Source organism: Bos taurus, chromosome 3, assembly GCF_002263795.3.
Source record: "Bos taurus isolate L1 Dominette 01449 registration number 42190680 breed Hereford chromosome 3, ARS-UCD2.0, whole genome shotgun sequence".
NCBI classification, from domain to species: Eukaryota; Metazoa; Chordata; class Mammalia; order Artiodactyla; family Bovidae; genus Bos; species Bos taurus.
The window spans coordinates 99,664,605-99,788,970 of record NC_037330.1 but is presented as its reverse complement, the minus strand read 5'-3'; the positions used below and the strand labels follow the sequence as shown (position 1 = coordinate 99,788,970).

Genomic DNA, 124,366 nt, shown 5'->3' with positions numbered 1-124,366 from the left:
AGTACATTGTACAAAATAATCCTTAATTGTGTCAAGGGTGTGATAGTCAAGATGGCTGAACCATTTCACACAGGAGACTAGAGAGACAACACATGCAACATGTGACTCTAACCTGGATTCTTTTGTTAAGGGTATTACTGGGACAGTTGGTAAAACTTAAATGGAGTCTGAATTAGATGTCAGTGACTTAATCAATGTTAAAGCTTAGAATTATTAAAAACAAAAACATTGTAATAAGTTACAAGCATGTGGAATAGAGGCCAACTTGTAGTCCTGTGAACCATCCATAAGCCTATGTCTAGAGTTAGAACTTGGCACATTTCCCCATAAAAACAGTAAATTGTGATAAGGCTCCACAGTTATCACTAATAAGCTATGTAGCCTAAGGGATAGGCAAAAATGTTCCCTGTTCCAATTGGGGAGACAGGCTAGGTCAGCACTGTTCAATACAGCAGTGTGCAGTGACGACAAAGTTCTCTTCTGTATTGTCCAATATGCTAATGTGGCTAATGTGACTGAGGTACTGAGTTTTAAATTTTATTTAATTATAATTAACTTTGAAAAGATCATGTCATCTGGTCCCATCACTTCATGGGAAATAGATGGGGAAACAGTGGAAACAGTGTCAGACTATTTTTTTGGGCTCCAAAATCACTGCAGATGGTGACTGCAGCCCTGAAATTAAAAGACGCTTACTCCTTGGAAGGAAAGTTATGACCAACCTAGATAGCATATTGAAAAGCAGAGACATTACTTTGTCAACAAAGGTCCGTCTAGTCAAGGCTATGGTTTTTCCAGTAGTCATGTATGGATGTGAGAGTTGGACTGTGAAGAAAGCTGAGCACCGAAGAATTGAAGACTCGAGAGTCCCTTGGACTGCAAGGAGATCCAACCAGTCCATTCTAAAGGGGATCAGTCCTGGGTGTTCTTTGGAAGGAATGATGCTAAAGCTGAAACTCCAGTACTTTGGCCACCTCATGAGAAGAGCTGACTCATTGGAAAAGACTCTGATCCTGGGAGGGATTGGGGGCAGGAGGAGAAGGGGACGACAGAGGATGAGATGGCTGGATGGCATCACCGACTCAATGGATGTGAGTTTGAGTGAACTCCAGGAGATGGTGATAGACAGGGAGGCCTGGTGTGCTGCGATTCATGGGGTCACAAAGAGTTGGACACGACTGAGTGATTGAACTGAACTAAACTGAACTTTGAATTAATTTATATTCAATAGTCCTGTGTGGTTACTATGTTAGACAGCAGAGGACTAGAAGTTGCATCTGAGTGATAAATGAGGGAAGCAGGCCCTCCAGGTCCTGGAAAATTGCCTTTATACTGCAGTCAACTGTTGCTTTGTAGAAAGGCACAAGCAGTGTTGCCAGATCACTTGTTTTATGTGAAATCTCTCTGTTGTTAAATGTGAACAACTAACTTTTTAAGCATTAGGCTAAATAAAACACACCTATGGGCTGGGGCTTTAGCTCACTTGTTTGCAACCTTTAGTTTGCACATGAGAAAGACCTATATAGTAGTAAACAGTCATACACAGAAAGTGAGCCATGCCAGAAATCAGTGCTTTGTGCTTCAGAAATAATCAGCAGACTGATCTTCAATATAGCCTGCAAGACTCAGGCTTCACAGGCATACATGGTAATGGAGCTTCTGAGAATCTGAAGGATTGTGTTTGGAAATATGGGGCAAAGGGCTACTTTAATCTAGAAGCTCTTTGAGCCTATTATCCTAGCTACAGGGATGGCCAGCATCTTCCAGCCACTTCTGACTTAGAACCCACTTCAACAGTTAGGTATAATCCTCCCAAATACCCATATATAATAAGTTCCGTACATATGAACCTTCAAGTTTTGAACTTTCAAAGATGTAAACATGTGTTTGTATGTAAGTTCACATGTCTGGCACACATTGTCACATGCATGCATCCTCTACAAGTGGTGGTGTTTCTGTGTACTGTATAGTACTGTATAGAGCACAGCAGTACAGAATCTATTTCAAGCACAGGATGTCCAGAAGCAAGTATAAAAGCAGCAGTGATGTAGCTGGTACTGCTAAGAAGCACCAAACAATAACAATGGAAACAAAAGTGAAAATAATTGAGAGTGGGGTGAGATGAAAAGATGGTAGATGTCACTTGTTCTTATAACATGAATTGCACTATTCTAAAGAAAACTGCTACTGCTACTGCTACTGCTAAGTCGCTTCAGTCATGTCTGACTCTGTGCGACCCCATAGACGGCAGCCTACCAGGCTCCCCCGTCCCTGGGATTCTCCAGGCAAGAACACTGGAGTGGGTTGCCATTTCCTTCTCCAATGTATAAAAGTGAAAAGTGAAAGTGAAGTCACTCAGTCGTGTCCGACTCTTAGCGACCCCATGGACTGCGGCCCACCAGGGTCCTCCCTCCATGGGATTTTCCAGGCAAGAGTACTGGGGTGGGGTGCCATTGCCTTCCCTTCTAAAGAACACAGAACAAAAAGATCTTCATGACCAAGATAATCACGATGGTGTGATCACTCATCTAGAGCCAGACATCCTGGAATGTGAAGTCAAGTGGGCCTTAGAAAGCATCACTACGAACAAAGTAGTGGAGGTGATGGAATCCCAGTTGAGCTATTTCAAATCCTGAAAGATAATGCTGTGAAAGTGCTGCACTCAATATGCCAGGAAATGTGGAAAACTCAGCAGTGGCCACAGGACTGGAAAAGGTCAGTTTTCATTCCAATCCCAAAGAAAGGCAATGCCAAAGAATGCTCAAACTGCCACACAATTGCACTCATCTCACACGCTAGTAAAGTAATGCTCAAAATTCTCCAAGCCAGGCTTCAGCAATAAGTGAACCAAGAACTTCCAGATGTTCAAGCTGGCTTTAGAAAAGGCAGAGGAACCAGAGATCAAATTGCCAACATCTGCTGGATCATCGAAAAAGCAAGAGAGTTCCAGAAAAACATCTATTTCTGCTTTATTGACTATGCCAAAGCCTTTGAATGTGTGGATCACAATAAACTGTGGAAAACTCTGAAAGCGATGGGAATACCAGACCATCTGATCTGCCTCTTGAGAAACCTATATGCAGATCAGGAAGCAACAGTTAGAACTGGACATGGAACAACAGACTGGTTCGAAATAGGAAAAGAAGTATGTCAATGCTATATATTGTCACCCTGCTTATTTAACTTCTATGCAGAGTATATCATGAGAAATGCTGGGCTGTAAGAAGCACAAGATGGAATCAAGATTGCTGGGAGAAATATCAATAACCTCCAATATGCAGATGGCACCAGCCTTATGGCAGAAAGTGAAGAGGAACTCAAAAGCCTCTTGATGAAAGTGAAAGAGGAGAGTGGGAAAGTTGACGTAAAGCTCAACATTCAGAAAACTAAGATCATGGCATCCAGTCCCATTACTTCATGGGAAATAGATGGGGCAACAGTGGAAACAGTGTCAGACTTTATTTTTGGGGCTCCAAAATCACTGCAGATGGTGACTGCAGCCATGAAATTAAAAGACGCTTACTCCTTGGAAGGAAAGTTATGTCCAACCTAGATAGCATATTGAAAAGCAGAGATACTACTTTGCCAACAAAGGTCTGTCTAGTCAAGGCTACGGTTTTTCCAGTGGTCATGTATGGATGTGAGTTGGACTGTGAAGAAGGCTGAGCGCCGAAGAATTGATGCTTTTGAACTGTGGTGTTGGAGAAGACTCTTGAGAGTCCCTTGGACTGCAAGGAGATCCAACCAGTCCATTCTGAAGGAGATCAGTCCTGGGTGTTCTTTGGAAGGACTAATGTTGAAGCTGAAACTCCAATACTTTGGCCCCCTCATGTGAAGAGTTGACTCATTGGAAAAGACTCTGATGCTGGGAGGGATTGGGGGCAGGAGGAGAAGGGGACGACAGAGGATGAGATGGCTGGATGGTATCACTGACTCAATGGACATGAATTTGGGCGAACTCCGGGAGTTGGTGATGGACAAGGAGGCCTGGCGTGCTGCAATTCATGGGGTTGCAAAGAGCTGGACACAACTGAACGACTGAACTGAACTGAAAGAACAAGATCATGGAACATGTGAAGTCTGCTGTGCTGCTGCTGCTAAGTCGCTTCAGTCGTGTCCGACTCTGTGTGACACCATAGATGGCAGCCCACCAGACTCCCCTGTCCCTGGGATTCTCCAGGCAAGAACACTGGAGTGGGTTGCCATTTCCTTCTCCAATGCATGAAAGTGAAAAGTGAAAGTGAAGTCACTCAGTCGTGTCCGACTCTATCGACCCCATGGACTGCAGCCCACCAGGCTCCTCCATCCATGGGATTCTCCAGGCAAGAGTACTGGAGTGGGGTGCCATTGCCTTCTCCCTGCTGTTTTAATGATGCCAACAATAATATCAAAGAAATGTAGAAAAGTGATAAAGAAACTTTTCGGTGTGTGGATGCAGGATCAACAACACTGTCAAGTTCTGCTTAGCTTAATGCTGATTTAAGAGAAAGCTAAAAGCCTTTATAAAGACTTGAAGAAGAAACACAGCGAAGAATCAGAAGGCACATCTTTTAATACTATATGTGGCAGGTTTCATCGGTCCAAGGCTAGAACCAGTCTTTACAATGTAAACGTACGTGGTGAGGCAGCAAGTGCAGATATGGTAGCTGCCTGGGAATTTACTGAAATGCTTCAAGAAATTACTGGTGAAGTCACTTATTTACCTGAGGAGGTTTTTAATGTGGATGAGACAGGACTGTACTGGAAGAGGATTCCAGATCAAAGTTACATCAGTAAGGAGGAAAAGTTGATGCCAGGCTATAAAGCAGCAAAGGACAGGCTAACTCCGTTGTTTAGTGGCAATGTTGCCAGTGATTTGAAGCTGAAGCTTCTCCTCGTTTATCATTCAGAGAACCCAAAAGCCCTTAAAAACATGGCCAAAGACTCTCCTTGTGTGAAACAGTAACTCCAAAGCCTGGGTTTCACAGACCATTTTTCAGAACTGATTTTTCCACCACTTTATCCCAGAGGTAGAGAAATCTTGCTTGGAAGGTATGTCCCATTCAATAGTCTTCTGCTGCTTGACAATACCCTGGGTCACCCCATTCATGGATGGCTCTCATCCCAACGTCAAAGCAGTGCACCTGCCACCAAATACTACATTGCTCATCCAACCCATGGACAAGGGAGTTAGAGTGACTTTCCATCACATTTTTCATCAGATATAAAGGTGAATGATGAATCAGGAACAACCTTGTGTTAATTTTTAAAGGACTATAACATCTACAAGGACATTAAAAAAAAAAAAAACTGACTTGGCTTGGTATGAAGTTACTGCTGTCACCATGAATGGGGTTTGGAAGAACCTTTGCCCACAGTTTGTTCATGATTTTCATGGATTTGAGAAGGTGGATGAAGAGTCCAAAGAGGTCTTCAGCAACTCAGTGACCCTGAGTGAGAAGCTGGAGCTAGATCTGTAAGGGGATGATTTCATTAAGCTCTTGTGCAACACAAGAAGGAAATCTGATAGAATTGGAGGCCCAGAGAATGGACAAAGACAGGAGAGAGTTAAAAGAACTAAGTGAAGAACTGAAGAGAATTATGACACAGGAAATGGGGGGGGGGATTTTCTTTGAGGCACTGTTAGTTTTTGAGGTGAATTTTTGGCCCAAACATAGAACAGTACATGAAGCCTACAATAGCTGTTCAGAATGCAGTCTAGTGCCACGGTGTCATCTATGATAAGAAAAAAGAGCTACTACCCAGACATCACTGGATCATTTTTTCAAGACGGCAGATAGAATTGAATCCAGCAAAGAACCAGAACTTGTGCCATCAATATCATGCGTGAATGAAATTGCAGCTTGCCCTCCATTTCATTTCCTCCTGTTGCTGATGGTCCTTCAGCTCTGCTATCTCCTCTCCCTCGTCCAGTCAGTAACTTTTTGTCTGTTCACTTGATGCCAGCCCATGTATGCCCCTGTATATATGTACTGTACTACTATACTTTTCAAGATACTATACTGTAAGATTAAAACTGTTTTATTTTTTGTTTTTTAATATATTATTTGTATATAAACTATTCTAACCCTATTAGTATAGTACTATATAGCCGATTGTGTTAGTTGGTTGCCTAGGCTAACTTTGTTGAACTTACAAATTGGACTTTTGCATGTGCTCATGGAACAGAACTTGTTCATATGTAGGGGACTTACTGTACATGGTAGTATTATATTTTTTGTATGTAATCCAATCATTTTCAAACATTTATTAAGTTTTCAAACAAACAACAAAGCTGAAATTTTACAGTGAACAGCCCTAAACTCATTACTCAGATTTTAGTGAATATTTAGCAGTGTTACTATACTTGTTTTATCATAAAAAGGAAGGAGTTAACCAGAGAGAGAGAGCTCTGAATTCAGCTTCAGATCAGATCAGTCGCTCAGTTGTGTCCGACTCTTTGCGACCCCATGAATCGCAGCACGCCAGGCCTCCCTGTCCATCACCAACTCCCGGAGTTCACTCAGACTCATGTCCATCGAGTCAGTGATGCCATCCAGCCATCTCATCCTCTGTCGTCCCCTTCTCCTCTTACCCCCAATCCCTCCCAGCATCAGAGTCTTTTCCAATGAGTCAACTCTTTGCATGAGGTGGTCAAAGTACTGGAGTTTCAGCTTTAGCATCATTCCTTCCAAAGAAATCCCAGGGCTGATCTCCTTTAGAATGGACTGGTTGGATCTCCTTGCAGTCCAAGGGACTCTCAAGAGTCTTCTCCAACACCACAGTTCAAAAGCATCAATTCTTTGGCGCTCAGCCTTCTTCACAGTCCAACTCTCACATACATACATGACCACTGGAAAAACCATAGCCTTGACTAGACAAACCTTTGTTGGCAAAGTAATGTCTCCGCTTTTCAATATGCTATCTAGGTTGGTCATAACTTTCCTTCCAAGGAGTAAGCGTCTTTTAATTTCATGGCTGCAGTCACCATCTGCAGTGATTTTGGAGCCCCAAAAAATAAAGTCTGACACTGTTTCCACTGTTTCCCCATCTATTTCCCATGAAGTGATGGGAACAGATGCCATGATCTTAGTGTTCTGAATGTTGAGCTTTACACCAACTTTCCCACTCTCCTCTTTCACTTTCATCAAGACGCTTTTTAGTTCTTCTTCACTTTCTGCCATAAGGGTGGTGTCATCTGCATATCTGAGGTTATTGATATTTCTCCCAGCAATCTTGATTCCAGCTTGTGTTTCTTCCAGTCCAGCGTTTCTCATGATGTACTCTGCATATAAGTTAAATAAACAGGGTGACAATATACAGCCTTGACGTACTCCTTTTCCTATTTGGAACCAGTCTGTTGTTCCATGTCCAGTTCTAACTGTTGCTTCCTGAACCTGCATATAGGTTTCTCAAGAGGCAGATCAGGTGGTCTGGTATTCCCATCTCTTTCAGAATTTTCCACAGTTTATTGTGATCCACACAGTCAAAGGCTTTGGCATAGTCAATAAAGCAGAAATAGATGTTTTTCTGGAACTCTCTTGCTTTTTCCATAATCCAGCGGATGTTGGCAATTTGATCTCTAGTTCCTCTGCCTCTGAGGATGCTTAAGTGTGTTGCTGAATACTAAGCTGCAAAAGAGTAGAATGAAACTTCACATACCCAGACAAAGAACTACTGGGTAACTGTAAACTAAGTAATTCCCAAAGCTGTATGCAGAGGGCTAGGAGATGTTTGAGTTTTGACCAGCTATTGTGGAGAATTCCCATTCAACTTGAACTCCAGAAAGGGATACCTCTCCAGGGCTAAAACTAGCCATAGAGAGAAGCTACACAAGATAGGCTATAACAAATCTTTAAAAAAGGAACCTTGAAAGGATCAAGCTGATTCACAAACACACAAAAACCCTGAGTGCCTGCCAGAACAAATTCTAAGACATTTTAAAGAAGACAGCTAAATCCAGCCTTCAGCAATGTAAATTTCACAATACCAAGTGCTCAGTAAAAAAAATTAAAAACTGCCAGACAGACATACAAAGAAGCAGGTAAATGTGACCAGGAGAAAAATAGTAAACAGATTCTTGGGCATGTATCTGGAGAAAACTATAATTCAAAAAGATACATATACCTCGATGCCCATTGCAGCACTATTTTCAATACCCAAAACATGGGAGCAACCTAAATGTCCATCTACAGATAAATGGATAAAGATGTGGTATGTATACACAACACAATATTACTCAGCCACAAAACAAAGAATGAAATAATGCCATTTGCAGCAACATCAAGATTGCTGGGAGAAATATCAATAACCTCAGATATGCAGATGACACCACCCGTATGGCAGAAAGTGAAGAACTAAAAAGCCTCTTGATGAAAGTGAAAGAGGAGAGTGGGAAAGTTGGCGTAAAGCTCAACATTCAGAACACTAAGATCATGGCATCTGTTCCCATCACTTCATGGGAAATAGATGGGGAAACAGTGGAAACAGTGTCAGACTTTATTTTTTGGGCTCCAAAATCACTGCAGATGGTGATTGCAGCCATGAAATTAAAAGATGCTTACTCCTTGGAAGGAAAGTTATGACCAACCTAGATAGCTTATTCAAAAGCAGAGACATTACTTTGCCAACAAAGGTCTGTCTAGTCAAGGCTACGGTTTTTCCAGTGGTCATGTATGGATGTGAGTTGGACTGTGAAGAATGCTGAGCACTGAAGAATTGATGCTTTTGAACTGTGGTGTTGGAGAAGACTCTTGAGAGTCCCTTGGACTGCAAGGAGATCCAACCAGTCCATCCTAAAGGAGATCAGTCTTGGGTGTTCATTGGAAGGACTGATGTTGAAGCTGAAACTCCAATACTTTGGCTACTTGATGCGAAGTGCTGGCTCATTGGAAAAGACCCTGATGCTGGGAAAGATTGAGGGCAGGAGGAGAAGGGGATGACAGAGGATGAGATGGTTGGATGGCATCACCTACCTGGACATGGGTTTGGGTGAACTCTGGGAGTTGGTGATGGACAGGGAGGCGTGGCGTGCTGTGGTTCATGGGGTCACAAAGAGTAAGACACGACTGAGCGACTGAACTGAACTAAACAAATTTTAATGTAACTGACTATGAAAAGTTCGTTGATATGGTTTCAGATTTCACATTGCTACTGACCTTAAAGGAAACTACCACTTGTCAAATTTTGGTATAGTATCAAAGAATATTCATAGTTATCTTGAAAGGCTATAAAAATGTACCTCTCTTTTCTAACTACATATTTGTGTGAGACTGGATTTTTTAATGTATACTTCAACTAAAACAACATATTACAACACACCAAGGAAGAATTTTGGCCACCTGATGTGAAGAGCTGACTCATTTGAAAAGACCCTGATGCTGGGAAAGACTGAAGGTGGGAGAAGAAGGGGACGACAGAGGATGAGATGGTTGGATGGCATCACTGACTCAGTGGGCAGTGAGTTTGAATAAACTCCGGGAGTTGGTGATGGACAGGGAAGCCTGGTATGCTGCAGTCCATGGGGTTGCAGAGAGTCGGACATGACTGAGTGACTGAACTGAACTGAACTGAGGAAGAATATCTAAGAATCCAGCTTTACTAAGCCAGACATTAACTTGCAAGAGATTTGTTTTTTAATATATTTAAAAATTTTATTTGGCTGCACTGGGTCTTAGTTGTAGCATGTGGGATCTAGTTTCCTGACCAAGGATCAAACCTGGGCCCCTTGGACTGCAAATGCAGAGTTTTAGCCACTGGACCACCAGAGAAGTCCCTTTCCAAGAGATTTTTAAAACAATGCCAATATTTTGACTAAATTTCTTTTAGGAAAATATAGTTATTTTTCATATAAATATTTATGTTAACATGTAATGGGCTTATTATTTTTTTAATGAATAAATATTTTCAAAAATTTGTTTTAATTTCTAAGCTGGCAAATATTGATAGACAAAGTAAACAAAATCTCAATAATGCTCAATACTCATTAACATTTTAAAGGGGTCCCGAGACCAAAATGTTTGAGAATCACTGATCTAGTCCAACCCTCTCCCCTTGTTCCCCCAGTTTCTAGACAGGAAGGAAGACCCTCCCCCAGTTTGGAGTGGGAAGGGTCCCTTCCCAGGGAGATTGTGGCTGTGGTCCTGACACTCCATATTTGGTTTAAGGTATATAGCAAAGTGATTCAGTTACAGATATACATATATCCATTATTTTGCAGATTCTTTTCCCATATAGGGTATTACTATGAGCTTTTAAAAAAAAGGTCTTTCTCTATACACATACCTCCCTCTACTTTATGATTGCTAGGTCTCTGTAACAGACTTCTTGGGGAAATTGTTTACTCTCACATCCCTGTTTCTCATTTTTCACTCACTCATTCAATAAATATTTGAGAGCTAACTATGTACCATATACAGTACTGGGGGCTGATAATTCAACAATGAATTAAACAAAATCCTTGCTTTTAAAAATATACATCCTATTGATGGGAGACATCCATAAAAATTGTCCAGAGCTTGTAAATGGGCTTGTAAATCCCAGAAGAAGATTACTGGGTGATATTTTATTGTAGTGCTGTGGTTTACCTTTGATTAAGGGACTTTCCAGGTGGCGCTAGTGGAAAAGAACCCACCTGCCAATGCAGGAGACATAAGAGATGTGGGTTCAATCCCTGGCTTGAGATCTGGAGAAGGGCATGGCAAACCACTCCAATATTCTTGCCTGGAGAATCCCACGGACAGAGGAACCTGGCAGGCTACAGGTCCATAGGATCGCAAAGAGTTGGACACGACTGAAGCAACTTAGCATGCATGCATACCTTGATTGATTTCACATTACTAAGTAATCTTACAACTTTGTACTAATAGAGGTTAACTTGTAAAAAACTGATGGCAATGCAAATCTTGTCTGCAAGCAATGCAAATAATTCCTATATGTAGAAATGGAAATGAATTTTTGTCCAGTAGAGATGGAATTTAATTCCCTCTGGTAAAAGAGATAATCTCTAACATTATAGTTTATTGCTTAATAGGAATATTAGTGTTTCTGCAACTATTAGCAAATTCATTTCAGTATTCCTCTGGCTGATAATCCAAATCTCTGAAACTCAAATTCTCATTTGAACAAGTCTTACCATCTCACTGGTTCCCTCATTATTTAAGATAATAATGGTTAAGCAGTTTATGATGATGAATAAAATCTTTGGCATGTGTTCATTTTATATTTTTATAAGTTATGTTTTTAACCTTTTGAAAATTATTTAGCAGACTATAAGAAAATAAATATATATCAGATGACAAGTCATAAGAATAAAACCAGGGTAAGAGGAAGGCTATTAACTGGTGGTGTCATCTGTACTATTTTAGATACGGCCAATCAGTCAATAAGTTCTGTACTTCTCTCTCCACTGTAAGTGGAATTCATCCTCTTCTCTCTATCTTCACAGCCACCACACAATCCAGACCATGGTCTTCTCTCATCTGATCTCTCTACCTTCCTCCCATCTACTCTGAACATTGGCTATCAGATAATCATTTTTAAAAACAATTATCTGATCATGTCCCTCCTTTTCACTGGCTCCTATGGTGGAGTCAAGTTCTGTGGGGTCTCAGTTCAGTGGCTCAGTCATGTCGGACTCTTTGCGACCCCATGGACTGCAGCACGCCAGGCTTCCCTGTCCATCACCAACTCCCAGAGCTTGCTCAAACTTATGTCCATCAAATTGGTGATGCCATCCAACCATCTCATCCTCTGTTGTCCCCTTCTCCTCCTGCCTTCCATCTTTCCCAGCATCAGGGTCTTTTCCAAGGAGTCAGTTCTTTGCATCAGGTGGCCAAAGTATTGAAGTTTTAGCTTCAGCATCAGCCCTTCCAATGAATATTCAGGACTGATTTCTTTTAGGATGGATTGGTTGGATCTCCTTGCAGTCCAAGGGACTCTCAGAGTCTTCTCCAGCACCACAGTTCAAAAGCATCAATTTTTAGGCGCTCAGCTTTCTTTATAGTCCAACTCTCACATCCATACATGACTACTGGAAAAACCATAGCCTTGACTAGACGGACCTTTGTTGGAAAAGTAACGTGGCCTGAAGCTTACAAAATTCGGGAGACCGTCTTTTAAAAAAATACAAAAATTAGGTACACGCCTTGAACGGGGGAGTACAAATGACATGTCCTGAAGCTTCAGCTTCATTGCAAAACCTCAGTAGCCTCGTTTTTCACTACCTCTGGATCTCTCTCCATACAAGTTCTTCCTAGAAGGCTCTTCTTGCTTCATTTTGCCTACCTAACTCTTTCTGTACTCAACAATCAGTTCGTAGTCCTCCTTTATCCCTCAACTGGGTTAGGGGAATTTACAGAGTCTCTCCTAAAGCTACAAGCATTCAGACGGAGCCACCATTCTCCACAAATGATTGCTCTTTTTTCAGACTCTCAAAAGATCCCTGGAGAAGGAAATGGCAACCAACTCCAGTATTTTGGCCTGGAGATTCCTGTGGACTGAGGTGCCTGGTGAGCTACAGTTTCAGTACAGTAGCTCAGTCATGTACGACTCTTTGTGACCCCATGAATTGCAGCACGCCAGGCCTCCCTGTCCATCACCAACTCCCAGAGTTCACCCAAACCCATGTCCATCGAGTCGGTGATGCCATCCAGCCATCTCATCCTCTGTTGTCCCCTTCTCCTCCTGCCCCCAATCCCTCCCAGCATCAGGGTCTTTTCCAATGAGTCAACTCTTCACATGAGGTGGCCAAAGTATTGGAGTTTCAGCTTCAGTATCAGTCCTTCCAATGAACACCCAGGACTGATCTCCTTTAGAATGGACTGGTTGGATCTCCTTGCAGTCCAAGGGACTCTCAAGAGTCTTCTCCAACACCACAGTTCAAAAGCATCGATTCTTCGGTGCTCAGCTTTCTTCACAGTCCAACTCTCACATCCATACATGACCACTGGAAAAACCATAGCCTTGACTAGACAGACCTTTGTTGGCAAAGTAATGTCTCTGCTTTTGAATAAGCTATCTAGGTTGGTCATAACTTTCCTTCCAAGAAGTAAGCGTCTTTTAATGTCATGGCTGCAATCACCATCTGCAGTGATTTTGGAGCCCAAAAAATTAAGTCTGACACTGTTTCCACTGTTTCCCCATCTATTTCCCATGAAGTGATGGGAACAGATGCCATGATCTTAGTTTTCAGAATGCTGAGCTTTACGTCAACTTCCCCACTCTCCTCTTTCACTTTCATCAAGAGGCTTTTTAGTTCCTCTTCACTTTCTGCCATAAGGGTGGTGTCATCTGCATATCTGAGGTTATTGATATTTCTCCCGGCAATCTTGATTCCAGCTTGTGCTTCTTCCAGCCCATCTGGAAGATGTACTCTGCATATAAGTTAAATAAGCAGGGTGACAATATACAGCCTTGTAGCTCTATATAGTCAGCAAAAACAAGACCGGGAGCTGACTGTGGCTCAGATCCTGAACTCCTTATTGCCAAATTCAGACTTAAATTGATGAAAGTAGGGAAAACCACTAGACCATTCAGATATGACCTAAATCAACTCCCTTATGATTATACAGTGGAAGTGAGAAATAGATTTAAGGGACTAGATCTGATAGAGTGAGTACCTGATGAACTATGGACAGAGGTTTGTGACATTGTACAGGAGACAGGGATCAAGACCATCCCCATGGAAAAGAAATGCAAAAAAGCAAAATGGCTGTCTGAGGAGGCCTTACAAATGGCTGTGAAAAGAAGAGAAGCAAAAAGCAAAGGAAAGATATAAGCATCTGAATGCAGAGTTCCTAAGAATAGCAAGGAGAGATAAGAAAGCCTTCCTCAGCAATCAGTGCAAAGAAATAGAGGAAAACAACAGAATGGGAAAGACTAGGGATCTCTTCAAGAAAAGTAGAGATACCAAGGGAACATTTCATGCAAAGATGGGCTCGATAAAGGACAGAAATGGTAGGGACCTAACAGAAGCAGAAGATACTAAGAAGAGGTGGCAAGAATACACAGAAGAACTGTACAAAAGAGAGCTTCATGACCCAGCTAATCACGATGGTGTGATCACTGACCTAGAGCCAGACATCCTGGAATGTGAAGTCAAGTGGGCCTTAGGAAGCATCACTACGAACAAAACTAGTGGAGGTGATGGAATTCCAGTTGAGCTATTTCAAATCCTGAAAGATGATGCTGTGAAAGTGCTGCACTAAATATGCCAGCAAATTTGGAAAACTCAGCAGTGGCCACAGGACTGGAAAAGGTCAGTTTTCATTCCAATCCCAAAGAAAGGCAATGCCAAAGAATGCTCAAACAAACTACTTAGCACTTAGCACTACTGCCGCTAACTGCTGCTAAGTTGTGTCAGTCGTTTCTGACTCTGTGCGACCCCATAGATGGCAGCCCACCAGGCTCCTCCATCCCTGGGATTCTCCAGGCAAGAATACTGGAGTGGGTTGCCATTTCCTCCTCCAGTGCATGAAAGTGAAAGTGAAGTTGCTCAGTTGCATTTGACTCTTCGGGATCCCAGGGACTGTGGCCTACCAGGCACCTCCGTCCATGGGATATTCCAGGCACGAGTACTGGAGTGGGTTGCCATTGCCTTCTCCCATTCACAAGCTAAGGATGCTCAAGCTACCAGAAGTTAGGAGGGGGCACAGAACAGGTTTTCCCTCAGAGCTGTCAGATGGAACCAACCTTGATTAAGGGTTTCTAGACTCCCCATATGTGAGACTGTAAACTTCTGTTGTTTAAGCCACTAAGTTTATGGAACTTTGTTATGGAAGCCCAAGGGAACTCATACATATGCCAAAGTAAAGACTGTGGCTTTTCCACAGGGAAAAGGAAGTCACTGGAGAGTTTTTTGTGGGAGTTCATATGGCCATTCTCCAATTTAGAAAAGTTTCATAGTCATACGTGTATATATGGATCAGAGCAGGAAATGCTAGAGGGAGGACTCAAATTTTATGATAAATGGTGGGGGATCTATCTAGTTTGGACTCAATCCAAGGATGCTTTCCGATACACATGCAGGCAGGCTTTAAATGGGGGACGCTCAGATGAATTATGGCAGGCTAGATATTTCGGTTAAGGTAATTAATTAAAAATTTATAATTTATTTCAATATCTCTACCTTTGTTCTCTGCATCTCAGGGTTTGAGCAGTCTCTTTTAAGTATACATTGTTACATTTTTTTTTTTTTTCTTTTTTGGCCATGCAGAGACATTACTTTGCCAACAAAGGTCCGTCTAGTCAGGGCTATGGGTGTTCCTGTGGTCATGTATGGATGTGAGAGTTCGACTGTGAAGAAGGCTGAGCACCGAAGAATTGATGCTTTTGAACTGTGGTGTTGGAAAAGACTCTTGAGAGTCCCTTGGACTGCAAGGAGATCCAACCAGTCCATTCTAAAGGAGATCAGCCCTGGGTGTTGTTTGGAAGGAATGATGCTAAAGCTGAAACTCCAGTACTTTGGCCACTTCATGCGAAGAGTTGACTCATTGGAAAAGAATGATGCTGGGAGGGATTGGGGGCAGGAGGGGAAGGGGACGATAGAGTATGAGATGGCTGGATGGCATCACTGACTCGATGGACATGAGTCTGAGTGAACTCCGGGAGTTGGTGATGGACAGGGAGGCCTGGCGTGCTGCGATTCATGGGGTCACAAAGAGTTGGACACGACTGAGCAACTGAACTGAACTGAGTGCAGCATGTTGGGAATGTTAGTTCCGAAACCAGGCATCAAACACATATCCCCTGCATTGGCAGCTCGGAGTCTTAATTGTACTCATCTCACACGCTAGTAGAGTAATGCTCAAAATTCTCAAGCCAGGCTTCAGCAATACGTGAACCATGAACTTCCAGATGTTCAAGCTGGTTTTAGAAAAGGCAGAGGAACCAGAGATCAAATTGCCAACATCTGCTGGATTATGGAAAAAGCAAGAGAGTTCCAGAAAAACATCTATTTCTGCTTTATTGACCATGCCAAAGCCTTTTACTGTGTGGATCACAATAAACTGTGGAAAATTCTGAAAGAGATGGGCATGCCAGACCACCTGACCTGCCTCTTGAGAAACCTGTATGCAGGTCAGGAAGCAACAGTTAGAACTGGACATGGAACAACAGACTGGTTCAAATAGGAAAAGGAGTACGTCAAGGGCTACAGTTTAGAGGGTCGCAAAGAGTCGGACATGACTGAGCGACTAAAAACAACAGCAAGAACAACAAAAGATCCCTAGCTGGGCGGGGTTTGCACTCGCGTCGTATCGGAGGGCGGAGCCCCAAGAGAGTCAGCCGTAACGCTCTCCCCTTTTCGTCCACAGTGGGGCACACCACCTCTCCGGAACCTGAGCGTCTGCTTTTGAGGTTCCGGTCGGAATTACAAAGCGGCGCACGACGACATGGCTGCGCTGGTAGTGAGAGGTGTTCGGGACATGCTGAAGCGTGCGGACTTCGCGACGGTCCCGCGGAGACAACGACATAAGAAGAAATGGGTAAGGTCCAGTGACGGCAGCCTTTTACCGCCGCCCCTCGGGAAACTTATCCAGCCCTGTCACATCTCGCACCCTCAGTTCGTTCGCTACTCCAGCGCCGCTGGAACGCTTTGGGTCACCTTTCCCCCACCCTTCAGGCGGCGTGACTAGGTGCCTTCTCACCTCTGTAGTCTTCGCCTCTCGCCGCCTTTTTATTTCGTCACAAGTCTTCGGCTGCCCCTCTAGTTAGGTCTGCGGACTCCAGACTCCGCCCCTCTAAGTTACGTCATCACCTCCGCCCTCATTTTTTCAGTTCTGTCACGCCTCTTGTTTCCGGCACTTGGTTACCTTCCCCTGGACCCCCACTAACCTTTCCACTTCCCTTCCTCCCTTTCCCCCTCCCTCCCCTTTTTTCCCACCCTACCTCCCCTTCCCCCTCCCCCCATGACTTCTTCTCTTCCTTTCCTCCTAGACCTTCCTGCCCCGCCGTCCTCTCCGCTAGGAAAGTGACGTAGTGACTTACCTTTCCCTCCCGGGTTTCTGCTGCCCTTCGGGAGAGGATTCAACCCCATTCCTCACCCTCGAGCTGCCTCTGGCTCCCAGGAAAGGTTATAGCGACCACCTCCAGACCTTTCCCCCAAACCACGCAAAAGGTTCAGCGACTCCTCCCACCTTATGGGCTCTCCCCACTTGTCCAGAGCCCCTTTCTCTGGCCTCACTTGTAGCCCTGAAATTTCTTCCCTAACCGGCCAGCCCTCCTCCCTGCCCCGACCGATTCTTTCCCGGCCGCCACCGCCCTCCTCCCCAACCCCGCAGGCTCTTCCGCGCCCAGGGGGATGTTTTGAACCCAGTTCTCCACACCTAGGAAGGCCCTCCTGCCGGGAGCCTATCCTGTCGGGTTCGTCCCCTCCAAGTCCTTGTGTTGAGCGGTTCCGCCTTGTGGGGTCACCTCCTGCCCGTCAGCGGAGCCCTCATTGCAGCTGGATCAGCCCTCCGAGAACACCACGTCCCTGTCCCCGAGGCCCTTACATAGACCAGCACAGTTACCTCTATTACTATGGTGGATACCCTCCAGCCCTGGTAACCAACCCGGTGACCTCCCCACCCCTTACTCATGTGCCTTTGGAAACTGGCCCCGTGATTTCACCACCTCTTACTCACAGGTCCTTGGGAACTGGGCTTGTAATTTCACCTCCCCTTGCCCATCGGCACATGGAAACTAGACCTATAATTTCTCCACCTCCTCAGAGGATTTTGGATACTGGGCCCATGACCTCTACTCTGCTTTCTTCCTGGTCCTCAGGGAGAAGTTACAATGATCCTCCTCTTTCCTCAGCATCTTCCCCACCCACTGACAACTTTTACCATGGCCATGTTAAGCGTCCAGACTCTCATGAACCTAAACCACAGCTTGACCCGACTTTTGGGAAAAATTATTGTGGCTCCCCACTTTCCTCCCAACCAGGCACATCTAGTTGTCCCAGCTCACCTCAGGAGGGCTCTTATCACTATTCCCATCTTCCCCCAGAGGCCCACATACCTGCCCCTGGGAACCCTTACTATGCCATCCACCTATCCCCTGGGAGTACTGGCAACCCCCAGTTACAGGATTCCAGTAAGTCTTGCTTTGAGTCCATTTATTCCTGGGAGACTGGTGGGAGCTCTTATCTCCGAATAACCCCAGGTGCTATGATTTCTGGTCCCACCTGTCCCCAGGAACCACCTCTTCCCCTGTCCTCCCACTGTCCTTGTTCTGCCTTCTTCCCTTCACCTCCAGGCAACCAGTTTATGAATCCACCCCAGTCACCCCCCTGCAGAAGCTGTAAGGAATCCCCTCTCCCTGTGCCCATTTGTCCCCAAGCAAAGTCTCCCAAATCCTCAGAGGTAAAACAACCACATTCTCCCCACAGATGTCACTCCCTGGTCACCGAGCACAGTCCTGACCAGCTCAGCGCCCCCAAGCCCAGCTCCTCTCCTCCACCTCCCTCCCGCCCTTCTGGCGTCTCTGGTCCTTCTTGTATGGTGACAACCATCACAACTTGCTCAAATTCCTGCCCCAAAGAACTTCCCCAAGGGACTACTGCACCTGCTGTGGTTCCTAGAACCCTCAAAACAGTTATCCCTGCTTCCCTTCCCCTTCGCCTTCCTTGTGATCCTATCTTACCCAGTAGTTATGCTCAGACCAGCCCCCGAGGACCCCCCTGTAGTACCCATGTATATTCCATGGTTACCCCCACTCTCGATCCTGGCCTACTCTCTGGTCCCCTCAATCAATGCACAGGTCCCCTTCAGTGTCATAACCAGCCTGTGGTGCCCCCTGGTGGCACTTACGGCACTCCCCGGGGCCCACTCCAACCTCATCGCCAGCCTGTGGTGCCTCCTTGTTCTACCCACATCTATTCTTTTATCCCTTTGAGAACACCCTTTGACCCCCAAAATTTACCCATTGCCCCCAGAGCCCGGGGTCACCTTGATGCTATGCCATGTGGCCTCCACGTCTACTCCATGGCTTCTCGAGACTCCCACAAGGAGTCCTCCCAGATTCCCTACAGCTGTCCTGTGCCTTCAACCAAGAGTTCCAGCTGTAGCACTAGTGCCAGCTGTAGTTCACTTTTGGTTATTAGTGAATGCCAAAGTAGTGACAGCAAGAACATCCACCAAAGCGCAAGTGGGAGCCAGAGTGAGAGTGCCCATTGCCCTAGCACAACTTGGACTCAAAGAAAGACTTTCCATCTTAGCAGAAGTCGGAGTGGGAGCAATAGTACCCAAGAAAGCACAAATAAAAACCGGAGAGAGAGTCCTCTACGTTTTGAAGATCAGTGCCAGAGTGAAAGTACCAGACCTAGCAAAAGTCAGGGCCCAATCAAGAGTGCCCTTCGTAACAGAAGTCGGAGCCCAAGCAAGAGTCCTCACCGTAGCAGAAGGCAGGGCCACAGCAGGAGCCGGAGCAAGACTCGTCCCCACTGTGGCAAAAGTCCGGGGCGGAGCAAGAGTCCCCACCGTAGCAGAGGTCAGGGTCGCAGCAAGAGCCCCCGCCGTAACAAGAAATGAGGGCAGAGAAGGAGTTCCAAGCAACCCAAAAATCTAAGCCAACACAAAACTCATAGACGGTAACAGGGCTGCCAGCCATAGTAAGTATATTCCAGCTGTGGCATCCAGGGCCAACTTGTGGACTCCTCAGCTGAGATCTTTTTCCTCTTTCGACCTATTTCTGTACTCTTCAAGCCTGACTCACGCCCCTCTCTGCGGCCCCCGTAGCAGTCGTTCTGTAAGTCCCCACTTTGATTCACACTTCAAGGTTTCTGTGAGCTCTTCTCATCCCACCTTCCTGGAATCTGGGGACTTTCCCCAGATGACCCTCAGCCCTGTGATACTGAACATTGTGGTGTCAGTCACTGCATGACCTTTAGGTAAGTTACCCTCACCTCTCCACCAAATGTAGAAGGTTGATATTTTTTGTATCCCACTGCACTGTCTCTTGTGGTGCTCATCTAATCTAGGAGATGTGAAAGTGCTTTAGAAAATGGAAGGACTGTTCAGAAAGAAAAAAAATGTCTCCCATCTTTAAATCTGTTCTTTGCCCAGGGCCTCTATAGTTGCTACCAACGTTCTATAGACTCTACTCAAGAGTCCTCTCCTAGGTCTCAAGGAATGCCCTCATTTTTGGTGAACCCCACATGCTATTGTGAGAGCTAAAGTTTACTTTCACAACATGGAGTTAGAAAGGCCGGTTTCCCACTACTTTTCTCATACGCTTTTGCTCTGGCAGGCAGAGGCACGATGCAAAGGCAGGAGTGGGCACTTAGCTGGACCCATGTTTGCCCCAGCACTCTAAGGTGGTGGTGGGCTCAGGCAGTAATGGGATAGTGAGGCCTAGAAGACTTACAGGCCTGTTCTCTTTCTTCCAGGCTTCCACAGAGCCCAAATTTCCTGCTACTCGACTGGCTCTGCAGAATTTTGACATGACCTACAGTGTGCAATTTGGAGATCTCTGGCCATCAATCCGGGTCAGTCTCCTCTCAGAGCAGAAGTATGGTGCACTGGTGAATAACTTCGCTGCTGGGGATCGTGTGAGTGCTGAGCTGGAGCAGCTGAAGGCCAGGGACTTTGTGAATGAAGCTGTCTTCCACAGGGAACCAGAGCCTGAGAATAGCCAAACTGCTGCTCCATCCCCTGCGTCCTGGGCTTGCAGTCCAAATCTTCGTTGTTTTACTTTCACCAGAGGGGATGTCAGCCGTTTCCCTCCTGCCAGGTAGGATCTGGATCGAGGCTGGGGCTGTGCTGAGTGTCTGCCAGAAGTATACAGGAAGAGATGCAGCTCTTGTCCTGTTTAATAGGAATCCTAATATTGCTAATATTTACTAAGTGCTTATACATGTTGGGCCTTACCTCCTTTTGTTCTGTCAGCAGTCCTCTGAGGTGGGTAATATTACTGTTTTTCTTTCATCTTTGAGGAAACTGAGGTGCAGAGAAGTTAAGGTTCTTACTTCTGTAGGTCCTTTAGGTAGTAAGTGGTATAGCTAGTATTTAGACCGAGGCAGTCTGACCCCTGCACTTTGAGGGGTCAAAGTACCTTCACTTTGAGCCTGGTCTGTGCTACTGCCTAAGAAAGGAAAAAAACCTACACTTCTTATATGAGCACTTACTGCACCCTGTCTAGTTAAAATGTGTTATTTACAATTGCTTTCTTATTTTGCCCCCATCAGAGAGAGTAGGACAGGTAACCTCATGATACCAAAGAAGTGGGCCTTGTCTAGGAAATAGGGCTTGCTTAGGAACACAAAGTTAGTACTAGACTGGGGAAAAGAAAGGAGACCTTCCAGACATCTTATCCAATGCTCAGATGTATATGAATTTGAATGAAAAAAGATTCTGTAATAAAATGCTAAATTGTGTTTTAGAAATTGAGAAAAGGAGAGCTCAGTGGTAGTTGTAGGATGTGGGAGTTGATATTTGAAGGAGTGTTTCTTTCATTCAGCAAATATTGTCTACCAAATGCCAGGCACGCTAAATTGCACAAGTCACCATGGAACTTGCAGTGTAGTGAGGGAGATAACTGTTGACTATTTATGGTTGTGATAAGTGCTACAGAAGAAAAGTACAAGATGCCATGAAGTCTTTTTTTTTTTTCCATGAAGTCTTATAGTTAGAAGATCTAGTGCTGAGGAAGTGAAATTTAAGCTAAGACCTGAAAATGAATAGGAATTAATAGGTGGCATGGGGTTGGGGATGGGAGTGTGAGGCTACAGAAAGTCTGTGCTCTGCTTAGTCGTTCAGTCATGTCCGGCTCTTTGCGACCCCATTGACTGTAGGTTGCCAGGTTCCTCTATCCATGGGGAGTCTCCAAGCAAGAATACTGGAGTGGGATCTTGCCAACCCAGGGATCAAAGCCAGGTCTCCCACCTTGCAGGCAGGTTCTTTACCATCTGAACCAAATAAGGAAGGTTTTACAGGCTATATGGGATTATGGACTTTTTCTCTAAAAGGAAGAGAGAGGCATGAAAGGGTTTTTTGTTTGTTTGTTTTGTTGTTGTTTTTATTTGGCATCTGGGATCTTAGTTCCTTGACCAGAGATTGAACTCGTGCCCCCTGCAGTGGAAGTACAGAGTCTTAACCACTGGCCACCAGGGAAGTCCCAGCCATAAAGGTTTTAAGCTGGAGAATGATGTAATCAGCTTTGAATTTTAAAAATATCATTCTGGCTGCTGTGTGGAAAATAGGTTGGAGAGAGGCAAGGCAGAAATGGGATTGTAAATTAGGAGTCTTTGCAGTAGTCTTAGCGGCTGGTTTGAAGGAAGGCTGTATGCTTAAGAGAAGTAAGAGATGAGGCTGGAAAAGTACATGGGAAGCCATGTATGGGAATCTTGAATTCCAGGAGCTTGCAGGTTGGGGAAAGGGGAGTTTCTTGGTGGTTGCTTATAAATGACTGGTTGCTTATAAATGGTTGCTTATAAATGACCCAGCTACCAGAGCTGTGTAGCTTTATACCGTGTGCCTTTTATTATTTATTGCTGTAAATGGCCAATATGTGTTCTAGAGAACCACTAAAGAGGGGTTCAGAGCAGAGGAAAGGAATAACAGAGTGATTATAAGCATGGGCTTTGGAGTTAAGAAAACCTAGGTTTGAATCCTGTCTTCACCACTTACTGATATTAGATACACAGGGCTTCGCTGTTGGTCCAATTGTTAAGGCTCCAAGCTTGCATTGCAGGGGCCACCATGTTGATCCTTGGATCCCTGGTTGGAGAAGTTTCTCATGCCACGAAGTGCAACCAAAAAAAAAAAATAAGACATGTGGCATTGGATACCTGAGCCTTGGTTTCCTTATCAGGAAGATAACTTGGAAAGTAATGATAGTAATAGCTGACAAGTATAGCTCACTATGTGCCAGATACTGTAATAAGCATTTGACTTCTGTTAATTATTTCATCCTCACACTAATCCTATCTGGTACATACTCATTACAGATGAGGAAACTGAGGTACAGAGAAGTTGACTGATTTGCTGAAGGTCACACAACTGATGAGCAGGTGGGCTGCATTTGAGATCCAGGTAGTCTGGCTCTAGAATCTGAGTTCTCCTGCCTCATAGGGTTGTGGTAAGAATTAAATCAAATGATGTGTATTAAAAACCAAGTATAGTCCCTGCAATATAACACTTATACATAGTATCTCTTACTATTGATGTTATTGCCATCAAAGTTGTGTTTCAGGAAATTGTTTTAGTCACAGTGAGGAGGGCATAGATTGGAGCAGGGTTAGAGGCCGATTTGAAGGCCCTGGCTTTAGGCAGATCCATGGAGTAAGACCATGTTGTTTTCTAAGTTGCCTGAGGATACTCTGAGAACAGGGGGAAAGCAGATCTCTGTATTTGAATTTTTTCCTTCTTGTCTTGATGGATTCCCTGTAAATCAAGGGGATCTTAACTTCTGGGAAGTTCAAAAATGTATTCATGGAGTCCAGGAACCTCCTGAAATTGAAAAGTTGTTTTGCTTTTCTTTTTAAAATTTTAATTGCAGGATAATCGCTTTACGATGTTGTGTTGGTTGCTGTCATACAACAATGTGAATCAGCCATAAGTATACTGTGCCTTTTTTTTGAAAACAGATATTGTAGCTTTTAACCGATTCTTAAAACTATGAACCACCCCCCCCCCCAAAAAAAAGGTTGAGTAATGCTTCTTAAAGAAAGGAATTAAAATAAATTAATAAAAGGAAGGAACTTGATAAGAATGGGTTTTGTGAGCCAGTACAGCTATGATAGCAATTCTATATTTTTCTCTGATTTCTTGTCTTTCTCCTTTGTGAGGTACAAGACACACAGTTTCACAGACAATTCAAGTGTGAAAGGATTGTAGCTCTTGTAGCTGATCCTTAGTGGTACTGTCTCGTGTGTTGTCACATCTTTCTCCCAGAGCTTTCCTGTCAGGGCAGCAAGGACCAAGTTTTCTGTCTCCTTGAGACTGTCCCCAAAGGCTGTCCATGCTGAACTGTGTCTCAGGCTGAATGACTGCACCGCAGTTGCCCTTATGACAACTGTGGGTGAGGAGTCCTTCTGTGACTATCATGTTGTTGTCATCCCCTCTACCCTAATGATTGCTGCCTCTATCTGTGTGTCATTAGCTCTCACTTGGACTCTCCTAACAGCCTTCTCACTGGTGTCTCTGTTTCTAATTTGTTCTTTCTAGCCTGCCTAGCTTTCTAAAACTCTCACTAGCCGATCGTGTGATTTTCTTTAAAAAACTTTGGTAACTGCCTACAGGTTATAGTCCAAACTTAATATCTGTTACAACCTTGGCCTCTATTTGCTTTCCAACTTCAATCTCATGTACCTTGTATTTCTCAGTTCAGTTCAGTCGCTCAGTCGTGTCCAACTCTTTGCGACCCCGTGAACCGCAGCACGCCAGGCCTCCCTGTCCATCACCAACTCCCGGAGTTTACCCAAGTTCATGTCCATTGAGTTGGTGATGCCATCTAACCATCTCATCCTCTGTCGTCCTCTTCTCCTCCTGCCCTCAATCTTTCCCAGCATCAGGGTCTTTTCCAGTGAGTCAGCTCTTCGCATCAGGTGGCCAAAGTATTGGAGTTTCAGCTTCAACCCCAGTCCTTCCAATGAACACCCAGGACTGATCTCCTTTAGGATGGACCAGTTGGATCTCCTTGTATATCTACACACCACATTTCTCACCGTGTCTGAAAGAAGCTATGAGTTTGGTTCTGTGCCTTTGGTTTTTTTGTTTTCTTCTGCTTAGAATGTACCTCTTCCCCACCCGACTCCCTTTTTTTAACCTAATGAAAGTCCATTGCTTCGTCCAAACTTAAGTCAGATAATTTTAACTCTGACAGGCACAATGGATGGCATTCTTTTCTGAACCCAGAAAGAACTTTGTATCTCAATATGTAACCTAATAAAACTGAGTTCCTACCACACGCCATTCACTGTTTCAGGTGTTGGAGATGTTATAATGAACAAAACAAGACGAAGTCTCTACGTTCACTCTAATACGGAGAGAGAGAAGGAGAAAAATACACACACACACACACACACACACACCCCTATACTTACAAAGTGAATAATAAATACTTTAAAGATAGATGGGAGTTCAGTTCAGTCGCTCAGTCGTGTCCGACTCTGCGACCCCATGAATCACAGCATGCCAGGCCTCTCTGTCCAACACCAACTCCCGGAGTTCACTCAAACTCACATCCATCGAGTCGGTGATGCCATCCAGCCATCTCATCCTCTGTTGTACCCTTTTCCCCCTGCCCCCAATCCCTCCCAGCATCAGAGTCTTTTCCAATGAGTCAACTCTTCGCATGGGGTGGCCAAAGTACTGGAGTTTCAGCTTTAGCATCATTCCTTCCAAAGAACACCCAGGGCTGATCTCCTTTAGGATGGACTGGTTGGATCTCCTTGCAGTCCAAGGGACTCTCAAGAGTCTTTTCCAACACCACAGTTCAAAAGCATCAGTTCTTCAGCACTCAGCTTTCTTCACAGTCCAACTCTCACATCCATACATGACCACAGGAAAAACCATAGCCTTGACTAGACAGACCTTTGTTGGCAAAGTAATATCTCTGCTTTTGAATATGCTGTCTAGGTTGGTCATAACTTTCCTTCCAAGGAGTAAGCGTCTTTTAATTTCATGGCTGCAGTCATCATCTGCAGTGATTTTGGAGCCCCCAAAAATAAAGTCTGACACTGTTTCCCCAACTATTAGGGTCTGCTATTTTCAGATAGAGTGGTTAGGGCATACCAGTGCTTTTTTGGTGAGGTAACTTTCGCGGAGGACCTGAAAGAAGTGAGGAAGCAAATGAGGTATGTTTGGAGGAAATATGCTGCGTGCAGAAAGCAGAACAACTACAAAACAGGAGTATGCATAGCTTAATTAAGGAATAGCAAGATGAGTAGTGTGGCTGGAATTGGGTGAGTTGATTTCTGTTTTAAAAGGCTGGCTGCTATGTAGATGAATGAGTGAGTGAGTACACAACTGAGGGTGGGTTGGAGAAATGAGTTTTTGCTGCATAGAGCTCAGTAATCCCTGAGGGTATGGACTTGAGACCTTGACTTCCAGTGGGTCTCCTGACTTGGCCTTTCACTCTAAGGTGGTCTCTTCTCTTCTAGGCTTGGCAGCCTGGGTCTCATGGACTACTACCTGATGGATGCTGCATCCTTGCTGCCTGTCCTAGCCCTTGGCCTGCAACCTGGTGACACCGTGCTTGACCTGTGTGCAGCCCCTGGGGGGAAGACACTAGCATTGCTTCAGACTGGCTGTTGCCGTAAGTTAGAGGGCTGTGTCTTGAGCAGGGAGGGCTCCCCTCCCCTCCCTCCCCCAGTCAGGGGCTCATTGAATATGATGAGCTCTCTGGTCCAGGTCAGAGGTAGGGGAGTACTTGCTAAGCTGGTTTGTTTTTTCTGTTTGCAGTGACTTCCTCTCTTTCTCTGTCAGGTGGCCAAGGAAGACTGCCAAGCAGAGCAAGGTCTTTGAAAGCAGATTAAAGCAAAGCCCTGATTAATCTACCACATGACACTTTTCACCCCTCTGCATCTTTTCCCTTTGTCTATAAGTTCCATTTTCTTAGCCTGACAGCTAAAATGATAAGATCTGGCCACAGCAGTCCTTTAGAGCTTTAATATGTCATTATTCCCCAGGCTTTATGTGCTTCAGCCATATCCTGCTACTCTTTGTTGCCTGAATAAGGCTCTACCTTTGCTCATGTTACAGATTCTCTGTGGAATAGCCCCATCCTATCACCCTCTTAACTCTCAAGCCTCAGCTCAAGTGTGCCATCTCCAGGAAGTCTTCTCTCATGATCTCTGCTGGCCAGCTGCGAAGTGTGTCCTCTGTCTCCTGCGCTCTCACACTCTGGGCATCACCCTTGAAACAGTACATTAGCCTTGCATCAGACGATAATGGGTATACATGTTCTTTCTCCCCAAGATAAGGAGTTCCTTGGGGACAGGTCTAAGACTTACTCAGTAGTATAGCTCAGCCTGGGCCTTGTTCATTGTAAATGTTCATTTCAGCCATCCATTTGCTGACATCCTGCCTTAATATAAACAGTATTTTTATCTTGAGAAAGATTCACAAGGAGGCTGTGATTTTTATTTATTCATTCATTCATTTCTTGGCTGTGCTGGGTCTTTGTTGCTGTGCATGGACTTTTTCCAGTTGTGGCAGTTGGGGTCTACTGTCTAGCTGCTGTGCTCAAGATTTTCGTTGCCGTGACTTTTCTGGTCACAGAGCATAGGCTCTTGGGTTCATGGGCTCAGTAGTTATGGTACACGGGCATAGTTGCCCCGTGGCATTGGAATCTTCACCCCATGACCCCTGCATTGGCAGGCACATTCTTAACCACTGGACCACCAGGGAAGCCAGAAGGGAGGGGATGGCTGTGACACTGATCCTGGAGCTCAGCCAGGCTTCTCTTGCCATAGCCTTTTTTATTGGGCCTGGACCCTTCTTTTCCAGTTCTTATCAGCCAACTTGCACAGTTTGAATTAGCTTCCAGCCTCAAGGTAGGCCCTACAGGTGATTCAGAGAGGTACTACATTTGATTTCCACATTCTGGAAGTCCAGAGGGAATGAAGAAATGTTGATATGGCTTAATGGGTCCAATCACCCCAGGCTGGGCTATGCTGATCTGACTGACTGCTGTGAAAATTCATCAGAAGGGGGAATGGATAAGGTGGAGTTTCTTGGATGAGGAGGAACTAGAACTCAGAAGAGGAAGAAGGGCCAAAGAAGTAATTTAGAGTTGCTTTTCTAAAGGAGTTAGAGATAGGCCCAGAACTGGAACCCAGATTTTCTCTTCTCAATTGATATCCTGCTGCAAATTCTTCTTGAGCAGAGAATCCAATTTTGACTTCTTTGAGTGCCCTCAAAAATTAGGACATATTTCTTTGTGGGGAGACTAAAGTGGTTCACTCACTAGATAAAAGTATGTACTCTCTAGTTCTTCACCACAGTACCCACTGCTCTCTTTCATTCCTTGACTCCGAGGCCAGGTATCAATTGCCATTTATTATTAAGCTCACAGTAATATTTTTCTTAGAGCCAAGAGTGAAGTGAAATATTTCTCAAACTCGTGTCTATCACAAAAGGGAAAGTGAAAGGTAGATGGTGAATCATTCAGGTTTAGGCTTGGTTGTATACAATAGAAAACTCAACTAACTGACTTAAAGAAGAAATGTTTATTCTTCTCTTACGTATGAGAGCTGGAATATAGGCAGTCCAGGACTGGCATGGAGGCTCCACAGTTATCAGGGTTTCTTCTTTCTTTTTGCAACCTATTTTATTGCTGTCTTCCATCCTCAGGATTGCCTCATGCCTCCAACATGACTGCTTGACTACTGGAATTCCAATCATTACATTCAAATTCCAGGCAGGAAGAAAAGTCTGGACAAAAGGGGCACATCTCCTGATTGTATCAGCTTCTTTTTATTTATTTATTTTTAATTTTTTAAATTTAATTTTGACTGTACTGGGTCTTTGTTGCTTGGTGGGTTTTCTCTCATTGCCACAAGCAGGGGGCTACTCCCTAGTTGTGGTGCACGGGCTTCTTACTGCAGTGGCTTCTCTCGTTGAGCACAGGCTCTGGGGCGTATGAGCTTCGGTAATTGTGGCACATGGGCTTAGTTGCCCCTTGGCATGTGGAATCCTCTCAGATGAGGGATCAAACCCGTGTCCCCTGCATTGGCGGGTAGAATCCTAACTACTGGATCACCAGGAAAGTCCCTGTATCAGCTTGTGTTTTTTATATATAATTTTTATTTATTTTTGGCTGTGCTGGGTCTTTGTTGCTGCGTGGGCTTTTCTCTAATTGCAATGAGCAGGGGCTACTGTCCAGTTGTGGTACGTGGGCTTCTCATTGCGGTGGCTTCTCCTGTTGCACAGCACGGGCTCTAGGGCACACAAGCGTCAGTAGGTGCAACCTGTGGTATTAGTAGTTGCGGCTTCTGGACTCTAGAGCATAGGTTCAGTAGTTGTGGAGCTGGGGCTTAGCTTCTCCATGGTATGTGGGATCTTCCTGGACCAGGGATTAAACCCATGTCTCCTGCATGGCAGGTGGATTCTTTACCACTGAGCCACAAGGGAAGCCCTGTATCAGCTTCTTTTAAACATCTTACCAGAAGTCCCACACAGTAATTCTGCCTACAACTCACTGACCAGAACTTAGTCTTATAGTTTTACTTAGTTGTAAAAGGAGGCTGGGAAATGTAGTCTTTTGGGGGATATTGCTCCCCTCTCTCTCAAATAAAATTGGAGTTCTGAAACTAAGGAATTGTTGTTTAGTTGCTCAGTCATGTCTGACTCTTTTTTTCCTCATGGACTATAGCCCTTCAGGCTCCTCTGTCCATGGAATTTTCGAGGCCAGAATACTGAAGTAGGTTGCCATTTTTTTCTCCAAGGGATCTTCCTGACCCAAGGATTGAACCCATGTCTCTACGTGTCCTGGATTGCAGGTGGATTCTTTACAGCTGAGCCGCTGGGGAAGCCCATACTAAGGAATAAGAGTAGAATTTAAATTGGGGGTAAATAATATGTAGTATCTACCAAAGATGAAGAGAAATGTATATTTCAAGAAAGGTGAGAGAGCATATTTTTTAAAGAAATAAATGTTTTAGCCTAGTCTGCTTTGTTTATTTATATAACCTTTCTGGACTAAGTTGGTGTTTGCCTTTGCAGCCCCCACTCCAGAGTGTCTAGTACTGTGCTTTGCATATAATAAATGTTTCTCCTCCACTTGCCCCTGCCTTGGGGGTCTGCGTTGATTGGCTGTGCCTGAGAATTTGTCTGACTCTCCATCGGCACCGTTGCTGGTGGGATGCTTTGTTGTGCAATGGCCTCTGAAGTTTCTTTATACCTGCAGGCATAAGATGTTCCTACTACCCAGAATGTTTATAGATGCAGTGCAATTCCTGTTAAGAGTCCAAGGGCGTTTTTTTACAGAGGTAGAAAAAAACAATCCTAAAATTTATACTCCCACAGGCAATCTCGCTGCCAATGATCTCTCCACGTCACGAACGAGCAGGCTACAGAGGGTCCTTCACAGCTATGTGCCTCAAGATGTCAGGGATAAGAATCGAGTTCGAGTCACATCATGGGATGGCAGGAAATGGGGAGAATTGGAGGGGGACACCTATGACCGGGTGAGTGATTCCTTACCTGGGACATCCAGCTAGCCAAACCTGGCATTCCCTCCTGGTGCTAGGCCCTGATCGGGTAGGATCTAGCCATATGTATTGGAAGATGTAAGGCTGATTGTGGACCTGGCCAACTCTCTCCTTAGGTGATGTGATGAAAACAGCCATCTGCAGAACTGTCAGTTCAGCTTAGATGACTGCCTGCTATCTTGATTAGAGGGAACAAAAAGAGTTTGAACCTGTCTGGCTGGAAAAAAATTAATTAGGCTTATTTTATTTCACTACTCACTTGGCTGCACAGTAACCCTCATTAAAGTAAGTATGATTAAGCTCATTTTATTTAGTTTTGAATATTTATACAGTACATGATGTAAAATGCAGAAGGCTCAATATGGTATCTGGAGAAAAGTGTGTTTTCTTCTTAATCCTGTCTCACAGCTGTCTATTTCCTCTCCCTACATATTGTCTGTATTTTCTTCTGTATCCCCTTAAAATATTTTCTTTGTGTATATACAAATATAAATGTGTATATAAAAAATAATAGGAATGGTAGTGTATCATGCTTACTATTCTGAACTTTGTATTTTTTTTTAGTTAATAATATGCCCTGAAGTCAAACTTTTGGTTTTGTTTTTGGAGTATGATTGCTGGATAACAGTTTATATGTACTTAGGATATTGACAGAGGTTACTGAATCACTCCCTGTGAAGGCTAAATCAGTTTCACTTCTACTGGTAATGAATAAGGGCACTATTTCCTCATATCCTGCCACCATTGGAGTTATCCAACTTTTTGGTTTTTGCGGAAAGTCATTTTACATCTTTAAGTTATTTATATTTTCTTTTATTTATTATTTTTTAAATTCTTATTTTTATTAGAGTATAGTTGCTTTACAGTATTGTGTTAGCTTCTGCTTTATAGCATGGTGAATCAATTATAGCATGGTGAATCAGTTATATGTATCCCCTCTTTTTTTAGATTTCCTTCCCATTTAGGTCACCACATACCATTAAGTAGAGTTTCATGTGCTCTACAGCAGGTTCTTATTAGTTATGTGTTTTATACATAGTAGTATATATATGTCAATCCCAGTCTCCCAGTTTATCCCACCCCCTCTTCCCTCCTGGGCCTCCCTGATAGTCAGTTGGTAAAGAATCTGCCTGCAATGCAGGAGACCCCAGTTCGAATCCTGGGTCGGGAAGATCCACTGGAGAAAGGATAGGCTACCCACTTCAGTATTCTTGGGCATCCCTTGTGGCTCAGCTGGTAAAGAGTCTGCCTGCAATGCGGGAGACCTCAGTTCTTTTCTTGGGTTGGGAAGACCTCCTGGAGAAGGGAAAGGCTACCCACTCCAGTATTCTAGCCTAGAGAATTCCATGGACTGTATATGGGGTTGCAAAGAGTCAGACATGACTGAGCAACTTTCACTTTCACTTTCCCTTCCCTCCTTGGTATCCGTAAGTTTATTCTCTGCACCTGTGTCTCTCTGCTTTGCAGGTAAGTTCATCCATATAATTTTTCTAGATTCTACATGTAAGTGATATTTTATTTGTTTTTCTCTTTCTGACTTACGACACTCTATATGACAGTCTCTAGGTCTATCCTTGCCTCTGCAAATGGCACAGTTTTGTTCCTTTTTATGGCTGAATGATGTTCCATTGTATGAATATATATATGGGAAGATTCCCCTGGAGAAGGGCATGGCAACCCACTCTAGTTTTCCTGTAGGCTTCCCAGGTGGCTCAGTAGTAAAGAATCTGCCTGCCACTGCAGGAGAGGAGGGTTTGATCCCTGGGTAGGGAAGATCCCCTGGAGAAGGAAATGGCAACCCACTCCAGTAGTGTTGTCTGGGAAATCCCATGGACAGAGGAGCCTGGCAGGCCATAGTCCATGGGGTTGCAAGAGAATCTGACATGACTTAGCAATTAAACAACAATAACAGTATATATGTACAACATCTTTATTCCTTCGTTGATAGACATTTAGGTTGCTTCAGTGTCTTGCCTATTGTAAATAGTGCTAAATGAATATTGGGATGCATGTGTCTTTTGAATTATGGTTTTCTCTGGTTATATGCCCAGGAATGGGATTGCTGGGTCATATGGTAGTTCTGCTTCCCAGGTGGCTCAGTGGTAAATAATCTGCCTGCCAGTGTCGGAGATACAGGAGAGGTGGGTTCAATCCCTGGGTCTGGAAGTTCCCCTGGAGAAGGAAATGGCAACCCACTCCAGTATTCTAGCCTGGAAAATCTCATGGATAGTGGAGCCTGGCAGGCTACAATCCATGGGGTCACAAAGAGTCGGATGCGACTGAGTACACACACACACACACAGAGTAGTTCTGTTTTTAGTTTTTTGATGAACCTCTATACTATCCTCCATAGTGGCTGCACCAATTTACATTCCCACTAACAGTGGAGGAGAGTTCCCTGTATTTTCTAATCGGCACATTCTAAAATTATTTATTTAAAATATATACTTCTAAAAATATAAAATATATGTATACAGCTATTGCCTCTGTGTTGTCATCTGACGCATTTTTCCCTTCTGTTCAGTTCTTACCATCTTGCCTCAGCCACTCTAAGACATGGAAAGAAAGACCAAGGCTTATAGAATCTTGGATAGCTTGAGAGACCTGCTTCCCATCTGTGTAGGAATCCCCTATTCAACCTTTTTGGCATACAGGCAGCAGAGTAGAGGGAGCATGACCTCTGCTGTCGACCTAACTTGTTTTTGTATCACAGAGGTGCCACTTATTGACTTTGAGACAGCTGCTTGATCTCCGTGAACTTCAGCCTCTTTGTTTATAAAATAGAAAATGATTATTATGAGGATTAATAATGAGCATATCCAGGGAAAGTGCTCAGTACATCAACTGGCTATGAAGATTAAACAGGTAGTAGCCATCATCATTATTCAGCTTGTGTTTGCATACTTTTGGTGACAGGGGCTCACTCAGGTTTTGTGTTGAACACCTCTGCTATTAGAAAAATTCTTTCTCTTACTGAATTAAAATCTCTAGATTTTATGGTATATGGCTGAGTTCAAGGATTCTAGAGTCAGACTGCTTGGTTTGGAATCCTGGCTCCATCACTTACCAGCCAGAGAAGTTAACCTTTCAGTTTAAACTTCAGTTTCTTCCTCTGTAAAGTAAGGATAATATTAATGCCTATCCCATAGGTGGAGATTAAATAGAATGCATGTAGAATGCTCCTGGCATATAGAAAGCATTTAATAATATTGTCATCATCACAGTCCCTTTTATTTTTATTATTTCCATTCATTAATTCTAGCTATGCCTTCTGTAACAATGCGCTGCCTCCCATTTCATGTGAAATGGAACATTTCAGACAAACATTTCAGATGTTTGTCTGAAGCATTTCAGATGTTTGAAAACAGCTTTAATGTCCTGAAGATGTCTTTGTTAATTTATTCATTGAACAAATAGTTGTGTACCACATACTGTGTTAGGCAAGTGTTAAGCACTTCAGATTCAAAGAAGAATACTATCTCAGGACTCCATACACTCTTGGTAATTTCGTTTCTACCCCAGCTCTACCTGGCCATCAGCTGGAGTGCCAGAGCTCCTTATTTTCATGGCAAGATAGACCTACCTGTCTTCCCACTTAACAGCTTCCCTTTTATATATGCCGCATTTATACCTTTTCCAATCTCTTTATATTTAGCCTTATTAAATAACTACCCTTTAGATATGTCTCTCATATACTCCCTAGAATTGGGTTTTGCTTTTTGAACCAATCTGAAAATTTTTCTCTTTCAAAACAATTAATGTCCCTGATATATTTGGTTTTGGCTCTGTCAAAGTATTTACTGAGTTTGTTTTACTTACTGTTTCTTTCACTGTGTAATCTCTTAAATTTTTTTTTTATTTAGGAAGGTTTATATTTTAATTCTACATTCAGTTCAGTTCAGTTCAGTTCAGTTGCTCAGTCGTGTCCGACTCTTTGTGACCCCATGAATCGCAGCACGCCAGGCTTCCCTGTCCATCACCAACTCCTGGAGTTCACTCAGACTCATATCCATTGAGTCAGTGATGCCATCCAGCCATCTCATCCTCTGTCGTCCCCTTCTCCTCCTGCCCCCAATCCCTCCCAGCATCAGAGTCTTTTCCAATGAGTCAACTCTTCGCATGAAGTGGCCAAAGTATTGGAGTTTCAGCTTTAGCATCATTCCTTCCAAAGAAATCCCAGGGCTGATCTCCTTCAGAATGGACTGGTTGGATCTCCTTGCAGTCCAAGGGACTCTCAAGAGTCTTCTCCAACACCACACTTCAAAAACATCGATTCATCAGTGCTCAGTCTTCTTCACAGTCCAACTCTCACATCCATACATGACCACAGGAAAAACCATAGCCTTGACTAGACAGACCTTTGTTGGCAAAGTAATGTCTCTGCTTTTGAATATGCTATCTAGGTTGGTCATAACTTTCCTTCCCAGGAGTAAGCGTCTTTTAATTTCATGGCTGCAGTCACCATCTGCAGTGATTTTGGAGCCCAAAAAATTAAGTCTGACACTGTTTCTACTGTTTCCCCATCTATTTCCCATGAAGTGATAGGACCGGATGCCATGATCTTCGTTTTCTGAATGTTGAGCTTTAAGCCAACTTTTTTACTCTCCACTTTCACTTTCATCAAGAGGCTTTTTAGTTCCTTTTCACTTTCTGCCATAAGGGTGGTGTCATCTGCATATCTGAGGTTATTGATATTTCTCCCAGCAATCTTGATTCCAGCTTGTGCTTCATCCAGTCCAGCGTTGCTCATGATGTACGCTGCATAGAAGTTAAATAAGCAGGGTGACAATATACAGCCTTGACGTACTCCTTTTCCTATTTGGAACCAGTCTGTTGTTCCCTGTCCAGTTCTAACTGTTGCTTCCTGACCTGCATACAGATTTCTCAAGAGGCAGGTCAGGTGGTCTGGTATTCCCATCTCTTTCAGAATTTTCCACAGTTTATTATGATCCACACAGTCTTTTTAATCCTGCCAACGGGCATGTGAAAAAATGCTCAACATTGCTAATTTTTAGAAAATGCAAATCAAAAATACAGTGTGACTTCACACTGGTCAGAATGGCCATTATCAAAAAGTCTACAAATAATTGAGACTTTCCTGGTGGTCCAGTGGTTAAGACTCCATGCTGCCAATGCACGGAGTGCAGATTTGATCCCTGATCAGGGAACTAAGATCCCACATGCTGTGTGGCATGGCCAAAAAGATTAAAAAAAAAAATTGTCTACAAATAATAAATGCTGGAGAGGTTGTGGAGAAGAGAACCTTCTTACATGGTTGGTGGGAATATAAATTGGTGCAGCCATTATAGAAAACAGTATGGAGGTTCCTTAAAAAACTAAAAGTAGAGTTGCCATGGGATCCAGCTATCCCACTCCTGGACATATGTCCAGACAAAACTATAATTAGCAGCATTATTTACAAGAGCGAAGACTTGGAAGCAACCTAAATGTCTATTGACAGATGAGTGGATAAAGATGATGTGATACATATATTAAATGGAATATGCCTCAGCCATAAAAAAGAATGAAATAGTGCCATTTGCAGCAACATGGATGAATCTAGAGATTATCATACTAAGTGAAGTAACTCAGACAGAGAAACACAAATCACTTGTAAGTAGAATCTTAAAAAAAAGATACAAATGAGCTTATTTACAAGATGGAAACAGATTCACAGGAATAGAAAACAAAGTTATGGTTACCAAAGGAGAAAGAGGGATGGGATAAGTTAGGGGTTTTGGATTAGTGGATGCAAACTACTGTATGTGGAATAGATAAACAGGGTCCTGGGAGTTCCCTGGTGGCCTAACAGTTAGAATTCCGGGCTTTCACTGCTGTGGCCTGGGTTGAATCCCTGGTCAGGGAACTGAGTGCCCACAAGCCACACAGCACAGCCAAAAGAAAAAAGGAACAAGGTCCTACTGCATAGCACAGGGAACTATATTCAATATCTTATAATAGAAAAGAATCTGAAAAATAATATATATGTGTTTGTTTGGTTTTTTTACTGAATCTCTTTGCTGTATACCAGAAACTAACACAACGTCATAGGTCAACTATACTTCAAATTGGAAAAAAAAAAAAGAAGCCATCAGCTTCAGCTCTGGAATGCCTCCTTGGATTTGTACTCCTGGTTTTTCTTTGGCTTCTACGGATTTCTCTAATTTTCTTTGAGCTATGCATTTAAAAATATTGACTTTTTAAAATTATTTTATCTATCCTTTTTAGGTATTTTGTATTACAAGGGTTTCAGGAAACAGAGGGTATTGTCATGTGGTTTCTAAACATCCCAGTGACCCTTCTCTGAGCTTTCCTATCCCTTCTCTGAGCATTCTTATTTAATTAACGTCTCTTTTTCTAAACGCTAGTCCCATCACATTTCTTGAGATATGACCTGACCAGAGTACAAGGTAATCATTTATCTTACTCTGTGTGTGCTATATCAATTCATGTAGCCAAAGAATGCATCAGAATATTGAACTCTGGGTCATTACTAATTTACATGGAATTTCTGCTTAACTGAAAATTTACAGATCTTTTCCATAGATGATTTTTACTTTTTTGAAATGTAAATATAGGACTAGTTTTTGGGGGGAGGTCAGGGGCTCTTTTTGTTTTGTTTTGCTGCCCATCAGAGTAGGCTTTTAATAAATAAATGCATGACTTTGTTTATTTTTGGCTGTGCTGTGTGACTTGTGGGGTCTTGGTTCCCTGACTGGGGATCAAACCCAGGCCCTGAGCAGAGAAAGTGGGGAGTCCTAACCACTGGACCGCTGGAGAATTCCCCAATAAGTGAATGACTTTGCATCTCTCACTTTAAAACTTTTCCATGTTGAATATGACATTGTTTTAGAATAAGATAATTTTGAATCCTGATCCTGTTACTCAGTGTATTAGGTACCCTTTGGGCATTATATCATCTGTAAGTTGGATGTTTTTATTCAAATAGCTAGGGACAGAGTTAAGGACAGAGCTCTGAAACACGGAAGACTTCTTTTTAGGTTGATATCAATTATTTAATTACAATTATTTATATGTTGGTTTTGGTTTTTTGACCAGCCATAAGTATACCTAGATGTACTATTTCCCCACTCTTTATTTCAGAGTTGTCCACCAGGTTAAAGTGAGAAGCTTTGTCAGATACTCTGCAGTTGGGGGATGGGCCAGGGGAGCACTCTGCTGAATCCTCCAGGTCAAGGGACTAAACTAGCCCTGACCTAAGGAAGAGGAGCCTGTAAGGAGCTCTAATTCTCGCCCTTTTACACTCCTGGGCAGGTGCTAGTGGATGTGCCCTGTACCACAGACCGCCACTCCCTTCATGAGGAGGAAAACAGCATCTTCCAGCGTTCGAGGAAGAAGGAGCGGCAGATGTTGCCTGTGTTGCAGGTGCAGCTTCTTGCGTGAGTAACAGATTTACAAAAACCCGGAGCTTTGGGAAAGAGTGATCTGGGAGTCTGGGGTGCTGGAAGCTGTTGCCAAGACCATCACCCATAGAAGGGTTTTCTGTTTGGGAATCTGCCTGAAGGAGACAAGCATCACAGGATGGTCTTCCTCTGGGACATAAAAACTCTATGTGGTAGAAATACATAGCAGGATGGACTGCACAGATTGACTTTTACCTCCAGGCTAACCCCTAACCCCATGTCAATGATTAACACAATTTTGAAATATGTACTGAGGTCAAGGCTCTGTACAGCTGGGATAAGAACTTGGTTCATAGCCAGTATCAGAGTTTGGTCTATAACTGGAGTCAAAGATCAGGTGACTGTTTGAAGACAGCTTTTGGAGGAGAGCCCATGGAGTAAGGTTAGGTTACTCTCTGCTTTGAGAACAGCTTTTCAGATAATGTCATTGTGGAAGGCACACAGAGGCTAACACAGTCACCCATCCCACAGCTGGCTCCCCATCCTTCCATCTTCTGTTGCCCTTCTGCTTCTGGAAAGCTCATTAGTCACTGCCACTCTCTCTCTCTCTTTTTACAGGGCTGGACTCCTTGCCACCAAACCAGGAGGCCACATTGTCTATTCTACCTGCTCACTTTCACATTTACAGAATGAGTATGTGGTGCAAGGCGCCATCGAGCTCCTGGACAATCAATACAGCATCAAGGTTCAGGTGGAAGACTTGACTCACTTCCGAAAGCTTTTCATGAACACGTTTTCTTTCTTCCCATCCTGCCAGGTTGGGGAGCTGGTAATCCCAAACCTCATGGCCAATTTTGGGCCTATGTACTTTTGCAAAATGTGTAGAATGACTTAGCATCGCCCTGTTCCTGAAGTCCTGGTGTAGGAAGACTGGGTGTACTCTTGTGGAGACCAGTGGTAAATCTCCATCCCATTCAAGTCTTTCTATAGATGGTTTTCAGCAGTAGGAAGTAGGAGTTTTTCTGTCCTGCTGTCCAATTGTGGAGCATCAGCAGGTTTCTAACTCACTTATTACAACCCACTTCCAATCCCTACGCCCCATCTTTGAGCCTGTACTAAAGGTTCCTGCCCCATTAGGGGTTTAGGAGGAGGAACCAGTATGTTGTAAACTTGGGAGGAAGCATTTAGCCAATAAAATTGTTGAAGCTCCATCGAGCTGGGGCTAAAGTTGGGGGGGTCTCATGTCAGTCCAAGTTTTGTTAGTACCTCTTGTACCAGGTGCTGCTACTGAGCACTAGCTCTCAGGTACCCAGAGTCCAGGACCTCAGCCTGGTTATAGGCCTCTGGTTACAGAACCCCTCTCACACTTGAGATGAGTTTTGCATGATAAGTCTTGAGCAGTTGAAGTACCTACACAAGCCTGCCAAGTTTCTCCATATGGCCCATGATCTGATTTCAGGAACAAGTAACTGAAAATGTTAAGCCAGTGCATTATAATCTGCTTACTTAACATCAAGAAGGCTCTCCAGAGCCGAATAATTCAGGCATCCTCCTACTATCAACAGCACTGTTGCCCAAATCTGGCTGGGAAGCTGCTTCTGCCTCAGGCTGTGATACTCTCTTGTGTGTTTCTTCCCTTGTTCACTCCTCTAGTAAGTATTCCTTGAGCTCCTGTATGACAGGTGGCCAGGGAACTGCTGGGGATGTATGCTTGGGACTGTGGGAGAAAATGAGGCCCCTTCATTCTTCAGAATGGCAGCTCTCTGAGCACCTAGGAATTGCCTAATGTCTTATTTTGTTATCTTCAGGTTTTTTTTGCTGTTGTTGTTCCTGGTCCACGACTGAGCTCTGGTGCTAGTTCTCTGGCTAACCCCAAATCCCTCAGAGCTATTCTCCCAGCATCACAGGCTCTCACCTCACACAGTGTGTGTTTGGAGCAATATTACATCATGTAATGCCTGACTGTTAGTTGTGTTGTTTTTGTAACTTTAGCAAAAGAAGGCAGTTCTTTAAAGGTAGGGATATTAAAAATTGCTTATGGTCACTTGCAGATACTACTTTTTTTATTAAATTTTTTTTCTGAAAAACTGATTCTTGCATGGAAGAGGATTCTTCCTACTTTCCTTAACCCTTCTCTTCCTCTTTCTGTCTCTCCTTTTGTTCTTTAAGCCTTTCCTGCTAATCCTTGTTTGGGTATTAGAGGTGTCAGCTGAGAAGGATTTTAGATGAGGTTAAGCCTTCTCCCTTCTTGGAATTTGCATCGTAACTGAGGGCCCTGAAAGATCTTTCAGACTCAGAATCAAGTAAAGCTAGGAAGATGGAGCTCCAGGAAGTAGGACTCTAATTAGCTTCCATGTGTGCTGTTTGGTTCCTGCCTGCTGTTTACTCAACATTCAGTACTTGCTGAGGCTTGGAGGCCTTAGGTGCCTGGGTTTCTTCCCTTGGCCTCCTGGGTAGCCAGTCTGGTGCTAATTAAATGCTAAGCAGTGATAATTCAAGGGGATAGCATCTCCTGCACTTGGGGTCGAAGTCTATTTGGGGACAGAGAGACGCAGATAAGAAAAGCAGAGATCTGCTTTGGAAAATAGTTTATCTCCTATAATTGAACGTTTACCTACAACTCACTTATTCCAATATTAGGGATAAATCCAAGAGAAACTCTTACATGTACATCAGGAGATACATACAAGAATGTTTTCATAGCAGCCCTGGTCACAAAAGCAAACCCAAATACCATGAGCAAGAGAGTGGACAAATAAACTGGAATGTTCACACAGTGGAATATTATACTGGTTTCGAAACAAGTGAACTACAGTGACACATAACAATATGAATGATTCTTAGCAATAAAATATTAAATGTTTAGTCCCAAAGATTAAATGTAGCATGATACTTAAAAAAAATTTCTTTTTTTGTTATTATTTACACAGAGTATAATTTATCAGTACTAAATGTACCATTTAAATGTGTTTGATAATTCCTTATAATAGTACAACCATCATCACCATAAAAATATAGAAAACAATTCCATCTCCTAAAATGTTTTCTTGTGCTCCTTTGCACTTAATTCCTTTCCCTAATCCCTGGTTCCAGGTAATCACTGATCTGCTTTTTGTCACTGTAGTTTTGCCTATTTTAGAATTTCACATTATGGAAAAGAGTTGATTTACAGCTGGATTGGAAAAGCTCTGTCTATCTATCTGGATGTCTGGTTTTTCACTGTTGGCCCAGATAAAGGCATTGGTATTTCTGTTGTGCTATTTAAATCTGAACTTCCCCTGGTGACTCCTAGGGTTATTTTATTTACTGACTGTTTACAACTGGTATAACTGGTTATATACATGTGACTTGACTACATGACTGGAACTTGTTAAGAACTGCTAAGAACTGTTTTGAGCTCTCTCACAGCCGAGATTCTTCACATAGATCATGGTGATTCAATCCAAATACAGAGTACTTTGCTTCACAGCCTTGCTAATACTTGGTATTTTAAGTTTTAAATGTCACATACTATCCCAATGCAATATGACTTTGCCATTTCCTTCCCTAAGACACAGTCTGTTTCCTCACCCCTTTAATCTGGGCTAACTGTATGATTTGCTTGGACCAGTTAAGCTTGGTGGAATGAATGCTGTGTAAGTTCTAAGTTTAGGCCTCAAGAGACCTTGCAGCTTTCACTGTTACCTTGGCTCTTTTTTACTGCTATGTGAAGAAGCCCAGGCCAGCGGCAGGTGACATGTGATGGACACTAAGCTAAGACCTTCTAACCTCAGCTAAGTGGTTAAATAACCCAAACTGCATGAGTGAACCCAGTCAAGACCAATATAACTTGCTGATGCTTAGAATCATTAGCAAACAAAATGGTTGTTTGTAAACCACTGAGTTTGGGGATGATTTGTTACACAGCAGCAAAGATTGACACGTGGAAAACCCAGATCTGTCGTTTACTTACCTGCTTCTAATTCTTTGTTCTTTCTGCATTGCCTGCAGGGGCAAGTTCAAACTCTGCCCTGGCCCCTGGTTGTTGATGGTGTTTCATCTCCCTATCCCCCAATGCACCCTTCTCTCACTAGTCATTTGTGTATCCCAAGTGTAACCTGTCCCCTGTGACCTCTGTGTCATGATACATTGTCTTTTCTGTCTAAATGCCCTTTTCTCTGTTCTTGCTAGCCCAGATTTCCATCTCCTCCAGGAAGCCTTCTCTGATTCCTTTAAAGAAGACTAAGTTGTTCTTTTTCTGTGCTTCCCCTGCCCTTTGTATATGTTATGAATATAACGCTTCCCTTGTGTGGTTTCTCTCCTCACCACAACCCTGAACTGAGAGTTATTCAGGGCAGGAAGCGCGTATTCATTTTTGTATCTCTAATCGCCCAACACCAATATGTTTGGTACATATAAGGTATAAGTACAGACTATCATGTGGTAGACCTAATCCTAGATACTAGAGAGAGGGGTGAACAGAACAGACAAGTCGTTTTTCTCAAGGGATGTACAACCTAGTGGGCAAGATGGAAGAGAAATTGCAAGTGAATTACAAGTAAATTACAAGGGAGCAAAGTATTGAGAGAAGTGTAGAGTGCTTATTACCTGGGAGACCTAATGTAGTGTGGTGGAGTGCGTGCGTGCTCAGTCATATCCAACTCTGTGACTCCATGGATTGTAGCCCACCAGGCTTCTCTGTCCATAGAATTTTCCAGGCAAGAATACTGGAGCGGGTTGCCATTTGCTACTCCAGGGGATCTTCCCGACCCAGGGATCAAACGCACGTCTCCTGTGTCTCCCTCACAGGAGGGAGGGTGGCAGATGGATTCTTTTACCACTGAGCCACCTGGGTGGCCGGGAGGAAGATGTGTTCAGACAGACCTGGGGGTGAGGAGGAGAGGGATGTGTGTATATGAGAGGTACCTTCCAGCAGAGATAAGGGGCCATGTGACTGAAGCTTCTGAAACAGGAGACTACATTCTGGAACCTGAAAGGTCTAGTGTGTTGCAACATGGAGAGAAGGGGATGCTTGTGAAATATGAGGTTAGAGAACAGGCAGAAGCCAGTGGGCTCTGAAGCAGTGAATACTTGGAGTAATTGAAAGCCATTGTAGGAGTTTTAAGCTGGGAAGTGACCTGATCAGATTTCCAAGGGCCTCCCACTGGGAATATAATTATCAATAGTAGTTGCTGAATGAGGAAGTTAAATAATGACATAACAGAAAATGTTTCTGAAGGTCAGTCCAGTACTTAAGCTTCCTTAGCCCTCCCCTCTGTGAGTAAACAGAGCTGTGGAACTCCCTGCTGCTTGTACTGAAGTTTGAGGTGCCACACCAGGAGGCACGCTGGCAAAGTCAGATGTACCCAGAAGGGTGACCAGGACGGAGAGGCAACTGAAGGTGTCATCCTGGAAAGAACAACTGGAGCATTAAGCCAGGAGATGGCTGTTCTCTTGCTCTTTGTACCTCCCCTGCTTGACCCGTACCTGCTTCACCTGCACCCTACTCACCTGACCTTCCTACATACTTGCCCCAGGCCATATTCTAACTTTAGACCCTGTGACAGCTTATCAAAGGGGTGCTGAGGAGCCTGCCCTTCTGCTAGTTTCCCTGTAATCAGTGAGCCAGACTCACTTCGATTCTCATTGAAATGGCAACCCACTCTAGTATTCTTGCCTGGAAAATCCCATGGACAGAGGAGCCTGGCTCCATGCGGTCGCAAAGAGTGAGACATGACTGAGCGGCTGAGCACACACCCCTGGCAGCAAAGACTGCAGTCAAGTCCTGGATGACCGTGGTGGAGTATTGCTCCAGGATCTTGCTTGAAGCGTGTAAACTCCCTCTATCCGTTGAGTCAAGGATGTCTCTGCCACTGGGGGGAAGAAAGTGAAAGTTAAGTAAAATTGCTCAGTCCTTCCTGACTCTGTGACCCCATGGGGTGTAGCCCCCCCCCCGCCGGCTCCTCTGTCCATGGAATTTTTCAGGCAAGAATACTGGAGTGGGTTGCCATTTCCTTCTCCAGGGGATCTTCCCGACCCAGGGATCGAACCTGGGTCTCCTGCATTGCAAGCAGATGCTTTACCAGCTGAGCCACCAGTCTCCCTTTAAGCTAGTGCTTTCTGAACTGTGGTTCACAACCATGATTTATTTGTGGTCTTGGAGTTAATTTTGTGGGTATGGGAGGCACGAGGACTTTTCATAAATAGTTACTCCTCTTCCTGAAGGAAAGGTTACTCCTCTTCCTCAGAAGGGTTGCCTCTCCTCTACCTCTGTGGTTAGCTATGTGACTTGGTTTATGAAATATTAGTGGAAGCATTGTCTTCTATATTTCTGGATGGAAGCGTTGGGAGTGAACCTTGGGTTTGCCTTGTCATTCCCACCACAGTGATCATGGAAACATATGTTACGATGGAACCTACATCAACTTGAGTACTTAAGTGACTGTTGAGCAGAACCCCCTGTGGACCTGCATTAGACATGTAGTGAGAGTGAGAAATGCTGTGTTCAGCCTCTGAGAGTTTGTGTGGTTACTGAAGTATAACTTGGTCTCCTTTTTTCTTCTTCTGGCTGTGTAGCTTGCAAGATCTTAGTTCCCTGACTTAGGATTGAACCTGGGCCTTTAACAGTGAAAGCATGGAGTCCTAACCACTGGACCACCAGGGAAGCCCCTAACGTGGTCTTTTTTCACTGATAGAGCAGGCATGGACCAGCTCCTTATTTTCTCACTGATATTTTAAAAATCAAAGTATAGTTGATTTACGATATCATGTTAGATTCAGGTGTGCAGCAAAAAATGATTCAGAAACATGTATACACATATATATGATACTTGAAAAAATTATTTTCCATTATAGGTTATTACAAGATACTGAAATATTGAATATAGTTTCCTATAGTATACAGTAAATCTTTGTTACTTATCTATTTTATGTATATTTTTAACAAAAGAATAGAAAATATCAGACACAAGCCAATCTATAGTGACAACAGACAGTGGTTGCCTGGAGAAAGCTAGATTACACAGGATCATGAGGAAACTTGGGGGTGATGGCTATCTTTATAGTGTAAAGATATCAGTTATGGCTCAGAATTTTATTTGGTAAACAAAAGATAGTACACCTCCAAGGCATGAATGCTGGCTAACTCTGAAGGAGTGGCCAGTAGTAATGTATACAAGTCTATACATATGTAAAAAAGTCATAAAACTGTATACTTTAAATATGTGCAGTTTATTGTACACCAATTATATCTCAATAAAGCTATTAAATATATGCACCCAAAACAAAATTTTAAAAGATCATATACAATCAAAAAATAGGCATTAAATTATAAGAGTTGCTTTATGGGTGGAGGGAAGATAAGATTGGGGAACAAAAAGAGTAAATAGATAAGATATAAGAGGGACTTGGATGCATCAATGATGATATTGTCCTGTGAACAGAAATGAACTCAGCCCTCTGCACCTGATGAGATGAATGGATGAATGAACTATTAGGAAAGTGACTGGTTGTATGCCTTTCTTCCTGAGTTGTGTCATTCTTACCTCCCAGGAGGCTTTTTCCCTGACCCAGAGGGCTGACTGATCAGGAGAGGGAATGTGACCAAGAAGTGGGCAGGTTGACTGAGACTCCTACAAAATCACTGTCCCTTTCCCTTTTTCCCTGCTTTGTCTGTTCTAGGGGACAGAGTCACTTAGTTCCTCTTTGTTTTGTTCCTCACAAGCCCTGATGCCCTTAGTGGCTGCTCTTCTCAGACAGGGGCACTTCGTTTAGAGAGTATTTCTTCAGACTTGAACCTGGATTGTTTATTTATTGAAGGGGGCAGGGAACATCCCCAAAGTCACAGCAGTCCCAAACAGTACTCTGTATATTCCAAGACTGTCCTCATGGTCCGTTCCTGCTTGGACCTTCCCCAGGTCTTTCTTGGGGGGATGACCCTGGCTCCCTCTGGTGTCTTAGACTGTTTCCTTTTCCTTCAGTTTGATATCACCTGCTTGCTTTCTATCTTTTAAAAATTTTACTTCTTTTTGTTTGCTTACCAGTAATACTTCTGTTATTATTTTAAAAATATGCTTTTCTGTTATTTTAATGAAGAAGGTAAATGCATGTACTTCATCTGCCATCTGGAACCTAAAGGCCCCTAAATTGGGTCTTAAAGAATGAATAGAAGTTTGCCAGGCAGTGTGTGCTGCAGGATGGGGGTGAAAATTATGGGGGAACATCGGTCATTAGAGATCAAAGGAAGGGTGTTCAAAGGAGAAAAACACTGGGGCCTAAAGTGTTTGAGGAAGGCTGAGAAATGAGTACAGTTCTTTGTACCTGTTACCATCCTGACAGCCTGCCAGTCATTGGATACCGAGTTTTAACTCTACCAGTATGTTTACCCAGCTCACAGAAGCAGATGAGGGCACCAGCTGGAACTGTGGGCTCTGTCTCTCTTAGGGGACCCCATTTGTGACGGAAGTTGTAAGCAGGTTGTCGCCAGCTTGAGCAGAAGCCAAAGAGCTTGGTAGCTGAATATCCAGACTTTCAGTACAGTGACATCAGAGTCACTGAGGACAACAGCCCCACACCTTCTGGTTTCAAAGGGATTCACCTTGGTAGAGCCAGGAATTGCAAAGATTCCAGCCCAAGAGAACCAAGGGCAAGAGCCCTCTTTGGGTTGTACCAGGGTTTAGTAACAGGCAGCCCTAGAGAGAAAGACTGGAGTCACTTGGGGGAACCTTGGGTGCGCAGGTTTGTTTTAGGCAAAAATTCTGCCCATCTCTGGTCAAAATTCTGAATGTCCCTCAAAGGTATACTGATTTTATAAAAAGCCATCCTCACTTTGTAGAATGATTCCCCAGGTAAGTTCTTCAAGATAGATTCATGTGTTAAGATTTGATTTATATACAACCTATCAAGAATAAGCCCTCTGTGAAATATGAGGTAAATATATTATGTCCTACTGATGCTTCTCAAGAAGGGAGGCATGTGCTTTTCTCCATGTCTGGTTTTCAAAAATTGGTTTGCCACCCACGAGATGTTTTCTTCCACACTGTCTTGGATACAAACTTAGGGCATACAAGCTGACTCAATACTCATACTGATGTCCCCAGAGCCAAGTGAAAAATATGTAGCTCTCAGGATCAAAATAAAACATTTCTCTAATAAAATTGCTATTGCTATAGCTCATGTTTAGTCACATTATTTTACTCTATTTTATTTTTTAGCCCTTGCTATACTTTGGGCACTGTTCTAAACACTTTACTAAAATGAACTCATTTAATTCTCAATAACCAGTGAGGTAGTACAGTACCTCCATTTTACAGATGAAGAAACTCAGGGGCAGAATGGCAAAGAAACTTACCTCCCAGTTTCAAATAAATTTAGGAGGGAGAAAGCATTTTGTGTATATTTGAAGGATGGCATGGGTTAAAACAGGTTGAGGAAAACAGATGAAGGGTAAGACATGGTTGGTGTGTTTCTAGGTTAACGACTAGGAACTTTTGATAACAGATTTTTGTTTTTGTTTTGGCTGCATCGGCTCTTCATTGAAGTTCGTAGGTTTCTCTAGTTGTGGCACATGGGCTTAGTTGCCTGTGGCATGTGGGATCTTAGTTCCCTGACCAGGGATTGAGCTCTTGTCCCCTGCACTGAAAGGTGTTTTCTTAACCACTGGACTACCAGGGAATTCTGATAACAGTTTTGGAGTCTAGGTGTCTGTATCCCTATTACAGAGGCAGCAGTGAGTCTCAAAGATCCAGTTTTGACTTTTCAGTGGGCTCCCACTTACTATGGAGTATTGAGCAAGTCCCTGCTTGTCTGTGGGGCTCAGTTACTCATCTGGGCAATGGAGATTGGAAGGTAGATTAGTTAGCTATTGCTTTGTAATAAACTAATCCCCAAACTGGCAAGTTAAGCAACTATTTATGATTCTGAGTCTGTTGGTTGGCTAGGCTCACTTACGTATCTGCATTCAAGTGGCTGGCTGTTCTTATGCTTGGAACCTGTGTAAGGGCCTGAGCAGGAACACTGGGCTGAGCAAGCTCTATGCTACATGGCTTTATCTTCTGGAAGGCAAGCTTGGGCTGCTGCTTATGGCAGTGGTAGGGTTCCAGGAGAGAGAAAGGTAACAGTTCTCTTGCAGCGGCTGGCCTGAAAAATAGCACAATGGGAGATTTTTGTGAGCTAAGTTTTCTTTGGGGCAAAATGAAGATTATAGCCCAGGAAACAGCATTTCAGATAGCTCTGAAAAACTGCTCCAAAGAGGCAGAGGGGGAAGGTCAGTATATATGTGATTTTAGTGAAGGGGGAGTATATGCAATCAGGTACATATTATTTTTGCATAAAGTTTCTGCTAGTCACAGGGAGCAGTCACCGTGAAGAATTTTAGTGCTTTTCTAGATATGAGAAGAAACTGAAGAGGAACTAAAGAGCTTTTTGATGAAGGTGAAAGAGGAGAGTGAAAAAGCTGGCTTGGAACAACATTAAAGAATCTAAGATCATGGCATCTGGTCCCATCACTTCTTGGCAAATAGAAGGGGGAAAAGTGGAAGCAGTGACATCTTTTATTTTCTTGTGCTCCAAAATCACTGCAGACAGTGACTGCAGCCATGAAATTAGAAGATGCTTGCTCCTTGGAAGGAAAGCTATGACAAACCTAGACAGCATATCAAAAAACAGAGATATCACTTTGCCAACAAAGGTCCATATGGTCACAGCTATGGTTTTTCTAGTAGTCATGTACAGATTTGAAAGTTGGATCATAAACACAACTGAGTGCCAAAGGATTGATACTTTTGAGGTGATGGAGAAGACTCTTGAGAGTCCCTTGGACAGCAAGGAGATCAAACCAGTCAATCATAAAGGAAATCAGGCCTGAATGTTCATTGGAAGGACTGATGCTGAAACTAGCTCCAATACTTTGGCCACCTGATGCGGAGAGTCAACTCACTGGAAAAGACTCTGATGCTGGGAAAGATTGAGGGCAGGAGATGAAGGGAGTGACAGAGGTTGAGATGGTTGGATGACATCATCGACTCAAGCTTGGCATGCTGTTAATCCATGGGGTCGCAAAGAGTTGGACATGACTTAGTGATTGAAAAAGAACAGATGTGAGGAAATACAAGAATTGGGCTCATAAAGTTGGCTCCTGAAAATAACTATCTGAAGACCTGTTCTGCCAGTTTTCCCCGGAGCACCTCAGTTCTGCTCTCCCCTCTGAATTCCTTTCAAGGGGTGTTGAAAGTCTGCAGCTGCAGTGGCTCACAATTTAATCTTTGTAGAGACAGATGGCAAGTGCCAAAGGCAAGTGCCAATTTGTAGCTGACATAGCCTAGGCTCAGAACTAGCACAACATCCTGTGCACTGCATTCTGTTCGTTAAAACAAGTCACAAAGTTCAGCTCAGATTTGCAGGGGTGGGGAAATAGCTCCCTTCTGAAGGGACGGAGGAGCCCTTTGCACAGAGCAGAGATACAGAAAGGTGTGGGATTGAAGGAATTTACCAGAGAAGACAAACTCTCCCCTACCTCTGAGGAGAGTATAATAGTATAATAGAACCACCTCTGAGGTGGTGAGGGGCTCAGGCAACAGAGGCCAAAGACCTGGCCGTGCTTTAAAAATTATAAAATGCTCCACAGGTAGTGCTTCTGAGTGTGGTAATCTTGTGTCACCTGTGGGCCTGTGAGCTCCTGAGAGCAAGCTGTGCCCTACTCCTGTCTGCCCCTTCTGTATTGAGGAAAGGCTCACAGAAATGAAGGGAAACAAAGCGGAGCAGTTGCTGAGAACCAGACCACACTCCCTCTTCTCACCCTAGAACAAAGACAGGCTTCAAACCCTCTGGAATCTGAGAAGCTTCCTTGCCTTCAGCAAGCTCTCCCCCTCATCCTTTCTGCCCTGCCCCCACCTCCAACTGCACTTGGCAGGATACTCACCTGTCTTCCCACTCAACAACTGAGGATACAGAAGGATGACTTGCTCAAGGTCACCAGTTAGTGGGTGAAGACCCAGATCCTGCTCAGGAAACCCATCAGGGCCTGCTTGAGTGACTGCAAATATGAACACACATCTGAGTGCAGGGACATGCTGTTTTGGCTCCTGGAATGGTGTGGTGTTGAGTTACAGATGCTTTTCTAATAATACAGGTGGAGCCCTGGAAACCTTTCCCTGCTGTGTTCTCAAGTCTCCCCGCTCTCCCATTCCACATCTCTGCCTCCAGCTTGCCTCTCCCAGTCCTCCTCCATATTGCCTTTCCAAAACACTTGCATCATGACTCTGCTTAAAATAACAATGAATCAACATTTATTGAGCCCTTACAACGGGCCAGGTAGTGTTCTAAGCTCTTCTCTTGAATTAACTCATTTAATCTTCACAATTCTATGAAGGAGTCACTATTATTAGCTCCCATTTTGCAGATAAGGAAACTGAGGCACAAGAGGTTAGAGTGACTTACTGAAAGTTCCACAGTGTCAAAGTTAGGATTTAAACTCAGATAGTCTGGTTCCTGAACTTGGGCTTCTCAGGCCAGAAAAACCCTCTCTGTAGGTCTCTGTTTGTTGTTGTTCATTTGCTAAGTAGTGTCCAACTCTTTGCAGGCCCCATGGACTCCAGTGCACTGGGCTCTATTCTAATAATAACAACAACAGTAATAATTAATATGCATGGATTGCTTACTGTAGGCTAGGCCTTGTTCTGGCTGCATTTCAAGTATTAGCTCATTTGAGTCTTACAATAGTACTAGAGAATTGGCCAGTGGAGGGAGTACTATTATCCTCATTTTACAGGTAAGGAAACGGGGATAGTCATGCAACAAGGATGGGTTACCAGACACTCCAGCTCCAGAGGCAAACTTTAAATCACTGTGCTATCTGGCTTTCCCAAAGACTATTCAGTCCAAGGGCCCAGCATTTACTGCTGTTTGGATTCATGTCACATGATTTCTGCATTTCCACTAAAGCATGGCTTTTGTTGTTTCTATGCATGTTTTTTTCCTTCTCAACCAGATCTTGAGCTCCCTGAGGCCGGACTGAAGATCTGGTACGTCCTCAAGTTCCCCAGTTCACAGCCAGGATCTCACAGACTCCTCCTAACAATCTTACATTATAGGCATTCCTCCTTTTCAAGGAAAAAGCATGGATTCAGAGGTAAAGATAGAACTGGATGAACAGCAGTGTTTTGGCAGACAGCGTTTTCTAGCCACAAAGCACTCTTCCCCACATCCCATTTGATTCCACACATCCTCACTTCCAGGGGCAGTCATGGTAGTACAGCTTGATGGTTAAGAGCAATGGTTTAGGATTAGACCTGAGTTTGAATCTCCACTCAGTCACCTGCATGACCCACAGAGGGGGTAATTTAATCCCTCTTGTCCTCAGTTACCTTATTGGTAAACGAGGATGATAAAAATGCTTTCCTCATCTCTCTGTTGGGAGGACAAATGAAATTGAGCACATAAAGACCTGTGAGAGAGGCCTAGATTGGAGAAGTATTGTGTGTATATAGATAATCCGCTCCCCTCCCCCCACCTCCCTAAAGACACCGGGTCCCAGGACTAGGGAGGGGAGCGGGCAGCAGGTGGGCTCCCTGAGAAACATCCTGTACCCCTCCCTCTCCTGCTGGCACCCCTAAGCCCCACGCAGGGGAGAGGTGAGTGCCCTGCGGTACACAGCCTAAGACAAGCTTCTCCAGGAATGATACTGGTAAACTCTTTGCAGGGTTTATCAGGTCCGCGAGCACAGTCTGTCGCTGCTCTCCATCCTCTTTCCTGAAGTGGCTCGGGCTGGACAGCATCTTCCGTGAGTTGAGGGTCTTGGGTGCACCGGGCTGAGGCCAGGCCAGACGGGGGCGCCGAACGGCTGCTAGGCTCGAGCTTCCGAGGGCGCCCACGGGAAGCGGGTGCTCCTCCCTCTCCGCACCGCCCAGAGCCTTAGAACTTGGGGAGCCGTCCCAGCGGAACCGCGGCTCTTCGCCTTGACCGTTGCGCTCCACCTGTCTTCAGCCGGCTGCCAGGCAACAACGCTTGGCCGAGCGGCTCTACCGCCCCTGCCTCCACTCCGGCGCAGGCGGGTGCTGGATCCCGGGCTGATCCAGGCCGGGTTTTGCGGCGGAGTCCGAGATCGCTGATTTCCTCCTTCATCGGTTGCCCGTGGCAGCGGTCGGCGGCGGGAGATCATGGTGCTGGACGAACCATGGGCCGCGCTCTCCGGCGTCTCCGGGGCCGCCCTGGCCTGCTGCTTCGTGGCGGCGGCCTTGGCCCTGCGCTGGTCCAGTCGCCGGACAGCGCGGGCCTCGGCGGTCCGGGCGCGACGGAGGCAGAAAGCGGCCCTGGACACCATGGACAAGGCGGCGCAGCGCTTCCGGCTCCAGGTGACAGCCGGGGTTGGAATCGGTGTGGAAGGGGAGGGTTCGGGGTGGCAGCAGCGCTTTGAGCCGCCTGGGCGCTCGGAGGGACGGGCGGCCGGCAGCTCAGGTGTATGGGAGGGACGGGCGGCCGGCAGCTCAGGTGTGTGGGCAGCGCAGGTTTTGTAACTTTCTGACACCCCTCTCGCCATCATGCATTCTGTACTCTTTTCTGAACCAAGTGGGACCTAGGGGAGGAATGGAAACGAAAGGGACAGGACAGGTCGTCGAAGGCTGTCGCCTCACTGGGTCAAAGAGGAGCTTTGCTGTGTGCCTGATAATCTCAAGATCATGGACTTACTAGGACGCTTAAACTGCAAGATGAGAACCAATAGGATGCTTGGGTTTAGGACTTTGGAATCATAAAGTGATGGTCAAGGGCCTTCTGAGAGCTTATAGTTCAAATTCATTGAGGATGCTCAGAGGAAGCTGGGGAGGGACTTGAGCAAGTCCACAGGGAGTTACCGGCTGAGGTGGACTCTTGCCACCTGGCTGTGGAGTCAGATGGGTTATAAGTTCCTTTCATGGATAGGTTTAGTTCCAGCCCTTCCCTGGGTGACCTGTCAACAAGCTTCTTTCCCTCTGGATCAGCTCAGTGTGTGTATGGAGGTGAGGGAAGCGGCCTGGAAGAGGAGGCTTTCCTCTAGGTATATGCCACACTGGACTCAGTTCCAAGTCGAAATACCAAGCTCAGTTCCTATGTGCTGTGAGACAGAAGACTTGCCCCAAGGGGTGTTGGATGGAATTTGGATGTGACAGGTAGGAAGGCATTCCAGATGATGGGACAAGATGAGGCAGGAGCTAGAACTAGAACCTAGATGCCTGGTGGAACCATCCAGCCTCATTCCAATGGAGAGGAGCAAGGAAGAAAGATCAGGAAGGGAGACCCAGGCCTTGGATGCCAGGCCCTGGGTATGGCCTTGATTGCTTTGCGGTTTTTGCTGGATGTACTAGTATGAATTTACACCATACCATTCCTGAACCAGGAAAATGTCTTATTTGTTTGTTTAGTGAAATAATAACATATCTGGTTCTAGCCCTCACTCACTGACATGGCACACAATCAGCGAAAGTACACAATCAGTTCATTTTTAGGTATTCAATCCAAATTGGCCACTTTCCCTACCTAGTTGAGCAAAGCTTCATCACTGTCTAATCCTTCTTCTCTGGCAGAGCTCCCTGGTGCCCTGCTCAGGGATCCTTGCAGTGATGCCAGGCCCAGCCTAGAGACCCTCGGCTGCTCCGGAGACTCCAAGTCCTGTGCAGCTAGCTAGCTGAGTTCTCCTGGCTCCAAGGAATGTGTGGGGGCAGCTGCAGGAATCTGCCCACAGTTTCTGCCTACATAACTCTCCTCCTGGTTGCAAGGAACCCACCAGCTGGCAGGGGTGTGGGGTAGTAGAAGGGTGGGTTTTCCCTCACTTCAGCTCCAAGCATCAGCATCTGGATCCAAGCATCCAGTTTCCTTCTGGAGCAACAGCCTTTCCTTATTTTTAAGAACCGGAAAAAAAAAAAAAAAAAAACAACAAAATGGCTGTCTGAGGAGGCCTTACAAATAGCTGTGAAAAGAAGGGAAGCGAAAAGCAAAGGAGAAAAGGAAAGATATAAGCATCTGAATGCAAAGTTCCTAAGAATAGCAAGGAGAGATAAGAAAGCCTTCCTCAGCAATCAGTGCAAAGAAATAGAGGAAAACAACAGAATGGGAAAGACTAGAGATCTCTTCAAGAAAAGTAGAGATATCAAGGGAATATTTCATGCAAAGATGGGCTCGATAAAGGACAGAAATGGTAGGGACCTAACAGAAGCAGAAGATATTAAGAAGAGGTGGCAAGAATACACAGAAGAACTGTACAAAAAAGATCTTCATGACCCAGGTAATCACGATGGTGTGATCACTGACCTAGAGCCAGACATCCTGGAATGTGAAGTCAAGTGGGCCTTAGAAAGCATCACTACGAACAAAACTAGTGGAGGTGATGGAATTCCAGTTGAGCTATTTCAAATCCTGAAAGATGATGCTGTGAAAGTGCTGCACTCAATATGCCAGCAAATTTGGAAAACCTAGCAGTGACCACAGGACTGAAAAGGTCAGTTTTCATTCCAATCCCAAAGAAAGGCCATGCCAAAGAATGCTCAAACTACTGCACAATTGCACTCATCTCATACGCTAGTAAAGTAATGCTCAAAATTCTCCAAGCCAGGCTTCAGCAATACATGAACCATGAACTTCCAGATGTTCAAGCTGGTTTTAGAAAAGGCAGAGGAACCAGAGATCAAATTGCCAACATCTGCTGGATCATGGAAAAAGCAAGAGAGTTCCAGAAAAACATCTATTTCTGCTTTATTGACTATGCCAAAGCCTTTTACTGTGTGGATCACAATAAACTGTGGAAAATTCTGAAAGAGATGGGCATGCCAGACCACCTGACCTGCCTCTTGAGAAACCTGTATGCAGGTCAGGAAGCAACAGTTAGAACTGGACATGGAACAACAGACTGGTTCCAAATGGGGAAAGGAGTACTTCAAGGCTGTATATTGTCACCCTGCTTATTTAACTTATATGCAGAGTACATCATGAGAAATGCTGGGCTGGACGAAGCACAAGCTGGAATCAAGATTGCTGGGAGAAATATCAATAACCTCAGATATGCAGATGACACCACCCTTATGGCAGAAAGGGAAGAAGAACTAAAGAGCCTCTTGATGAAAGTGAAAGAAGAGAGTGAAAAAGTTGGTGTAAAACTCAACATTCAGAAAACTAAGATCATGGCATCTGGTCCTATCACTTCATGGGAAATAGATGGGGAAACAGTGGAAACAGTGGCTGACTTTCTTTTTCTGGGCTTCAAAATCACTGCAGATGGTGAGTGCAGCCATGAAATTAAAAGATGCTTACTCCTTGGAAGGAAAGTTATGACCAACCTAGGCAGCATATTCAAAAGCAGAGACATTACTTTGCCAACAAAGGTCTGTCTAGTCAAGGCTATGGTTTTTCCAGTGTCATGTATGGATGTGAGAGTTGGACTGTGAAGAAGGCTGAGCGCCAAAGAATTGATGCTTTTGAAGTGTGGTGTTGGAGAAGACTCTTGAGAGTCCCTTGAACTGCAAGGAGACCCAACCAGTCCATCCTAAAGGAGATCAGTCCTGGGTGTTCACTGGAAGGACTGATGTTGAAGCTGAAACTCCAATACTTTGGCCACCTGATGAGAAGAGCTAACCCATCTGAAAAGACCCTGATGCTGGGAAAGATTGAGGGCAGGAGGAGAAGGGGACGACAGAGGATGAGATGGCTGGATGGCATCACTGACTCTATGGACATGGGTTTGGGTGGACTCCAGGAGTTGGTGATGGACAGGGAGGCCTGGCGTGCTGTGGTTCATGGGATTGCAAAGAGTCAGACACGACTAAGCGACTGAACTGAACTGAACTGAACTTCCATGGTAGATTTCCTAAAAGAAATCAACCCTGAATGTTCATTGGAAGGACTGATGCTGAAGCTGAAGCTCCAGGACTTTGGCCACCTAATGCAAAGAGCTGACTCATTGGAAAAGACCTTGATGCTGGGAAAGATTGAAGGCAAAAGGAGAATGGGGTGGGGATCAGAGGATGAGATGGTTAGACAGCATCATGGACTCAATGGATATGAATTTAAGCAAACTCCAGGAGATAGTGAAGGACACAGGAACCTGGCGTGCTGCAGTCTATGAGGTTGCAAGGAGCAGGACATGACTTAGTGATGGAACAACAATACAACAATAACTTCCAGCGCAGGTTTTGGCCTTGAAATACCAAAAAGTGTTTAAACACCCTCTGTGGGTCAGAGCCTGGCCTCAGAACACCAAAACTTGGCTCTTCCAGATGAGTAAGTAGGGAAATTCCCTTTTGGTTTTCTGGTGACTGGCAGAAGAAAGGGATAACTAGTTCAGCAGTCTTGTTTTGAGCAGTCAGCACAGGGGTTGAGGTCTTGAAGACAGTAGCTCTGGGATCAGTAAGAGGTGGGCAGTTTGTGTGCTTAGTTGCTCAGTCGTGTCCAACTCTTTTTTGGCCCATGGTCTGTATACCCACCAGAATCCCCTCTCTGTGGATTCTTCAGGCAAGAACACTGGAGTGGGTCACCATTTCCTCCTCCAGGGCATCTTCCCAACCCAGGGATCGAACCCTGCGTCTCCTGCACTGCAGGCAGATTCTTAACCCACTGAGCCGTTGGGGAAGGTGGGCAGTTTAGCTGAGCTCACACATAACCTTAGGGAGAAGCCCCTCCTCTATCCCACCCCTAAGGCTCTTTCTGCTTGGTGCTGGAGCTGCTGGGGGTTTTGAGGCTGTTTCAATAGTCTTTCTTCTGGGTCTTTCTCAGCCCAGCCCCACACTGAGAAGGGGGCCTTGAGGTCAGGGGGCCTCTGGGTGAATACAGCAGCCTATGGTACAGCTCCTGCCTGATAGATTGCAGAGAAGTGAGTTGGGACCCAGCTACGTCCTGTGTCCCAAGGTGCTGCTGGAGGAGGGGAGGTCCCAAGCGCCTCCTGAACATCACAAAATGGTTTATCTCTTTTGGGACTCTCAAGCAACTTTAGAGTGAGGCATGCTTTTCATATACTCTATTGACCATGTGAGGCTTAATTTGAAATATGCGTGTGCCCATTTGCTTCCACCTTACTGCCTGAATGAGTTGTTTTATTTTTGACTGTGCTGGGTTGTCATTGCTGTGCGGGCTTTTCTTTAGTTGTGTGAGCTGGGGCTACTCTCTCCTTTCAGCATGCGGGCTTCTCATTGCTGTGCCTCCTCTTGTTGACGAACATAAGCTCTAGGGTGCGTGGACTTCTATAGTTATGGTTCCTGGGCTCTAGAGCACAGGCTCAGTAGTTGTGGCACATGGGCTTAGTTGCTCCATGGCGTGTGGGATCTTCCCGGACCAGGGATTGAATTTATCTCCTGCACTGGCAGGTGGATTCTTTACCACTGAGCCACCTGGGAAGCCCCCTAAGTAAGTTTTAATATCCTTTCTAGACTGAAGTGAGGGACTGCCATTGATAGACTATGACGACTGGGAGAGCCATCCCACTTGCCCACACCTCGGTGCCTCTGCACCTCTGGTTTTAACCAGAATGCCCTTCCCGCACAGACCTTCCAAGCCCCTTTGTCAAAATCCCACTGGATTACAAATGCCTCTCCCTTCAACTGGATCTGACCTGTAGTTCCATCTCCTGGCATCTCCAAGACCAACTTGAAGCTGATTTTAAAACAAGTCAGTAAATGAATGGGAGAACAGTATGGTTTTTGTTTCAGTCAATGTCCATGGTCACATGATAGAATGGAATGTATATCTTGAAATAGAACAGATGTGATTAAAAAAATAACAACAATAAACCATGAATAAAATTAAAAAAAAAAAAAACAACTTGGAGGACCATCTAGGGTATCTGAAATTAGGACAGTAGGTGGTTCAGGAGAAAAACAGGTTAAGGAGGGGCAGTGATTCAATGACAGCTGTAATATCCTATGCTTGGAAAAAAAGGCATACAGATGGCCACATGCTTGGTGAGATCTTATTTGTATACTTCCCTGCATTCTCCATATAAATTTTAATTTCCTCCATGTTCTTAGATTGGCCTCCTGGACATGCAGACTTACTCTGGTGTCTTGTGAAAGAGAAAATGTCTCAGCTGCCTGATAACTAGTTGAAGACTTAAAAATAGCTGTTAACAACAGTGTCATCAACTGTCAACACAGAAGAGCAGAGGAAAGAATGAACATTTGTGCTGAGAATTGAGAGGAGCTCACTGACAGCTTCTAGCTGAGATGCACAGGGCCTCTGTGGACACCCTGGGTGAGGTGGGGAATGGTGGTGATCAGGCTTCTGCTGGTCATTACCCCAGTGTGGTGGGCTCTCTGGTGATATTTACTTTCTTCCACAAACTGGTAGGCAGTTTTTCGTTTTTTACAATGAGCACATATGTATATAATTGGAAAAAAATCTTGCTATTTTCATTGTGAGGGGAGAAACGCAAGGCATAGAACTGTGTGTATAGTATGATCCCTCTGTCCAAAAATAGAATATATATAAACAACTATATACATTGTGGATTCTTCACAAACATTTTTTTTTTCTCCTATGAGGTTTCATCAGAAACTGTAAACTATGGTTTCCTTTTCAGAAGAGGAATTTGTCAAGGGGGTCCTAGAGGTGGGGGGAGTGTTTCCTTTCCATTTCGCATATCTTAAAAAAAAAAAAAAGTCATCAGGGGTTGTCTGGGCTTCCCTGATGGCTCAGATTATAAAGAATCTGCCTGCAGTGCAGATACCTGGATTCAATCCCTGGGTCGGGAAGATCCCCTAGAGAAGGGCATGACTACCCAGTCCAGTATTCTTGCCTGGAGAATCCCAAGGACAGAGGAGCCTGGCGGGCTACAGTCCATGGGGTCACAGTCAGACACGACTGAAGCAATTTAGCACACAGGGGTTATCTAGTATGTTGGGGGTAGATCATGGATCCATTTTTTCTCCTTGTAGCTCCTTGTATCATTAAAAAAAGAAAAAAGAAAAGAAAAAAATCCCAAGTAAATGTTGTATCCCTTTAACAAATTTGGGGAAGAATATTCCTGATATTGAGGCTGGATTTCAAAGGCTGTGTGGTGGGTGTGTGTGATGGGTGTTCAGCTTTGGGTGTGAGGAGGGAGTGAGTGGGCTGTGTCACATTGAGGGGGCAGAGGGGGCTCTGACAGGACCTCAGCCTAGAAACATCTCCTGGACCTTGTGGTGGGAGGCAACCTGAAGGGGACAGGCAAGGTGAGGTCGTTGTTGTGCTGTGTGGTCTGGTGACAAAGCTTTGGCAGAGAAGCCAGCTAGGTGGCCTCTGTGTGACCCAGTAGAGAAAGGGTCGGCAGTGGCAAGTGTCTCAGTAGAGGAGACAGAGAGGTGGCCATTTTCCAGAGCTACTTAGGGGCGTGGTGACCGATTAGATGTGGGTGGAAGAAGGGGGAGCTGAGGACAGATGGCAGCGTCCTTCCTTGCGTGAAGAGGAGCCGGTGGAAAGGAGATAGGAGGCAGTGAGCTCAGGGGAAGGACACAGGAACAGAGGGAACAAAAGGAATAGCCCAGCGAGCGGGTCTGAGCTCAGTTGGGTCAGGCGAAGGATGATTTGGAGGCGGAAGGACCATCTAGAGGCCATGTGATAGGTGTAGGGCCTGGAGGGAAGCCAAGAGGCGGCATGACTTCTAGCATCAGAGAGGGAAGAGCAGGTGCCCAGAGGAACCTCCGGGAGCCTTTGACTCTTCCTATGTCTGGCTCCTTTTTGTGCTTCAGGTCATAGCTGAAACAATGTCTCCGCCTGCCCAGCGCATCTGAGTCAATCCACTGTTCTTTCTGTCACAGATTCTGTTTACTTCCTTTCTCACACTTATCGTGATCTGCCATCATTTATTAACTTTCTTTCTTTTTTTTATTTAAAAATTTATTTTATTTTAAAAAACTTTGGCTGTGCTGGGTCTCTGTTGCAGCACGCCAGCTTTCTCTAGTTGCTTTGTGTGGGCTTATCTTGTTGTGGAGCACAGGTTCTAGAGGAGGGGTCCCCAGCCCCTACCAGCCGGTAGCAGTCCATGGCGGGTTGGGAACCAGCTGCACAGCAGGAGGTGAGCTCTAGGGCAGGTGACTGAAACTTCATGTGCCACTCCCCATTGCTCGCATTATTGATGAACATCCCCCCACCCCCATACCTCCTTCCCACCCCTCCTTCCTGTGGAAAAATTGTCTTCCTTGAAACCAGTCCCTGGTGCCAAATAGGCTGGGGACTGCTACTGCAGAGCCTGGAGGCTCAGTAGTTGCCCTGCCGCATGTGGGATCTTAGTTCCCCAACTAGGGATCGAACCTACATCTCCTGCACTGGAAGGCAGATTCTTAACCACTGGACCGGGGATGTCCCTTGTGTTATTAAAATTTCTTTTCTTTTTCAAATTCTTTTTCTCAATTACTTTGTTTTCTTGAAGGTAAGCTCTAAGATCAGGGACTTGTCTGTCTCGGCTAACTCTAAATTCATAGCCCTAACATAGTGCTCGACACAGAGTAGGTGCTCAGAACATGTGTGTTGACTGGCTGAACGAGTGGATGACAGAAGCAGCGTAGAGGAGGGAGGGAACCCCGGGAAAGGGGTATGCCTGTGCCCAGGAGGAGTCTGAAGTCAGCCCTGTGAACGCCTCCATGAGACTCGGAGCAGAATGAAGAGTTGAGTGTTTGTTGTGTTGGGCAACGAGGAAGTCCCTGGTGAGTTTGGCAAGAGCAGAGGAGGGTAGAGATGAGATGTGGTGGCTGAACTCAGATGCTCTCCTAATTAGCCCAAAGCCCTTGAGGGGGAAGCCAGTGAGGTATGCAGGCAAGGGCTGATCCCAGAGACTCTGGAGGCCTCTGAGACCTGGCAGTGAGTGTCTGACCAACGTCCCTCCTCCGTCGGAGAGCTCTTCCCTGACCACCCTCTACCTGTGTGCTGCCCACTCAGTACATGCATGTTATTTTCTTTATTTCTGGCTATCTAAAATTCTTATTTGTTTACTTATAAATGATCTCTGTGTGTTAGTTGCTCAGTTGTGTCCAACTCTTTGTAACTGTATGGACTGTAGCCCCCCAGGCTCTGTCCATGGGATTCTCCAAGCAAGAGTACTGTAGTGGGTTGCCATTTCCTTCTCCAGGGGATCTTCCTGACCCAGGGATTAAACTCAGGTCTCCTGCATCGCAGGCAGATTCTTTATCACCGAGCCACCAAATTATCTCCTCACTCCCAACTCTACACCTTGTTGAAGCTCCCCCAAAGCCTGGAGGCGACTTTCTTGTTCACTGCTGTATCCCCATGTCTAGCATGGTCCTTGGTACAGAGTAGATGCCTAATATATGTATTTATGGAATGAATGGAAAAAACCTCTCTCTTTGATGTGGCTCTAGCTTCAACCCCAGCCACCTAAGACAGGGTTTTCTTCTTTCTGCCCTCCCCTGCCAAAGGGTTGAGTAGTTAAGTGCAGGTGGACAGCCAGTGGGCAGCTTGTGCTGAATGGGCAGAGAACTATAGTTTATCTGTAAGTCCTAATCAAAGCACTTTCCCTCTGTGAACGTCAGTTTCTTTAAGCTGTGCAATGGGAATGGTGGTAACATTTAATCCAAACACAGAGCATATCAACAAGGTGTGTGGCCACACTCAGCAACCACTGTGCTAAGCTGCTTCAGTCTTGTCCAACTCTCTGCAATGCTATGGACTGTAGCCCGCCAGGCTCCTCTGTCCATGGGATTCCCCAGACAAGAATACTGAAGTGGGTTGCCATACCCTTCTCCAGAGACTCTTGCCCACCCAGGGGCTGAACCCTTGTCTCATACGTCTCCTGCATTGGCAGGTGGGTTCTTTACCACTAGCGCCACCTGGGAAGTTTTTTCATAATGGTCTAATACTCAGCCTGGGCGTGGCCTCTCCCTGGGCCCCCCTCAAGTGAGCTTCTGGAAGAGATAGATCTGTACTGTCCACAGGTGGCAAGGGCCTGCCCAGCTGGAGCACATTTGTGATGTCAGAGACGCGGGTGGGCATGTCTGTTATGGCCTGGCATGTGACAGTGAGCACATGCTTGGTAGATGTTGGGATGTGGGGGCATGGGCCATAGGTGTCTGCTGCAGGCACCTGGGGCCTGGGGGGAGTAGGGGACTGATCCGAGGTGTCTCCCCAGAACCCTGACCTGGACTCAGAGGCGCTGCTGGCCCTGCCCCTGCCTCAACTGGTACAGAAGTTACACAGTGGGGACCTGTATCCCGAGGCTGTGCTCTTCACCTACATAGGAAAGGTAAGGCCAGGGAGTGACCCCACTCCTTCCTCCCCTCTCTGTACAAGGCTGTGGGAAAACCTGGCTGGAGGGCCATGGTGGGACCACAGTGCCAAGGGCTGCCAGGGAGAGAGGGAGGGAGCCAGAGCTGTGTGTGTGTATGAGAGAGAGAGAGAGAAGGCTCTGTGTGTGTGCATGTGCTGGGGACACTGAGCATGTTGTCCTACCTAGAAACCTGGCTTTTAGCCCAGACTTCCCACCCCATTCCGCCCCCACCCCATCAGTCACTGAGTCTGGTCTGTTCCCTTTTAGAGCTCCCCCTAGACCATCCCCTTGTCTCCCCCGCTACCCTGGTCTTCCACCAGTCTCTGTCCAGGACCAAGCACCAGTCTCCTGGCCAGCTGCCCGCTCAGCATTCCAGCATCCTCTCTGGTCAAGGATTCCGGGGCTTGGGGCATCGGCAGCTCAGCTGCTGGCAGTTACCTGGCCCCCATAGCCTGCTGTGCTCTGGGGTTGCCTTTACCTGAAAGGCTCTTCTCCCTTCTCTTGCCCTGCTCAGTGCAACAGGCTCTCCTGAGTCTTCAGGGCCCAGAGAGGAGTCACGTCTTCCAGGAAGCCTCCCATAACCCTCCTCCCCTCCCAGTCTGGGTTAGGGTTTCCTCTTCAGTGGTCACTTACTAACAGCACATTTCTCATCACATTTTGGGGCTTGTCTTGTCTTTCTCTTTCCCAAGGCACATGTGTGGGCTTTTGGTGGACAGAGTCTTATTTGTCTTTGTACCTTAGGGCCTACCACGATGTCCTTTATATGTTGATAGTGCGTGCTCAAGAAATGTGTTTGAAACGAAATGAAGGAAGAGATTGTGCTTTATGAAAATGACTTGTATGTGATATGATCTCTCGGAAGAGAGTACGTGGCAGTGACTGTGACCCCTAAGCAGGTGGACATGAGTGCCAGGCATGTGAGAGTGGTGTGAGTGACTGCAGCTGAGAAGGGGCAGAGAGGGACTGTGGAGAAAGGACTGGACACCCCTGGGTCGGGCGCATTGAAAGGACACAGTCTGAACAGATGGGGTTGCTTATTTCAAATCCATGTCCCTGAAAAAGCTCCAGCCCTTCAGAGGGAGCATCCACAGAGAGCATTCTGGCTACAGATTGGCCTCCTCTTTTCCTGCCCTGGTCAGCAGACAGATTTCACATACCTGAGTTGGCAATAGGGCCACAGTCATGTTCTTAACAGCTGGTATCAGTCAGCCATTCCTCAGATTCAGGTGTTCCTTTCACCTGGGCAGGTGTGGGCCGGGCCTGGGGCAGAGGAGAGTGCTGCATGCCAGGAAGCAGAAGCCTGGGTCTAGCCCTGCTCTGCACTGACTCCTGGTGCGACTCAACATGGGGATCTAGCCTCACTGGGCACCGGTGTGGCTTGAAGGAGGAGGTGAGTGGGGTGGCCAAGGGTCACCCTCCCCTTAGGTTGGCCTCTGGAGGGCATCTGAGGTCAGTCAGTATCTTGTTCCTTTGAGTGTCATGGTCCTCGGAGCACACACATACTCTCTATTCATCTCTGGAGGACACGTGAGGTCAGTATCTTGTTCCTTTGAGTGTCCTGGTCCTCGGAGCACTCCCTCTGTCTGTCTTGGAGTTGAAGGTCAGAGACAGCCTGGGTAAGGCTGGGCCGCATGTCCGCAATGAGGCCAGTGCTGGGCCTGCTTACCCTCTGTGCTCCTGGCCCTGGGTCAGGTTAATGGTTACCCTGTCACTGGGTGGTATATTTGAAAAGGCCAATCTTACGCTATGTTGATTTTGCCACAGTTGAAAAAACAAAAGAAGCCAGCCTCACCGCACTCTGTCGTATGTCCATTTCTCCCTACCCCAGGCCTGGGAAGTCAACAAAGGGACTAACTGTGTGACCACCTACCTGGCAGACTGTGAGACTCAGCTGTGCAAGGTCCCAAGACAGGGCCTGCTCTATGGTGTCCCCGTGAGCCTCAAGGAGTGCTTCAGCTATAAGGTGCGCCCTGCCCCAGTCCCTGCCAGCCAGCTCTGGGTCCTGGGTCACCCTGGGCCCTCAGAGGAAGTCCTAGGGCCAAAGGCCTTGAGAGGGCACCGCAGGTGTGTCCTGCCTTGGCCTGTGGGGCGGTGGTGGGAGCAAACCCTGTGTGTTGAAGCCCCCCTGGCTCATCAACCATGTCCCTCTCACCCATCCGTCCTTCTAGGGCCAGGACTCGACACTGGGCTTGAGCCTGAACCAGGGGGTGCCAGCGGAGGGTGACTGTGTGGTGGTGCAGGTGCTGAAGTTGCAGGGCGCTTTGCCCTTCGTGCACACCAATGTCCCCCAGTCCATGTTCAGGTTGGGTCCCAGGGGTGCAGGGTGGGGGGCAGGGGCACCGGTACCAACATGACAGGGGCTGACCCCTTCCCACTTCCTCCAGCTTTGACTGCAGTAACCCCCTCTTTGGCCCGACCATGAACCCATGGAATTCTTCCAAGAGCCCAGGTGGCTCCTCAGGGGGCGAGGGGGCCCTCATTGCCGCTGGGGGCTCCCCACTGGGCTTAGGCACCGACATTGGAGGCAGCATCCGCTTTCCCTCAGCCTTCTGTGGCATCTGCGGCCTCAAACCCACAGGGAACCGCCTCAGGTAGGATGTAGGTGGTGGGTGGAGGGAGCCCCTGAGTCCTGCTGTGTGACCTTGGCCTAGCTTCCCACCTCTCCGGGCTCCAGGCAGGGATTCCCTGACTGGGGTTTTGCTAGGAGGTAATGTCACAGTACCACCAGCCCCTGGTTCCTCGTTTCCAAAGTGGTGAGAGAGTTGGGGGCTGCTGACTGGATGTGGGGCCGGGCAGCGGGTGGCCATTTCCCATTTCCAACATCTTGTGTTTCTTATCCAGCAAGAGTGGTCTGAAGGGCTGTGTCTATGGACAGGTAGCAGGTGAGGTCTGTGGTTCCCTCTGTGCCCTGGAGGAGGGGGGTCTGCCCCTTTGCCCCTGCCTCTCCTCGGGGCAGTGTTGGGCCCCAAGGCCACTCTAGGTCTGCCTTTCTACCTCCTATCTGCTCACACTCCAGGGCTCCAGCCCAACCCTTGTTTGGACCCAGCCCCGGAACCCCCCGGGGCTGGGTGATCTCTCTCTCCTCCCCTCCCTGCCCCACAGTACAGCTCTCGGTTGGCCCCATGGCCCGGGACGTGGAGAGCCTGGCACTGTGCATGCGAGCGCTGCTGTGTGAGGACATGTTCCGCTTGGACCCCACCGTGCCCCCCTTGCCCTTCAGGGAGGAGGTGAGCAGTGGTGGGGGTGGGCATGGGGATGGATTCGGGGCTCACTGGTGCTCCTGAGCCCTTGCAGGCAGGCCTGGGAGGCCCTGTCTCTTGAAAACCAGCCCCCGGGGGTCTAAGGCCAGCACTAGCACCTCTGCTGGTGGTGGCACAGTGGTAAAGAAACCGCCAGCCAATGCAGGAGATACAGGAGGCATGGGTTCAATCTCTGGGTCGGGAAGATTCCCTGGAGAACGAAATGGCAACCCACTCCAGTATCCTTGCCAGGATAATCCCATGGACAGAGGAGTCGAGCGGGCTACAGTCCATGGGGTTGCAAAGAGTCAAACATGACTGAGTGACTGAGCACAGCAGCACCTCTGCAAACAGCCACCAGATGGTGCCCTTTCCTGCATTTGGAAATCCCAAGTCTTTCAAATTGGCTGGCTGGGAGCCAGAGCCTTGGAGCTGTCGCTGTGGAACAGGAGGGACTTGAGGCTAAGAACAGCTTGAGGGAGAACTCCTGAACCTCTTCCGTGTTTGACAAGCCAGTAAACAGGAGCCTTTCTTACAGCATTCATTTCTCTATCCCCAGCCTCCGGCAGAATGCTTGGCACGGAGGCTGAGTGAGTTAAGAACAGTTAAAAGCGGAGCGTTCTCTCTCCCAGAGAAAGCTGGGATTTGTGGGCAGGGATCTATCAGATACTGGCTTCCTCCAAGTATCACCAGCCTGTAGATCAGATAAGGCTGGGTGTATTAACTGTCTGTGGTGAGGGAGGGCGCTGCCCACACAGAGCCTTAGTAGCATGGGGGAGGAGCACAAAGTTAGAATATTGACGTTAGTTTGTCGGTGGATATGTCAATGATAGCTCAGTTGGTAAAGAATTCGCCCGCAATGTGGGAGACTTGGGTTCGATCCCTGTGTTGGGACGATCCCCTGGAGAAGGGAAAAGCTACCCACTCCGGTATTCTGGCCTGGAGAATTCCATGGAGTGTATAGTCTATGGGGTCGCAAAGAGTCATTTCATGTCAGTGTAGGGGGTTGGTTAGGATTGAGTCATACTGTAATTGGTTAGGACTGGTGGGTACAGCGAGGTGAGGATTCTGAGGAGAGCAATTCAAGAAGTCTTGGAGGATAAACTGTCATTTGGTGATCCTATTGAAGAGCTGATGGGTCTTTTAAGAATGACTAATAAAGTTATCTGTACTTTACGAGCAACAGATTTCAGGAGTACTCAAGTTAGAGATGTGAGCAGTGCTATAGTGTGTGCTTAGTCACTCAATCGTGTCTGACTCTGCAACCCCATGGATTGTAGCCCTTGGGGCTCCTCCGTCCATGGGAATTCTCCAGGCAAGAATACTGGAGTGAGTTGCCATGCCCTCCTCCAGGAGGTATAGTAAAGCTATGTTTATGTAGACTGTGTAAGCTGTGTGATGTAAGTGCCGTTTCTCAGCGATCTGGCATTACTCCCTACAGACCTCTTGCCTGGGAAGGGGTGAGGGCCCCTGGGCAGCATGAGATCTGGGCTGGGGTGAGGGAGGGCAAGCTCCCACTCCTCAGCTGAGGAGATGTTCTAACTCTACCCAAGGGCCCCCTTCCCCAGAGGGAGGAGAGGCAATGAGGTCCCTGTCCCAGGGTCTGGAACAATCTATTATGGGAGCCAGGACTTACATCCTTGAAACAGGCTGTGGACGCCTGGGTTTCTGCCCTGATGTTGCTACTCTACCCTGACGAGTGGCCTGGGGCAAGTCCCGGCCCTGCTCAGGGCCTGTCTCCCTGTCTAGACCTGAAGCCTGTGGAATCCTTCTTCTTGCTCTGTCCACCTGCAGAGTCACTGGGAAGGTGTTTTGTGAAGGGGTCAGATACAACAGGGGCTGGCCTCCCTGGAGGTCAGTTTTTGGGGATCTAGGCAGCAGCCTCAAAGCTGTGTCTGGGGCTGAGTAATGGCTCTGAGCTCTGGGAGCCCTGCTTCGGGCCACCGTCTCCTGACCTGACTCTGACTCGTGCATGCTGCCCCCAGATCTACAGGAGCTCTCAGCCCCTGCGTGTAGGGTATTATGAGACTGACAACTATACCATGCCCACGCCGGCCATGAAGCGGGCCCTGCTGGAGACCAAGGAGAGACTCGAGGTTGCTGGCCACACGGTATGCTGGGCGGGGGGAGGGAACCCAAAGGTCCTGGCATTGCCCCTCCTTCAGGGAAGCCTTCTAGGTACCCATGGCTGCCACCCATCCCTGGCACCCTTGCACCCTGATTGTTCTGAGATTGGGGTCGCAAATTCGATCCCTGGGGGACCAGTAAAAAGGGGCTGATCAGAAGTATTGGGGTACATGCTTGATGGTGACCTCACCTCTGAGCTGGGATGTGGGAGCTGCATGGAGTGGTCCTTCTTCGTCAACCACAAACAGTGGTGCACAGCTGTCCAGGGGTTCTCAGCGCCCTGAGATGGCAGGCTTGGGGCCGTTCATCTGAGACAGGCTTATATGTGGTTCCAGACTCCTCTCAGGATACACATCTTATGGGGAGTTATCACAGGCCAACAAGGGTGCCTTTGTGGCTCCAGTGAGGGCACCGTGAGGGCTGAGGGCTGCCTTGACAGTGTGTTTTTGGGGGTGGGACCCAAGGGTTTCTAGGTCTGGGAACCTTACATGCCTCCATCTCTGCAGCTGGTTCCCTTCCTGCCAAGCAACATACCTCATGCTCTGGAGACCCTGGGCACGGGTGGGCTGTTCAGTGACGGTGGCACGACCTTCCTACAGAACTTGTGAGTGACTGGGTTTGGGGGTGGGTGGTGGGATCAGGACATGGGTAGATGCAGGGAGAGCAGCTGAGTGCTGTGTTCCTCCCTGGGACAGGCCACTGGGGAAGATGGAGGACAGGCCTTGGCAGAACCTGAAGAAGGCCTGGAGCTTCCTGGGCAGGGACCTTACCATCCCTCCAGCTTCAAGCTGAGCCTAGAGCTGCCTTGTCAGGGAGACCTTGGAAAGGTGCCAGTGTGGGGAGAGGCAGGATTGAGCAGCCCTGGCCTGGCCCCGGGCTGAGTTGTGCAGGACGTTGCTTATCTATTGGGGAAAGATTGAGAAATAAGGGTGGAATCAAGCAGGAGGGCAAGGGTGTAGACCTGCCATTACTCCACACTCCTTGGATTTGTGCCACATCTTCCGCCTTTGAGCAGGATCTGTTTTCTTGTCTGAAAAGTCAGAAGATTGGACCACACCAGCTTTATGAGGCTTTGCAGAGCTCATATTTGAGAAGCTGGTCCCACAGGGATGTTTTCAGTTCTAAAGGCTGATGGGGGCAGGGCAGGTCTGTGAAGATGCTTCCTGGGGACATGCCCAGATTGAATGGACTTCTGCCAGTAGCCAAGTATGATCTGGGAGGCTTCCCTGGTAACTCAGCTGGTAAAGAATATGCCTGCAATGCAGGAGACCCCGGTTCGATTCCTGGGTCGGGAAGATCGGCTGGAGAAGGGATACCCACTCCAGTATTCTTGGGCTTCTCTGGTGGCTCAACTGGTAAAGAATCCACCTGCAATGCAGGAGACCTGGGTTCGATCCCTGGGTTGAGAAGATCCCCTGGAGAACGGAACGGCTACCCACTCCAGTATTCTGGCCTGGAGAATTCCATGGACTATTCCATGGGGTTGCAAAGAGTTGGACACGACTGAGCAACTTTCACTTCAGTGGAAAGAGCCACCCCTCAGTTTGGCCCTCAGGGTGAGACTTCAGAATCAGCTGCCTGAGACCTTTCCCTGAGATTGAGAGCAGAGATAGCCTCAGAGGCAAGGATTACTGTACCCACTCGGGATTAAACCACTTGTGCCTCCAGGCTGGCATCAGCATCTGTGGGGGGATGCCCTCGGCAGTATCTTTGGGCCAGGGAGATGCTTCCCACAGTTCTTATTGCTCTGAGCTGAGTTTGCAATGGAAGGAGACAGGGAGCCCTGCCTTAGGGAGCTCCAGTGGATATGGGTAGAGCCTAAGCATCCCAAAGGGTCTGCAGACACATGTCGCATATTGGAAAGCAGAGGCTGGGATGAAGGGGCTGGAGGCTGTGGTTACTGGAGTCTGGTGAGGAGGGAGGTAGAGTCACTGAGTGGAGACTGGGGGATGCCACAGGTGGGGGTGAGCCAGGAGGGACGCCTTGGGTAGATGTGCCTGGACTGGACCCTTTGTCTCCCAGCAAAGGTGATTTCGTGGATTCCTGCCTGGGGGACTTGATCTCAATTCTGAGGCTGCCCGGATGGCTTAAAGGACTGCTGGCTTTCATGATGAAGCCTCTGGTGAGGGCACAAGGAATGGAAGGGTGGGCACCACTGGGCTCTTTCCCCCTTCCCTTAGCCTCCTTTTCTTCTCAGCCCCTACCCTATCTCTTTTCCTCCGCTCATGCTCTTCAATCTTCAGCCAACCTGCTTGCTGAGAGGAGTGCTGACCTGGGGCCTGCGGGGAGGGACAGAAGGAGGAGGCCTAGGTGGCTTGGCCTGAAGATTATTGCCACACCTGGCCTAAAGTCTAGTCACTGACAGTGTCTGTTCTATTGCAGTTCCCAAGGTTATCAGCCTTTCTCAACAATATGAAGTCTCGGTAAGAGTTTTTCCCACGCCTAGATGCCTGCACAACTGTCCCCCTGACCTGGGTCCAAGTGCTTTCCAATGGGAAACGATGAGAAAAGTAGCTTCTGAGGCTGGAAGTGGTCTAAGCAGGGTGGCAACCTCTGTGGCCTTGGGCGGGGGGGCAGTCTTGAATATGTCTTAGCAAGATACAGGAAAGGCTGGAGAGTAAGGTCCTGAAGGAGAGCAAGGTTGGGAGAAAATGAAGAGGAGGAGATTGCCCTGCCTGGACATGGGTGGAAAGGCCCAGAAAGGAGCTAGTGGGTGGCAAGGAGCGGGGGATATTGGGGACCTGTGAGAGGTGCTGGTTTTAGAGACCAAACTGCACTGCGCCTGCTCCTGCCTGCCCCTCGGGGCCTCAAGCCAGAAAAGATGGGAGTAAATTGCCTGATTCTCAGGCCCTTACAGCTTGTGGACTTGCCTTCTCTTTCATGTGTGTGTGCTAAGTCGCTTCAGTTGTGTCCAGCTCTTTTTGACTCAATGGACTGGAGCCCGCCAGGCTCCTCTGTCCAGGGGCTTCTCCAGGCAAGAATACTGGAGTGGGTTGCATGCCCTCCTCCAGGGGATCTTCCCCACCCAGTGATTGAACCTATGTCTCCTGTGGCTCCTGCATTGCAGGTGGCTTCTTTACCGCTGAGCCATGGGGGAAGCCCATTCCTCTCTCACTACCAGGCATTGAGGACCTTGGGTGGCTCTGTGTCCTAAGAATAGCTGGTGGTCTGGCCTAAGTCCCTCTTGGGGACTCCATGGGGTATGAACTTAGGGATTACAACTTCTGCCCCGCACTGCTTTCTTCTCAGAGTGCCCTGGAATTGAGAAGGGTCTGAGAAGGAAGGGAATCTGGGAGATTTTGAGAGTAGGGGCCTGATGTTGCTAATCCCCATGGCTGTGATCATCATGGTCGGTGACTCCACTCCCTCTGTCCAGGTCAGCCGGAAAGCTCTGGGAACTACATCATGAGACTGAGGTGAGGCCAGAGCCCCTGGACTAGAGTAGGGCGGGTGGGGGTGGGGCCGGACAGGGCATATGCCTTGGGGTCTCTTGGAAACTGGTCCCTCTGGTCCCCTGGAGTGGCCCATCATCCCCTGCTCCCACTCCCTGGATTGGACCGTTTGGGGCCTGCTCTGTGACCCTCACTTGCCCGGAGGCCCATCGTAGGGGCCTGGGTCAGCCTGGGTGGGACTCCTGCCCTGGACACCTCTTTGCCACTCTGGTGCTGCCTGTAACCAGCACTCCGTGGCCCCACCCTGGCAGGAAGAGTGGTCTCTGTGGTTCCGTGGAGCATTTGATGCCCCCTGAAAGCATCCCTGTCTGAATATCCCAAGGTCCTCCATGCTATCGTGGCTCAGTTCAGATCCGGGGCAGGCATGGGGCCAGTCACCCCGCCTCAGTGCCTGTGCTGCAGAGTCCATGTAATGGGTTGGGTCTGAGAGCTTCACTGGGTGTGCGGGTGTCCTCCACAGGTATACCGGCACTCCGTGATGGCCCAGTGGAGAGCCCTGGAGCTGGATGTGCTGCTCACCCCCATGATGGGCCCTGCTCTGGACCTGAACGGCCCAGGCAAGGCCACAGGTGAGGCTGGCAGCCCCATCACATCCCTCTCAGCTGTCTCTTCTCTTCTGAGTTCCACCCTGTGCCTGGTGAGGTTGCTGGGAAGTAGGAGGAGAGGACCCCTGGGGGAGGACTCCACTCCTGATAGGCTCACGGTCTGGTTGGCTGGAGAGAAGGGAGTCAGGTGGTATGCCTTGGGAGGGAATGAGCTCCTCATCCTCAGCGATATTCAAGTTGGAGGTCTTGTTACAGAGTCTATGGTTTTGGGAGGTGGTGTTTGAAGTCCAGGTGGGATTTAGATAAACCAAGAAAACAGCAATGAAGCTGCAGAGGGGGAGGCACAGGGCAAGCACTAGCAGGCCCTCCAGCCTGCCCTGAATCCAGGTTCCCGGGCTTTGTCACTCCCACTCAAGTCTCAGCCCTAGGAGAGAACCCTCCCTGCTGGTGGAGGCCAGTGCCATCTCTTAGGGTGGAAGATGGGGGCTCGGAGCGGACAGTCATCACGGAAGGTTGGCTGACCTGCTCCAGCCCCTTGTGCTGTGTCTCAGGGGCTGTCAGCTATACTCTGCTCTACAACTGCCTGGACTTCCCCGCGGGGGTGGTACCCGTCACCATGGTGACCGCTGAGGACGAGGCCCAGCTGCAGCTTTACAAGGGCTACTTTGGGGATATCTGGGACAAGACGCTGCAGAAGGCGAGTCTCTTCCCCTTGCCTCCCCGCCGGGACCCCTTCCTCTAGTGGAGAGGACAGTATAACCAGGCACAGGCCTTGTCGGCCTTTCTTAATGCAGGACCCCTAGAGACTGCGGGCAGGCCCTGCTGTGCTGCCCCTCCTCCCCAGCTGGGGCGCTTCCCGGGTCTGGGTGGGGCCCTGCCTTGAGACCTCGGGTCCTGATGCTTGTGTGCCCTCAGGTTGTAAGGAAGAGCGTGGGGCTGCCCGTGGCTGTGCAGTGCGTGGCTCTGCCCTGGCAGGAAGAGCTGTGTCTGCGGTTCATGCGGGAGGTGGAGCAGCTGATGAACCCGGACAAGCAGCTATCCTGACTGTGGCCCACCCGGCCCTGGAGGACCCGAGACCCGCCTGGAGCTGCGTCCAGCCTGGTCAGGGCACAGCTGCTGCCCCACCAGGAAGTGTTCAGCCTGGGCTGAGGCTTCCGAGTCCCCCCTCCGTCACCCCCTACAAGAAGCCCAGACCCATGGACTCTGGACCTCACTTCCTCCCCAGGTCCGCTCTCTGTCCTGACCACCCGCCTTGCTGTGGCAGCCAGCGGGCATGACATGATGACTAACAGTCAAGAACTGGTGTCTGGTGTGTGTGTGCTTTCTGACGGTCACAGTTAGGGCCCCGGGGTTGGACACCTGCCCTTCTAGAACCCGACTTCAGCCATGTCCATCTCCTGCTCCCAAACCTCCTGTAGTTCCCATCACTCACAGCATGGACACAGGTTTTTCAGGGTGGCTCTTGCAGCCCCAGCTCTTCACCCTCACCCACTGTCTCCCCGTCCCCGCCTCCCAACCCTCAGACTAAGCCCTACTTAGTTAGACATTGTCTTCTCTCTCTGTTCTCCCTTTGCTCCTTCCCTCTGCTGAGGAGGCCCTTTCTGCTCCTCTACCATTAAATCCTTTGAGGCCCAGCTCAGATCCCTCTTTCTCCCTCTGAACCCTGGAGTAGGGGGGCTGTTTCTGTCCAATCAGCCCTGTGTGGTGGGCATCTGCAGGTGGGTTGCCTCAGCACACTGGCTCTCCTTGATGCAGGGGCACTATTTTTACATCTTTGTCCTCAGCAGGCAGCACAGGGCTGGGTACAGGGCAGCAGGGAGCCTGGGATGCTGTTGGGGAGAGCAGCCCACAGGCCTGGGGAGGCAAGCCCAAGACAAGACGATCTGGCAGAGAGTGCTTGCAGGACCAGTCAAGGACTGGATATTATGGGAAGGCCTCCTGAAGGAGGAGAACCTGTGTTGCGTAGAGACTGAGTTTCCCAGAGGCTGAGGGAGGGGACGAGGACATCCCAGGGAGAGGGAAAAATATGCCCGAAAACTAGGACGAGTTTGGTAGATGGAAGCATTGTGCTTCCAGGAGGAGCAGCAGAGAGGTAGGTGGGGGTCAGATCAAGGGGGTTTGGGGGGCCAGTTCAGGTACTTGAATCCAGTCTCCAGGGCAGTGGGGTGCTCTTGAAAGATCACCCAGGTGTGCTGAGGAGAGTAGACTAGAATGGCAGAGCCTGGAGAGCGTAACCAGGCTGTTCCATGATCCTAGTGTGAGGAAGGGGGCCTGAGGCCTGAGCTAGGGCAGTGGTTTGGGGTGCAGGTGAGCTGTCTGGGCCTGTGTTGCTTGGTGGGCGGCAGGTAGCTCATTTGGGCTGTTCTGGGGGCTGCTTGGGCCCACAAGCAGAGCTTCCTCATGCCTCCCTGGCTCCAGCCCTAACTCTCCTGCTTGCTGTTGAAGATGTGTCTGGCCTGAGCCCTCGAGCTCAGGTGGGCCCCTGGCTCCCACCTGACTAACATCAGATTCTTTCCAGGACAACTGCTTTCCCAAGGCTTCCTTCTCTGCCCAGATTTTCCTGCTTCTCCAGAGGTGTCTTCCCCTCCACATCACGTGCCCAGTGGCACCTATACTTTCTGTCAATAGTAACCCAGCCTCAGTTGGGGCAAGTCTCAGGGCAGACATGAGCCTCCCTGGGAGCTGACTAGAGGGCCTAATCCGCACAGACACCTAGGTTGGGATGACCAAGAAGCTGCTGCACTTTGCCCTGGTTTCTTATCTGCTGCTACTGTCATTTTGGCTCATATATTTCCATGAAATCACTCAGCATCTGCCTCAGCTTCCTGACCATTTCTGTCTTTGGTTAATGATAGCCTTGTGCTTTCAGACCTCACTTCCATTCTTTCCAGTCAATAATTCCAATCAATAACTGGGTTACTGATTCCCCTCTTGAATCCCAGCATGCCCATGCCCAGCTCTGTTTTTAGTGGTGCTGAAGCTCCTCCAAACCTGTCTGTCATCTCTCAGAGGCTCTGGGGCCTGTGTGGGTGGCAGATTTTGGTACAAACATGTTGGCTCGATCATAATCAGGGATGAGGGAAAGGTTAGACAAAGGGGCCAAGTGCTGCCAAGGGCAGAGGAGGTGGTCAGTGAGGAAGCAAGTGCCCATTGCATTCCACCCCTACAGCTACACCCTGGTCCAAGCCTCCTGCCTCTCACCTGGACACCAATAACCCAACTGGGGTCCCTGCTTCCTTCCCCACCTGTCCAATCAATCCATTTTCCGTACAGCAGCCAGAGTGATCCCATGAAAGTGTATATCAGGTTGAGTCACCTCTCTCCCTAAGACTTTGCAATGGCTTCCCAATCAACCGAGATGAAAATCTGGTCTCTTCAAGTCCTTTGAGGTCCTAAGTGACATGGCCCTTGCCCACCTCCCCTGCCTCATCTTGGATGTCTCTTCCTCTCATTCCCTGTGCTCCAGCCACACGAGCACCTTATGGTCTCTTGCTCATCTCAAGCTGGTCCCTGCTCCAGAGCCTTTGTGTTAGCTGTCCCTCTGCTCGGAACTCTTGACACCAATGTCACCCTCCCTGATCACCTACTTGGAGAACAGCTTCCTCTGACGTCTTCTAACATGTCACCCCTTGGACTTAATACCATTGTCACTATCTAGGATCATATGGGTTGTTTTTTTTTTTTTTTGTCTCCACTCAAGTAAGCTTCCTGAGAACTGCACTTTGTCATGCTCATCACAGAACTCAGCATGTGGAATGGTTCCTATAGGGTGTTTAGTTAATTCAGTGAACACCAAGTGAGCATCTACTAGGGACCAGGAGCTGTATTTGATGCTGGGACTGCAGTGATATATGGGGCAGACTAGGGTTTTGTCCTCTCAGATCTGCATTCTGGAGTATATTTTTTGAATGAAAGGCAGGCAGGTGTGCTATTAAAGACCTACATCTTTAATGTGCATGCTCAGTCTCTTCAGTCGTATCTGACTCTTTGTGACGCTATGGACTGTAGCCTGCCAAGCTCCTCTGTCCATTGAGATTCTCCAGGCAAGAATTCTGGAGTGGGTTGCCGTACTCTCCTCCACATATTTAATACTTAATACATGGAGTGATAAGATTATTTTTAATCAGGGCAAGTGAGAAGGACATTCTGAATATGAGCCAACTAATATTTAGGCCCTTCATAGTCATCATGTCATTTTATCCTACTAACCATGTTATGTGTATTTGTGTTCTCACTTTGCAGAAAGGCCCCACAGCTAGAAGCACATAATTTCTGTATGTGCAAAAGCTGGGAGGACCCACCAAAGCTGGTTGGGACATTCAGGACTTGATGAGACTTGACTATGTGGCTATCTCTCATGCCCAGGCTTTCTGGGCACGACAACCCCAGGGCTCTTTCCTTGGCTCTGATCTGACTGAGTACTTACTGGTGACTTGGATGAGGCCACATAATACATGTCTCATCAAGTCCTGAATGTCCCAGCCTGCCTTGGTGGATCCTCCCAGTTTTCCACATATAGAAATGAGGTGGGGAATTAGAATCAAGATCTGATTTATTCTATGTCAGAACCTCTGCCTGATGTCCCCAGATGCAGAGGCCCAGAGGAGTGATAACATAATCCAGCCACTGCCTCTTCCTGTCTGACCACCAGTCTTGTGGCCTCAAGGCCCTCTAAGTCACGTGGCTACTGCCTGGTCTCAGCCTTTCCTTTACTCCCTAGTCCACTTCAAGAGCTTCTTGCCTGACCTCCCCACTCCAGACTGGTCATCTCCAACTGTCTTTCATTTGGCATTTGAGTTGTTGTTGTTCAGTTGGTCAATCGTGTCTGAGTCTGTGACCCCATGGACTACAGCAGGTCAAACCGTCCTTCACTATCTCCTGGAGATTGCTCAAACTCATGTTCATTGAGTTGATGATGCCATCCAACCACCTCCTCTTCTGTTGCTCCCTTCTCCTGCCCTCAATCCTTACCCACGTCAGGGTCTTTTCCAGTGAGTTGGCTCTTTCCTTCAGGTGGCCAAAGGACTGGAGCTTCAGCTTCAGCATCAGTCCTTTCAATGAATATTCAGGGTTGATTTACTTTAAGATTGACTGGTTTGACCTCCTTGCTGTCCAAGGGACCCTCAAGAGTCTTCTGCAACACCACACTTCTAAAGCATCAGTTCTTCAATGCTCAACCTTCTTTATAGTCCAACTCTCACATCCATATATGACTACAGGAAAAACCATAGCTTTGACTATATGGACCTTTGTTGGCAAAGTGATGTTTCTGCTTTTTAATATGCTGTCTAGGTTTGTCATAGCTTTTCTTTCAAGGAGCAAATGTCTTTTAATATCATGGCTGAAGTCACTGTCCAGTCATTTTGGAGCCCAAGAAAATAGTTTCCATTTTTTCCATTGTTTCCATTTTTTCCCTATCTATTTACCATGAAGTGATGGGACCACATGCCATGATCTTAGTTTTTTTGAATGTTGAGCTTCAAGCCAGCCTTTTCACTCTCCTCTTTCATTTTCATCAAGAGGCTCTTCAGTTCCTTTTCACTTTCTGCCATAAGGGTGGTGTCATCTGCCTATCTGAGGTTGTTGATATTTCTCTCAACAATCTTGATTCCAGCTTGGGATTCATACAGCCCAGCATTTTGTATGAGGTACTCTGCATGTAAGTTAAATAAGCAAGGTGACAATATAAAGCCTTGACATACTCCTTTCCCAATTTTGAACCAGTCCGTTGTTTCATGTCTGGTTCTAACTGTTGCTTATTGACCTGAATACAGGTTTCTCAGAATGCAGGTAAGGTGGTCTGGTATTCCCATCTCTTTCAGAATTTTCCACAGTTTGTTGTGATCCACACAGTCAAAGGCCTTAGTGTAGTCAGTGAAGCAGAAGTAGATGTTTTTCTGGAATTCTCTTGCTTTTTCTATGATCCAATAGATGTTGGCAATTTGATCTCTGGTTCTTCTGCCTTTTCTGAATTCAGCTTGTACATCTGGAAGTCCTTGGTTCACATACTGTTGAAGTATAGCTTGAAATATTTTGAACATTACCTTGCTAGCATGTGAAATGAGTGCAATTGTGTGGTAGTTTGAACATTCTTTGGATTTGCCCTTCTTTGGGGTTGGAATGAAAACTGACCTTTTCCAGTCCTGTGGCCAGGACTCGTATGGCAGTTAAGTGACCTCTCTAAAAGCAAATCTCATCACGCCTAAGGGCTTGTACTCAGTCCAGACTCCTGGCTCTGACCCACAAGGCCATGCTTCACCTGATTGTGCAACTGACCAATCTGGATTCCTCCCCTTCCTTGGGGCCTGAGGGAATTCTTGGGACACTGTATAGCTCCCATTTCCATGCCCTTTGCTCATTGTACTTGCTCTGCCTGGAATTCTTCATGTTTCTACCTAAGGAGCCCCCTGTCCCACCAATCCAAGGTAAGAGTGGTCATCCTCTTACAATAGTCAGGCTGTGTTGAAAGGGCTTCTTGATGCTTCTGTCCATGCCTGAAAGCATGAAAGCAGGGTCTGCATCTTAATAATAGAATCCAACATCAATTAGGCTGTGGAGTTGATAATCCATTATCTCATTGGAAAAAATGGACACTATTGCTTCCATTTTGTATATGAGAAAACTGAAGTTCAGAAAGGGTTACTAACAGGGACTTCACTGACAAGCCAATGGTTAAGACCCAGTGATTCCAATGCAGGCTGCGTGAGTTCAATCCCCGGTCAGAGCTAAGATCCCACACACTGGGTAGATCAGCCAGTTTGCTACATACCCAACTCTGAACTTAGTGTACTTTCTTTGTTTGAACAATCAGCCCAAGAACAGGCAGTATACCCTCTCTGAGTGCCAAATTCTGTGCTAAGGGCCCACAACCCTGGAGACAGAAGCCGTGTCCAAGCACTGTGCTCCTCTGCTGGTATCTGGTGTTTACAGAAGGGTTTCAGTATTGTACCCGCCACTTGTCCCTAAGAGGCACCATCTTGTAGGGTTATCCCAGAACCCCAGCTCACTGAGAGCCTTTGGGATCCTGGCTCTGTTGCTCACTCTTTCTGTTCAGCCTCCCAGCTTTGTCTATCTACAAATCTGAACACTGAACCTCTCCAACCTCATTCAAGTTACCAATCAGATCAGAACCAAAGAAAGAGCCTTTATACCCTGGATAACCTAGGCATAAGAGACAGCCACATAATCAGGTCTCATCATGTCCTGAACATCCCATCCAGTCTTGGTGGGTCCTGCCAGTTTCCCCACACGTAGACTGGGAGTGGTGGTACTCTTTATATGTGGCATCTGATGGCACAGGTGGCATGTGTCCCTAAGTACTGAGGCAAACGAGATGACCTGGTGTCAGGATTGTGTGGGGTTTGCCCTTGTAGGTCCAGCACCCAGCAAGGTGCCTGGTACTCAGTGGGTACCCAAAAAAGGCTTGTTGAATGGAGGAGTGGTTGACTTGTTATTAGTGAACCCATCGGCACCTCCTGTTCCTTCTCTCATCCTAAACAGGAGTGTCCTGGTCAGCCCTGGCCCTCAGCCCTTTTTGCATTTATCCTACTACAGCTGTGACCTTGACTTGTGCCCATAAGGACAAATACCTCCCAGTCTATATTCAACCTGTGACTTTCTCCTAGTCTGCAAGTCCTCATCCATCCCCTTCCCCATCTCTAGGATACCCCCTTCATCACCATCCATCCAATAAATATATTGAACTCCTCCCCCAGGTATCACCTCTGGGTAACCCATCAGAAATGGTCCCTGCCTGAAGGAAGCTTTCCCCACTCTTCTAGCAAACAGACCCCAAATGCACTATCACATAAATACACTTGTTAGAAGTGCCATAAAGCTGAAGCACTATTGTGTGTTATGAAAGTAAACTAAATGGTACCTGGTTCATCCTGGTGTGTGTGTGTGTGTGTGTGGGAACATTTCCTGAAGGAAGGGACATTTAAGCCAGGAACAGCACTTCACAAAAGCCAGGAAATGAATGTATTTTAAGAAGGGTGGAGGGACTTCCCTGGAGGTCCAGTGGTTGAGACTCCACCTGCCAAGGCATGAGGGCACAGTTTCAATCCCTTGTCAAGGAACTAGCATCTCACATGCTGCATGGTGTAGCTAATAAACAAATACAATTGAAAAAAAGAAGGATGGAGTGATAACCCTGGTGTTCCAGTGGTTAAGAATCTGCTTGCCAATGCAGGGGACACTAGTTCAATCCTTGGTCTAGAAGGATCCCACATGCTGCAGAGCCACTAAGCCTGTGCGCCACAACTACTGAGCCCACGCTCTGCAACAAGAGAAGCCACCCAAATAAGAAGCCCCTGCATCACAAGGAAAAGTAGCCCTACTCACCGCAACTAGAGAAAGCCCACATGTAGCAATGAAGACCCAGCGCAACCACAAATAAATTAATAAAGGAAGAAGGTGGAGGAAAAACTTCCAATACTGCTGAGTTAACTTTGGGAAGATTGTCAGAATAACTTGGCATAAATCAGACTGGATTGGGTGGAGGAGTGAATGAAAGATGAGCAAATAAAGGCAGCAAGTGCAGATAACTGGAGAAGCTTAACTGAAGAAGATAACTGGAGAAGATAACTGGGAGTAGAAGAAACATGTCAATGTGGTAGCTATGTAGGATGCAGATCTGAATAGGTCTTCAAGAATTTGTTTTTATTATTATTTTTTTAAGATGGGAGAGACATAGGTGTTAAATGCTGCTAGAAAGGAGCCATAAAGGTAATAAAGGCAGAAATAAAGGGCTCGACCTATTTGTTATTCCTCCATTTAAGAAGTATCATTGAGCAACTGCCATGTGCCAGGAACTTTGCAAAAGATTGATGAGGTACTTGCTTTTAAGAAACTTATTTTTCAGGGAGGGAGGCAAGAAATAAGTAACAATGATTTCAGTGAATGGTAAGTGTGATGCGGAGATAAAATGAGGTGATGAAATGGAGGGGTGTGTTTCTGTAAAGGGTGATGTAACAAGCCCCAGGGCACAGCAGGGGCATTTCTGCTAATTGATGTCTGGGGGACCTGAGCTGTCAGGGTAAGTCAGGGTTCAGTGACAGTGCATGGAGGTGGGGAAAGGAACAGTGGGAGAACAGGAGGAAGTCACAGGGAGTTTGCAAATGTCAAGGAAGGCTAATTCCAGAGGCCTCTTGGAGATGGTGAAGAGTAGTAGAGGGAGATGACCTTGGGGTTACCCTTTAGGACATGATAGGTAGGTCAACTGCTGACTCCAATCCACTCTGGGTGCTCAGACTCAACATTACTAACCACAAACTCATCTCTTTCCCGGCAAATCTGCTGCTGACTTTCCAGTATTGAGGATGGAGCCACCATTTTCCAGGTTGCCAGTGACTGGCAGCCTCAGATGTTTCCGACTGCTCCCTTCTCCCTCTCTGATACAGAGGATCAGGCCCAAACAGACTGGCGTAGAAGGACTCCAAGATCAAGTTCCTCCTGTTCTGCTGCTGCACATCCTCTTGGTCTTTCCTGCAGGAAGTCACGTCCACCTCCTCACCCTACCCCATCCCACCTCACCCTGAAGATGCCTGCTTTCCTTGGTGGTAGGGAGTCCCTAGTCCAGTGAGGAAATGGGAGATGGGTCTGGAAGGGTGAAGCAGTCGACTAGGGTGAAGCAGTCCCAGGGGCAGCAGTGGCCTTGCCTGGGGAATCAGGAACAGAAGTTCATCTGGGCTGGCAGGGGAAGGGGCGAGGACTACGCCTGCCTGCCTTGGTCCTCACTTTCTGACATCATGTCTCCTGGGACGGATGCCTTCTGAACTTTGCCTGCATCCCCAGGTGTCCCTTCCTTTCTTCCCTGCCTGGGCCTCAGATACCCCCAGAGTGAGCTGCTAATTCTGGGCAGGTGGGCTGTTCAGTCCACCTCCCTGTGGCCTGAGAGTCATGTTAAGGGGGTTGGTGATTATCCTGCAGACCACAGGAAACCATAGGAGCAACCCACTGAGAACTGGAGAGGGTCAGGTTGGGGTGCTGGTGGGGTGTCTGAGGGGTGGGTGGGATGAGGGAGGAGAATGTAAAGAAAGTGGGATCAGAGCCTAGTCACCTGCCCACCTGGTGTCCTGGTCTCCTCTTCAGGCTAGTTTCTGCCACAGCCCCTTCATCTGCCTGGCCCGAGGAACGGAGGACTTTATTTGCATAAGGACATGTCCAGATGGCTGTAAGGGCTAGATGGGATGAGGTTAGGTTCTGCCAACACCTGGGGCTCCGCCTCTTTGGGAAACAGGCGTGGGAGGGTGGAGCTGATAAATAAAAAGGCAGCCTTCCTGAGGAAGCAGCTGGTGCATCTGCACGGGTCCCACAATGCCTGGGGTGATCTGGCTATCTCACTCGCTGGTGGTGTTACTCCCGGTGGCCCTGCTAGGGGTTGTCTTGCTGGGGGCCACCATGCTCTTCTGGTGGCAGGCTCCAGCATGGAGCAAGATCCCCAGGGCGCAGAAGCGTAGGGAGGAGGCTCTGAGGCGGATGGCAGCCCTGGCAGAACGTCTCCGGCAGCAGGTGAGTGGACATTGACCCTCAATCCCAATAGTGGGTCCCACCTCAGGACAGAGCTCCTCCCATGACCTCATCTCCTTCAGAAGACAGGGAGCAGCAACCCCCCACCCCCCGCCAGCTCCCTAAGCTGGCTTCTTGTGTCCCCATCAGTTCCTCCTTCATCTGTGTCCTTTGAGCCCCTTGAGGTCAGGGGCAGTGTGTTTTCTCTTTCTTCCAGTGCCTGTCACAGGGCTCGGCTGCATGGTGGGTATTTACCTGGGCTATTTGTTGAACTAAAACTGATGGAGGCAACTGGAGGTAGGAGGCCAGGCTTCTTTCAGCCCCTGAGCACCCTTAGACCCCACTGGGACAGGACCCTGGTCTTCAAATTCTGCCTCTCATCCCCTTCATCCCCCACATGGGGGTTCTGCAAATTTTTGCTGAGCACACGACAGATGCAAAACACTGGGGATCACTGAAGGTGGGGTCTTCACAGGAAGCTTTGTTTCTTTCCTTTAATTGTTAAGAGCACAGGCTCTGAAGTGAATCTGAGTTTACTAATTTTTTTGTCCTTTAAACCTAATTTTACATTGGGGTATAGCTATGGTAGTTTCAGGTGGATTTCAGAGTGACTCAGCCATGTATACGCATGTCTCCGTGTGTCCATTCTCCGCTCAACTCCCCTTCCATACAGCCCGCCGTATAACATTGAGCTGAGTTTCCCATGCTATACAGTAGATCCTTGTTGGTTATCCATTTAAAATATAGCAGTGCATACGTGTCGATCCCGAACTCCCTAACTATCCTTTCCCTGCATCCTTCCCCCTGGCAACCTTAAGTTTGTTTTCTAAATCTGTGAGTCTGCCCGGAAGCTATGTTTCTCACCCAGGGGCTTGGACAGTTTGACGGCCAATGGTGCAAGACAATGAGGCACTCACTGTGGCTGGCAGTTGAGATGTGGGTGTGTCTGTCGAGAGCGGAGCCTGTCGAGAGCGGCAGAGAGTGGGGAGGGAGAGGCATGGAGACAACTCTACACGGCGACTGTGGTTTGTTGGGTAGCCTGCACAATGTGACCATCCTTTTCCTGGGCCTTGTATTCCCCATCTGCCCAAGGAGAGGTGGGCTCGTGGTATCTTGGGTGACTGTGGTGGACTCCTTCTGGGAGTGGGGGTTGGGGTAGTGCCTGAGGTGCTATCCCCATGCTCCAGAGTTCCTGAGTGTCCTTTGCCATCTCCCCGGATGGTGATTGATGGCCCCGGTGGACAGTTCCTCTGCCCTAGCTGCTGCAGTTTCTGAGACTGTGTATTAATATTAATTGGGGCTAATTAGTTGGATAAATCAATCTGCCCCCAGAGAGCAGCTGCCCCTCCCTGGTTGATGAGGAGGAAATCTGGGCTAATGGGGTTGCTGCAGCGATGCCGCGTGATGGAGAGGATTCCTGTGTGTGCGGGGAGGCCCCATCTGTGCAAAGTGGCGGCTTTAGGTTCCTTCACTGCAAACACCAGGGTCTGCTTGTGTGTCCCTCCTGTGTGCTGGCTGGGTGTGTATCTGGCTGTGAGCTGTTTGTGTTTGGTTATTTGCCTTGGTGTGGGCCTGGTTGAGTGTACATGTGTTATTCATTGGGGTATATTCATCTGGATATGTGTAGCTGGTTTGGGTCTGTATGTTTGGTTGAGTATGTATCCATGTGATTGTGTCTGGTGTTTGAGGATGTCTGGTTTTGGGTGTGTCTTGGACTTCCCTGGTGGCTTAGACAGTAAAGCGTCTGCCTACAATGCGGGAGACCCAGGTTCGATTCCTGGGTCAGGAAGATCCTCTGGAGAAGGAAATGGCAACGCATTCCAGTATTCTTGCCTGGAAAATCCCATGGATGGAGGAGCGTGGTAGGCTACAGTCCATGGAGTCGCAAAGAGTCGGACATGACTGAGTGAATTCACTGTCACTGGGCATCTGGTTGGTGTACGTGTGGATATTTGGGATAAGTAGTTATTAGGCTGGGTACCTGGAAAGGGGTATCTGGGTGGCTGGAAGACTGTAAAGGGTTTGGAGTGAGATCACCCATGGTGCCTCCAACCAAAGTCTCTTGGCTCTCAGCACCTTATTCTCTTCCCAACAAAGTTATACAGATCTGTCCTGGACACCTTTCCAATCAGATCACTCCTCTGCCAGGGTTACCCTCAAGGTCAGTTGACCAGCTTTCTGATCCAGGCAGATGGGAGGCTGAAACATAGGTCAAACCCTCACAGGATTCAAACAAATCCAATTCAGTTCCATTTAGGAACATTTTACAAAGGATTCTCCTGGGTCTTTCTCTGCTGGACCCTGAGGACAGATTCATTATTCAGGTAATCTGACATTTGACATCTGACCCAAGCTTGCCTTAAAGAGGCTCCTAGTCTGGGTGGGGTGTGATGGAAGCAGAGCTGCGAGAACCATGAAGGGAGGCAGGCAGTTCAGCTGAGAGTGGCAAAGGTCACTTCACTTCACTTCAGTCGCTCAGTCGTGTCCGACTCTTTGCGACCCCATGAATCGCAGCACGCCAGGCCTCCCTGTCCATCACCAACTCCCGGAGTTCACTCAGACTCACGTCCATCGAGTCAGTGATGCCATCCAGCCATCTCATCCTCTGTCGTCCCCTTCTCCTCCTGCCCCCAATCCCTCCCAGCATCAGTCTTTTCCAATGAGTCAACTCTTCGCATGAGGTGGCCAAAGTACTGGAGTTTCAGCTTTAGCATCATTCCTTCCAAAGAACACCCAGGGCTGATCTCCTTTAGAATGGACTGGTTGGATCTCCTTGCAGTCCAAGGGACTCTCAAGAGTCTTCTCCAACACCACAGTTCAAAAGCATCAATTCTTCGGTGCTCAGCTTTCTTCACAGTCCAACTCTCACATCCATACATGACCACAGGAAAAACCATAGCCTTGACTAGATGGACCTTTGCTGGCAAAGTAATGTCTCTGCTTTTGAATATGCTATCTAGGTTGGTCATAACTTTCCTTTCAAGGACTAAGCGTCTTTTAATTGCATGGCTGCAATCACCATCTGCAGTAATTTTGGAGCCCCCCAAAATAAAGTCTGACACTGTTTCCACTGTTTCCCCATCTATTTCCCATGAAGTGATGGGACCGGATGCCATGATCTTCATTTTCTGAATATTGAGCTTTAAGCCAATTTTTCACTCTCCACTTTCACTTTCATCAAGAGGCTTTTTAGTTCCTTTTCACTTTCTGCCATAAGGGTGGTGTCATCTGCATATCTGAGGTTATTGATATTTCTCCCGGCAATCTTGATTCCAGCTTGTGCTTCTTCCAGTCCAGCACTTCTCATGATGTACTCTGCATATAAGTTAAATAAGCAGGGTGACAATATACAGCCTTGACGTACTCCTTTTCCTATTTGGAACCAGTCTGTTGTTCCATGTCCAGTTCTAACTGTTGCTTCCTGACCTGCATACAGATTTCTCAAGAGGCAGGTCAGGTGGTCTGGTATTCCCATCTCTTTCAGAATTTTCCACAGTTTATTGTGATCCACACAGTCAAAGGCTTTGGCATAGTCAATAAAGCAGAAATAGATGTTTTTCTGGAACTCTCTTGGTTTTTCGATGATCCAGCGGATGGTGGCAAAGGTCAGATGCCCTCAAAGCTGTGGGACTTGGCAGGAGAGGTGATCTGCTACCCGGAGACGGTTGTGTGGGGAAGGTTTCACAAGAAAGTGGTTTTGGAAATAAGCCTTGAAGGTTATGTAGGAGCTGTTTCAAAAGGAGGAGGGAACAAGAAAGGCAGTACCAGAGAGAGAAAAGCCTGAGGTAAGGCACTGTTTCTACAAAGTGGTGGGGAGGCGGGGAGTGTCCCCAACCCCTGGAACCTCAGCGCAGGAGGTGAGTGGCAGCTGAGTGAGCGAAGCCTCATCTGTATTCACAGCTTCTGCCCATTGCTTGCAACACCCAAACCCATGGGAAAATTGTCTTCATGAAACCAGTCCCTGGTGCCAAAAAGTCTGGGGACTGCTGCTATAGAACACTTAGAAAATAATATTTGTAGGATCTACTGATTGACGGCTGTTGGCTAGGAGGCTCTGGTCACTTCAGGTGGAAACTACCACCCTGAAGGTTGAGGGATTTTTTGATATTAAACATATGTAATGACCACTTTGGAAAGATTAATAACCAATTTACTAAAAACTTTGAAGTATATTTTCTTTGATTTTCAAACCACACATGGAGGCGGCCCTAGTGGAGTGTGCAGAAGGCCGGCTGTCCTGGGAGCTGTGGGGCTTGGCTGGAGGGGTGATTTGTTCTAAACTGTATACTAAAATGGCTTAAAAGTGATATAAGTTGAAGTTCAATTCTTTCATCAAATTATTGTAATAATTTCCAAATAATTTGTTGATCTTTTGAGAATTTGTGGGGCTTTTCTGATGTGATGATCATCTTTTGAAGATGTCCCTATCTTTCGAGCTTTATTAAAAGCTTTATTAAGCTCTCTCAATAAGCTGGGTCATTAGGTGACCTGCAGTCTCATTAAGTAGAAACTTTCAACACTAATGTATCATTTCTTAGGCTGAGTTTTGTTCAGCTTCTGCTGAACCAGTAGCAGTGACACTCAGAATTCCTGGCTCTTCTGATACCTTTTGAGATTTTATATAGTCTTCAGGGATCTCTGTTTTCAACAATAAACATTGTTATTAGAATCTCATATAAATTTCATTGACCCTAATCTTACAAGCCTTGGGAGAAGCTGTGTAACCTGTGGGCTAAGAGTGTGGTGGTTAAGACAGTGCTGGACTGACTGTGTTCGAATCCTGACTCTAACGCTCACATTTTAAATGATTCCTCTGTGCCTGCACCTACTCACCTCTATGATGGAATGATCATTATAATTATAGTACACAAGTTAATAATTTTGACAGTGGTGCCTGGGTACACAGCATGCATTTTCTAAATGATATTCTCTGGTGCACTGGGACGGCCCAGAGGGATGGTATGGGGAGGGAGGAGGGAGGAGGGTTCGGGATGGGGAACACATGTATACCTGTGGTGGATTCATTTTGATATTTGGCAAAACTAATACAATTATGTAAAGTTTAAAAATAAAATAAAATTGGAAGAATAAAAAAAAAAAAAAAAAAAAAAATAAATGATATTCTCATTTCAGCAATAATGTTGTCCTTGCTGAGTGGGTTTCTAGTGAGTTTCAGTGAATTTGTTCTAGTAGATTTGTTCCATTCATCAGGGTTGGTAAAAAGCTTTCTTGGACCCTTGAAAGCCTCACACCCCATGTCACTGGAGTGCTGGCATAGGGGCAGTACCAGCAGAGGCCTGCAGGGCCACCATTCTCACCACCCTGGCCTTCTCTCCCCACCTCTACCCAGTTCCTGGCAGGCTGTCATTTTCACCAGTGGCCACATAAGGACAACTGCCAGGGAGCAATGGCTTCAGGGGTCTATATGGATGGTGGGCACTTGTTCACATGGTGCCACCAGGGGAGCCCTCAGAATGAAGTTGCAACAACATTCTCTTTCTACAAGGGTCACCATAAACATCTAATGTGTTCACATATAGATACACCAATATTCTCAGTTACCCAGTACTTACTGCACTAGGAACATGTCGTGGGTTTTATGTAAATAGTTATGGCTCAGGCGGTAAAGAACTAGCCTGCAATGCAGGAAACACAGTTTCGATCCCTGGGTCAGGAAGATCTCTTGGACAAAGAAATGGCTATCCACACAGTATTCTTGAGCTTTCCCAATAGCTCAGCAGATAAAGAATCTACCTGCCAGAGCGGGAAATGCAAGAGATTCAGGTTCCACTCCTGGGTGGGGAAAATCCCTGACGGAGGAAATGGCAACTCACTCCAATATTCTTGCCTGGAAAATTCCATGAATGGAGGAGCCTGGTGGACTGCAATACAAAGGGTAACAAAGAGTCAGACATGACTGAGGACTGAATACAACAACTACAAGTATCACCCTGGTCGTAGTGAAGAGGCTGGGTTGGTAGGGAAGACTAGAGGCAGGGAGGCCAGTGAGGAGGCTGTAAGAAGACTGAGAGAGAGAGAAGGTTCTAGGCAGGAAGGAGTCTGAGAAGTCAGAAGTGAGAGATTTGAAGGAGGCAGAGCCACCTGTCAGCACTGAGTGTGGATAAGAGAATGGTGGCTGGGACTGCACTGCCCAGTGAACCCAGATCCTTGGGTAAACAGCTCTCTGTGCCTCAGCACCTTCTTCTGCTGTAAAATGAGAAAATCACATGGCTTACCTCTTAGAGTTGTTGCAAGGAATAATATAAATTATTATCTGTAAAATTCTTGGAAGGTGGCCCGACATATATTTAAATGTTGTAACACATTTTATGTGTAATTGTGTTGGTATTTATCTAGCCATGATCAGAACTTGGGTGAGGGGATCTGAGATTCACTGTGTTGATGACACAAGTGTCATCGGTTGGGAATCTCATGAAGAGGAACAGGTTTGACAGAAAAATGATGTTCCATGGGTGGGTAAATGGGCCTGAGGCCTGATGGGAAGTAGGTCTGGACTGGAGAAATGGGGAGAACTGGCCACTGAGTTCACCAGAGAAGATAGACAGGTAGGGAGAGAGGTGGCCAACATTTACTGGAGGAAGAGGGTCAGAAGAGACGGAGCAGGAATTGCTGGAAGGGAGAGGGAAGTCAGGAGAGTCGAGGGCATGGAGCACTTCCAGAGGGAAGTTTCTTAACAGTCAGATGCTACAGAGGAGAATAAGATGAGGACTGGAAGAATCCAAGAAGCCTTGAAGCCCCAACCTCCCAGGAAAATCCCTCTGTCTCCCTATGTCCCCTCCAGGACTGAGAAAGGCCCACCCAACCCACATTCCAACTTGAAGGCATCGGGGGCTCAGCTGGGACCATGGAGGACAAAAAGAGGCAACTTCATCTTCTTGAATGCCCACTGTGTGCTGGGTCCTTGATTAGGAGTCCTCAGGGTGATTCAGGCTTCTGGGCTCAGGGCAGCTGGGGGGCTTGTCTGTGCTCCGCTGCATGGCTGACTCATGACTGTATTCTGATACTTTCCTCTCTGAGGAGACCTAGGCCACGGGAGGGGGAGGGGTTCACCTGCGTTACCCCACTGACCAGGGCTAGGCTGACCAGGTGGTCAGGGCTGGCTCCCAGCTCTCCTGCCACCCTGACCTTTCCACAAGGTCAGATTGGCAGGTGTGGGAGGACTGGAGAAGACGGAAAGGTGGGATGCTGGGGGAGGGGGTGACTCCTAAAGGCAAACCTCACAGAACTGAGCCTCACTTTTCATAAGCCCTGCATCCCAAGATGTGCATGTAGAGTCCCTCCCACTCCATGGGGGGCCCTGTTGGATAGCTGCATGAGGAGGGGGCTGGCCTTCTCTGCACTGGGCCCTGGGGTTGGACTCTGGGGAGGCTGACACAGAGGAGGACACTTGTGCCCCTGGAGGGCTCTTATACCAACCTGGAGACTGATTGGGAGATGTCTTTAAAGCTAAGGATGGGCCCAGGAACATGTGATGGGTACTCTGTGCCCACCTGGGCATGATGTTCATGGTGGGAGGGCCCTGGGTGGAGCAGTGTGATATCCCCCATCTCTGCAGGAGCCAGAGCTGGACCCCAAGCCCATTCTGGAGCTGCCGCTGGAGAAGCTGGTCCAGAAGCTGCTTGCTGATGAGCTGAGTTTGGAGAGTGTCCTCTGCAGTTACCTAGAGGAGGTGCGGTTCTGGTCAGAGCCCAATCTTGGGGCTCTGGGTGGAATAGTTGGGGGACAGGTGTGACCCTGTGGCACTGCAGCCAGCTTGGGAGGGAGCTTGTGCCACAGTCATCTGTCACTTCTGCTCTGAGTCAGGATGGGCAGAGGGGCTGGGGTGACTCAGTATCCTGCACCTGGTCACGCCCTGAGCCCCTCTCTGGTTTCCCTCAATGATGCTCAGGCAATGAAGGTACACCAGGAGGTGAATTGCCTGACAGATTTCCTAGATGAATGTGAGGAACAATTGCAGGCATTGAAGAAACTCAAGAAGAGTGAGCGAGGACTCCTCTATGGGGTCCCCATCAGCCTCAAGGACGTCTATGACTGCATGGTGAGCCCTGGGGATACACGTGCATGTGTACATGTGAGCACCTGAGTGTGTGACATTGGGCAAGTTACTTGCCCAATCTAGGCCCCATGGTTAGAAAGTGGCCAGCTGGAAACCAAACCAGCAGTCAGGCTCCCAAACCCAATCTCTTCACCATTGATCTCTCCTGTCACTCATGAATCCTAAGGGTGTAGCACCTGCAACTCAGCAGGAGAGAGAATGCTTGGGAGCGGAGTGGAGTGCCGGAGATAATCTGTTTGGTGGCTTGTTCCACTCTGACCCCCAGGGGCTGGAGCTTGTGTCACTTCCCTGCAGGGCCATGACTCTACGTGTGGCCTGGCCCAGTTCCTGGAGAAGCCGGCAGCCAAGGATGGAGTCATCGTGAAAGTGTTAAAGGCTCAGGGAGCTATTCCCTTTGTTAAGACCAACATCTCCCAGACGCTGCTCAGGTCTCTGCAACAGGCAGGCCAACCCGGGCTGGGGCAGGGGCCGGGGCTGGGACTGGGGTTGGGTCCAAGGCTGGGCCCAGGATGAAGCTGTCGCTGAAGGGCTGAGGGTGAGGTGGGGGCTGGTCATGTAGACTTTGGGACGGAGGCTCTTGGGCAAGTCTCTTCTGCCCTCTGAGCCTCAGTGTCCTTATCTGACAACATGTGTGTGGACTCCATGGTCTTTAAGGGCCCTCAGGCCCAGATGTACTGAAAAGTTACATCTTTGTTTCTACTCCAGCTCTTTAATTGTTCTCATAACCTATTCTCCTCCCACCCCACTCAGCCGGTAGGGTATCCATTTCTATCTGTTCTTGTAACCTGTTCCCCACTATCCAGCAGAACTGCTGGCTCCTTGATCCTCCTTTTAGGAGTCCTGGTTGGTCTCCCCTGCAACAGCAGCTTCTCGCCTCAACTGAAGGGACACCAGGAGGTTCCTGGCCCGTGGCAGGAGCTCACCAGTCCTGGGGCTGACTCTGAGGGAGGTTGGCCTCTCTATGGGCAGAGCAGTCTTCTCCAGTTATACCTTCCCCTCCCAGCCCCATTTCTTCTGCTTCCCTCAGCTTTGATTGCAGCAACCCCATCTATGGACAGACTCTGAACCCTCAGAACTTAAAGAAGACATCTGGGGGCTCCTCGGGGGGTGAAGGAGCTCTCCTGGCAAAAGGGGGTTCCATCCTGGGCATGGGTACCGACACCGGAGGCAGTATCCGTATTCCAGCCAGCTTTTGTGGTGCCTGTGGTATCCGGGTCACAGGATACCGCCTCAGGTACTTGGTGGGGGGGGGGCCTGTGTAGGCTCAGCCCAGCCTGGAGAAACTAGGGGTCTTGTCCATATAATGATTCTCAGTAGCTCAGTAGTAGGGGAAGTGGACAAGGTAGGAGGGCTTCCAGTAACTCCTGCCTCAGCCCCGCAGCTAAACACACCGTGTTTGGTACAAGAGGGAGTGGGATAGACTGTCCACTCATTCATTATTTCACTAATTCATTCATCCATCCATCTGCTCAGCTACCCCCCTTTTCCTTCCTCATACATCAATCCATCCATTTATCCATCTATATCAATTTCTCATCCATTCATGCATCCATGCAGTCGCCATCCCAGTTTCTATCCATCAAACAATTTCACCATTCATCTGCCATTTAATTTATTTGACAAATATTTATTGAGTGTTTACTCTGTGCCAGACACTGAACTTGGGATGCATCAGTGAACAAAATGGACAATATCCAAGCCTTTGAAGAACTTACATCCTGCCTTCCATTCATTTATTCATTCAGTCGGACATTTATCTCTCCATCCACCTACTCAACTAGCCATCCATCAATCCACGTTTGCCTCCATTCATCCATCCAGCCACCAATCCATCCATATTTCCATTAATTTTTTCATCTGTTTTGCACTCACTCATACATCTATCCACCCATCCACCCATATTTCAACCCCACTCCGACTACCTACACTGTGTGGCCCTATGCAGGGACACAGAACACTCTCAGACCCAGCCCCAAGCCCTGTTGTGCTCTTTAACATCCAACTGGCTTATACCTGGTGCAAAGAGCTGACTCATTTAAAAAGACCCTGATGCTGGGCAAGATTGAAGGCAGGAAGAGAAGGGGATGACAGAGGATGAGATGGTTGGATGGCATCACCGACTCAATGGACATGAGTTTGGGTAAACTCCAGGAGTTGTTGATGGACAGGGAGGCCTGGTGTGCTGCCGTCCATGGGGTCGCAGAGTCGGACACGACTGAGCGACTGAACTGAACTGAATCCAGGCTTAAGAGAGGGTCAAAGAGAGGGATGAAGTTGACATTTTCTTCAATAGAATTTATTAAAGGCCAAGATTTTACACTTTTAGAAGCAGGTCAAAGGCAGGGAAGGCTTCCTGGAAGATGCAGCATTTGAGCTTGGTTTTGAAGGATGGACATGCAGAGTTGGAGAAGCATCTTCAGTTCAGTTGCTCAGCTGTGTCCGACTCTTTGTTACCCCATGGACTGCAGCATGCCAGGCTTCCCTGTCCATCACCAACTCCTGGAGCTTGCTCAAACTCATGTCCATCAAGTAGCATCTAGAAGGCTGTAATTCTATAAGCAGCCTATTTTGCCTGGAGCAATGTGTGAGTATGTGTGGAAGGGCTAGAAAGGGAAATTATGGAAAGAGTTGATAATTTAGAGCCTTGAAGGGCAGTAAAAGGGCTCATATTTATTCAGTAAAGAGTCATGGGAGGGTTGAGGCAGCTCTTATTCTTGTGTTCTGGGCCCTGGGGGAGTGCACTGGCTGGGTGTTCAAGCCTCTTTGGCACCTAAGTCCTTCCCTTCAGGTGCTGAGCTGGGCTCTGGGTGGGTGGGGTTTTGCAGCAACTCCGGAGTTGCCTCAGCTGTCAAGGGCAGGAAAGCAGGTAAGCTCTTGTCTGTGTTGGCCATATCCATTCAAAGGCAACCTGCTTGCCTTTCTCCCAAGGACATTTCACTGTATCTCAGACAGACCAGCCCCACCAGTGACCAAGGAATATGGGGGAAGGTTCTGCTTGGCTTTCTAGTCTAGTGACTCTTGCCCCTTGGAGAGGTGCTTCCTGTTCTTTAGCTTTCACCTCACTTGCTGGTCTCCTAGTGTTCTGCCCCAGAGGAAAATCTCCCTTCAGGCTGGAAGTTTGTTTGAGCTAGTCTGCCAACTCCACTCATTCTCAACCCCTGACCCAAGACAGCCCCAGGGCCTCTTCACTTTGCCCTGATCATGGCCCTGGGTCCCACCCTCTGAGGCCAGGCAGTGTGGGTCCCCAAAGCAGAAAGGATGCAGCATGTCTGCCTCTTTCCACCCCCTCTGTACAGTGGTCACAGTGGCTGGCCCCTTGGCCTGGGACGTGGAGAGCCTGGCACTGTGCCTGCGAGCGCTGCTGAGTGAACACATGCACCGATTGGACCCCACCGTGCCCTTTCTGCCCTTCAGGGAGGAGGTGAGCTGGGTAGGGAGCAGGCCTGGAGGGCTCCCTCTCCTCTCCCTTCAGTCCTCAACAGCCAGCCACTAGGACCATTCCCTGTGAAGCCCTCCTTTTCCAGCCCAAGTGCACTGAGCGGGAAGCCCACATGCTCAGTCAGTTCATTCCCCAACCCGACCAGATGCCAGCTGCTTTGGCTTCTGTGCCACCTGGAGCCATAGATGATATTACCCCAGAGAGGGACTCCATCATCATTTGCCCAACACACAGGGGCAGTAAACTCAGCAAGTGTGGTGTAGAGAGCCTGGTATCAAGGGAAGCTGGGCTGTTAGGCCTCTAGGTAACCCTGACCAAGTCACATCTCTTCTCTAGGCCTCAGCCTCCACATTGGTACAATGAAGATGTAGAACCAGAATTTTGCTGCAGACCCTTCTAACTCTGACTCTTCATTTTTGCATTAACTCACTCAGGAAAATTTATTGGTACCTACTATGTGGTGGCTGTTTGTAGTTCATCCTAACACTCACTCTATAGAATGAGCATCACTCCTCCCATTTACAAGTGAGGAAGCTGAAGGGAAATGAAATGACTTTCTGATGATCACATAGTGGCTTGGAACCCAGCCCTATCTGACTCCAGGATCTGCTGCATAGGGAGAGACTCTGTCTACTGATCAGCCAGTATCTATTCATCTGATTCCCTACACATATTATAGTACAATCAGCCTGTGGTCACTGTCTGTTATTTGTTATTCGCCTCTATTGGTCTCTTCATCCTCTTCTCCTGACCCTTCTTTGGCTTTAAGATATTTGTGTCTATTCATGTACTTACTTGCCTGCCTGCCCACTCACCTCCATCCATTCATTTATCCACCCACCCATTTATCTGTTTAACCCTTGCCCACTCACCCATTCACTATCTCATACACCCACCCATTCATTCGTGAATCTGTTTAACTATCCACTTCAGCTACCCAATCAGTCATGTCCCCATCCATTTCTTCCTCTTCTGGAGAGTTCTTCAGAGGACCTAAACCCTGGAGAGTATATAGGGAGGCTTCAAGGGGCCCTTGGAATGAGGCCACCTTGTCTTCTGGCCAATCTCCCCTAACCCAGCCCCTCTTTCCCCAAGGTGTACTCCAGTAACCGTCCCCTTCGAATTGGCTACTACGAATCAGATGGCTTCACCCAGCCATCACCTAGTATGGCCAGGGCTGTGAAGCTCACATCCAGGCTGCTCCGGGATGCAGGACACCAGGTAGGCTTACTTGGCCCTTGGGAGGGAGACCAGATCAGTGAGAATGCTGGGTTGGTCCATTCTTGGAGAGGAAGTTTACATCTGAGTTTGTGCTAGTGAGATCACTGTGTTTCCCCTAGGCTTCCTGGAGACTGATGGAGTGGAGGTTGGGGCAGGGTGGGTCCCATCCTGTGAGGAAGGCATCCCCCTTCAGTAGCGGGAACTCTGAGACTCACTCCTATAATTCCTAGAGCTTGGGTTTCTGTTGTCTCCATCAAATGGCTGTAAGGAGCCTCTTGTCCTCAGAGTGCCCCTCTTCTTCCCCTACTTCCCATGCCCCAGTGGCTTGTCCCTGCCCCGCCACCCCTTTGAGAGTTGCTGAGCCAGTCTCTTCATCTCTATGAGCCTCAGGTTGCTACCGCACTGGGTGGCCATGATGATTGAATGAGCTCCCAATAAAGCACTTGGCAAGGGGCTGGATCACAGTTAAGCAAGCAGCTCAAATTCTGCCTCATCACTGTGTGGGGGTGAGAGAGTGGGCAGAGCACAAAGGCTTCCCAATGTGGTATTCTCTCTTTAAATCCTGAGAGATGCAGAGAGAACATGGGGCAGAGCAGGAGGAGCTCCAGGCCCTGACTCGGCCTCTCTCTCCCCAGGTCATCCCCTTCTCTGTCCCCCGAACAGAGTATGCCTTCTTTCACCTGTACACAGGGAGTCTGTTGGCTGATGGAGGGGCCAGCCTTCTGGAGAAACTGTATGTCTGCTGGGACTCAGATGTGGGGTGTGATGGAAATGGGGTTGAGGAAGGGGCTGTGGCAGCCTGAGCCCTAGGTGGGGAGCTGCAGGCCTGGGCTCCTTTGGTGCCTCTGGCTCCTTGTGTGACGGTAAGCAGCAAGTCACCCAACCAAGCCCTGCCTTCAGGATGCACATGTTCTGGGGTGGTGCTGCTGGGAACAGAGTATTTCTTTGGGTCAAACCTCTCTCTGTAGCTTATCTAGGGAGGGGAAGCTGATGGCTGGGTGATGGCCAGCTGAAGGCCATAACTGACCAGCTGTGTGTCTGTGGTTCCTCAGTAAGGGGGACATTGTGGACCCCTCCATGAAGAACACAGTCACCTCTCTCAGGTTGCCAAACTCACTCAAACGTTTCTTGGCCTGGATCTGGAAGTATTTCGTGAGTGTGTGTTCAGAGTGGGAGGGGCTGGAGGGGGGAGGGGCCCAGAGAGGACATGGGGCTCAGAAAGGGGAGGGGGCTCCCTTGGGGGTGAAGGGTGGGGTGGGGGTGGGGGTCAGGTCAGAGAGGAAGATGAGGCCCAGAGAATGTGGTGGTTCAGAGAAAGGCTCAATGGGAGAGGAACTGAAAGACGGGAGATGGGGGCCAAAAGAGCAATGCTGTCAGAGAGGGAGGGGGGCTTCAGAGAAGCTCAAAGAGATGGAGCTTCAGCGAGAGGGAAGGGGATTTAGAGAGGGGGATCAGGGTTTGGTGCTGTGGTCAGGGGCTCGGCGGGGAGCGGGGCAGAGTTTCTCTTCCCAGACCTCTGTCCCGGGCAGGTAGCATTGCCCTATGGTTTCTGAAAGTGCCCTCCCCCTCTGTCCCCACCTCCAGGAGCCCCGGGCTAGCCAGAGTTTAGAAAGGTTGTGTGGAGTAGGGTAAGTGATCAAGCCTCCTCAGGTCCAATTCACAAGGGGTTTCCTTGGGAGCTGGGTGAGGGTCATGTGGCTGGGGGCCTTGTCCACTGTGAGCAGGGCTGTTTAAGGTTTTGGAATCTAATTAGGGCTTTAGAATCATGCCCGACATGGGGTTAAATTTAGACTTTTGGGTGGGACTGGGGTTTTAGTTGGACTTGAACTCTGAGTACACACTAGAACTGAGTTAGATTGGGACAAAAGTTGGGCCTGAGTTGAAGTTAGCTTTGGGTCAGGGTTGGGGTTAAGATTGGAGTTGGGGTGGGGATATGATTGGGAGAGGAGTCTGGTTTGGGTTTGCTGTTGGACTTGGCCTGGTGGGCTTGGAATTAAGGGGCTGGTTAGAACTGGGGCTGGAGCAGCCTGAGGGTTGACTTGGGGCCTCACAGTTTAGGGGAAAGGACCTGGGGTTTCGAGGGAGCCTGTGGGTCCCTGTCACAGGTGTTGGGGCTTTGACCAGGGGATGGGTCCTCTTAGGAACATTGGACAGGTAATGGATATTGGCCAGGGGACAAGATACAGGGTGATTCCCAGTCCACCAGCTGATTTGCAGCCTGCATAGAGTCCAGAACTTGCCTCCTGGGTATCATGTCCCCGTTTGTATAAAAAGCAGTCCTCCCATGCTGACCTTTGGACTTCTCCTTCTTCCTCATTCCCCAGGACACCCAAGAAACTGTGGGAGCAGCACACAGCAGTGGAGGTAATACATGCCTGGGGAGACCTTGAGGTACTGCCAGAACTGGGGCAGCAGACCCCTGGGTGGCAACAGGAGTAGCCCAGTAGATGGTAGATCTCTGTGTTGGCCTTCAGGGGAGGCTCAGCTGCACCCGGGTGATGACCAGGAGGTTAATGTAGTCTGTCTCCTTGGGGCCAGGATGATACATTGTCCCCAGATCACTGTGGCTTGAGACTGTCCTTCTCATCCCTCCTCCTTGGCCCCTGGGAAAACCCTGACTTCCCCCCGCCCCACCCCCATCTCAGTCTGCACCTCACAGCCTGGGAATTCTTTCTGGTGTTTGACCTGACTCAGCCTGGCAGCATCTGATTTTGTCCTGCAAACAGTGACCTCTGCCAGTCTCACCTTTCCCGCCTGCCACTATTCCTGCAGGAATATCAGCAAGAGTTCATAGCCAAGTGGAGGTCCCTGGACCTGGATGTGCTGCTGTCTCCAGCTCTGGACCCCGCCTTCTATGTTGGCTATCCTGCCAAGGTGCAAGGTGAGCGAACACCGGGTCCCTGGCAGGGAGCAGGGTGGGGGTGGGGCTGTGATGTCCAGGACTTCTGAGCCCTCCCACAGCCTCTGGCCTTTACCTCTGATGTTAGTTACTATTTAAAAATTTTGTCTTAAATGGAGATAAAATTCAGATAACATAAATTCGCCATTTAAAGCGTACAACTCAGTGGTTTCTAGTATATTCAGAATGTCATGCAACCACCACCACTGTCTGGTTCCAGAACATTTTAATCATCCTGAAAAGAAACCCCGTACCTGTTACCAGTCCCTACCAATTTTCATTCCCTTTGTTTGTTTGTACGTTTGTTTTGGCTTTATTGTGAAGTTTCTGGGATCTTATCAGAGATCCCTGATCTCTGACCAGGGACCGCACCTGTGCCCCCTGCAGTGGAAGCATGGAGTCCTAACCACTGGACCACCAGGGGATTTCCTCCATTCACTTAAAAAAATTTTTTTTTTAATTTATTTCACTGCACTGGATCTTAGTCGCATCATGCAGGACCTAGTTTCCTGACCGGGGATCAAACCTGGGCCTTTTGCCCTGGGAGCACAGAGTCTTAGCCACTGGATCACCAGGGAAGTCCCTCCATTCACATTTTAAATGAACTTTATTGAAGTATAATTTACATGAGATAAAATTCACTAGTTTTAAGTAACTTGGTGAATTTTAACATATGTATGTATACATGTATCAGTTCAGTCGCTCAATCATGTCCAACTCTGCAACCCCATGGACTGCAGCACGCCAGGCTTCCCTGTCCATCAAACTCCCAGAGCTTGTTCAAATTCATGTCCATCAAGTTGGTAATGCCATCCAAGAATCTCATCCTCTGTCTTCCCTTTCTCCTCCACCACCTAATCACAATAGAGACTATTTCCATCATTAGCCAAATTTCCCTCATATTTTGTTGCGTTTCATGCCACCACTCGTCTGCTTTCTGTCACTATAGTTTTGCCTCATCTAGGATTTCACATAAGTAAAATCAAAAGGTATGAGGCGCAGGGGTCTGACTTCTTTCTCTTAGCATATCCATTCACTCTTAACATGCTTTCTGCAGCCTCACTTCCAGAGGTGCCCTCAGCCCAGCAGCCCACCTGCAGATGCCAGCAAGCCTCAACACAGGGCAGCCACCCATGTGTAGCGCAGGTGCAGGTCTCAGAGGCGATGCCACGCAGAATGCAAACCCCCGTCAAGCCTGGGCTCCTCTCCTCTGGGTCCCCCTACAGTGGTTGCCCAAGGCATAACCCACACTTGGCTCTGCTCTAGCGTCTTCTGTCTACCTCCCTGACACTCTGATTCTCACTCCCTGCACACAGGTGGCTGCTGGGAGGAGCTACCTTTTCAACTCAGGATTGCACTCCAGCCCTCTTGGAGCCCTGAGTACTGGAGGGCATGGCTGCATCCTCTGCCAGCCACTAGCTGTGTATCTGTCTGCCTCCTTGGTTTCCCATTTGTACACGGGGACTAGTAATCCTCATCTCACAGAGGAGGGGAGGAGTCAAGGACTCAGCAGTGTAGAGAGGGGAGTGCAGTGCCTGGCACTGAGTAAGGCTTTGCAGTGTGGATTCTTTTTATTAAAAAAAAATTATTGGCATATAGTGATTTACAAAGCTGCCTTAGTTTCAGGTGTATAGCAAAGTAAATATATATGTATACCCTGTGAGCCACAACTGACTCAAATTTTTAAAAAATTAAAAAAAAACCAAAACAATGTAATGAGGCCGGGGGGCTTCCCTGGTGGCACAGATGGTAAAGAATCTGCCTTCAATGCAAGAGACCCAGGTTTGACCCCTGGAGAAGAGTGGCAACCCACTCCAGTTCTCTTGCCTGGAGAAACCCATGGACTGAGGAGCCTAGCCGGCTACAGTCCATGGGGTCTCAAAGATATGGACACGACTGAACAACTAACACACATACATATACCCACTCTGTTTTTTTAGATTCTTTTCCCACATAGGCCATTACAGAGTACTGAGTAGAGTTCCCTGTGCTATGCAGCCGGTTCTTATTTGTTATATATTTTACATACAGTAGTGTGCATCGGTTAAGTCATGTCTGACTCTTTGCGACCCATGGACTGCAGCATGTCAGGCTTCCCTGTCCATCATCAACTCCCGGAGCTTGCTCAAACTCACGTCTACAGAGTCGGTGAAGCCACCCAACCTTCTTTTCCTCTGTCATCCCCTTCTCTTGCCTTCAATCTTTCCTAGCATCAGGGTCTTTTCCAGTGAGCCAGTTCTTCACATCAGGTGGCCAAATTATTGGAACTTCAGCTTCAGCATCAGTCCTTCCAATGAATATTCAGGCCTGATTTCCTTTGTATTGACTGGTTAGATCTCCTCGCAGTCCAAGGGACTCTCAAGAGTCTTCTCCAACACCACAGTTTAAAAGCATCAATTCTTTGGCACTCAGCTTTCTTCATAGTCCAATTCTCACATCCATACATGAGTACTGGAAAAACCATAGCTTTGACTAGATGGACCTTTGTTGGCAAAATAATGCCTCTGCTTTTTAATATGCTGTCTAGGTTTGTCATAGCTTTTCTTCTAAGGAGCAAGCGTCTTTTAATTCATGGCTGCAATCACCATCTGCAGTGATTTTGGAGCCCCAAAAATAAAGTCTGTCACTGTTTCCATTGTTTCCCCATCTATTTCCCATGAAGTGATGGGAACAGATGCCATGATCTTAGTTTTATGAGTGTTGAGTTTTAAGGCATCTTTTTCACTCTCCTCTTTCACGTTCATCAAGAAGCTTTTTAGTTCCTCTTCGCTCTCTGCCATAAAGGTGGTGTCATCTGCATATGTGAAGTTATTGATATTTCTCCCGGCAGTCTTAATTCCAGCTTGTGCTTCATCCAGCCCAGTATTTCACATGATGTACTCTGTATATAAGTTAAATAAGCAGGGTGACAATATACAGCCCTTTCCCGATTTGGAACAATATCTTTGTTCCATGACTGTTTCTAACTATTGCTTTTTGACCTGCATAGATTTCTCAGGAGGCAGGTAAGGTGGTCTGGTATTCCTGTCTCTTTAAGAATTGTCCAGTTTGTTGTGATCCACACAGTCAAAGGCTTTGGTGTAGTCAATGAAGCAGAAGTAGAAGTTTTTTTGGAATTATCTTGCTTTTTCTGTGATCCAACAGATATTTGCAGTTTAATCTCTGGCTTTTCTGCCTTTTCTAAATCCAGCGTGAACATCTGGAGGTTCTCAGTTCACATACTGCTGAAGCCTTGTTTAGAGAATTTTGAGCATTACTTTGCTAGCATGTGAGATGAGTGTAATTATGTGGTAGTTTGAGCATTCTTTGGCATTGCCTTTCTTTGGGATTGGGATGAAAACTGACCTTTTCCAGGCCTGTGGCCACTGCTGAGTTTTCCAAATTTGCTGGCATATTGAGTGCAGCACTTTCACAGCATCATCTTTCAGGATTTGAAATAGCTCAGCTGAAATTCCATCACCTCCACTAGCTTTGTTTGTAGTGATGCTTTCTAAGGCCCACTTGACTTCACATTCCAGGATGTTTGGCTCTAGGTGAGTGATCACACCATTGTGGTTATCTGGATCATTAAGATCTTTTTTGTATAGTTCTTCTGTGTATTCTTGCCACTTCTTCTTAATATCTTCTGCTTCTGTTAGGTCCATACCTTTTCTATCCTTTATTGAGCCCATCTTTGCATGAAATGTTCCCTTGGTATCTAATTTGCTTGAAGAAATCTCTAGTCTTTCCCATTCTATTGTTTTCCTCTATTTCTTTGCATTGATCTCTGAGGAAGGCTTTCTTATCTCTCTTTGCTATTCTTTGGAACTCTGCATTCACATGGATATATCCTTCTCTCCTTTGCCTTTTGCTTTTCCTCTTTTCTCAGCTATTTGTAAGGCCTCCTCCGACAACCATTTTGCCTTTTTGCATTTCTTTTTCTTGGGGCTGGTTTGATCACTGCCTCCTGTACAGTGTCACAAACCTCCATCCGTAGTTCTTCAGGCACTCCTCAGATCTAATCCCGTGAATCTATTTGTCACTTCCACTGTATAAGTCAATCCAAATCTCCCAATTTATCCCTTCCCCACCCTTTTGATGACCATAAGTTTGTTTTCTATATTCAGGACTCCATTTCTGTTTCACAAATAAGTTCTTTTGTATTATTTGTTTTAGAATCCACATATAAGCGATATCATATGGTATTTGTCCTTCTGTGTCTGACTTACTTCACTCAGTATGACAATCTCTAGGTCCATCCATGTAGCAAATGACATAATTTTGTTCTTTTATGGCTGCATAATATTCCATTGTATGTACATATCACATCTTCTTTATCCATTCCTCCGTCAATAGACATTTAGACTTGTCCATATCTTGGCTACTCTAAATAGTGCTGTGATGAACACTGAGGTGCATGCATCTTTTTGAATTATGGATTTCTCTGCATATATGCCCAGGAGTGGGATTGCTGGATCATAGAATAGCTCTATTTTAACTTTTTAAGGAACCTCCATACTGTTCTCCATTGTGGTTGCACTGATTTACATTCATACCAACAGTGTAGATAGGAGGGTCCCCTTTTCTCCGTATCCTCTCCAGCATTTATTTTTTGTAGAGTTTTTGGTGATGGCCATTCTGACCTGTGTGTGGTGATACCTCATTGTAGTTTTGATTTGCCTTTCCCTAGTAATTAGTGATGTCGAGTATCTTTTCATGTGCTTTTTGGCCATCTGCACAGAGCAGATTCTGACTCTCTCCTTCCCTCCACTGTGGGGAGCAGTAGGCAGCTGTTAGACCGACTCCCTGCATTGAAACAGCTATTGCAAGCAGAAGGCTGCAGTTCCAAGAAAGATCCCAAGGAGGGACCCACTCACATTCTGTCCCTCCTGTCTTAATCAATTATTTATTTGGCTGCCTCCGGTCTTGGTTGCAGCACTCCGAGTTCTCATGTGTCATGTGCGATCTTTCGTTGCAGCACACAGCCTCTCTGGTTGTAGTGCTTGGGCTCAGTTGCTCCGAGGGATAGGGGCTCTTAGTTCTCTGACCAGGGATCGAACCCACATCCCCTGCATTGCAAGGAGGATTCTTAACTACTGGGCCATTAGGGAAGTCCCCTGAGTCTTTTCTGAGCTGATCATTTTCCTGAGCTTACCTGGATCTTCCTACAGCAAGCAGTTTCTACTTGGGCCTTTACAACCTCCTGAACTTCCCTGCCGGCGTGGTGCCTGTCACCACCGTGACGCCACAGGACGAGAAGGAACTGGCCTTCTACAGAGGCTACTACAGAGATCACGTCGACAAAAGTTTCCAGGAGGTCAGTTTCCCTCTCTGCCTCTCCTGCTGTTGGGGTAGGGTGGGGCTGGTCCCTCTTAGTGTTTCTCTTTACCACCTCAGTTACAGTTTCACCCCATCACTGAAGACACACTATTTTGACCTCCAAGTCAGCCTCTGTCCTCGTGAGGGGAGAACCACTGTGCAAAAGCAGTGGCTTCCTCGACACTTCTGTAGGGAAGGTCGATCCCAGAGACAGGGGTGGTGAAGAAAGGTGAAGGCTAGGAGGTTACTGTGAAGGTTACAAGGTGAAGGTACTTGTTAGCAGGTCACTATGTAACTGAACTGGACACAGTTTTTTTCTCTAGGAAGACAGAATTTGGGCTTCCCTGGTGGCTCAGTTGGTAAAGAATCCGCCTGCAATGTGGGAGACCTGGGTTCGATCCCTGGATTGGGAAGATCCCCTGAAGAAGGGAAAGACTACCCACTCCAGTATTCTGGCCTGGAGAATTCCATGGACTCTATATACAGTCCATGGGGTCGCAAAGAGTCTGACATGACTGAGCGACTTTCACTTTCACTTTTCATTCTACTTTTACTTTGTGGGGTTGTGTTAAAGGTTAAATCGAAAAAAAGTGAAGCAATTAGCATAATGCCCTGTATGTAGGAACTGTTGAATAAATGCTATTACTAATTCAAAGAGGGCTTCACAAAGGAAATATTTCTATGGACCTATTGAATTCATGGTCTAAAATAACAGCCCTGACTAGGGTGAGAGAGGGGAAGAGAGAGAGGGAAAGAGAGAAACTGGCTCTGAAAAGTATGCATGTGTCTGAGTCAGACATTAAGTAACTTATTTTTCCTGGAAATTGATTTTAGTGCTAGAGTTACCCAGTGGAACTGCTGACCTGAATTCTGTGAAAATAACAATAACGATACTATCTAATGTGTCTTGAGCTCTTACTCTGTTCCAAGAGCTGTTTAAAAGTGCTGTATATATATTAAATCATTAAATCCCATAACTGTCCCATGAGGTTTTCCAAATGAGGAAATGAAAGAACAGATAGGTTAAGGGACTTGACCAAAGCCATATAGCCAGCTGAACTGAAGGAGCCAGGACTCGAAGCCATGGGACCTGGCTCCAGAGACAAAGGCAAGTAAGGGCGTATATGGTATCATCTTGAAGCAATGAAAACATGTTTGAATGCCTACAAGTATGTTTGATTTTCATGGCAGGGACTCAGGCTCAACTCCCATGTTCCTGGAGCTGTGTTTTGGAGTCAAGGCACCCCTTTCCTTGCAGAAGTGCAATCAGGCCCTGGGTCAGGGATTTGGACATTCTCTTTTCCTTTGCTGAGAACACGGGGTGAATACTCAGTGTTATATTTCATCCTTAGAGTCAGCTGTCTACACAGGGAGCAAGTTTTCCATCCTAACCCTGGAGAATTGTAGCCAAAGCAGAACAGTTTTTCCAGGTTTTGCTGAGAGCTGAGGAAGCCTGGAACTCTGAGATCCAGGACATGTCTACTTTAATATAGACTGGGAGTGAGATATTTGGATTAATACACACCTATGGGTGGTGAGGATGGATGGGCAAGGGGCCTGTGAGCAGGAAGCAGGCTCTGAGTCCATAGGCCCTCTCTCCCTGCAGGCGGTGAGAGGATCTGTGGGGCTTCCAGTGGCTGTGCAGTGCATTGCTTTGCCATGGGAAGAGGAACTGTGTCTCCGGTTCATGAAGGAGGTGGAGACCTTGGTCAAGAGCAAGATGGAACCCAAGTGAAAAGACACTCCTTCTCCTGGAGGTCTTTCTACATCTTCATCCAAGTCTGCTCTCAATGTTCCTTCCTTCTCATGAATACCAGATCCGCCTTATTTCTCCTCCTCCTGGAAGCCCACCACAAGTTTTCTTTGTTGTCTCTCTGTGTGGCTGCTCAGTACACAGACTTCCCAGATTATCCCAGCATGGGGAGCAGGGTGATGTGTTCAATAAACATTTTGACTGGCTGGCTTCGGGATCTCTGGTCTAGATGGGGAGGTAGGGCTGTAGACTTCCCATGGCCTTCTACTTCCAGCTGCTGTCCTCCAGTTCAGTCTCTGAGATGCTATCCTAGACTGCAGCAGAGGGGAGAGGGCCCCAAACTGAGAGCTTGGAGAGCTGGTCCAAATCCTGGCTCTGCCACTGGTTTGGTCTAGGCAAGTTATTTCCCCTCTCTGGACCTCAGTCTTATCATCCACACATTGAGGGGGTTAGATTTGATGTAGTCTGTCCTACCTGCCAGTACTCGACTATTATGGGAGAGGTGATTCCTAGGCACTTTTCTGATCGAGAACTTGCCATGGCTCCCACTTTCTAAAGTTCCATAGAGCAAGGCCATGGGAGTGAAACCAAGTCAGAACAGAGCCTGTGTTGGGAGTTAATCCCCCACTCACCGTCCAGTGCTTTGCCCACAAGCTGCTAAATTTTTTGACCTGACACCCAGCACCTCCTGAGGACCTGTACAGCCTCTTTTGGTGTGGCTCCACCACAGCGTAACCTGCCTCCATTCTCTCAAACTGGAGCCTTCTTGCCAGTACAAGGTGTGTCTGTGCCTCTGTTCATACTGTTCTCTTCAACTAAACGCCATCACTGTCTTCACTGCCCTTCAAGTCCTATGTCAAATGTTACTTCCTCCAGGAAGCCTTCTTTGAGCCCTCAGTCTCCTCCATGATTTTACGTGCACCTAAACTCTCTTGAGGTTCTCCCCCAACAAAACTTCCCCTTCCTGTATCCCATTCTTCTTTGTAGCCCTACTTCCAATCAACTAGGCAAACTTATGAACTCATTCCTCCCTGTGCTTGATAGCCCAGACCTCCTGGAGATAATATCCCAGTGCAAATAAATGGAATTCATCCATCCATTCATTCATTCTACATTTGTTGAGTACCTCCTCAGGAACAAATATGATGGAATTTTAGGCAGAAAAAGGCCCAAGTTGAACTAAGATGGAGACCCCAGGAATCATACCAAAAAGGCTGCCCTGACTCTACTTACAATAGAAACAACCATCTGGGGTGTCCAGGTGCAGACTGGACAGGGCTACTGCTGACCTCACCTTGGCCTCCACCTCTCTTCAGGCCCTAGCACAGAGTCTGAGTTCTCTGGAGGAGAAGAATCCTCATTGTACCTTCTCAGTCAGGGTTAGTATGGCTCCTTCTCTGTCCTTCCTCTCCCATAAGAGGGAGGTCTAAGAGGCTCAGGCCTTCCCAGATGGCTCAGCAGGTAAGGAACCTGCCTGCAAAGCAGGAGACTCGGTTTGATGCTTGGGTCAGGAAAATCCCCTGGAGAAGGAAATGGCAACCCACTCAAGTATTCTTGCCTGAAAGAAACCCATGGACAGAGGAGCCTGGTGGGCTGCAGCCCAAAGGGTGGCAAAGAGTTGGACACGACTGAGCAGCTGAGGATGCACGCATAGCAAGCACTCAAGTCTTTGGCTTCCATGGTGGCTCAGCTGGTAAAGAACCCATCTGCCAATACCGGAGATGCAGGAGACACAGGTTCAATCCCTGGGTTGGCAAGATCCCTTGGAGAAGGAGATGGCAACCCACTCCAGTATTCCTGCCTGGGAAATCCCATGGACAGAGAAGCCTGGCTGGCTACAGTCCATGGGGTCATAAAAGAGTACCACACGATTGTCCACCAACACACACACCTTGTCAAGAGGCTCAGAGAAGTGGAGGAGCAGAGAGGTTTTCTATCTCAAATGCCTCCTGCTTCCCTTTCCCTACACCCCGCTGGCCGCACAAGTCTGGGCACCAGGGGGCAGCATTGAGCTTCACATAGTCCATACGTTACCTGGCCTTCTCTCTTGTCATCAGGTCTTTTCCAGTCTTAGCTCCATTGCCAAGAAAACTAGTGGGTGGAGATGTAGTGAGATAGGAGGACCAGGAATAAACCAGGTGTATTTGCAGATTTTAGGAGATGGGGGAAGAATCCTATTTTTGGCTAAAATTAGCTTGGGGAAAGGGAGTCGCAGATACCAGCTCAAGGATCATAGTTAAATGGGAACCCTCGCCCTGAGCCAGACTTCCCTACAGGCTGGACTGCTCTCATTTCTCCTGAGCTGAAGTTTGGGGTCAACAACTGCCTTCCTCCCCAGCCCCAGCTCCAGCTCCAGCGCTGACTTCAGCCTCTCACTTCTTGCCAGGACCGTCTTCAGCTGAAGCCACTCCCCCCGCTCCCACCCTCGGTCTGCCTGACCTTAGCACGTCACTGGCTTTCTCAGAGGCTTTCTTCCTAGGGGCTTCTTCGAGGTGCCAGAGACACCTCTGGCATCGCCTCCCCCTCCTCTTCCCACTCCTATTACTTCCAGTCGTGGGGAGCTTCATCTGGGTGCCCACAGGTCCAGGTTTGGCTCTGCTTCCTCCAAGGCCTTGGGCAAGTCTCCCAGCTTCTTCAAGCCTCAGTTTCTTCTGTAAGATGGAAATAATGATCGCATCTGAAGCCCAGTCACGGCCTCAGGATAAGACCTCCACAGAAGGTGAAGGCCAGGTGGGAGAGGACGAGGGCTGCCCCTCTTCATCCTGGGGGTCACTATGGGACGAGAAGTCGGTTCAGGTCTCCGAGTCTGTGTCCAGAATCCCCAGCTCCTCCTGGGGAGGCCACTCTGAGAGCTTTAGCGTGGTTCGCTCACGGAGAAGGGTTGAGCTCAGAGACAGGAAATCTCCCCAGGGGCGTGGTTGGTTCTACGGAGGTTGGGACTGAGGCCCCAGACTAGGACCCTTTAGGAAGCAGGACCTGGGATTCCGATCCTGTTTCTGCGCTGTGGGAGGCAGATAAGACCTAAATCCTTTCTGGGCCTCAGTCTCCCCTTCGGCTGCAAGGGGAAGGGGTGTCCTTCTCCTCCCCATCCATCTCGAAGGCTCTGACGGTCCGCCTTGCTTCGCTGCCCAGGGCGCTGTCTGGGCCTCTGCGCCCCACTCCCCGCACTCAGATTTCATCCCCCCGCGCTGGGTCTCGCGTGGGCCAGACAGACGGACCCGGCGGAGGCGGCCTTCCCCGCCCTCGCACGGCGGGACAGACGGCCGGACGCCAAGCGCCTGAGTCCGGCCGGCTCCCCAGCCGCTCCGCCGCTCGCAGCTCCGCGCACGGGCCGCCCCGCCCGCCGCCCTCCCCGGGCGCCCGCATTAAAGCGCATATGCAAGCCATGAATTATCAACTGAAAGGAGTCAATTACCGGCTCTAAAAACGAGTGTCTGCGCCCGGAGCGCCCGGGGCCATCCGCCTATTTACGGAGCGATTCCCCCCGCCCGGCCTCGGGAGGCAGAGGCGGGAGAGACGCAGCCTGAGTCCGGGAGGGAGAGAGCGACGACGGGGAAGAGAGGCTGGAAGGAAGAGAGCCAGAGACCCGCAGAGACAGGGGGGCGAGACCGAGAGACAGAGATCTGGAGAAACGCGCCGAGAAGCGGACAGGCAGAGCTGGCTTGATTCCTTCTCCGCAGAGTGGGGGCAGTAGAGGTGGAGCAGCTCCTCCTCCCCACGTCCTGGTGGAGACCCGGTCTTCCTGGGCTAAGGAAGGCTGGACTGCTGGCTGGGGCCCTGGGGGTAGATGTGGGGCTCCGATAGGGTGGGGAGCATAGTTTGCAGAGGAGCCTGTCCTGGCAGGAAACTGGGGAGCAGGTTGCCTTGCATTCAGGTGACCGGGAGCACTCGGTGAAGATCAGGGACGAAGTGAGGACAGAGCCTGATGCGGAGGTCTCTGTGCAGCCTCAGCACGGAAAGGGGAGAGGTGAAACCAGCCAGCCCCAGGGGCTCAGGAAGTCTTGTCTGCCTCCCAGGCTCCCCTCTCGGAAAACGTTTTTTCCTACTGGGCTCCTGCTCATTCTTTGACTCTGGGCCTCCCCAGCTGCTCTGCCTGCCTTAGCCTAAGCACAGACTCCATTCTGTTCTATGATCCAGGTGTGACTTTTCCATGAGGTTTCAGTCAAGTACCATAAGGGCAGGGCCTTGGTGAGTATTATGCCCTGTGGAGGGAGCAACATACATCTGAATGGATGAAGGAGTGAGCTGGGCTAGAGGGGCCCTTGGCCAGGTCTGAGGCTGTGACCAAGACCAAGAGTTTGGATGGGAAAAGCCAAGTACAAACCACTCTGTGCAGATCACTTGAAAGGCTTCCAGCAACCCTGGTGCTGGGCTGAGTTCACAGTTACTGAGTCTAGCACTTGCTCTGCAAAGGGTGAGGGCAGGAGCAGTGCACGGAGGGGAGGGGTTGGAGGCCAAGGAGCTTAGGCCTGGATCACCAGCACCAGCAAGTGGCTGCCCTGGCTCCCAGGGCTTTGCCTTTAGGGTTTCAGGGCCCCTTCTTCTGCAGTGGGTAGGGACAGGCAACCCCCAGGAAGGAGGAAGGAGTAGAGCTTAAAGGGCAGAGGGTAAAGTCTAGGCTTGGGAATCAAGCAGAGCCCCTTCTTTCTAGCTGTGTGGCTTCTGATAGCCTCTTAACTTCTGAGCCTCAGGTTCCTTCCTGATAAAATGGGGACAGTGCAATCCACTTTTACACGGGTGTTCTCATGTGTGCATAGCACTTTGCCTCAGAGGGGAAGACCCTGCCTAAAGTAAGACTAAGAATAGCTGCCACCTATTGAGGCTTGCGGGTGTCAAGCACTGTGACGAGTGAGTTATCTTTCTCTTCTTCCCAACAGCTTTCTGAGGTTGTGAAGTCACTTTGCAGACAAGAAAATTCAAAGAAGGGCAGGGATTGGGAACTGGCAGCGTCAAGGTTTGAAGTCAGGTCTGACTCCAGATCCTCCTTCATCCCCATGCCCCAGGGCCTCCCAGACTTGGAACATCCCATCCACCCCCATCCTGTCCCTTCAGCCCTTCCAGTCTGACTGAGCCCAGGTCTATTGAGGGGGCCATGGAAAGGTGAACAGGTCAGCTCAGGTCTGGCAGAGGTGGCCCCTAGGGTCTTGTTCCCACCACGGTAGTGGGGTGGGGGCCAGCTTCTTGCCTGAAGAGTCTGCAGCCTCGCCACCCCATTAGCGGGCAGCCAGAGGGGGTGTCTGCAAGCGCCAATACAGGGGTTCTTGCAGCCACTCGCCTATTAATGGCTGGTGGCTTTACAGTGATTTATTAGGGCTTCCTCATTTCCCCTTGGTCTGCTATAAACATATTTATACCACCAGAGTGACCGATAAATTTCCCTTATGAATCCCGTTATCTCCCCCATTAACCATCCGTCACCTTTTATGCGGCCACAATGGGCTGGGCCAGGGCACGGGGGCTGGGTGGGAGGCCCTCGGCCTGCAGCCTGTGGGCCTAGTGAACTCTTCACCTCCCCCACTGCTCCCCAGACAGAGCAACCATTGCTGCCTTGGAGCTGCCTCCAGAATGAGGGCAAGGGCCTCAGAACACCCTGGACAAGGCAGCTTCCTCCTGGGTCTCAAAATGGGGAGGTCCCTCTTGGGGCTACCCTGTAGCCTGGCTCCATCTCTTCCAAGTGAGCAAGAGTCCTCTGGAGGTGCTACCACTGCTCTTCCTTCTCTCCCCACCCTCAGCTCTCACCCTCATCCCTCTAAGTGCCCCAGAAAGCTAAGACACAGTTGTGGTGGTACCTGGGGCCAGATGCCAACTGGCATTTACCAAGCACCTCCTCTGTGCTAGTCACTTTACATCCATGATTTCCTGTGATCATGTCCTGGGGCCAGACATTTGTAGCTTTGTTTGCCAGATAAGGAAATGAGGACTTCCCTTGTGCCTCAGACAGTAAAGCGTCTGCCTACAATGCGGGAGACCCGGGTTTGATCCCTGGGTCGGGAAGGTCCTCTGGAGAAGGAAATGGCAATCCACTCCAGTACTCTTGCCTTGAAAATCCCATGGATGGAGGAGCATGGTAGGCTACAGTCCATGGGGTCGCAGAGTCGGACATGATTGAGCGACTTCACTTGATCTTGCCAGATAAGGAAATGAGGCTCAGAGACATTAAATAAAGAGCCCAAGGTCATCCAACCCAAGGGCAGAACTGTAATGTGGGGCCTTTCTGGCCCTAAAGCTTATGCTTTCAATTACTGCATTTCAGGTGCCCTGGTCCAGGAGGGGTTAATCCAAGGAAGTTTTCCAGCAGAGAGGGCTACAGAGCAGGGAAGGAAGAAGAGAGGAGAGAGGAAGGGGCCTCAGTGTAAGGCTGGCAGGGAGTTGGGGGCAGGGCTGTGAAGTGGGAAATGATCTACACTTTGGGGAAATCTGGACACCTGTTCAGAGTTGGGCTCCAAGCTGCTGGAGATGGTGGGCAAGGTCTCTCAGAGCCCTAATGCACCTGTCTTGCCCACATTTGGCAGGACAAGGGGCCAGGTGCATGGCCTGGGCAGGTAGACCAGGGCTTGGCTTAGACTTTCTCAGCTGTGTGATTTCAGCCTTCTGTTGATACCAAGGCATGGAAGATTCTGCCCTTGGAGTACCTGATACATTGGCTTCCTTGGAAGACAGCTGTGTGTTGGGTGAGGGGGGTGCGGGGGGAATGCCTAGGAGTTCTGTCTCCTCCACCTTCACCCACAAAGTCAGCCAGAACTGCTGAGAGCACCTTTAGAGCTAGGATGACCCACACTTTCCAAGGGAGAAGAGTCTCTAGACTTAGGTAGACCAGAGTCTACCCTGAGCCTTGGCACTGCTTCTCTGGCCCAAGGGGGATGGGTATAGGCATTTTACAGATGAGGCATCTTCAGCCCAGAGAAGAAAGGAATCTGAGCAAAGAGCTGCACCCAGGGTTAAGGTCTCCTGCTGGGAAGAGACTCAGCAGCATTAGAACCAGGAGGTAATAGAATGAAGCCAAGGATGGGACTGGAGTGTAGCCTGTTGGGTCTGGGTGGCTGTGGGGTGGGGGCTTAGTTCTCTGAAGGCTGTCTAATTACTCCTGTCTCCAGCAGTGCCATTTGTGGGGAGGAGCGGTCTAGGAGTGGCTAGGGCGGAAGGGATTAGGGGCTTAACACCCCTAAAGAAACAGATTCTCCTGTGACTTCAAGAGGATATGGGCAGGTCATTCTGGCCTGCCTCCCATGGTCAGAGGGAGGAGCTGAGCGGTCTCCAGGGCTAGTCCATCCATTTCCTGCCCCCTCACCCAGTTGGGGAGTTGGGGAGACAGCCATGCTAAGAGGACAGAGGCCTTCTGTGCAGCCTGCAGCAGATTCTGGCCCTTTCTGAGACTCAGCCCTAAATAATCTCCAGCTCTAGCTCAGGCCCCAGACTCCTTGCTGCCATATGCCATGGGGACACCCCTGCCCTCAGATAAGAGCTCCTGAAGTGGGGACCACGACAGGGACAAGCAGACACAACGGGCGAACACTGCTTGTCTCTGCCCCAGAGGTCCCCAGTCTCGCTGTCTCCTGGTTTCCCTGCTGTTCTCCCCTCTCCTTCCCTTTGCCCAATCTGTCCTACCCCTACCCACTGTCTGCCTGCCTGCCTGCCTGCCTCTGTCTGCACTGGCAGCCCTCTCCCCACGTCCTCTCCTCTCTGCAAGGTTGGAGGGGAGAGGAGGGGAGGGCAGGAGTGTGAGCCCGTGAGTGTGTGTGTTTGAGAGAGTGCGAGCACTCCCTCTCTGTCCCTTCCCGCCCACCCCACGCTCTCCTCCCACTCTCTCACACACACACTCTCTCTCTCAGTCATTTTCAATGTCATAAATTTCCACGTCTCTCTCCTCCACTCGGCTATTACCTGCGCCTCCGTCAGCAGCCGCGCTCTCGCTCCCAGATGGACTAGGCCATCTCCGCTCTGCAAATGACTCAGGGAGAGAGAGGCAGGGAAGGAGGGAGAGAAAGCAGCAGAGAGACACCGGGAGAGATTGAGAGCTTGAGAGAGAAAGCGAGTGAGCAGGAGACGGAGGCTGGAGCAGAGCAGGGGGAGAGACGCAGCCCAGAGACCTCAGCCCCCTGTTACCGCCTCCTCCAAAAAAAGTCCTGGCCTGCAGGGAGCCTTTGGGGGGGCCCGGTGTGGGTGGAGGGGGTTGTCTCCTCCCCAGGCAAGGGAGTGGTGCTGGCTCTAGGGTGGGGTCAGGTCACCTAGCTCTGCTCCCTGTCCGAACCCTGGGACTTGATGCCAGTCCTTCCCTTCCACTCACATCCCTGTGGGCCTCTACATGCCAGTGGTGGGCTTGGGGGGAACCAGACACCTAGTATTCCTCCCTCCAGCAGCTCACACACTTGGAGGCAGACAGACTGGGATGTTCCCTGCGTAGTACCACTCTGCTAGGACCCCTTGAGGACACGTGTGGATGGCGGTGGTTTTCAGAGTTCCCACAGTTGAGAGGGGGCTGCCAAGGAGCTGTGCCTCACCCTTCAGAATTGGAGGCTTCTGTAGATCTGGGCTTCTCACGGTTAGTGGGAGGCCCCCTCCTCCCCTCCTGCTGTCTTCACACTAGCTTTTGGATTTCCCAGGACTGGTCTTTGGAAGAGAGCAGAGCCAGGAAGACTCAGGTGGTTTTGGGGAGACAGCGTTTCCAGGAGATCCTATAGGATGAAGAGTGAGGCAGAGGGGGTCCAGGTAGGGGTGTCCTGGCAGGACTGGGGAGACTGTGGGGACCCAAGGCCCCAGGATGCTGCTGGGAGGGCCTCAGTGAAGCACCAGCTGGTAGTATTTAGTATTAATGATGGTGCATGTGGGAGCTTCTGGCAGGACTGGGACGATATAGGTCCTGGGCCTGATGCTGAGACCAGAACCTCCTGGAAGGTTTCCTGCTTGTCCTCTCAACACCTCCAATTTCTTTTAAAAAGCAAATATGATCTTACCGCTTTCTTGGTTCACCCCTCCAGTGGCCCCACATCCCACTGAAAACAAAACCTAAACTCCTCACCCTGGTTTCCTAGGCGCAATCTGTCCTGGCCTCACTCTCCCCTCCTGTGTCTCCCCTGACTTCTCTCTCCTTACAGGGGCTAGAATGTGCCCAGGGCCTTTGCACTCACTGTTCTCTTTGCCCAGGGCTGGCTTCTCGTCCCTCAGCTCAAGTGTCACCTGCGTGGAGGAGCCCATCCTGACCACTTCCTCTACTGGGGTCGGTCACTCCATTAACTCTATCGTGGCTTTCTGAATATTTATTTTGTGAAACTTTTTACACTGTCATTATCTGTTTGCTTGTTTAGTGTCTTCCAATGGATTGTACCTTCCATGAAGTCAGAAACAGGTTTGTCCTGTTCATCAAAGACAGTAACTGCCACATTACAAACCCTCAGGAAGTACTGAGTTGGCCAAAAATTTCATTAGGGTTTTTCCATAACACTGTACAGAAACCCCGAATGAAATTTTTGGCCAGCCCAGTACTTACTTACTGAATGGATGATGTTGACATAAGTGAATCCTCCTCACCTTGGTGTGTGGGGACTGATGTTGAGATGGACATTGAGGTGGGCTGATAATCTCAGGTTGCTGTCCATCTGGCAGATTTAGAATCCCGGTGGAATAGCTGCCATTCCAATAGAGAAAGGCATTTCACCCTAATGATGGGAATTTAACCTGTGATTAGGATCAGGCCTCATACAAGAATTTTCCTTGACTGAAGCCCACATACCAGAGTCCCTCCATCTGTGGGTAAGCATATACACACAGGCACACATAGACACATAGACACATACACACTTACCACAGACATATTCAGACCCTTGCACAGAGTGGCCTAAGATAAGGCACAAGCATGCACAGAATCCCCATAGATGCCTGTGCACACCAAGGCACACAGAAGGATATGCCCAGCACCTGCATTCCTACACATGCCAGACACAAGCCTACAGGTATATTTGTGAACACATAAACAGGTTTCCCAGGTGGCTCGGTGGTGAAGAGCAGGTGCATCATCTGCTAATGCAGGAGATGCAAGAGACATGGGTTCGATCCCTGGGTCGGGAAGATCCTCTGGAGGAGGAAATGGCAACCCACTCCAGTATTCTTGCCTGGAAAATACCATGGACTGCGGAGCCTGGTGGGCCCCAGTCCATGGGGTCACAAAGAGCTGGACACAGCTGAGTGACTGAGCACACACAAACACAAACACACACTTACCTATGTGTGTGCAGACACAGTCATAAAAGCAACATAATTAAACATTAAAAATAGCATAAACGGACAAGACATCTGTTCCCTGGCTTACTGACTCAGGAGTCCTCACCATGAAGGGCCTGACTGGGCCCTGACTGCCCTCCAGCAGGGGATACACTACACCGAGGGGTCCACGCTCTCCCGCCTCATCCCTGCACTGCCCCCTCTCCACTGCTCAGCCCCTGTGGTCTGGTAGGAGGCTCAGGCTCCTGCAGACTCAGCCAGCAGGGGCCAGAGGCAGGGCTCAGCTGGAGCCAGGGTCGGGGCTTCTTCAGTGTCCAAGGTCAAGATTCACTGGGTGACTGGGGTCCGCTGGGACCAAGATCAAAGGTCAGTCAGAGGTGGAGTTTTCCCTGATGCCCCCTCTCTCTGCTTATAGGTGTACCCCCATAAGTGCCAGCCCAAGGAGCTGCTGGTGGGAAAGAGATGCAGTGTCCTCATGGTGCATGGGCCTCTGAAGCTGGTAGAGGGTGGGGGGCAGGTGGGGGCCAGGCCGGGCAGATAGCTGTGAGGTACGTTTCCATCTCCGCGGGTCGGGCGGGCGAAGCCATTTCCAATCTGCTCTCTATCATTTTCAATATCATTAATCCCAGACACTCTATTTTCCATGCCTGCGCAGCCAGGCCCCCGAGTGTGCGCCGTGTAAAGTGACACATATTCATCACCGGCTCGTGGTGCCGGCGCCGACGCTGATACAATATTAGTGTTGCCCCCCCGCTCGGGGCCCGCTCCGCCTGGCTCCCCGATGGCACGAATCCATCACCTGGAGCCCGTGTCACTTTCCCCAGCAGCCACATTTGTTTGGGCACTTAGGAGGTAATTGTGGCACATTAGCCAGGGTGGGGAAGGGCGCTGGGCCCCGGGAGGAGGGGTGGCTGAAGCATCTTCTTCTACAGTCTGAGCCCACCCTGGCCTGGTGCCTCTCCTGGGCTCCTGCGAGGGTCCCAGAAACCTGGGGTCTTGTTCAGCCTTGGAGGGGGTGGCTCGAGGAAGTCAGGCACCATCAGGAAGTCTTAGAAGGGTTCCCCAGCCCCCCGTGAGCCCCAATATTGAGGCTTGGTCTAGATGGGGCCCCAAGATTAGAAACCATTCCAGCCACATTCCAGTGCTAAAATTTGAGATGTGGCAATGCCAGCTCCTCCCACCCTCACCGCCCTGGCTCCATTTCCAATTCCATGTGGGAGAGGGAGGTGGAAGGGACACTGCCCAGACCGTGGAAGCCCAACACTGAGGGATAAGATGGCCTTGCCCTGGGAACCTGAGTCTGAGAGGGGAGGCCCATGGTCTGAGACGCATCATATGGCCCAGCCCTCAGGAGCCCTGAGTCCAGGTGGAGGGGATGTCAACCCACCTGAGCAGTAGCAGAGTGTCTTTAGGAAGACTGCTTGGAGGTGGTGAGCCAGACACAGGGACAGCCTCTGGCCACTGGGAGGCCCAGGGTGGCTGCAGTGGAGGGAGGAGCAGCAGTCAGGGTCATTGATCTGGGCAGAGGCCAGGCTGGGCTGGGGCAGGGGTTCTCCTGCCTCAGTCCGCAGGGCTAACACCTATTAACCTCGTCAGCAGACAAATTGCCCGTCTTGTCAAATTCCCATTTAAAATGCAAACTCGATTTGACAGAGTAAACCGAGCGGAGGGAGGAGCAGATAATCCAGTGCAAGCTCATTATCGGGGCCCAATGAGAGGGGCCTGCCGGGGTGGCCTAATGAACCCACCGTGATGAACCTCCCTCCTTGTAACATCCCACCGCCCGCTCGATACTCCGTGGCCCTACTGCCCGCCCACCCTCAAGGAGCCTGGGGACCCCAACTGCCTGACAACCCCTTCGGACCGGTACATCTGAGAGCTCTGGAAGCAGACAGAGTGGGGGACCAGCCTCTGCCTCTGCCTGTCCGCTCAGGGTCCTGCGGTAGCGAGAACAGCAATTGTGTGTCTCTCTGCCCTCCGCTGGGGTTCCCGCTGCGACCCTGTGTGTCTGTTCACAGAATGGGGCCTGTGAGTCAGCGTTATCAACTCATTTATAAATGAGAAACTTGGAACCCAGCTAGAAATTGGCAGACAGACCTTGGATTTGGACCCCAACCCATCAGACTGTAACAGTCACACTTGTAACCACTGCACTGCTCTGTCTTCCCGCATTGTGGGTGGCTGTCCCCTCCGCTTCCCTGGTTTCTATGCTGTCATTAGCTTGTGGGTCTAGGAAAAGTGACTGCCTTTTGAGCCTCGCTTTTCCCATCTGTAAAAAGTGGGCAAACAGCCATCTCCCGGCCCGAGGGATATGGTAAGGAGAATTTCAGTAAGTACTTTGTTTAATGAATACTAATAACAAGAAGCATCTACAGACGAGTTAACCCAGGATGGGGGCTGGGAGGTGGAGAGGGAGAAGCTGGGTTTTGCCAGGAAGCAGCTCCTGAGCAGACATGGGCCATCCCGGCTTCCAGGACCCGGGCACTCCCAGCCTCACACCCTCTCCCGCCTTCTCAGCTCCCTACCTGGGGCCCCACTCAGAGGAAAGTAGCCTGTGTGTGGTCGCTCTGACGAACCTAGGAGTGGGGTTGATGGAGGGAGGTGTCGTGGGGCAGGTGAAGGTCACTTCTGTCCCTGGACTGTGGCCTGGTTGCTGCACTCTGTTTTGAATAATTGGAATAATGAACAACGAAGAGGCCTGGTAGGACAGCTGCCAACAGTTAATGGGCTGTTGTTCCATCTCGCCTCTCCAGGGCACCCCAGGGTGTTCCTTCACAGTTCCACAGGGAGCCCCTGAGCAGGCTGGGGCTGCAACCGCCCCTGCCACCACTGGGGGTGCTGTGCTGTCCCACCGCACTGGGAGATGGTGCTGGGTGACCTTGGGCGAGTGTCCTTGTAGGATCTCATTGCCTGCCTCAGGTGAGAAGAACCTGCTCACCCCCAGTCTCTGCCCCTCTCCCGAGTGCTTCACAGGCACCAAAGCAGCTGCTCTAAATATTACCGCTTTCCCACCAAGGAGCCTTTCTATTCCCAAAGGGAAGTCCAAATTCCTCAGCAGGGGCATCTCAAGGCCCTACACAACCTGGCCTAAGTTTGGCCTTCTGGGCTCTCACGTGGCACAGCGTGTCCTGAACTCTCCTCTCTGCCTTTGCCAAGCTATGGTTACCCTCATCTCCACGTCTGCACCACCCCTAGACTTCACACACAGCTGAGGGGATCCCCTTCCTCTTTAGCCCCTCTCTGCACCCCCTCCTTGCCTGGCTTTAGCTGGAAGAGACCCCATGAGACCCAGGACCCTGTCTGGGGTGGGGTGGCCTGCAGAGGAGGAGAGGTGGGGTGGGTGGGGGTGCTTCTCAGCCTCCCTCCAGTTGTCTGCAGAGCCGTCCTCTGAGGCTGGCCTAATTCCCTTCAGAGCCTGGCTCCCATCTTCAGGGTGGTGCTTAGGGAGCTGAGAGCCCAACGTTAATGCCTAAGAAAGTCGTGGGTGGATTAGAAAGCGAGGGGGATTAGGGCCAGAGCTGGTGGCTGATGCAGGAGCCGAGCCCCTCCTCCTGAGGAAGAGGAGGCTAATCCTGCTTATCGACTGAGGAGCTGGCAGTGCTGAGGGGGGCCTTCCTCCCAACCAGTCTGGCTGCTCAGACCTGCCGGGCCCACCAGGCCCTGGCCTGGACCCAGGCTGGAGCAGAAGGCAGAAGACTGCCCCTTGCCCCCACCCTCTCCTCCAAACTTTTGGTCCACTGGTGTCTCCTAACTCTCTCTGCCTTGTCCCCAACATTGTGCCTGCCCTTCATGTGGCCCCCAAACTTACCCTGCTGTGCTTACTGGAACTGTCTGGCCGGCCGTGCTCATCAATTTTCAAAGCTACCTGCATGTCCATGAACTGAGCCACCCCACGGAGGCTCCAGGTGCCCCATTCATCCATGCTACCCAGAGCCCACAGTGGATGCTTCAGTGCCGCCCGGAACCTCCTTGAGGGCCGAGGCACTTGTTCCTGCAGCTGCCAGAGTGTTGTCTTCTGAGGGCTCATGGTCAAGTTCCTCCCTGGAGTATTGCCCTTGGCTGCCTCCCCCAGGGTTATGCCCTCTCCCTGGAGGCAGTCCACAGGGTGACTGGTCAACGCAGGAGTACAAAGCTCTGGCCTCTTCACCTCCATCTGGGGTGACTCTGAAAGAACATTCCAGCGCCAGAGCTTCCTGCGGGATTGGCCGAGGCTGCTGTGGCAACTGCATCGCAGTGCGACCTCTCCCTCTGCCCAGCCCTGTCCCCCACTTTTTCATGGGTATTGTTCCCCAGAGCACTCCCCATGAGCCCCCCTGCACAATCCCTCCCACATCTCTGTGAGAAGTCTCACCCTTCCCTTTCCTTTTTAAGTCTCAAGTTCAGGGAGAGAAGATTAGGTTGATCAGTGACGGGTCTGGATACAGGAGCTCCTGACCTAGATGCCTGCAGCCCAGAAGCGCAGCTGTCCTTCCCCTGGGATTAATCCTTGCCCCCTTTTTTCAGTGGTATAGGCTGAACAGCGGACTGAGCGTGGAGAGAGACCCAGTCTGGAGATCCTGGCCTGAGAGGGGAGGCAGATTCTGTCTAGAGGGGATTGATTGAGGAGAGAGAAAGCACCTGGTCTGAGAGCTTCATCTGAGCAGGTAGCAGGTCGCTTCCTGTGAGAAGAAGAGCAGAATTCTGCTTTGAGAGCCTAGTCTGTGGGGAAGCTGAGTCTGAGGAAGCAGGCCAGGCTCTGAAACAAGAGAAGAGGCACCCCCAGCTCAGACTGTCTGCGCCCCGGCCCTCCACCCCACTGCCCACCCAGGTCCTCTACCGCCAGCTTCGCTTGCTGTCCGAGGGATCAGCCTGGGACTGTGATGCATGAATGTGGGTGGGCCGGCTTTCTAAGTTAATGATGGGGTGTGTGTGGGAAGAAAAGGAGGGATGCCCACTCTCTGGGTCCTTCTCACATTAGGCTAGAAGCTGTGGCTCGCGGGGACAGAGAATGGCCTGGATACCAGCAAGGTCTCAGAAATCCTGGTCTTTGGGCAACTTGAGAACAGGGCTAGGGGACTGGATTGACTGACCTTTGAGAGTCAGTTTGGGATATGGGGGTGTGTTGAGGGGGACCATTCCCCTCTATTCCATACCTTTGATGGACAAATGCTAATGACATTACCAGCGATTGACCAGAAACGAATAAATAATTCAGTCTGGCTTGAAAACAGGAGAAAAGTACTTAAATGCTATTGACAAGCCAGTCCCTGGCCTCATTACCCATGCAGACGCAGGCCTCCACATCGACCATGCCCCCCGATTCCTTCAAACCCCACTGTGGGCAGCCTCCGGCCTCCCTCCCATCAAGCTGGCCTGGGCTGAGTGTGGAGGGTGACCTGAGGAGACCAGGCAAAGGGTTGGGCCGTGTGGCTAGAGGTACCCCACAAAGGGACAGCAGTCCCCGTGTCCTTCCCCTTTTCTCAGACACTCATGGTGGCCTCTGTTCACGGGAAGGGTGTCCCGGGCCAGGCCCTCTCGGGCCCAGCCCCAGGTGTGCATGCACACGCACACACAGAGCCCAGCAGCTGCTGCATAGCCTTCTAGGACAAGAAGAGTGGTGACCCCTGGGGCGGCTGTCAGTCACTGTGCTCTTGGGGAATACAAACTCATTAAACGTTTCCCTGCCTTGTTACAGGGACCCGAGTCCCCGAGTCAGGCCTGAGGAGGAGGAGGAGGAGGAGGAGGAGGGAACAAATGTGCAGCTGATCCTTTAAAAGCACATCCTGTATCCCTGACCCCTGGAGAAGAGAGGGGATTATCGAGGGTGGGGATTACCCGCAGAAGGGCCTCCTCATGGGTTCCTGGGAGTCAGGAGTCAGGATTTCCATCTCCTGGAGCACACGGAGCTCCCCGGGGCAGCTACTCTGCAAGACAAAACCTTTCCATGCTAAGAGTCTCCCTCTCTCTTCTTTAGCTGCCTGGGTCTGACTCCCCTTCACGGAGTCTCCTGCATCAGCCGATTTCTTCAGGGAGAACTAGAGATGCGGTGCTTCCTCCAGCACCTTCCCCACTTCCACCGCCTTTACATCAGAGTCACGGTGCCTCCCTAAGCTTCCACAGTCATAAGCCAACAATGCCCACTGGTTAGAGAAGGGCAAGCTTCTGAGATTCTCCAGCCCAGTGGGCAAGCTGCCTCTTGGCTGGACAGCTCCTGGGCTGGACTCAGTGGTAGGGAATTTGGGAGGGAGGGCTGTAGTGTGGGCCTGGAGGTACAGGATACTCTGGTGGGTGTGAAGGGTCCACTGCAGCTCAGCCCAGGGAATAGTTCTAAAAAGGGGCCCATCCCTTTGTGAGCCAAACAACCCACTCCTGAGTGTGGGCAGAGGCCCCAGTGGCACCTCCGGTGGCCAGCCTTCTCACTTCACTGCGTTTGGAGAGCAGACCTGCAGTCTGTGGGCTTTGGGCTGGGCTCATCAGCCCTGCTCTGGCTCCCAGTGTCCTCTCTGCCGCCTGCCTGAACACTGACCCACTATTGCTCGGCCCCAGAACCGGCCTTTCCCTTCCACTTTCCCTCCCCCGCAAAAGTCCGAGGACTCATCCACTTTCCCTTGCTCACCCCTTTCCCCTCAGGGTGGGCTAAAAAACCCTGCGCCCCTGCTCATCATCCATAAGGCCCTTCCTCCTCTGTGTCTCTTCCCACCCTGGAGTCCCACGGGGAGTCATTTATCCGGATCGACTGGCTCTCCTCACTGCAAACATTCGCAGGAGCATTACAAGCCTAAAACCCAATTAGCCTTCAATTACTCAGGCCTCAGCCAGATTTTCTGTAATGGGGACAGGGGTGAGGAATGTGTTTGGGCACTCTGGGGCACTGCCTGGTGGTAGCCCCCCTCCCTTGCCACCCCACAAGCCCTGCTCCTCCTGCCCTCTTGTCTGTTCTCTGCCTCCAGCTCTCTCCTGCTTTTGCCTCCATCCTTCCCAGTCTTTACTCCCACCCTCCCCTCCTTCCACATCCCTCTTTAAAAATGTAGTATTCTTAAATATTACTGCTGCTGCTGCTAAGTCGCTTCAGTCGTGTCCAACTCTGTGCGACCCCATTGACAGCAGCTCACCAGACTCCCCCGTCCCTGGGATTCTCCAGGCAAGAACACCGGAGTGGGTCGCCATTTCCTTCTCCAGTGCATGAAAGTGAAAAGTGAAAGTGAAGTCGCTCAGTCGTGTCCGACTCTTAGCGACCCCATGGACCGTAGCCTACCAGGCTCCTCTGTCCTAGTACATAACTAATACATGGTTTGGAAAAAAAAAAAAACCTCATTGTGAAAACATAATGCAAAAGAATACAAGGTGAAAAGCTAAGTCCCCACCCTGCCTCCTGCCCCATAAATCCCACAGTCAGTAATCAGGGATTCTCTTTCCTTTCAGATATTTGATTCTGTACATTTACATATATACACCACATGTAGTTTTAAGTGTTTCTTTTTAACATTTAAGATTGGAACCCTACTATGCATATTGTTTAATGACCTACTCTATTCACTGAACAATTCATCAGCTACTTCTCTCCACATCGGCAGACAGAGTTCTTCCTTCTTCCTGGCTGCATAGTAATCCACAGTGTGGCTGCTCCATAATGTACTTGGTCAGTCCTTTCTCGATGGACGTTGAGTTGTTTCTGAGGTCTGCGATGACGACCATTGCAGCAGCCCCTCTGTCCCTCCAGGGCTGTGCACAGCGGCCAGCACTACTGTGGGGTAGACACCCACAGATGGAACTGTTTGGCCCCAGGATGCATATTTAAAACTCTGATAATTACTGCCAAAATGCTCTCCACTTCCAGAACCTCCAAGATTGTGCCAATTTGTACTCAATTCTGCATTTCCTCTGCTCTTATCAATAGTGGGTATTATCTTTAAAAAATTATCTTTCAACCAAATAGGCAAAATGACATCTTGTGATTTAATTTGTACTTCTTCTCTTCCCATCTACTATTTCCCTCGCCTCTCCTTTACTTTCACGTCTCACTCTTTCCTCTTCCTCAGTCCCATCCCTCCTGCCTTTCCTCTCTTTCTCTCTCTGTCCCCCACTCCCATCAGGTCCTCTTTTTCCTTCACCTCCTACTTCCCTTCCCCTCCTTTCCTCTCTCTTCCCCATGATCTTCTCATCCCTTCGCCTTCTCCCTCTCCTTCTCCCTCCTCCTCTGGGTACCACAGTCCTTGGGGGGAGGAGTATCCAGAGAAGCTATTAACTCTGCCCCCCTAATACTCTGAGTCCCACTTGCCTCTTAACACCTCCCTGAGCTCAGGCCTCTAAGCCCCATCTCACTCGCGTCTCCCTCTAATCACTAAGGCTTATTTCTGATTTCCTGAAGTGACAAGGAGCTGGGTTTGGGGGAGGGAGGGCTGTCAGCCAGCATCCTCCAGGATTGAGGGAGGGAAGATGAAGGGAGGGAAGCCTGGCTCATGGGATGTCGCCGTGGAGACTCCAGCTAGGCCCTCCTCACTCTAGAGGCCCAGATTCTCCTTGGCTTACATGGTGGATATACTTCCACCCTCAGGGTGTTCTTTTAGGCTATCTTTTCTAGTTTCTCTTGTGAAAAGGAAAGTGACTCCCCCTTTGCTCCAAGTGAGCTCTGTGGACAGTCTCAGTCCTCCGTGGTGCCCCCCTTCCCCCTACCATGCTGCCATCCTGCAGCAACCATCTCCCTCTGCCCCGCCCCCTGATCCTGAAGGTGGGAAATGCCTCCATAGAGAACACCCCTCATCTCCATCTCCTGCTTCCTTGGAAATCCGGGTCTCCCCTCTCCTGCCCCAAATCCACCCTTCCAAGAGCTCAGTGAATTGGCATAAATTTAATTAAGGACAGCAAGCAAATCTCTTGTCATTATAAAGACATTTAAGGTTTAAAATATGTGCTGAGAGTAGAGGTCTCAAGAGAGGTGGGACGAGGGAGCCAGAACTGATGTGGGGGAGTTACACTTGCGCCCTCATTCTAGCCCCACTGTGTGACCCTGATATCTCTGAGCCTTTCCTTATCAGTCTCCTAGAATATCTAAGAGGCCCAGCAGGAGTACTTTGCTCCTGCCTGGGAGTGTTCTCCCTGCACTAATTTAATTACGTGGCCTAACTGGGCCCAGGCTGGGGAGGTGGTTAATGGCAGCTGCAGAGACAGTGGGTAATCAAGAATTAATTAAGCGTTTCTGGGGATTCCCATGTCTGGGCCAGGGATTCCTGGGAGCTTGGCTAAGGCTGGGCAGGGTGCAGGAAACCCCTCCAGCTTCCCTCATGCCTTTGCCCCTGCCTCCTCAGGAGTGGGGGAAGCAGCAGACCCAAGCTCCAAAAAGTCTCTGGGTTCAGGACTGCCCACTTAGGCAGTCTCTGATCAGTGAGATAGAGAAGCACTCAGGGGTCAGCTCAAATCAGCAAGTCCAGGAGCCAGCAGCGGGGTGGGCTGGATGGAACTGGACAGCTGCCTGAGCAAGAGAGTCTAGGCATTCCTGTTAAGGGCTCAGCCTGTGTAGAGGTTGGGGCTTAGTCTAGGCTGGGCAGGTGGAAAAGGAAAGGGGAGACTTCACTCTCTGGGCGCTGGAGTCAGGTAGCCTGAGTTGCAGGCATAGCTTTACTACTTGGTAAGGGCTGGTGCTCTGCCCTATGGCCTGTCCCCCAGCTCTTCACAGAGCAGCTTCCTCCCTAACATTCAGGTTCCAGAACACACATCAACAGCTCAAGAAGCCTTCCTTGACAGCTCAGGCTAATTTGCCTGCCCAGGCCCCAGTTACTATCACACCACTTTGCCTTATTTTCTGTGCATGTTATTTCCTGACTTATTTCTTATGTGCCCACCTGCCTTCTTCACTGGAATAGGGCGCATGTGCCTGAGAGCCGGGTCGGTGAGGTTCACAGCTGGGTCCCAGCATCTAGCACAGCACGGCCCCTAGAAGGTGTTCC

At 48.5% G+C, this 124,366-nt stretch overlaps 3 protein-coding genes and 1 long non-coding RNA gene across 12 annotated transcripts; 3 read left to right on the top strand and 1 right to left on the bottom strand.

The window, feature by feature from the left end:
* Positions 1 to 6,232: 6,232 nt before the first annotated feature.
* On the bottom strand, positions 6,233 to 16,680 carry LOC132344920 (uncharacterized). Its single transcript, XR_009493997.1, has 2 exons — positions 16,626 to 16,680; positions 6,233 to 7,264 (listed from the first exon to the last, which is right to left on the bottom strand). It is a non-coding gene; the product is annotated as an uncharacterized lncRNA (long non-coding RNA).
* Positions 16,345 to 46,630, top strand: NSUN4 (NOP2/Sun RNA methyltransferase 4). 6 transcript variants are annotated; one of them, XM_024989747.2, is made up of 7 exons: positions 16,345 to 17,522; positions 19,184 to 19,852; positions 20,351 to 20,694; positions 26,066 to 26,220; positions 29,934 to 30,094; positions 37,394 to 37,518; positions 38,101 to 46,630. In XM_024989747.2, the coding sequence occupies exons 3-7, from the start codon at positions 20,405 to 20,407 to the stop codon at positions 38,375 to 38,377; spliced, it is 1,008 nt and encodes a 335-aa protein (XP_024845515.1). In that variant the 5' UTR covers positions 16,345 to 17,522; positions 19,184 to 19,852; positions 20,351 to 20,404; the 3' UTR covers positions 38,378 to 46,630. The 6 variants fall into 6 exon arrangements, 5 of the variants coding, with proteins under 5 accessions (XP_024845515.1, XP_024845514.1, NP_001178310.1 ...); XM_024989746.2 differs by having other exon boundaries at positions 16,345 to 19,573; NM_001191381.1 differs by lacking the exon at positions 19,184 to 19,852 and having other exon boundaries at positions 16,345 to 16,463; positions 38,101 to 38,712.
* Positions 46,631 to 51,371: 4,741 nt separating this feature from the next.
* Positions 51,372 to 72,671, top strand: FAAH (fatty acid amide hydrolase). 4 transcript variants are annotated; one of them, NM_001099102.2, is given in 15 exon segments: positions 51,372 to 51,809; positions 61,532 to 61,645; positions 63,498 to 63,632; positions 63,838 to 63,971; positions 64,054 to 64,260; positions 64,511 to 64,551; positions 64,772 to 64,896; positions 66,894 to 67,019; positions 67,542 to 67,639; positions 69,058 to 69,157; positions 69,418 to 69,458; positions 70,412 to 70,451; positions 70,948 to 71,056; positions 71,584 to 71,729; positions 71,948 to 72,328. In NM_001099102.2, coding segments are annotated over 15 exon segments (1,740 nt in total). In that variant the 5' UTR covers positions 51,372 to 51,614; the 3' UTR covers positions 72,077 to 72,328.
* An 8,358-nt stretch (positions 72,672 to 81,029) lies between these two features.
* On the top strand, positions 81,030 to 104,434 carry LOC513210 (fatty acid amide hydrolase). The gene is made up of 15 exons (XM_002686507.7): positions 81,030 to 81,544; positions 89,118 to 89,231; positions 89,451 to 89,600; positions 89,913 to 90,046; positions 90,646 to 90,852; positions 92,444 to 92,484; positions 92,915 to 93,039; positions 94,153 to 94,278; positions 94,914 to 95,011; positions 95,331 to 95,430; positions 95,863 to 95,906; positions 96,603 to 96,642; positions 97,051 to 97,159; positions 102,328 to 102,473; positions 104,082 to 104,434. The coding sequence occupies exons 1-15, from the start codon at positions 81,350 to 81,352 to the stop codon at positions 104,208 to 104,210; spliced, it is 1,758 nt and encodes a 585-aa protein (XP_002686553.3). The 5' UTR covers positions 81,030 to 81,349; the 3' UTR covers positions 104,211 to 104,434.
* The last annotated feature ends 19,932 nt before the right edge of the window (positions 104,435 to 124,366 follow it).

Excerpts from the sequence above, each read along its gene's own strand:
- LOC513210 (XM_002686507.7), top strand. The coding sequence starts at position 81,350 with ATGCCTGGGGTGATCTGGCTATCTCACTCGCTGGTGGTGTTACTCCCG. Across the intron at positions 90,853-92,443 it reads GTCACAGGATACCGCCTCAG|CAACTCCGGAGTTGCCTCAG; the intron begins GTACTTGGTGGG and ends GGGGTTTTGCAG. Across the intron at positions 102,474-104,081 it reads TCGACAAAAGTTTCCAGGAG|GCGGTGAGAGGATCTGTGGG; the intron begins GTCAGTTTCCCT and ends CTCTCCCTGCAG.
- FAAH (XM_010803683.4), top strand. The coding sequence starts at position 51,615 with ATGGTGCTGGACGAACCATGGGCCGCGCTCTCCGGCGTCTCCGGGGCC. Across the intron at positions 64,897-66,893 it reads CCTTGCCCTTCAGGGAGGAG|ATCTACAGGAGCTCTCAGCC; the intron begins GTGAGCAGTGGT and ends TGCTGCCCCCAG. Across the intron at positions 67,020-67,541 it reads TCGAGGTTGCTGGCCACACG|CTGGTTCCCTTCCTGCCAAG; the intron begins GTATGCTGGGCG and ends CCATCTCTGCAG.
- NSUN4 (XM_059884900.1), top strand. The coding sequence starts at position 17,118 with ATGGGCTCTCCCCACTTGTCCAGAGCCCCTTTCTCTGGCCTCACTTGT. Across the intron at positions 18,058-19,183 it reads CCCCCAGTTACAGGATTCCA|AAGTCGGAGTGGGAGCAATA; the intron begins GTAAGTCTTGCT and ends CCATCTTAGCAG.